The following is a 141,052-nucleotide window of genomic DNA, read 5'->3' on the forward strand; positions in this document are numbered from 1 at the left end:
AACTAACTCTCGCCCATGTCCTCTACCAGCTATTGCTAACCCTACCCTAAAGTTTGGCATTCCCCTCACCCTGAAGCTCACCTCAGTGCTAAACCTCTCTCTAGCTGGACGGTAGGGGTACTGTTGATACAGACTGAATTTATGATGGTATCTAAGGGAACAAATACTTCTCCTCACATTTGAAAAATCTGCCAAAGTGGATCCTAGCAGATCAGAATCCCACACTTGAGGAGTTGCCACAAAGAATTCTCTGCTGCCCACCCCATGACATCTAGCTGGGGCACAGACATGAAGAGCACTGCATCTGGAGAGCAGTGGTGACAAATACCTTAATTGCCTTCAGGACTGAGCATGATAAATTTATGCAGGGATTGGTATGACTAGACTGCCTACAATGGTGTGTAGCCAGCTGATCTGCAACAGGTAGCAGCAAAGATCTCCAGCAGCTGCTGATGGGATAATAGATGGGGAAGGCTCTGAGTTACTACAGAGAATTCTTTCCCAGATGGTTGGCTGCAGGGTCTTGCCCACATGCTCAGGGTCTAACTGATCACCATATTAGGGGTCATGAAGGAATTTTTCCCCAGGTCAGATTGGCAGAGACCCTGGGGTTTGTGTCTTCCTCTGCAGCATGGGGCAGGGGTTACTTGCTGGCTTGAACTAGAGTAAATGGTGGATTCTCTGTAACTTGAATTCTTTAAATCAAGATTTGAGGACTTCAAAGTAACTCAGCCAAGGGTTAGGGCATTATTATGGGAGTGGCTGAGTGAGGTTCTGTGCAGGAGGTCACAATCAATGATCATGATAGTTCCTTCTGGCCTTAAGGTCTATGAGCCGAGTGGAATTCATGCACAGAGAGTGAGGCAGTCTTTGAGATAGCAGGGTCACAGAAAGCCATTTTGAGCTTTCTAGATAATTATCAGCTCTTGGAGCTGCATCTGGAACTAGATGGGAAGCCAGAGGAAAGAGCCCAGGAATTGTGTGCTCATGGCCATCTCACTCATTTTAACCCTACGTGGCCATTTGGCACTAGTTGCAGCTTCTGAGTTTTCTGCCAAGGAAGCTGTAAGCAGAATGAACTGCAATATTTCATCTTGCAGAGAACAAAAGTTACTTAATTTCCTGAAAAATCTGGACCAGTGACCTATGCCAAGTGGTGAGCAGTTGAGTGAGTGCAGCTCAGACTGAGTTTTTATTTCTGTCTGATTTATGGATAAGCTAGCTCAGATCTATGACATTCTCTGTGGCACTGGGGACAATTCTGAAGCAGAAAGGGGAAAAGGGGCCTTCTTTTTTTGTTTGTGTCACTCAGGCTGTCCTGAATGTGTTGGGGAAGGACTGCTTGGCAGCACCCTTTTCGTGATGGTCACCAAGCTGCAGACCCTATGGCCAAGTTTTCACAGGTACCGGGTATGACTCTTTACCCCCATGCCAGTCTTATAGAGGAGAGTGGTCTTGGTGTTTGGTCCTTTCCACAAAGGGTGGGGGTCTCATATCTTAGCCTTTCCAATCTCACTGTGTGCTGAAGACAGTGGAATGGGAGAGAGGTGCCCACCGGCTCCACCAGAAGATTCCTAGGATAAGACATAGCTGGAATCAGAGGTTTGATGAGGGGCATGGTGGCAGCCACAACTAAAGGGAAGGAGGTGGGAAAGGGGACAGCATATTGGGCAGGGGCACATGTGAGGATGGGGACATCAGCCATCCCAGGGAGCTGGGTTGTGTAAGCCTCAGTGGCCAGACCCTGAGCACTCTGGTGAACGGACAGAATAACAGCATCTCCAACCCTCAGGCATGGGGATGGAGGAAGCGGGAGGAAACAGAAAGGGCTGGGAACTTCCTGCTACAACTGCTGGGGGAACGGACTGTCTGTCAGCCTGGGCAGCAGCTCTGATTGGCCGCTTGTTTTCATCAGGCAGGGCAATGGGGAAAGACAATCTATCAGACGGGGGTTCCCTGTAGACCCCTGAGTTGACAGCTCTGAGCTGTGTGGGGCCTGAGGCATGGCATGGTGCTCAGCTCAGAGCTTTGGGGGCCTGCTAGGTAACTTGGGTCCAGGCTCTTGGGCACCTTGAAGATGCAGACCAAGATCTCTGCCCCCCCAGGCCTCCCACAGTCCTTAGACCCTGTGCCCCACCCCCAGACTCCTGCCCCTATACCCAGGCCCCTACCCCCCAGCCCCTATGCTGCGCTGCCTGGGCCTGCCCCCCCCAGCCCTGTGCCCCCTAGCCCCTTGGCTATGCTCTGGCCCTGTGCCCCCATCCCCATGTTCTCCATTCCTGGGCCCGTGGCCCCACCCGTGTGCTGCACTGCCTGGGCTGCGGGCCCAGGGCCGTGCCCTCCATTTCCTAGTCCTTGGGTCGCACCCCCGGACCCCTATCCTGGGCTCCCACATCCCTTAGGCCGCGCCCACGGGCCCCTCATCTCCTAGCCCCTGAGTCGCACCCCCGTCTCAGGTGATTTCTCTCTCTAGGACCCAGTGATGTAGGAGCGGGGTGGAGGTGAGAGTGACACACGTCTCAGCCAATAGGAAAACGTTTCATGTGTTGGGGGCGGAGAGTCAGGTCGAGACGGGCCAATGGTAGCCGGTGCCGCGCCCCACCTCATCGGAGTGGCCTCTCCTGAGGCCGGACGCCGGAGGGAGCGAGCGGCCCGGCCAGGCTCGGCTCGGCCTGGCCTGCGGAGCCGGCAGCGTGACCGCCCGCCAGGTGAGGGGACCCTGGGGCCGAGTAGATCGGAAGGACGGCAGCGGGGTGGGATGGCTCCTGGTGCCTGGAGAGGTGACACAGCTCGGCGGGGAGAGGCGAGGGGCAGCACGGCTCGGGGGGGAGCGGAGTGAGGGCGTCGCGGCTTGGGGGGGGTGAGAGGCGGGGGGGCGTCGCGGCTCGGGGGGGGTGAGAGGCGGGGGCTGTCACGGCTCGGGGGGGGAGCGGAGTGGGGCAGTGGCGGGGGGGGGTTACGGCTCGGGGGGGGAGCGGAGTGGGGCAGTGGCGGGGGGGGTTACGGCTCGGGGGGGAGCGGAGTGGGGCAGTGGCGGGGGGGGTTACGGCTCGGGGGGGGAGCGGAGTGGGGCAGTGGCGGGGGGGGGGTTACGGCTCGGGGGGGGAGCGGAGTGGGGCAGTGGCGGGGGGGGTTACGGCTCGGGGGGGGAGCGGAGTGGGGCAGTGGCCGGGGGGGGTTACGGCTCGGGGGGGGTTACGGCTCGGGGGGGAAGCGGAGTGGGGCAGTGGCGGGGGGGGTTACGGCTCGGGGAGGGAGCGGAGTGGGGCAGTGGCGGGGGGGGTTACGGCTCGGGGAGGGAGCGGAGTGGGGCAGTGGCCGGGGGGGGTTACGTCTCGGGGGGGGGAGCGGAGTGGGGCAGTGGCCGGGGGGGGTTACGGCTCGGGGGGGGAGCGGAGTGGGGCAGTGGCGGGGGGGGTTACGGCTCGGGGGGGGAGCGGAGTGGGGCAGTGGCGGGGGAGGGGTTACGGCTCCGGGGGGCGCGAGCGGAGTGGGGCAGTGGCGGGGGAGGGGTTACGGCTCGGGGGGGAGCGGAGTGGGGCAGTGGCGGGGGGGGGGGTTACGGCTCCGGGGGGCGCGAGCGGAGTGGGGCAGTGGCGGGGGGGGGTTACGGCTCGGGGGGGAGCGGAGTGGGGCAGTGGCGGGGGGGGGGTTACGGCTCCGGGGGGCGCGAGCGGAGTGGGGTTACCGCTCAGGAGTCGGCGGGTCACGGCTGGGATGAGGGGAGCGGTGTCACAGCCAAGTGTACCCAGTTGAGGGCCTGGCTGAGTCTGGGGCTTTTGATTTGGCTCCTTAGACGGAGCAGCCTCGCCCGGAGTGCAGCAGAGCCCAGTCCCCGGAGTCCTTGGCTCAGGGCTTAGAGGCCATTCGTGTGAGGCCTGGAGTTCCCCGTTCCAGCGGAGCAGGCATTTAGCTCCCACCCCCACTGTCTGCTCCCCACCCATTGTGCTCCTTTCCTCAGGTGAAGGGCTCTGCAGGGGCGGAGGTGTGTGCTGCCACTCTCCCTGCTCTCCTTTGGATCCAGCTAGCCTGGCGTGCGGTATCGATAGATGCCTCTGTACTGCCCTGTCTGGCTGTGCAGAAAAGTCCAGAGAGCCCTGTGTGGGATGAAGTGTTTGTTGTCTCTCCTTGTGAGCTGGGGAAGATATTCTTCTCCTCTGTTCATTAGTTTCTGTCTCTGTTGTCTCAGCCACCAAATCCCTGGTTTTTGTTTTACTGTTTTTGTTTACCCCGTTTCTCTGTTTTTCTCTGCTGAAGGGGCTTTGTGCAGATTCTGGATTTGCACTTGTCAGAGTCCATGTGTAACGTAGCTACAAAAATGGCTTTATAATTGTGCTCCATATCTTTAGCTTTCATTTAAAAACAAATTCTCCACCCAAGATGAGTGTGTGAAGTGTTCCCTTCTCTTATCTGGGTTGGGGATGGACCTGAAACCTAATGATGGCAGCTTAAATGTAAACATTGTTAACTGTTTCTCTACCACTTAATGTACTTAGCCAGATTGTCCACTGCAGTGAAAGATATTTGGGTAGGGAAGAGTCCAGTGCAGAAACTGCTTATTTTTGAAATGAGAAACTAGAAGTTCTAACTCCTCAGAGTTACTACCTTCAGACCTTTCTCACAGGAGGCAGGGAATGAAGGGCAGCATCTTCTCCCACATGCTAAAGACATCCCCCAAACATCTTTTACAAAGCAGTTTTTATTGGTAATATCAAAATAATGCTGCAGACTAAAAACTTGATGGTGATGTAAAACAGTAATATAATATATTTTTAAGAACTAGAAGGAGGATGCTATACTATTGTATTTTCATATTGAATTAACTATAAGCCTCAGTTCTACATGTATATGAATCTGCCTCAAAGTGTCCAGGGTGCAACACCAGTGTGCCCTGCAAAGCAGGAGGCCATGTTGCTAAGGTGGTTGGGTGAGAGGCTCCTCTCCTGCAAACTTCAGGAAGTCTGCAGTGGCAGGGGTGCTCTGGTTGGCAGAGAATTAGAAAAGCAGTATAATGAGGGAAGAATGGATAGACCAAAGAAAATCCCACAGTACCACCCCTTATGAGTTCAGTGTGTAAATCTTTGTGACTAAAGTAGCTTTAGCTGTGTGGTGCACACCTGTCTTTATTCCCTGTATGCACCCTGCATTTTTAGCCAGTTGAGGATAGTTGTGATGGGAAGAGAACTTGGGGAGGGTCTTTGCTGCCTGAATCCACATGATTCATGCAATACATAATTTAGGTCTAACATGTTGCATGGAGGTACACGGTCTGAGTCATCTTAGAGGGACCATAATGGACCCACGTTACCAGGAAACCCCCATTCCAGACCTTAAAATGTAAGTAGTGGTCTGCTGTCTAAGGTCCAGAAAGTGGGAGTCAGAAGACCTGGGTTCTAATGCTACCTCTGCAACTGCTTACTTAAAGATCATACATATAGTTAATGTGAGTTCCATGGCTGAAAGAGGGATGAGAGAGAAGGGATGGTTTGATGTTTAGAGGCATGGGACTTGGACTTGGGAGACTTGGGTTCTATTCCTGGCTCTGTCACAAATTTCCTGCATGTCCATGGGCAAGTCACTTAATTAATCTGTGACTCAGTTCCCTGTTTGCAAAATGGGGATAATACATGCCTACCTGGATGTAAGTTCACTAATGTTTGTGTGATGTGTATTTTAGTGATGGGGCAATATAAGTACCTAGACAAAGTGCAAGATATTAAGATTTCTCTACAAAGATATGCTGTGTGCCATGACTTCATGAGGGTGGATATAAAGGCCGAACTCTGGAGCTACAAAGGCTGTCCTCTCCCCGTTAGGCAATGCTGACAATTCCTGTCAGCTGCAGATATCCTGCATAGAATGACTCAAGCTCTGAGAGCTGGTTGTGTGTGGAGGAGCTGGATTTGAGATGGTGGGAAGAATGTTGTGCCTCTAATTGTAAATTGAGCAGCTCCCTTGATCCATGTGCTATTGGAGGGCACTGCTGCATAGCATCCAAGCCCATGGTGATGTCCTTGTCTCTCATCTCTTTAGTGGCCGTGACTGGACTTTTGATGATGCCGTGTTTTTCAACGAGGGTGGAGCAGAAGCTGGACTTCGGTTGGTTGCCCTACGCCCTGTGAAGGAGCAGTCATGTCGGTGATGGTGGTGAGGAAGAAGGCGATGCGGAAATGGGAGAAGCTGCCAGGCAGGAACACCTTCTGTTGCGATGGTCGCATCATGATGGCCCGGCAGAAGGGCATCTTCTACCTGACGCTCTTCTTAATTCTTGGCACCTGTGCCCTCTTCTTTGCTTTTGAGTGAGTTCATAGTGGGCTGAGATCCCTGCTTTTGGAGGAGTTTATGGGGCTGAACTAATTGCCATAACTTGAGGGTGAGGGAAGGAATTTGCCCCCTATCATGGGGGCTTGTGGGTTGGGATTTGGGTAAAGGAAAGAAGGAATTTCCTGCCAGCCTCAGGTCCTTATTAGGGCTAGCTAGTATATTGAGATTTTTGGTGTAGCTCACCAGATTAAAATCCAGTTTTTGCAGGGAACCTGCTGGGTTCTGCTCAATCCTTTCTGAAAGCTAGAAATCTCCTAAGGAGTCTCAATTTGTGATTTTGGACCATTTATTGGAAAGATAGAACCAGTAAGTATGTGAGGTTTTGAGCTCATCAGGGTTGTGTCTTTGGTCGTGCATGACACCGTATTACTGTGGTACTCCTCTTACAATTAGTATAGGCACAAAAGTTTTACTGGTTTACAGTGGTTTAACCAAGAGAAATTTTTAACTTTAATGTGTAGACAGGGCCTTGATTCATTGTCATTGCATTTCTCCCTCCTCTCCCAAGGTGGGAGTGGGCTGGCAGTCCAGTCTGGTGTGAAGAGGGTTGCTGGAGGTGCCACCTCATTGGCCAGTGTGGTGTACTGTGTCACGGTTACTGTGAATGGAGTGAAAGTTAGTTGATCTTATGTGGCCTGCATTGAGGAAGAAGACTTAATGGAAGAGGACTCAGTTTGTGAATGGCTTGTGATTGTCTCAAGATTATTGCAAATCTCTGCTGTCTCTTGAGGGCTCATTTACAGCTGCTTTCTAGGGGACCAGCTCTGCTGAGCCTTGCCTCCTTCAGGGTATTTGTGATGCTGGCAAGTATCTGATTGTCCTGAATGATACTCTGGCTAACGTGATGGGTTTTACAGATGTCTCTGAGCTGATTGGCCAGTGCATGCTTTAGAAAGCAGAGGAAGGGGACCTCTCTTGAGATCATTATCTGCAGACTAAACCAACCTTGCCGCTTCTAAAACCTGCTGTTTGCTGGAGATGATGTACAGTGTTTGTCCAACAAAATTTCCACTCTGGTAACCTAGGCGTTTATGGCTTGCTCATTCATTGGCCTAGACATGTCACCCCAGTTAGGTATCTTTTCTTGACTTCTTCCTCAAAACTTTACCTGAACCTGGTTCGCTCCTCTAGATAACGGATATGGCTGAAACCCCTTCAGTGTTGATGGCCTTTCTGGAACATCCTATAGAGCAGTGGTTCTCAAACTTTTGTACTGATGACCCCTTTCACACAGCAAGCCTCTGAGTGCGACCCCTCCCCTTTATAAATTAAAAACACTTTTACATATATTTAATACCATTATAAATGCTGGAGGCAAAACAGGGGTTGGGATGGAGCCCAACAGTTCACGACCTCCCATATAATAACCTTGCAACCCCCTGAGGGGTCCTGACCCCCAGTTTGAGAACCCTTGCTATAGAGACATTTGCCAGGTCTCATGTGTCTTAGCAGTAGCAGTGAAGGGACTGTCAGGTCATAGACAATCTTGGACCTGTAAAACTAGGGTGACCAGATGTCCCAATTTTTGTAGGGATAGTTCTGATATTAGGGGCTTTGTCTTATATAGGCATCCATTGCCCCCCACTCCATCCCAATTTTTCACACTCGCTATCTAGTCACCCTATATGAAACTGACTTTTCTGCTTCATTGACACTGTCTGTTTCTGTACAATGGGTGTAATGTAAGCATGACACTGGGAATCCGGACTTCTGAGTTCTAATCTTGGCTCTGTCACTGACTCAGGCCATGTCTACATCTAAAATTTTGCAGCGCTGGTTGTTACAGCTGTATTAGTACAGCTGTATAGGGCCAGCGCTGCAGAGTGGCCACACTTACAGCAACCAGCGCTGCAAGTGGTGTTAGATGTGGCCACACTGCAGCGCTGTTGGGCGGCTTCAAGGGAGGTTCGGGGAACGCGAGAGCAAACCGCGGCGAAGCTGGTCTCCTTTCCCGGTTTGCTCTCTCGTTCCCCGAACCCCCGAACAAGCAGGTCTCCTTCCCTGCGGTTTGCTGGGTGGTTCGGGGAACGCGAGAGCAAACCCGGGAAAGGAGACCAGCTTCGCCGCGGTTTGCTCGCGCGTTCCCCGAACCCCGAGCAAGCAGGTCTCCTTCCCTGAGGTTGGCTGGGTGGTTCCGGGAACGCGAGAGCAAACCGGGAAAGGAGACCAGCTTCGCCGCGGTTTGCTCTCGCGTTCCCCGAACCCCGAACAAGCAGGTCTCCTTCCCTGCGGTTTGCAGGGTGGTTCCGGGAAACGCGAGAGTAAACCGCGGCGAAGCTGGTCTCCTTTCCCGGTTTGCTCTCTCGTTCCCCGAACCCCCGAACAAGCAGGTCTCCTTCCCTGCGGTTTGCTGGGTGGTTCGGGGAACGCGAGAGCAAACCCGGGAAAGGAGACCAGCTTCGCCGCGGTTTGCTCTCGCGTTCCCCGAACAAGCAGGTCTCCTTCCCTGCGGTTTGCTGGGTGGTTCCGGGAAACGCGAGAGCAAACCGGGAAAGGAGACCAGCTTCGCCGCGGTTTGCTCTCGCGTTCCCCGAACCCCGAGCAAGCAGGTCTCCTTCCCTGAGGTTTGCTGGGTGGTTCCGGGAACGCGAGAGCAAACCGGGAAAGGAGACCAGCTTCGCCGCGGTTTGCTCTCGCGTTCCCCGAACAAGCAGGTCTCCTTCCCTGTGGTTTGCAGGGTGGTTCCGGGAAACGCGAGAGCAAACCGCGGCGAAGCTGGTCTCCTTTCCCGGTTTGCTCTCGCGTTCCCGGAACCACCCAGCAAACCTCAGGGAAGGAGACCTGCTTGCTCGGGGTTCGGGGAACGCGAGAGCAAACCGGGGAAGGAGACCAGCTTGATTACCAGAGGCTTCCTCAGGTATGCTGGGATACCTGCTTATTCCACGGAGGTCAAGAAAAGCGCTGGTAAGTGTCTATATTTGATTACCAGCGCTGGATCACCAGCGCTGGATCCTCTACACCCGAGACAAAACGGGAGTACGGCCAGCGCTGCAAACAGGGAGTTGCAGCGCTGGTGGTGCCCTGCAGATGTGTACACCTCCTAAGTTGCAGCGCTGTAACTCCCTCACCAGCGCTGCAACTTTCTGATGTAGACAAGCCCTCTGTCTGTGCTCCTAGGCAACGATACTTACCTCTCTTTATTCATTTCCTCCCCTGTAAAATGAGCTAAGACTTCCTGCCTCGCAAGGTGTTTTGAGGATGAATGAATGTGTATAAAGTGCTGCTGTTGTGTAAGTGCTTATTATGATGGATCCCTGCAGAGTCTGGACAGCAGTGGAAGAGCAAGCCATGTTACTCTGCAGGCACTCGCTATTATTGGTGATGGTGTATTGAGGCCTATTGAACCAAGATTGCATTTGACTTTTAAATGTGTAAGATGTGTGATTACCTCCCCTCCACACACTTAGGTGAGCCAGAGGCCTCTGGACGGCTCCCTTCAATCCATTCCTGTCAAGAGAATCCATGAGACACATCTCTCAAGGGCTGTATGCCCTGATTGTGTGTGTGTGTGTGGGGGGGCCTTAGGGCAGTCTAGTAGTGTTACATTTTCCTGTGCTCTGGGGAGATGCTTTGGCATCTTTCTCTTTCTGCAGTAGTTCGGAATTTCTATTTTAATGCCATGTTTTCTGAAGAAAATTCCATCTGTTACAACTGATTGTTTTGAAGAGAGGGGAATTAATGTTATGGACGGAAGTGGCTTTTCTAGTATCTCCTGACCAGACCCACACTGATGAGGGGTGTGTATGTTTTGAATGCGTATTTAATTCAGCCGAAGCATTTGTATGGTCACACCTTAGCTGGGAGGTAAACAAGCCTTTGGAATGCCTGGAATGGAGAAGTGTCAGATGTTTGAGTCAACAGTGCCTTGTGAACTTTGTCCTGTGCTGGGTGGAATCAGAACCCCTCAGCTTGGCTCTGATTAATGCCGCTGACTGGTGGGTTAATGTTTTCAACACTTCCCTCTTTTAGTATCTCCCCCTCCAAAAAAAAAGGGGTTACATCCCAAATGCTGCTGTCTTGCTGTGTCTCTGGTCAAATGACTTGGGGACAGATCACCTCGTTTGCAAGTATTCTTTGCATTCTTCCACTCTGAGGATCCTAGTGTTGTCTCTGGAATGACACAGGAAACTGGCATTTGGGCTACCCAGAGTGTCCTTTTGAAATTGTACTGAAGCAATGTAAGTGTTCAAAGTACTCCTCAGGAGTTGTCATTGCAGACAGCTCGTGAAAATCTCCCTTCACCATATAAGAATAGTGAAAAAAGCAATGTTAGGTTGAAAGAAATAGTTTGAGATCCTGAAAATAGTACTGGAGGCCATCCCTTTGAGTGATATGGCATCGTAATATATTCAGAATTTGGGGTCCGGAGATGGGAATCCTTCTGAACAAAGAGAGCAGTTTAATAAAGAAGAGAGAGAAATAAAAGGGGAAATGAGACATATACAAACGTATGAATAGTATAGAGAAGGTAAATTGTGCACTTGTATTTATCCTTTTTCATAATATAGAAATAAAATGACATCCCATGTAATTGATAGGCAGTAATTTAGAAACTGTTAAGGATTTAGATTTTTACACAATACATTGTTAGCCTGTGGACCTGATTGAGGCCAAGCATTTAGTCAGATTCTTCTATTAATTTTGCTGTCATAGATTGAGAATATTCCCAGTTACAATAGGGAAAATGTATAAGGAATGCAAACTTTCCTGCTTCAGAGGCTGGTCTTGATGACTGTCATGTATTTTTTTTTGTACACGGTAGGCTGCAGGGCTACTACTAGCAGGTCAGACTTCTGTACCAACTATGGACTAGCCACAGAGCTTCCTTCCCAGAGAGAGACACTAAGGTCCTTCAATATTCTGCGAGGTATGGCTGAGGCAAGCTTAATAAGGTGTTACACGCATGGCCACCTTCTGTCTGAACAATATAATGCGTCTTAACATTCCATTACATCTCTCCCTTTAAGTTCTACATTCCTGCCATTTACAAAATTTGCACTATTGCACTATCTTTGAAATTCAGTATGGATCAATCTGTTAAGTGTCTCTGAATTGTACTGGTTTTTTAATTACGTTACCTGAATGCATAACAACTTAGTCATCGGTCTGTCCATTAGTCGCAACAACCGGCAGTGGTAGGTTTCGAGTCCTTGAGACTTCTTGTTCTGTAGAGTTTGCTCTGTTGATTGTTCTTTCTGAGGGACATACTGTAGCTGTTGACAGTTTCTGTTAAACGCTCCATTTTTGGTCTTGGTCTCACATGATCTGGAGTGCTGAATTTTTTTTCTTTACGACCACTGGAGTTGTCCATCTTTTTTTATTGCATGTGTAGGTTCCCTGAAGCTACGTCTGGACGATCTGTTAATAGCCTTTCTCAGAGATGGGATAATGGCTTCCATGGCTCTCTAGTCTGGCATTCCTGTGGTTACACAGGGAGGCCAAATCCTAGGGAAAGACTAGGGCATTGTCTTCGTTAGGGGAAAAAAGGAGTTAAGTAACTCGAAGTAAAATCAAACTATAAACTACCTTATCTTCACTAGGATTTTACCTCATTAATTACCATGTTAGCTAACACAGTTAAGAACTATATGTCTGCTGATAGCCCTCCAGGGATGCAGGCAGGTACCCAGGCGGAAGACCGAGGTCCAGTGCAGTCTGAACTGAAAGACAGCCAAGGTGCAATAACCCTCCAGTAAGGGACTCCAGGCTTACCTAAAGGGCTGTGAGGGGTACAGATAAAGGAGTGAAGTCTTGGATGGAGGTGCCCAAGAAGCTAGTGCAACTTAGGGCCAGACCTCTGTGGGCAGATCAAGATTGGGGGCACCTGGACATCAAAAAGGGGCCACCCCATTGGGAAAAGCCTTACCCACAACTTGGGATATACCTCTTGTCTAGTCCCTGTGGTCTGCTTTGCATGTATGCAACCAGGACAATTACACTGAGATTGCCCCTTATCAACTATAGCTATAGTCAAGTCTGGAGGGCAGAAATCCAGATGCAGAAAAGGGCCCCTGCCAACCTGTTTGAACCAGTATAGATTGATGGGAAGGCAGTCACTGGGCTGGTGGACTTGGGGTAGAGCCAGATCCTAGTGAAGGACCAATTAGTTGGTTTGGCGACATCTTGAAAGAATAGGGTGGCTGACTGGCTGGCTACCTGATGGAACAGCTCACTTTCACAGACAGAAGCATTTTTGGAACCATCAGAACTGGTGGGGATAGCAGAGGAAGGGGACTCTAGTGAAGGGACTTCCAGCCAAATCAGGGAACCTTCAACTCCCCAAGTCTCAGGAGACTAACGTTCTAGCCCAAAACACCGATTTTGTCCAAGAGCAGTGAGCTGATCAGATGCTAAGTTGGGCTGTGATGAATGGAGTGGTGGTAGATCCCCAGTGGCTAAGGCAGTGGCTGTACTTTGAGGTCAGGGATGAATAGCTTTACAGCTTTGAATGAAGTGGGCAGATGGGAGGTAAGGAGTTTGAGATAAGAACTCAAATCCTAGCCTTGGGAGTTAAAGACAGGAAATCTTACAACTTGCCCATTCAATTCCCTTTGCAGGATGCTTGGGAAGGGAAAAAAACATAAGTTGGGTAGTGGCCCACATCTACTGGCCCAGTGTATGCAGAGATGTCTGACTACTGTGCCTCATGCCAATTAGCCATTCTCCCAAAGCACCTAAAGAATTCTTCCAAAGCACCCCTTAGTTGAGGACCCTTTCGAGATAATAGGGATGGACTTCATGGAACCCCTGAAAAAGAATGCTGTGGGGGCATTGGCATATTCTGGTCATCCTCAACTACGTGACCTAGTATCCCAAAGCCACCCTCTTGCACTCTACAAATGCAGCTACCATCGTGGTGGAACTCATAAAGCTCTTTGTCCAGATAGCAATACCATAGGAGATCCTGACCAATCAGGGAACTAACATCATAGAATGTCAGGTTTGGAAGGGACCTCAGGAGGTTATCTAGTCCAACACCTGCTCAAAGCAGGACCAGTCCCCAGACAGATTTTTGCCCCAGATCCCTAATGGCTCCCTCAAGGATTGAGCTAACAACTCTGGATTTAGCAGGCCAATGCTCAAACTACTGAGCTATCCTCCCCCTTTCATATGCTATCTTTCAAGCTCCTATATGGCTGGCTGTCACAGCATATCCTAGATCTGCTTTGCAAAACCTGGGAAGAGCAAGGACCACAGACTACGAACATAGTACAGTATGTTCACCAGCTAGGAGAAATTTAAGACTTTAGGACAGTGGTGCGCAACCTGTGGCCCATGGGCTGCAGCCTGTCAGGGTAATCTGCTGGCGGGCCATGAGCAGACGGTTACTGACTGCAGACGGTTACTGTAAACAGACTGTCTCACGGCCCGCCAGCAGATTACCCTGACGGGTCGCAGGTTGCCCACCACTGTTTTAGGTGCATTCACCAAAGAAAACCTGCTAAATGCCCAGGGGGCTCAAAAAAGCCTACAATTGAGGGGCCTGATTGTGGTGTTCGAACCAAGTTATTGGGTATTATTATTGCTGCCTAGCTCAGAATCCAAATTATTGGCCTATGGCAATGGTCATTTGAGGTGGTGAGACAAGTTGGCCTTGAGGTCCTGCAGCCAAAGAAAAGAAAGGAAAAAACCTACATATATACCACCAGAATCTTTTTAAAAGCCTGGAAAGTCTTCAAGAGGCTTCATAGCCCTTTATCCTTTGGATCCTGAATTAGGACCCCAGGCACCCTTGACCCAAACAACCAACCCTGTACAGATGGGAGAGATGCTTGAACCCAAATAAAAAACTGAGGTACAGCAGCTAGTTGACTCTTCCCCACTGAGTTCTCATCCTTACTAGGACCAGCCAGCTTGGCATACCAACATATCGAGATGGTGCCGTGACAGTGTGCCCAGGGGACTCCTGGGCTCTTCCCTATATAATGTGGGACACAATTGGGATGAACCACAGGCTATGCTTACCCTGGGAAGAGTTGCACAGTGAATGGAGAAGCCCCATTGTGCTTGTGCCAAAGCCAGAAGGCATTTTTGCATTGATTTTTGAAAGATCAGTGCAGTATCAAAATTCAACACACATACAATGCCAAGGATAGATGAGCTGTTGGAAAGTCTGGGCGCTGCCAGATACATAAGTGCCTAAGATTTCACAAAAGGATATTAGTAAATATCCTCGATGCCAGGATCCTGGAGGGGTGTGTGTGAGGGACCTGCTTTTTCCATGCCTTTTGGTTTATATCAGTTAAGAGCCCTGCCCTTTGACCTTTGTGGAGTAGCAGTAACTTTTCAGAGGCCAATGGACCACATTCTACAGCCATATAGGCAATACGTGCTTGGATGATTTTACAGCTGAGATTGGGTTAGCCACATAAAACAGGTCTCAGCAGTCCTTTTGTCCCTCACAGTTGCAGGTCTGATTGCAAACCCAGCACAATGTAATGGCCACATATCTAGGCTATAGTATTGGAGAAGGCCGAGTACAAACACTGGTCAACAAAAGCAGCAAAGAATCCTGTGGCACCTTATAGACTAACAGAGGTTTTGGAGCATGAGCTTTCGCGGGTGAATACCCACTTCCTCAGATGCATGTAATGGAAATATCCAGGGGCAGGTATATATATGTGTGCTAGCAAGCAAGCTAGAGATAACGAGGTCAGTTCAATCAGGGAGGATGAGGCCCTGTTCTAGCAGTTGAGGTGTGAAAACCAAGAGAGGAGAAACTGGTTCTGTAATTGGCAAGCCATTCACAGTCTTTGTTCAATCCTGAGCTGATGGTGTCAAATTTGCAGATGAACTGAAGCTCAGCAGTTTCTCTTTGAAGTCTGGTCCTGAAGTTTTTTTGCTGCAGGATGGCCACCTTAAGGTCTGCTATAGTGTGGCCAGGGAGGTTGAAGTGCTCTCCTACAGGTTTTTGTACATTGCCATTGCCTCCCTGATTGAACTGACCTCGTTATCTCTAGCTTGCTTGCTAGCACACATATATATACCTGCCCCTGGATATTTCCATTACATGCATATGAGGAAGTGGGTATTCACCCACGAAAGCTCATGCTCCAAAACCTCTGTTAGTCTATAAGGTGCCACAGGATTCTTTGCTGCTTTTACAGATCCAGACTAACACGGCTACCCTCTGATACTGGTCAACAAGGTTCAAGCTTTGGCAGCCTGTCCCAGCCCCCTGACAGACAAAAAAGTATGATGCTTCTTGGGACTGGCCTGGTATCATCAGTGTTTGTCACTGTTGTAGCTCCACTCATGCATGTTGTAAAGGTTGGATATTCAAAAAAGGTTCAGTGGTCTGAGGCTTGTGACGAGGTCTTTAAGACACTAAAGGATTATATGGCTCAGAAACCAGTTCTTTATAATCTAGACTTCGCAAAAAGTTTCATACTACAAACACAGGCCTCAGAGATAGAGCGGAGGACAGCTCTTTCTCAAGAGGTTGAGGGAGAACACCCATACTCTACATACGTCGACAGCTGTACCCCAGAGAGAATCTATTCTGTCATTGAGAGAGAGGCCCTGGCAGTGAAATGGGCCATGGACTCCAGGGTATCATCCGCTGGGGACCCTTTTTCTCTCATCATAAACCATTTAGGTATCTGAATAACATGAAAAACACCAATCCAAGGGTAAAGTGCTGGTACCTGTCTCTGCAACCCTATAGCTTCCAAATATTCCATTGGGCTGGTGAGATGAATCAAAATGCTGATTTTTTTTAATTTATTTTTTTTATGTGATTGTGGAGATCCAAACACCAGCTAACAGCACCCTGGCCCTCCTCCTTTTCTCTCCCTCCCTCCCCCACTCCAAAGGTGTGGGGCGAGATGAATAAACTCCACAACAGATAGGAAAGATTTAATAAGGTGCTCTGGAGTGGCCCCACCCCACTGCATCTGCAAGTCATGTCAAGAATGGAGGTGTTCAAGAGTGGGGAAGCTCAACTGAGCAGTGGGCAGCTCTGAGTGTATGCCTAAGCTGTGAGCTAGGGATGTGATTCCTCTGCTTGTGTACATGTACATTAATGCTGCTTGAACTAGCCTGAGTATAAATAGTAGTGTAGCCACCGTAGCACAGGTAGCGGCAGCAAAGGCATGGCTGAGCCGTGCTGAGTACATACTCACCAGTTTCAGGCTGGTTTGTACTCAGCACAGCTGACCTGTGCTTCCAGCTGCCTGTGCTACCATGGCTACACTGCTATTTATACTCGTGCTAGCTCAATGTGTGCTAACATATGCATACACGCCTCATCTTCTAATGTAAATGTAGCCTGAGAGCAGGGCAGAGTGCTGGGCCTCCCTGCTCTCGGGGAGGAGCCTGGTGAAAAACAGAGCCTACCCCTGCCTAAAAGGAGGCCCAAGTCCTCTGAGGTGAAGGGGGCAGTATCATATTCCTCTGCTGCTGACCCTGCGGCCTTTGACCCAGTGTGCACCCCATCCATGTCCCCTCTGAAGGAAGAGAGGCCAGCAGCCCAGCTTGAACTGGCAGCATGTTTTTGTTTGTTTTCCTACTCCTCAGTTGCTTTTCCCCCTATGACTCAAGAGGGGGGAACACCCAGAGGGAAGCGGCTAGAGGACTGAGGCTGCATCCCTTTTAGAGTGCTACTGGGCACCCCCACTCGAGCAACTGTACCACCTCCATCAACACTCCAAGCGAGTGCTGTTGAAAGACCAGAACCCTAACAAGCCTAGTTCATATTGTCACTCACTCTGGGGGGAGGTTGGTAATGTGGGTACTGGTGCATTTCATTACACATGCTCCCTTGTGTTGCTCCGTAGGTGACCTGGCTGAGAGTGTCTCTGGCCATGGCTACACTGGCGCTTTACAGCACTGCAACTTTGGCGCTCAGGGGTGTGAAAAAAACACCCCCCTGAGCGCTGCAGGATACAGCGCTGTAAAGCCTTAGTGTAAACAGTGCCACAGCACTGGGAGCGCGGCTCCCAGCGCTGCAAGCTACACCCGTAGAGGATGTGGAGTACACACAGCGCTGGGAGAGCTCTCCCAGCGCTGGCGCTGCGACCACACGGCAGCGCTTTGAAGTTTCAAGTGTAGCCATAGCCTCTGTCGACTCTGTGTTAAAAGGAAATGCTCAGTGCACTCTTGCTTTCTGATGCTCTGAATCTTGCACTTGCTCTGCCCTGTGTAATTTAGAAGCACTAAATGGGCTGCATGAGAGGATGAGCTTTCCTATTGCTCAGTGTTCTGCTTCAAACCTGAGGGCGGAATGGCCCTGACATTACCAAACACACTCATTCTTCCTGTAACCATCTGACCATACACCCAGAACAGATACACAGGCCTGTCTCCAGTGGGGAGATTTGGTTCAGGCTCAGAGTGCATTTATGGATCATACTTTCAGCTTTGTGGCCCTTCTACTGTGGTTTTGGTTTAATTCTCCATGTGTAGTGCATTATTGCAGGGAGTGGGGAATCTATGGGCTTCCTCCTATGGCCAAAATAATCCCTCTGACTTTCCCTAGTGAAGTAATTAGATTGCATAGCTGAGTGGATAAGGTACATTTCAAAGTGAATTTCATATTCTGCTGAAGCGAGGTCTATATAACTTGTCTCCATTCTCCCCTGCCCCATCAATGAGATATAAATGAAATCATACCAGTATTATAAAGCAACAAACAAAAATCTGGTCTAAAATAAGCTGTTTCTGAATGTAGCTGTCTTTTTGCATGTCACTTCTTCATGTGCCTGAATGCTTTCATTTGGCATTTTTATGTAGGTGGTGTTCTAGAGCCTTTGAAGGGCATGCTTCAAATTCGCTCTGTCCCACATGTCGTAGTTACCTTTTGGCTTCTTCCATCATATCTCCTTTCTGTGGTGGTTTATCTGTCAGTTGTTGCTCTGACTGCATTTCCGCTCAGCACAAGTACCACTTGCAGTGATGCTGCAGCAGCATGGGCTTCATTGTGAGCTGTGCAATCCGGCTTGGGACCCTGGGCTCTTACTTGAGTGGCTAGCCTGTCCTGAAGTCTATGCTGCCACAGCTACAAATCTACCAGTACCCCGAGCTAGACAGACTAAAACTAGTTTAAATATGTATGTCAACTCATGCTGCCAATCACCTTGAATTGCACTCTAGACATACCTATGACTCCTATACTGAAATCATGCAGGGGAATTAGCAATTCTAGAGCTCACACATCAATGAGGGATGAGAACCATGTTCTCAGTAGAAACCTTGATATGAATTTATTAAGCAGAAACCAGCCTATCATCTGTGCAAGCTGTCACTTTTTGGGAATCCAAAATGAGACAGTGGCTTGGCTACATAGAGAAAATGTAAATCCAGCAACTAGCCAGTGAACAAGTGTCCAGCTAGGTGTCCCAGCCGACCAGCTAGGAATCCCTCCAGTGCTTTGCAAGGAACTCTCAGACAGTAGGAAAAGATAGTAGCACACACATACCGAAGGCCTTCTCTGCCTTTATTATTAGGGAAAGCAGTAAACCACTAGATGGCAACAGTGTAGGCTATTTGGAGCTGGTAGCCCTTGTAAAGGCACAGGTCACGCTGGGAGACACATCACCTATTGTCATGGATCAAAAACAATCTAGGAGACGGGAAGTAAAGAGTAGGAATAAATGAACTTTCATCAGGGCAAAAGGTTAGCCGCGGGGCCTCAAGTTTCCATGCTACAGCCAATGTTTAATATATTTACGATCTGGAAAGCATGGGGTGAGCGGTGAGGTAGTAAAATTTGCAAATGACACAAAGTTACTTAGGTTAGTCAAGTCCAGAGAGGACTATGAGGAACTTCAGAGGGACCTAACCAAGGTAGGGGAAAGAGCAACATGACGGCAAGTGAAATTCACCATTGATAACTGCAAAGTAATGCACACGGGAGGGAAGAATGTCTGTTTTATACTTCCATGCGTCACTGTAGTATCTGAGCTCCTTCCATGTAAAATCAGAAGCAACGTCCCTAGAGGACTTCATGGAATCTCTAGCACCAGATCAGTATCTCCAGATCAGTGGCACTGCTATGGGCACCCGCATGGCTCCATAATATGCCAATATCTTTATGGCCGACCTGGAACAACGCTTCCTCAACTCTCGTCCACTCACACCCCTTCTCTATCTACGCTACATTGATGACATCTTCATCATCTGGACCCATGGGAAGGAGACTCTGGAAAAATTCCACCATGATTTCAACAGCTTCCACCCCACCATCAACCTCAGCCTGGATCAATCTACACGGGAGGTCCACTTTCTTGACACCACGGTGCAATTAAGTGATGGTCACATTAACACCACTCTATATCGAAAACCCACCGACCGCTATGCCTACCTTCATGCCTCCAGCTTCCATCCCGGGCACATCACACGATCCATTGTCTACAGCCAAGCACTGAGGTACAACCACATCTGCTCTGAACCCTCAGACAGAGACCAACACCTAGAAAATCTCCACCAAGCATTCTCAAAACTACAATACCCACACGAGGAAATAAGGAAACAGATCAACAGAGCCAGACGTGTACCCAGAAGCCTCCTACTGCAAGACAAACCCAAGAGAGAAACCAACAGGACTCCACTGGCCATCACATACAGCCCCCAGCTAAAACCCCTCCAACGCATCATCAAGGATCTACAACCCATCCTGGACAATGATCCCACACTTTCACAGGCCTTGGGTGGCAGGCCAATCCTTGCCCACAGACAACCTGCCAACCTGAAACATATTCTCACCAGTAACTGCACACCACACCATAATAACTCTAGCTCAGGAACCAATCCACGCAACAAACCTCGATGCCAACTCTGCCCACATATCTACACCAGCGACACCATCACAGGACCTAACCAGATCAGCCACACCATCACTGGTTCATTCACCTGCACATCCACCAATGTAATATACGCCATCATATGCCAGCAATGCCCCTCTGCTACGTACATCGGCCAAACTAGACAGTCTCTACGGAAAAGGATAAATGGACACAAATCAGACATTAGGAATGGCAATATACAAAAACCTGTAGGAGAGCACTTCAACCTCCCTGGCCACACTATAGCAGACCTTAAGGTGGCCATCCTGCAGCAAAAAAACTTCAGGACCAGATTTCAAAGAGAAACTGCTGAGCTTCAGTTCATCTGCAAATTTGACACCATCAGCTCAGGATTGAACAAAGACTGTGAATGGCTTGCCAACTACAGAACCAGTTTCTCCTCTCTTGGTTTTCACACCTCAACTGCTAGAACAGGGCCTCATCCTCCCTGATTGAACTGACCTCGTTATCTCTAGCTTGCTTGCTAGCACACATATATATATACCTGCCCCTGGATATTTCCATTACATGCATCTGAGGAAGTGGGTATTCACCCACGAAAGCTCATGCTCCAAAACGTCTGTTAGTCTATAAGGTGCCACAGGATTCTTTGCTGCTTTTACACAGATATGTTACGTGGCATATGTAGCAAAACCCTATTCCAGTTATATCATACATACATTTATGAGCACCACCCCCATAAAGCCTTATGGGGTACACTGTCACAAAGAGATTGAAAATATTGGGGTTGTTTTCCTTAGAAAGACGATGATTAAGAGGGGTCATGATACAAAACATAAAGTAATGGTCTAGAGCAGCAGTTCTCAACCAATGGGTCGGGTCTCCCAAGGTCGGTGCAGGAATGTTCCAAGGAAGTTATGAGCTGTGTTGTCCCCCTTTTGCGGGGGAGGAGAGAGCTCTGGCTTGGGCTCTCCTTCTCTCTCCTCCCACATCCCTCACAAGGAAACAGCTTGGGCTCAGGCTCTCCTTCCTGCATGCCCCCCTTCCCCCACTAGTCCTTCACCTGGAGCATGCAGCAGGGCTCCACTTGTAGGCCCTGGGTGGTGGGGCTCCAGCTGTCAGCCCTAGGGTGGCAGCAGCAGCACAGACATAAGGGTGGCAACGGGGCTTTTCACATTTAATGTTTAACATTGCCACTCCACCATTATTTCTGCACTGCTGCTGGCACAGCACTGCCTTCACAGCTGGGCACCTAGCTGCTCTCTATTCTGCCCGGGCAGCAGTATGTTTACTTATTTTGGCATGGGAGCATAAACAAATAAGCACACAAAGAATGAGGGCTGGCCTGATCAAATAAATTTGAGAACCACTAGTCTAGAGAAGACATATTGGGAACTTTTGCTTTCCCTGTCTCGTAGCACAAGAACAAAGGGATGTTAAATAACTGAAAGTTGGCAAGCTTAAAACTGATAAAAGGAAAGACTTTGTCCCACGTTGTGTGATTAGACTGAACACTCACTGCTACAGGAGTTCATTGAGGCCAAGAGCTTAGTAAGATTCAGAGAGGGACTGGATGTTTATAGAGAGAGGGTAGATACCATTATTTAAAAAAATGTTTTTATTTAAATCTTATTTTTTAAATTTACATACATTTAAAAAAGGTATATCCTATGTTAAGTCAAACTTACTATAATCTATTAAAATCACTTACATAAAATTTTAATAAATCGAGCAGTACATGTTTACTGCTGAAGTTTTAAAGAAAGTCAAAGCACTGAATTAGTAGAGGTTACTGGCTGAGCACCTGAAAGCTAGGGTTTGCTGAAGTGCTACACCAGGTTTTGACAGGAGTAGTTTCTTCTGCAGGTGCAGAGAATGCTTTCTTCATCTCAGTTTATTCAACTAGTTCAGTTTAGTGACTAGTTATTCAAACTTGAGAAAAGCTTTGTGAAAACGAGGAAATGCAGAGTTAAGGTAAAGGTCCATGCAATCTTAACTCCACCCTCCTGGAATTGGCGATAGCAACTAGCTGCATGAACTCCAGAGGCATTCACGGTGTAGCTGTATTGAATGGTAGAGAAATTAGTTGGAGCAGCTTGGAAGAGCTGTGATTGTGATATGAGGTGATCTGAATGTCTGTAGCCCTATGTCGGTATATTTGAGCCCCTCTCCTTGACCCCCTGTGTGTGTGACAGAAGGAAAGAGGTGCATCTGTACCATGAGAGATCCAGGATGTCTCATATCAGCACTGTGTCAGTAGCAGGGCACGGGCCTTCTTGCCATGGGGGTATCAGCAGTTAGTTGGAACGTGTGGCCTAGGGTTTAATTTATGGTAAGTGAAAGTTCTGTGTGTGATGGTATGTACATAAGGGTAAAGGATTTGAAGGAGTTGTATAATTTAGGCTAATCGACGAAAAGACCCCCGTGTCTACTAAGAGTATGAGTGTAGGGAGCTCCTGTTTAGTACAGGGCAAAGGCAGACTGTGAGTGTGTGTGTTCTGGGTTATTGGGACATTGCTCAAAGATGGTAGAGTTAAAGTTGCATGGGTGTGCACCTTGACTCTGTACTTCCTGATTTTCATAAGTTTGAGTTTTACTGACCTAGACGTTCTGGAAGGGCATAAGCTATCACTGGGCAACTTTCACTCTGCATTAACAAACTCTTTTGTTATTTAATTTCCTAATTTTTTTTAACAAAGAGAAGGGTTGGTAGAAGGTAGTGGTCATGTAGGCAGTTGCAGTTATCATGTAGCAGTGCAGCCCAGATGTTTTTGTGGCCAGGTGATGATAATTCCTAGATCTTACTTAGGGCTAGTAGCCTTAAGGAAGGAAACATCATTATTTTCATTGTAGAAATGCGTGAACTGAGGCACAGAGAGATGAAGTCACTTGGCCAAAGTCATCCAGCAGGCCAGTGTCTGAGACTGGGACATGGGTGGTTATGCCTAGAGGTTGGATCAGGAGTTGGTAGCCAGGAATCGGAGCCCAGGATCACAGCTGGGGTCAGAGATGAAGTTAGAAGTCAGGAATCTGAGCCCAGGGTTAGAGCCGGTAACCTGGAGTGAGGCAAGGCTGGGAGCAGGGCTGTGTTGGGCGCAGGAAGAGGGCTGGAACAAGGTGGGAGCAAGGCTGGGAACAAGCAGGCACAGGAACTGTCACAGCCATGGATGAGTGCTTTGAGCAGCTGCCAAACTGCTTCCAAAGTGGAGAGCTGATTTGCTGACTTCCACCCAGTCAGGCGGTGTAGACAGTCAGGCAGCCTACTACAGGCTAGTTGCACTTATTAGGTTGCCCAAAGACTGGCTCTGCTGCAGGACCTGATTCCTGACAGTACTCCCACCACCGAAGGGCGCCTGCTAGGAGCCTCATGGCCCGGTTTCTTGGGGTACTGCCAGTGGAACTCTCAAATATGTCCAGGGCATGGATATTCTCTCCCAGTTCCCAAGACTGCTTTCCTGGACCATAGTCTCCTCAGTCTACCAGTTACTGGAGGCTTCCCCTAACTTGCCTGAGTCAAGGATTTGGTAGACCAAGTATTCCTGCTGTCTGCAGACCTGTGTGTGGTGAATTGATCAATTTGGGTATAGGATCCTGTTTTACAGCTTTAAAAGGTGAGATATGAAAGATGGGTGGATTTTCAAGTACTCTGGCAGCTATAACCTGAAGGCCTTTGGGTTTACCCATTCTTTAAAATATTAAAGGGCCCAGGTATTGGTAGTCTAGTTTGGCAGATGGGCAGAGAGCCATACCTTGTCCCCTATGGCCAGATTGGGGCCACTCTAACAATTTTGGTCTGCCTGGTGTTTATAGGCTTCATTGGTGTACTGAAAGTATTCCTTGATCTCCTAGTAGAGTCACTTTTTATAGGATGGAGGCTAGTTCACAGCAGCTGAACTGGGGAACTTACCAGTAAGTCTTAATGGAAGTGGGGGTGAAAGCTATAGTTTTCAAAGAATGGGCTATGTTGGACTGAGGTGTGGGTTTCATTAACGTTCAAATTTGGTGTGGTACGGTAGGGGCAACAGTCGTCCTGGTGGTAACTCGGAAAGCAGCAAGGATACTGTGCCAAGATTTGACTCTCTCTGTTTGCCCATGAGTCTGTGGGTGATAGCTGGATGAGGCAAGGGATTCAGTGCCAACAAGTCAGAATGCCACCAGAATCAAGAAATGAACTGTGGTTCCCAGTCCTATACAATATCTGCTAGTAACTTGTGGTTGCAGAAGACATTGTCCAGGGCAAGCCGAGCCATCTCCTATGTGGTAGGAACAGTAATGGTATGGAATGGAGTGTGCCATCTTTGGTAGGAGATGAGTGGCAACCAGATTACTGTGTGTCCCTGAGAGTGTGGCAGTTCTATAGTGAAGTCTGGAAGTCCACTGATATAGTAGACAGGCTATGGAGTCCTTGGCAGAGGCTGGAGGAGACCTATGGGTTTTCAGGGTGCAGTCTTGGTACAGGCACAGAGGTTGCAGGATCTTTTATATAATCCTTGATGTAAGATCATTGGCCTGGCCACTGGAAGCAACTTGAGATCAGATTCCAGGTATAGAATTGGCCAAAATGGCCCACAAGTGGCAAAACATAGCACAGCTTTCCTACCTGAAGCCTTGGTTATCCCTCCAGAACATGAATACAACCTTTGCGACAGAGTTCTGTTGTTGGAACTTGGCATTAGGCCTGGTACCTGCATAATTCAGGATCTGGCAGATCTGGGTTCCGAATGGGTCATCAGGGAATGGAAGGAGGATGGCAGACTGTTGATCATTCCATTGACGAAGTTGGACGCCATGAGCATAGTGGAAGAGAGCTCTTCACTGGGTTTGAGATATTTGTCTTAGCGGGATAGAGCATCTTTCTTCCTGTTTCTTGTCCCTGGGTGAAAGGCTACCTCAAAGTCAAAGCTTGCAAGTCTGATGTTGGTTAAGGTGTTTGTAGTCTGTAGGTATTCAAGGTTCTTGTGAGCTGTCAGGAGTTTGGACTGGGAATTGGGCTCCCTCTAGTAGGTAATTCCACTCCTTGAAAGCCACCTTGATAACCAGTAGCTCCTGGTCCCAAATATCATATTTTTTTTCCTCCTGGGGTTAGCTTCCAAGAATAAAAGGCTCAGGGGTGGAATTGGTTGTGGGGGCCTGCATGATGGATGGAACTGTACCAATAACAAAATTCAAGGCTTCAGTTTCAATCCTAAATGGTTTAATGGGATCTGGGAGAATCAGGATGGATGCTGAGGTGAACATCCTCTTCAGCCAGTCAAAGGCTGACTGAGATACTGTGGACCTGGTGAATTGGTTCCACTTTTGCAGGGGTGTCATTATGGGTGCAACCAGGCTAGAGACTCGCCTGTAGAAACTGGCAAATCTCAGGAATTGCTGCACCCCATGTACATCCTTGGATGAGGCCCAGTCAGATATTGCAGCCGCCTTATGCGGGTCCATGGTGAGTCCCTCAGGCATGATGAGATAGCCCATGAATTCTGCTGTGTCCTTATCAGACTTGTATTTCTTAAGCTTCACATAGGTATGGTTTTGGCAAAGTCTCTCTCAGACTGTGCAAACATGATGATTGTGGAGATTCAGAGAAAATGAGGGTGTCATCCAGTTAAATGACGACAAATTGGTCCAGTATGTCCCAAAAGATGTCATTTAGGAAGTGCTTGAAGGTCGCCAGGGCATTGCACAACCCAAACAGCTTAACTAAATATTCCAGGTGCTCATACCTGGTTCATTCATCATCTTCTCCTTCACCAGGTTATAAGCTCCACAGAGGCAGGGCCGGCTTTAGGCCAATTTGCCCGATTTCCTTGAATTGGGCCCCGTGCCTTAGACACCTGTAAATAATTTTTTGTTACTTACCTGGTGGCAGTCTGGGGCTTCAGTGGCATTTCGGCAGCGGGGGGTCCGCTCCAGGGCTCTTCGGCGGCATTTTGGCGACGGGGGCTCCACTCCGGGGGTCTTTGGTCCCGCAGAAGACCTGGAGCGGACCCCCCCCACCGCCGAAGCCCCGGACTGCCGCCGGTATTCTAATCAGGCCCTGCAGTTAGTAAAGCTGGCCGTGCATGGAGATTCATCTTTGTGAAGAACAGAGTCTTTAGAACAGTTCATTAATAAACAGTCAGGAGTATTGGTTTTGGGATTGTAAACTTATTCAGAGCTCTGTAAACCACACAAAGCTGGAGGGAGGCATCTTCACCACAAAGAAGTTTGAGGCCTCTGCTGGGGTTGTGGAAGGGTAAATGAATCCCTTTTGCAGGTTTTCATGCAGATAGCTCCATGAGTGACAGTAAGGGCTTGTCTACATCACAAAATTGCAGCGCTGGTGAGGGGGTTACAGCGCTGCAACTTAGGAGGTGTACACATCTGCAGGGCATCACCAGCGCTGCAACTCCCTGTTTGCAGCGCTGGCCGTACTCCCGTTTTGTCTCGGGTGTAGAGGATCCAGCGCTGGTGATCCAGCGCTGGTAATCAAGTGTAGACACTTACCAGCGCTTTTCTTGGCCTCCGTGGAATAAGCAGGTATCCCAGCATACCTGAGGAAGCCTCTGGTAATCAAGCAGGTCTCCTTCCCTGGTTTGCTCTCACGTTCCCCGAACCCCCCTGCAAACCGCAGGGAAGGAGACCTGCTTGCTCGGGGTTCGGGGAACGCGAGAGCAAACCGCAGGGAAGGAGACCTGCTTGTTCGGGGAACGCGAGAGCAAACCGGGGAAGGAGACCAGCTTCGCCACGGTTTGCTCTTGCGTTCCCCGAACCACCCTGCAAACCGCAGGGAAGGAGACCTGCTTGCTCGGGGGTTCGGGGAACGCGAGAGCAAACCGGGGAAGGAGACCAGCTTCGCCGCGGTTTGCTCTCGCGTTCCCCGACCCCCCCTGCAAACCGCAGGGAAGGAGACCTGCTTGCTCGGGGTTCGGGGAACGCGAGAGCAAACCGCGGCGAAGCTGGTCTCCTTCCCCGGTTTGCTCTCGCGTTCCCCGAACCCCCCTTGAAGCCGCCCAACAGCGCTGCAGTGTGGCCACATCTAACACCACTTGCAGCGCTGGTTGCTGTAAGTGTGGCCACTCTGCAGCGCTGGCCCTATACAGCTGTACTAATACAGCTGTAACAACCAGCGCTGCAAAATTGTAGATGTAGACATACCCTAAGTTTGAGTTTGGAGAGGGAGTGAATGCGCCCCAGGGAACCTCTGCTCCTGTCTAGAGGTCAATGGGGTAGATGTAGCTGCAATGGGGTGGTAGGGTGTCAGCCTTTTTTTTTTTTTTTTTTTTTTTTTTTTTTGGTCAAACCTGTCAACATAATGCTGATATTTAACAGGGGCACCTGTTATTCTGGGGGCACCTATTTATTTCTGGGGGCACCTTTGGATTGTCTTTTGTGTGTCTGGAGGATTGTGTAAGCTGCAAAGGATTGCTGGTCCCAGCTCGGCCCTTGGCAAACAGAATTGTAAGCAAGACGGGGAGTCAAAGTATGCTGTGCCTGATCACTGGTGGATGCCAGATGTCAGAGCCAGGTTACCTGGAGTGGGGCAGGAACAAGGCTGGAACTAGGCAGGAGCTGGACTGGGAACAAGCTGGCACAGGAGCTTTTGCAGTTGTGGAAGAATGCTTTGAGCACCCGCCAAACTGCTGTTGCTGCTGGGTTTAAGATCTGGTCTGCTGACTCTTTCCACCAATCAGTCAGCCTACTACAGGCCAGTTCTCCTCTTTGTGTTGCCTGGTGACTGGCTCTGCTGCAGGCCCTGCTTCCTGACAGTCACTGTCAAAACTGGGAATAGAGCCCAGGTTTTAGGAGCAGGGGTGGCTCTAGTTTTTGTGCCGCCCCAAGCGCGGCAGGCAGGTTGCCTGTCCTCTGACTGCCCCCAGGACCCCCTGTCCCTTATCCAACTTCCCTGCCTCCTTACCTTGCTGCTCAGAGCAGCAAAAACTTGCGGCCAGTTGGAGCCAGCTACGCCACCCACGCTGTCCAACAGGAGTGGTGGGCCAGAGCACTGGCGGTGCGGCTGGGGAGAGGGGACAGCAGGGGAGGGGCCGGGGGCTAGGCTCCGCGACCGGGAGCTCAGGGGCCTGGCAGGATGGTCCTGCGGGCTGGATGTGGCCCGCGGCCCGTAGTTTGCCCACTTCTGGCATAGATGCAACCTATACTGCTGGAAGGGGTTTTTCCAACAGTGTTGAATTAAGTTATCTAGGTTGATGGAAGCAGCTATGCGGACCTAGCATCTGGCATAGACTTTGTGTGTCACGGCGAGGGGTGTGGTGTGTCTCACCCCTGCACAATATAGCTATCTCAGCCTAGCTTTTAATTGTAGATATCAAGCCCTAGTTGTAGTGGGTTGGGGACAGTGGTCGTGCTTTTGGGGTGTGTAATTGATAACTGAGTCTGTGGGAAATCTCAGGCATGGCATGTGTGTCCCAAGAACTTGACAGTTTCATACTGGTGGTTACAGTAACTTTTAAGCATGTGAAAGAAGACTGTGTGTCTCTTGTCCAGTTCACCCTCTCCTTCCCAGCCCATTAAGCCATTAGCATTTTAGAAGCTAATTGTGCACAAAAAGGTTGGCGGAATCTGTGAACTTCAAGAAAAGCTAGTTTTGGGGGGTGCAGGTTTGGGAGGGGAGGCTGTATCATAGGAACCTCTTGCTCAAATGACCTCCAATTTGGATTACTAAGCCTACCCTGCACCACCGCAAAGCGCAGCAAATTTCAAGACTAGCCAGGTAGGCATGCAGATTTTAGAACACTTAGAAAAATTGTCCTTTAAACAGAAAAATCGCAAAATCTTAACTGAAGCAGAGAGGCTGTTCTGCTATAATATTTATGAAATTTATCAGCAACTGCTTTGCTATAGTCAAAGCCCCAGCCCAGGATAATTCTGAAAGCATGGGAGGCTAACAGGTGTGAAATGGCCCATTCACCTAAACGTGATGGTCTCAGCTGAATGAGAACACTCCCTATAGCCTGAAACAATAGCTCTGAGATGTGTGAACTGCTCCATTCTCAGCTCCTCACCCCAGCAGTGATTCTCAAACTTTTAGGGGTCAGGACCGATTTTTAAATGTTTACGGCTTGGCTTGACTCGGTAAGTAGTCTGGGGGTGAAGGTCCTGGAGTGGTTTCGCTTGGGTCCTGCCGGGCAGTCACCTCACATTGGCAGCTCCTGGCTGGACTTGTCTCTGTGATCCGGGCGTTGCAATCTCCCGGGTTGCTGCATTGCTAGGTTCCTCCCCCTGTCCCCACTAACTGGACCAAATTTCTGAGAGTGAAGTTGTGACCTGGCCCATGGGATTGCAGTTCTACCTGGACTCCTGTCGTCATGGTGGCAGGGCCAAACCTGAATGGTGCTGAGACCCTAGAGGTTGCAGTGTCTGGAACAGGGAGGCAAGCCCAGCCAGCCCCATGGGGAACCCTTTGAAACATTTTGGTGACTTAATTATGTATCCCAGCTCACAGGTTGAGAAACCCTGTGCTTCTGCATGCTCCAGATATGCCTGACCTCAGCTCCCCCACGCAGTAGGGTAAGGCTTTCCCAGATCCCAGCTCACATGGGGGCATGGAGAGAGTTCCAGTCCAGAAAGGCAAGCCCCTCCAGAACCAGCACAAATGAAGGGTGGGCAAGGGAGTGGGTCAGAACCTATAGATGGGCAGGGCCACCCCAGATCCTGGCATATACGTGAAGGCTTAGGACCCCCCAGATTTTGGCATGCACACTGTAGAGAATGTGGGGCTGAGACACACCTTGCCCCTATTCTCCCCCAGTTCCCCTGCCACTCTCTCCTATGTCCCCTTCCCATGTCCCTCCCCAACCCTTTACTTCCCTTACTTACCTGTCCTTATTTATTGCCCTCATTGCTGCCCCATTGCCTCTCACCCCATTCCCTCCCACTCCACTCCCTAAAATGTCACTCCCTTCCCAGCAAGCATTCATGTTTAATTCTTTTCACAAAAACACTTTGGTTAGCAGCCGCAAAAAACAAACACAAACTTTCCCAGAGAGTTTTTAGTAATATGTCCTCGAGCCTTTTGCCCACCCTGGGGCTTGAATTGACACTGGCTGGGTGGGTCAGGTTCGAAGGACTGCTGCTTATCCTTTTGACCCATCTAGTTGGCGTGAAGCTTTCAAGACTGCAAATCCTGATGGCCCCTCTGTTCAGGCATGCTCAGTGTAATCGGTTTGGCGCAAGGACCCAGGTCTCGTGCGGCAGACTGAAGATACTCACTGAGCCACACTGCCTTTTGGACTGAATGTGCCAAAGCTGTGCTTGGGTAGTCTGTCTGTAAGCAGCAGACCACCCTTTCCTTCGAAAGCCAGGTGCAGGGGTCTGAAATCTCAACCTTCCACTGCGGTCTAGCAAATAGTTATGTAATGCACTTGCAAAGTATGTTTAGCCCAGTGGCTCTCAACCTTTTTAAACTGGTGACCCCTTTTACATAGCAAGTCTCTGATTGCGACCCCCCCTTATAAATTATAAACACTTTTTTATATATTAAACACCATTATAAATGTGGGAAGCAAAGCGAGGTTTGAGGTGGAGGTTGACAGCTCCCGACCCCCAGTTTGAGAACCCCCAATTTAGCCCAAGTGGTAAAAGAAGCTGTGGTGTAGATCTGAACGTCCGTGTCAAATCCTGCTGTCAAACCATGTTGGGAACATTGTGGTTCCATATTCCAAATAATTTCCATATTTCCAGTTCAGTTCCAGTAAAGTTGCAGTGAAACTTCTATTTAAAGTCTTCCCCCAAAGTCAGATTAATCTGAACATTGCTAGGTCAGGGGCTTGACACAGGTGCCACAGTATCCCTTCAGGCAGAGCTACAAATAGAGTCCAGGTCCCTCATATCAGAACAAACTATTATCCACTTAGCTTTTGGAGAGGCAGCATTGCTTAGGCCAAATGTGTGTGTTCAGCTAAACTGCTACAAATGGGCTACTCCTGCATCGGCAATAGGTTGACCAAACAGCAAGTGTGAAAAATTGGGACGGTGGTAGGGGGCAGTAGGCTTCTATATAAGAAAAAGCCTTAAATATCGGGATTGTCCCTATAAAATCAGAACATCTGGTCACTCTAGTCATTAAAGCACTCTGAGACACACAGGTGAGACTGCCTAACAAAGAGTTGCATGTGATCACATTTGTGTGTAGGGAAAGAGGGGAACTGCACGAAGAAAAAGAACGGTCAAGACATTGGGCTAGGATTCAGAACTAGGTTCTGTACTGACTTCTGCCACAGGCTTCCTATGCTATGGTGCCAGGTCACTGACACTAGAATACGTGGAGGTGGTGTAAGTTCACTAATGTTTGTGAAGCATTCTGATACTGTGCTGAGGGGGCCCATGTAGGTACCCAGTTAGATCATTGACCCCTTTTGTGGGCCATTAGGGGCCACCCCAACCCTCCAGCCTTGCACTCAGTAGGGCAGGGGTAGGCAACCTATGGCACGCGTGCCAAAGGCGGCATGCAAGCTGATTTTCAGTGGCACTCACACTGCCCGGGTCCTGGCCACCAGTCCAGGGGGCTCTGCATTTTAATTTTAAATGAAGCTTCTTAAACATTTGAAAAACCTTATTTACTTTACATACATACAATAGTTTGTTTATATATTACAGACTTATAGAAAGAGACCTTCTAAAAATGTTAAAATGTATTACTGGCACGTGAAACCTTAAATTAGAGTGAATAAATGAAGACTCGGCACACCACTTCTGAAAGGTTGAAGACCCCTGCATTAGGGGCTCACCAGCCTTTCTGAGCCTTAGGAGCAGTGGTGCAAGTAGAAATCCCAAAAGCGTTATGCCCTGGTGACTGGGATGAAACATGGACACCGGGCAGTCTCTCCAGACGTGATCCTCACAGTGATCCATTGGAGAACTCCTGCATGGCTGTTTCTGGGCTCTGATTCCTTCCCGGGCTTTGAAGAGAGTTTTGCCCAGGCCATTGTTTGGTTTGATTCAGCACCTCCTTACTTCTCTCCCTCTGTAGGTGTCGCTACCTGGCAGTTCAGCTGTCTCCAGCCATCCCTGTCTTTGCAGTAGTTCTTTTCCTATTTGCGATGGCCATGCTCCTGCGGACAAGTTTCAGTGATCCTGGTGTGATCCCCAGAGCCCTGCCTGATGAGGCAGCCTTCATTGAAATGGAGATTGGTGAGTGTCAACAGAATCTATGCCAGAGTACCTTCTCTGAGGTCTTTGTGAAGGAGTATGAGTGTGCGCTAGAGCCTGGGTTGGTGTGGGGAGTTTGCTGGGGGGTGGCATATCTTCCCTACTGACTCTATGAGAGGAGTGAGTGTGCCTGGAGAGTGGCTGTGGTGCCCTACGATCCTCTGTCCGTTCACGTATCCGAGCGGAGTTCCTCTGGGCGGTGTCCACTGGCTCCCTTGATGCCTTGGAGGAGCAGTGGGCGCTGTCCGGGGTTCTCTGCTCGGTGTCCCCGTCAGGCTCCCTTCTTATGACCTTCTAACTGCACTCCTGTCCCTGTTCTTTTATTAGTTGTCCCCCAGAATCAGTTGGATTTTTGAGATCCTGTAGATCCTCCCCTTAGGTTGGGAGGGGGATCTGTTAGCAGTGAGTGGGCTTCCGCCCACTCAGTTCTCAGAAACCCAAAAAGCACATGTCTCTCAGCCCTGCAAGCGCGCCCCCCCCCCCACTCCCCCAAGTACCTATCCATCTGTTCATATGCGTGTTCTCTCCTCCTGCTGGGCTGGTTTGCACAGGGAATTCCTCTCTCCCTCCCCAACATCCCACTCCCATGATTGGGAATGGGAGCAGGGAGATGAAATCTAGGTCATTCTCTCTCTCTTTCTGGAGGGTGATGTCTGGCGCAGGTACATCCTAGCAATGGTTTGCCACTGTTCCTTCACTCAGCAGAGTCCTTGGCATCTCTTCACCAGGCCCCAAGTGCTTAGAGCTGTGAACAGAGCTGCTGCCGATGGCTCTGGACATTGCAGGCTCTCCTGGTCTTGGTGTTAATGAGATGGAACAAGCAGTTATTGCTGAAGTGCAGTGGACTTGGATTAACAATTCTGGTGTCTGACTGTCTTTTACTTTCAGAGGCCACCAATGGAACTGTGCCTCAGGGCCAGCGCCCGCCCCCGCGTATCAAAAACTTCCAGATCAACAACCAGATAGTGAAGCTGAAGTACTGTTATACGTGCAAGATCTTCCGACCCCCCCGTGCCTCGCACTGCAGCATCTGCGACAATTGTGTGGGTGAGTTAAGAGAGCACAGTGCCCTTGCAATGGGGCAGACCTGAATCCAGCACTCATGCCTCTCATGGTAGCATCTGGGACATAGGAACTGCCAGATGGGATCAGATCGAGGGTATATTTAGCCCTGTAAATCCTGTCTCCACTAGTGGCCAATCCAGCGGCCAATCCCAGCTGCTTTGAAGGAAAACCACACAGTAGCAGATGGGGGATAATCTGCCTGCTATGAAGGCCTCATTCTAATTCCAGATAGTCAGAGATTGGTTTAAAATCAGAAGCTGGAGGCTTTATCTCCCTTCAAATACATTTTTTTTTTTTTTAGCATTAACTATTCTAACTCTGGATATTCTTGTTATCTGTGTAATTGCTCAGTCCCTCTTTGAGTCTTGCTAAATTCTTGGCCAACAACTTTTTGTGGCAATGAGTTCCACAGTTTGCGTTGCATAAAGTATTTTCTTCTATCAGTTTTGAATTTGAGATTGAATGTGGAGCCCAGTGATGGAGGCTAGGACTGGAAGCTATTTTGTATGTGTATGTCGGGGGGGAACAGATCAGATGAGGAGCAGGAAAGGGAAATGGGACTGGTGGCTGGGCAAGGAGACTGGGACTCGGCTGAGAAGCCTGAGGAGTGGAGAATGGGACTGAAACAAGGTGCCAGGGATGGGAAAGAGACAGGACTGTGACAGAGACAGGTTGCGGGGGACAGGGCAGAAGGTGGCAAGAGTGGGCAGAAGATTCCGTGCCCACTAGAGTGTGCTCTCCTCCTGCATCTTGAGTAGAACCCAACATTCCTGAGTCTCCCCATTCTGCTGCTGTCAGAAAATATCTGTGAAACTCAGTGGCAAAGTGCTTATTTATTTCCTTTCCCGTCTAGTGGTGGGCCAAATACAGGATAACAACCTACTGTTGCTATCAGTTACTCAACTAGCTCAAGCAGCAGAGGTCTGGGGGGTGGAACTAAAGGTTCCAACCCTGCTGAAAACCCATGTAGGTATCAAGATGATGGAACTTATTTTCAGATTGCTTTTTTAAAAACCTAGGAAATTATACACACAACTTCTGTTAAAAGAACATTAAGGTTGCAAATTCAAACAGTTGAAAGATAGGAAATGCCACAATTAAGGTCAGCTGTGTATGCACGTTATGGTAGTTTTTAATACTGTTTTGGGTGCAGGATCTCTGCCTCATTCAGTGCACAGGATGGATGGTGCTATTCAGTAGTTTTTCTCTTTGCTCAGGGAATGTCCCTTGTCTTTTTTACTGCATGCTATTCAAACTCTGCTTTGGAGACAGAATTACTAATTTTTGTGGGGGATTTTCTGTAGCACTCATCACTACAATATCGGAGTGTTTCACAACCACTGATATGACTTCCCCACACCCCATGAGGTGAAGGGGTGGGATTATCCTCATATTACAGATAGGGCTGAGGCACAGAAAGATTAAGGTCAAAGATGTCCACTAATTTTGGGTACCCAATTTTGAGACCTCCAGGGCCTGATTTTTTCCAAGTATTTAGCACTACACTTTGTATTGTTATCCCCTTTTGACCAGAGTGGCTAGTCAAACTTTGGGGCCCTGTGGGTGTTTTCCACTAGGAGGGAAAATCTTGTTTATTTACAAAGGTTATGCATAAAGTCTTATAGATCGATGGACTTGAAGGCTGAAAGGGACCATCATGTTCATCTAGTCTGACCTTGTGCACATCTCAGGCCACAGAACCTCACCCACCCACTCCTGTAATAGACCCAGAACCTCTGGCTGATTTACTGAAGTCCTCAAACCTTTATTTAATGACTTCAAGTTACAGAGAATCCACCATTTACACTAGTTTAAAGCTGCAAGTGACCCCTGAGTCATGCTGCGAAGGAAGATGAAAAGCTCCCAGGGTCTCTGCCAATCTGATCCAGGGGGAATTCCCTCCCAGCCTCAAATGTGGAAATCAGTTAGACCCTGAGCATGTGGGCAAGACTCACCAGCCAGACACCTGGGAAAGAATTCTCTGCAGTAACTCAGCCCACCTCATCTAGTGTCCATCACCAGCCGTTGGAGATATTTGCTACTGGCAGTCTCAGATGGGCTACATGCCATTGTAAGTAGTTAGTCCTACCATCCCCTCCATAAACTTATCATGCTCAGTCCTGAAGCCAGTTAGTTGTTTTGGTTTTTTTTGCTTCCCCTTGGAAAGCTGTTGCAGAACTTCACTCCTCTGATGGTTAGAAACCTTCATCTAATTTCAAGCCTAAACTTGTTGTTCGCCAGTTTATATCCATTTGTTCTTGTGTCCACATTGGCACTTAACGCCTCTCCCTCCATGGTATATATTCCTCTGATGTATTTGTAGAGAGCAATCGTATCTCCCCTCAGCCTTCTTTTGGTTAGGCTAAACAAGCCAAGCTCTTTGAGTCTCCTCTCATAAGGTAGGTTCTCCATTCCTCGGATCATCTTGGTAGCCCTTTTCTGAACTTGTTCCAGTTTGAATTCATCTTAATCATGGGAGACCAGAATTGCAAACAGCATTCCAGATGGGGTCTCACCAGTGCCTTGTATAACGGTACTAACACATCCCTGTCCTCTAATGGAAGTACCTCACCTGATGCATCCTATGACTGCATTAGCCTTTTTAATGGCTACATCGCACTGGCAACTCATAGTTATTCTGTGATCAACCAATATACCATGTCTTTTTTCTCCTCCTCTGTTACTTCCAACTGATAAGTCCCCAGTTTGTAACACAAATTCTTGTTCTTAATCCCTAAGTGCATGACCTTTTACTATTAAATTCCATCTCATTTCTATTACTCCAGTTTTCAAGGTCGTCCAAATCTTCTTGTGTGATAGTCTGGTCCTCCTCTCTGTTAGCAACACCTCCCAACTTTGTGTCATCTGCAAATTTTATTAGTACACTCCCACTTTTTGTGTGAAGGCCATTAATAAAAATGTTAAATACCATCGGTCTGAAGACCAGTCCCTGAGGAACTCCAGTAGTAACCTCCCTCTGCCCTGACAGTTCACTTTTCAGTATAACCTGTTGCATTCTCCCCACTAACCAATTCCTTGTCCATGTTTCAGTTCTCATATTAATCCCCATTTTCTCCAGTTTAACTAATTATTTCCCATGTGGAACTGTATCAAATGCCTCACTGAAATCCAGGTAGATTCAATCTGCCTCAGATCTTACCCCATTTACACTGATGTTCACTGTGTTAGTCATCAGTCACTGCTAAATTTTTTGGTGAAAATTGAAACAAAAAAGGCATTTAATGCTTAAACCATTATTGTCTTTCTTTCCTCATTGAGTAATGGGCCTACCTTGTCTTCGGTCTCCCTCTTGCTTCTCACATATTTGTAAAATGTTTTTTTATCTTTTGTGTCCCTACCTGGTTTTATCTTGGCCTTTCTAATTTTGCCCCAACATGCTTTTTTTTTTTTTTTTTTTTTTTTTTTAATAAAGCTACAAAGGCTCCTGTGGCACCTTATAGACTAACAGAAGTATTCGAGTATAAGCTTTCATGGGTGAATACCCACTTCGTCAGACACTGCTTATGCTTCAATACTTCTGTTAGTCTGGATCTGTAAAAAGCAACCAACATGTCTACCCCTCTGATACTTTTATTTATATTCATCCTTAATCATTTGACGTAGTTTCCACTTCTCGTATCCCTCTTTATTGGGTTTCAGGTTGTTGAAGATCTCCTGGTTAAGCCAAGGTCATCCCCACATACTTCCCATCTTTCCTATGCATTGAGATGGTTTGCTCTTGTGCCCTTAGTAATGACTCTTTAAAATGAAGCAGCTGTTCTCTTGGGGAAAAAATAGTATGATCATGGAATTAAATACTGTCATAATACATAGGCATGCAGGAGGCAAATTAAGGTTGCACGGACAAGCTTAATTCTGGCATTTCCTAACTTGTGAGTGTTTGACTTTGCAATCTTAATAATGTTCTTTTAAAGTTAAGAGCGAGTGTGTGTGTGTATGATTTAATAAATATATCCTCCACCTTTTATCTGCAACAGCTGTGATCTGCACACTGTGGGAAGCTAAGAGGATGAAGGGGAGCAGTTGCTGATTTTTGTAACTGAAATAGACACTAGGTTAATGGGGCTCCGTGTGTTATATCTAATACTGGAAACAAACAGCAGTGCACTCTGGGAGCAGGAACAGCAGTGCTCAATAGACTTCCCATAGAGTTGAATACCCAACTAGAAGTGACCTCTCTGCTTCAGGAGCACTTTGCTCAGTGAAGGAGCTTTACTAGCTCATTTGCCTGGTTTCGTTGGAGGATGGGGTCTCTACCTTGGGCCACGCTCAGGCCCGTGTATCGACCATGCTCTCTGTCTTTGTGGTAGATAGAGGGGGTCCTGAAACTCTTCAGTTGTGGCATGGGGGGTTGGTCTGGAAAAAGCCAGGTATCCCCACACTAGAGGCCGTCCTCTTCCAGGGTTGCAGTACGGGGGAGTGTTTTCTGCGCAGAGGAGCGGGTGAGGAAGTGTTCTTCCCTCTGGATCCTTCCCCCTGGAGACTTAGCTTGGTACAACCTGAGAGCGCCTTCTGCTGATGGAGGCACAGGAAATGAAAGCCCCTTGCCTTGGGCTTGGGCTTGGGCTATGGCTTCCCCAGCTGTGCAGGTGGGATGTGTCGGCAGGGCTTGGGTGCCCCTGCCTCGCCCCACACTGCAGGTACACTGACATTCTTTTCTTGCTCCCCCAGAGCGCTTTGACCATCACTGCCCCTGGGTTGGGAACTGCGTGGGGAAGAGGAACTACCGCTACTTCTACCTCTTCATCCTCTCGCTCTCGCTCCTCACCATCTACATCTTCACCTTCAACATCGTCTATGTGGCGCTCAGTGAGTCCTGCCAGCGGGGGGATCAGAGTGGGGAGCTGTGTTGTTAGGGTGGGGAGTTGGGTCAAGATCAGCACAGAAATCAATAGATTGGAGGAGGCATGAGGCCTGTCTTTCTGGGCAGTACCGTACATTAACTTCTCTCATTTGTGTTGTCCAGAATCCATGAAGATTGGCTTCCTGAATACGTTGAAAGAGACCCCTGGAACATATCTTTCCCCACCGCGTGGAGCGTACCTGCCTCTCCCACCCCTCTGCCCTGGTGAGGGAGGGAGGTGTGTGTCTGAAAAGCAGCCACAGCCCTTGTGTGCAGCATCTTCCGAGGGGCTTTCTGGAGGCTTCCTTTTTAATTGGGGGTGGGGGTGGCTATAGGCCATGGGGCGATGGGAGAGGAGCAGGTCTATGTGTTTAGAGGGAGCAGAGGGGAGCGACACAGAGTGTCATGGAGCAGGGTCAGTGGAAGATAGATGCTGTGCCGTGGGGTTGTGAATCCTTAACCAGCTGCTCACCGTACTGGAGGTGCTTATCTGTTTCTTCACACTCTGGTCAGTGGTGGGGTTAACCGGATTCCACACCTTCCTGGTGGCTCTGAACCAGACAACCAACGAAGACGTGAGTGATGTTCCCCACGCTCTCCTGTCTGTCTGCTTGCCTCTCCCCAGCTTCTCTTCAGAGCCATCTCCCCCACCCCCCTAAATCAGTTCATCACTGGGTGAATTTCTCTCGCAAGCAGCAAGGCCAAACCCCAGGCACAGGCTGGGGATGGAGGGAGGGCATACATCCAGGGCAGCACACGGGTTCACTGCTGCCACAGGCCCCAGAAATGCAGTTTAGGTCAACTCAAGCTTATTCTGAGGCCTCCTTGGGCCTGCTGGTCATGAATGGGGAGGACCCAAATCCCCTCTCTTCAGCCCCTGCCCGGCCACTAGACTCACGAGGAATCTGGGCCCCCACTCTTCAGTCCCCAGGGGCGTAGGTTTGTGCTCATGCTGAGGGTCTCCATGTGTCAGCAGTGGAAATAACAGGGTCCAAACCCTGCTCTGAGAGGCAGCCAGAGCCCAGGTGGCATGTAACCGTGACGAACAAGGGGCACCTGTGCAATGCCCCAGTGCATCAGTCAGTGAAGCTGAATGCTCGAGAGCCCTGGTCTGGCAGGGAACTCACACCCCGTCCCTTTGGGATGTTCTCTGCTTGCAGATTAAGGGAGCGTGGACTGGGAAGAACCGGGTGCAGAATCCCTATAGCCATGGGAACATTGTGAAGAACTGCTGTGAAGTGCTGTGTGGGCCCCTGCCCCCCAGGTAAGAGCTGCGGAGCAATCGCAGGCCTGCATGGCATGTGGGGCTAGGAGGCACTGGGTCATGGATGCGGGTGTCTGTGGCATAAGCCCTTGCCTTGCCAGCCCATTACACAGTGGCAGTTGTTCTGCCAAGCATGGCTTTCTTTAGGAGACGGGGGTGGTGTCTGTACCCAAAACCTGAGGGGGAGGGGGCCTTCTGTATGTGCCTGTAGTGAGGCAAGTTTGTGCTGCACTTCATCCTTCCTCAGCCAAGGGGCAGCTCCTCTCCGGTGCTGCCTCAGGTGAGGCAGGGCTGTGCCCTCAGCCCACCCCCTCCCCCATCCTGCCTTGGGCAAGGCAGGACTGTGCCCTCAGCCTCCCCCACTCTGTTTCTTGCAGTGTGCTGGACAGACGGGGCATCTTGCAGCAAGAGGAGAGCAGCGCGCAGGGGGAGAGCAGCACTCGGGGGTCCAGCACTCAGGAGCCCAGCGCGCCGGAGAAGAGCAGCACTCAGGAGCCCAGTGCTGCTCAGGTGCTTGGTGCGCAGGTAGTGGGCAGCGTTCGGGAAGACAGCAACAGCCCCACGCGTCAAAGTGCAGTAAGTGACCCTCTTCCTCCATGTGGCCAGATGCCCTGCACTCCTCTCCTGCTGATGATGGTAGCCCTAAGCTCCAGCTCTAGCCAGGAGGACAGAAAGGGGCTGAGAACAACCTTCAATAGGGGGAGTGAGCCAACTGTTCTTAGAGTAAAGCTAGGTCCTGAGCTGAGGGACCTCCGGGAAGGAGTCTTTCTGCAGAGATGATGCTGGCAGCAGGGGTGTCTGTGATAGGGGGAAAGCAGGGTGGCTAAAAAGAAGCTTCCAAGCAGCTGGGCTCCTTGTGGCACCTTGAAGGCAGGTGTGATCAGCTGGGGAACCACTGGGAATCACACCCTGCCAGTGTTGGCACTGGGCACTCACTGCAGTAGGAGGAAGCCATGGTGTAGTGAGCAGGGGGCCCAGAAACCTGGGCATGGCTTGATTTATCACTCGCTCTGCAGCCTTTTTTCCTCCCCACGTTTCCATCTCTGGGTGAGGGTGTTATGGCAGCACCTGCTTCTGCAGGGCAGCTGTATCTGTTGGAAGCCTGAGTAGTCCACGCACTCCTGGTTCCCTAGGCCCCTTTCCTCCTCTCTAACCCGGCTCCTCCACTTGCCCTGCAGCAACACTCGGTGGTGCCAAACCATAACTGGGAGTGTAACCTCACGAGAGAGAACAGTGGCCAAGGGGGCTGCTGGGCTTGTTGGAAGGAGGAGGTAGGCAGGGGCAATTAGAGAGTTAGTTCCCTTTTTCACGCTTTACCTGGCCCTTCTAACCTTGGCCTGCAGGTGAAGAAAAGCAAGCAGGAGCCTGAAGCCATTGCTGACCATGGGGGAAGCAGCAGGGAGAGAGAAAGGGTGTTGAAGCTACAGGACAATGTTGGGGCAGGAACAAGTAGGGACAAACTGTCCGTGGACAAACTGAGTTTAATGAGCAGAGGAAGGTGGCTCTGGAACAGCCTATTAGTCAGAGCAGTGGGGAGAACAGCCCAGCTAGTTTTACGACAGAGCTTGATCAGTCAAACAGGATTACATGACAGTATGGCCTGCAAGAGCTGGGTCTGAACAGGAGGGCCCTTCCTGTCCTTTGCTCCCATCCCTGCTTGACCTCAGTGGGCGGGGCTGTCACCTGCGGGTTTGGAGGGAAAAACACACTGTGGGTTTGGGAGTGTCTGCTCCATCCCATTACTCTCTCTCTTCTTCCCAGGTCCCCATGCTGCCGCTGAGCCCCACTGGGATGCCAGAGGAGGCTCAGCCTTCTGCTGTGGAACTCCCAGCACAGCCCCGGGACGATGGGCCAACTGAGCACTAACCTCTGCTCAAAAGGAGAACGTTGTTTGTTCTGTCCAATCAATGCCAGAAGTGATTACCAGGCGGAGAAGGCTGGCCGGCGAGCAGACCACCCCTCACTGAGGGGAGCAGATGGGCTGGCTGGCAGGTGATTCTTCATGGCCATTTTGCTTTAGTCTTTATTCACTTCGATTGTGGACAGGAGTGCGCCTGGCCCAGGTCATTGCCAATGGCTTCTAAGAGCGAGCAGAGCGTGTCAGTCATTGGTGGAGACCTTTACCCTTGCAGCTGGTCTCGGAATAGGCTGAGGTAGGACTTCTCGCTCTGCAGTTGGTCCTTAGTGCTAAATGCTAGCCTGGCCGTGGCCCTCTCTTTCTGCTCCAGCAGTCGTGTCTGACATCTGCAGCTGCCCTGCAGTGGAGTGGCAGGATTGAGGAATCATGATGGGAAGGTGACTGTGACCATGGCAGTGTTTGTCTCTCTCCCTCCCCCTTCTCCCTCCATCTGTGGCATTATTTTATTATTTAAGGTGGTGGGGTGGCCAGGAAATACTGTCTTGGGTGCCAGGAGGGCCAGAAACACGTGGGCAGGCATTCCACCTGGGGATAGTTTTCTGTAGCTTCCTTCCCAAACTTCCCTATTAGTGACTAGCATGCATTAGAGGTCCTTGAACAGTCATGGAGTGGGCAGCCTCCTGTGCCCTTTGGGGAGTGCACCTTTCACTACAGGAGTGTAGGGGGAGAGCAATGCCAGGTGCAGAGCTCGCTACTCTCTTGACCCTGCATCAACTGCAGAGCAGTTGCACCAGGGAATCATGAGGGAAGAGCCCTCTTGGGTCATGCAGTCTGTTCCTGGGGCCAGGGCAGGATTTGTTCCCTAGTGCCTTGTCGACTCCTGTGTTTGCTGCCCCAAGCAATGGGGCTTCCACCCCTTCCCTGGGGAGGCTGTGCCCCCATTGAAGTAAATGATAAAAAGCTCTTTCCCTCTCTCTGCCCCGGTTGGCTCTGAACTCCCTTTGTCAGGGGTGCCTAGGCCTTGCTGCAGTATTCCAGGGCCCCCATGTGCTTTTCCACCTGGAGCAGCTCTGGCTGCGAGGGGTTCCGCTAGCTGGGGCAAGGGATGGGTGGCCCGTTCACAGGGGCTGTTGCCTTGGGAGAAGGAGCTCTTTGGAGCCTGACTCCTTGCTTCTCCTGTCTGCATGAGCCAGGCTTCTGGGGGCTCCCAGTCTTAACTCAAGGGCTGCTTTGAGGCAGCTCAGCCATCTCCTTTGTGCCATCTTCCCTCCCTGTCTCCCGCCAAGAGATGTTGAGTGGGGCTAAAAGAAGGAGGCCTTCTGTGGCAACCCCTTGCACTCCCTGGGGAGGGGTGTCCCCTGCCTGCCTGTCTGTTGGAATTCCCAGTCTCTACCTAGGGGGAATGCCTGATTCTGTTCAAGAGGGCACTCTTATTCTCCTCCACGTGTGGTATGTCCTAGTGTGAGACCCTGGTATGGAGGGAGGGAGGAATTGGGGTTACTGAGGTGTCTGACCTGCTTCCCCTCCACAAGCTTGAGGCAGGAGGCCCCCCCCATCTTGTCCCACATTTACTGGCCTGTTAGTAACTAGTTCTCAGAACTGTCTGTCTCATCTGGCACTGGAGGTGATCCTAGCATGTGAGACCTGCACTATGCCCTGTGTCCCAGCACTCCCTTTATAGCAGATGTGTGCTGAGAGTCCTGAAGGGCAGTGCTCTGCAGAGTAGCGGGGGAGGTTGGAGTTGACCTACCTCTGTGGCTCGAGGGCAGCACTGTTGAGATCTGGAGGCAGGGTCCTTCCTGTTACTCCCTTGGCTGTGTGGCCCAGCCTCTTGACCCATTCAGCCTTAAAGCTCCTGCTCTATGCTGGCTTGATGCAAGTGGGATGGCCAGCGTAGAAGGCGCAAAGGCATTCCCACTCTTCCCCCCCATCTCTACAAGTGAGCACAGTTCAAAATTGCTGCCTCCTTTAGCTCCAGCTGGACTGTGTTGTCCCCTGGAGCACTGTTCCCTCTTCCCCTGCTGGGAGAGCACGGAGGAGGAGCCTTGAGTCTGGCTGGCCCCTCTGAGATCACCAACCCTGTGCCAGGTTCTGGGCTCTCCACACCCCTCCCCCTGAAAGACTTAGTCCTGTGGATGGGACTTGTCCCCGCTGCATAGGCTCAGCTCTCTGCCACTCCAGTGGTGGTCCACTCCCTGCCCATGCTAGTGCCCCCTGCCTGCTGGGGACTGTGTTGGAGGCTACAACCAAACTCTTCCACCCGCCCCCAACATGCTACCGACCAAATCTCAAAGTTGTTGCAAAAAATGTATTTTTGTTTTTACTAATCTATTTTCTAATGTACTGTGTCAAACTCTGCCCACTGTGGGGGGCCCCTCTGGTGCCTCTTGCACCGTGGCTCCTTTTCGGATCCGTTAAGTTTCTCAATGAAGGAAGTGTTTTTGTGTTTTGGATTTTTTAAACAAATGAAGGAATCCTAATCAGTTTGAAAGCCTCTGAGATGTAGTCTCTTCCTGTGTATGTCTGTCTGTCAACTCTCTTTCCTGAGGCATCCCTTACTCCGGAAAACCAGAGGGGCTGGGCCCTGTTTGTAAAGAACCATATTTTCAGATTTTATTCAGTGTGTTTTAATGTCAGTGGGGCAGCTCAGGACCCTTGTGGGGAGCCCTTGGCAATATCTGGCTGAAGGGAAAGTCAGCTGTTGGGCTGAACTTGTGGGGTGGGGTTGAGAATGATCTTGTGCTAGCTGCACCTGTGGGATTGTGGAGGAGAAAATGGAGCAGATTTAAAAAAAAACCATTCTGAAGAGAGGAAGAACAAAGGCTCCTGTACTTGCTGTAGAAGTGCGGAGCCCTTTTGCCAAGAAAAACTTGCATGTTGGAGGGTGGGAGGAAGGCAGCATCCTCTCCACCTGGGTCTGTCATCCAACTGGCTGAAGCCCAAGTTAAAATGGCCTTGTACTAACCTCCCCCTGAGAGGGGGAAGATCCCCAGGTTCCCGAGCCCGTTTGCTAAGCTTGTGGTGCAGGCAGGAGGCCGACACACAGAGTTACAGGTTAGATCACATTTTATTGGGGTCAAGCACAAAGGAGTGAATTCAACACCGAAACCTACATTACTGCAACAGAAAGGCAGAGATTTCGCAGGCACAGGAGTCCTGGAATTCAGGGCTAAGCTTGCCACAGACACGGGGCCAAAGACATCTGCTTACAGGAGTCACATCTCCCATCAGCATTAGTGGGTGTTGTAGCCCTTTACTCCAGGACTGGAATTGGCCCATTACCCAGTCACTCCACATATTCTGTGGGTAACAGCATATGGGTGCAGCTCCAGTGCAAGACCATTTCCCGCCCTTTTAACATAAGCTAACCGAAGAACTCTTGGTGCAGTGCCATTGTGCCAAAGCTGGCCCAGCCCTTTTGCCCTGGGACAAGCCCTAACTAGAACCCATCCTGCTAGTTTTTTTTAAGCCAGGTGGACTCTTGCTGCTCTTAACGCAGCACCCTCTTGCCTCTGTCAGCTACTTCCGTCATCTATGTGCCCCAATGCTGCAGTGTTAGTCTGTCAGGGACAGCCCTGAGCAGGGGTGTGAGCTCTGTAGGGAACACATGAATTCTTGTTGGGGACGTCCCTGTTCTCTGCTGCACAGAGGGGCTCTTGAGCAGTTGTGGGATTGGGAACTGAGCAGCAAGGATCATTTCAAACAAAACAACTCAGTATCGACTTCCTCTGGGCACACCTTCTGACGCACAGCACCTGCTGCAAGGCGAGGACTCTGCCCTCACGAAGGCAGAATGGACTGACACTGGGGAACGCTGTGAGCACAATGCATGGTCTTTCCGGCACAGGGTGTTTCCTTTCCTTCCACCTTCCCAAACAAGTCGCAGCTGACCTGAGCCAGGTTGGCCCCAGTGGGCGTGTGGCAGGCTGGAGCGATGGCCTGGTCGGTTGCTGCAGTGAGCTGGCCCAGGCCTTTGGCAGGGGGGAGCTGCTGCAGCGTGGCCTTATTTCTAATAACTCAATGCTCTGTGACAAGGAGCAGCAAAGCCCCTGGAACCAAACCCTATGCTTTCTGGCCAAGCTGGTCCCCACATGGCTAGGTTCTGCCCTGAAAGAGACTCGCCCCATGCTGAGAAATGCCAGCTTGGGAGGCTACAGACTCCTGCTCTCAGCGCTTGCTGAGTCTTGAGTGGCGAGGATCCTGTGTGGCACCCGTTGCCCTGCTCTGCTGCCTGTTCCCTCTCCCCCCGCCCCCCGACTTGCGTTAGAAACACACAAGTCTCAGTTCTTGTTCGGTGCCTGGCTCCCTTGACCTGTTAGCACCAGCTCCTAGGTTACCTGTAGCCTCCTTCGCAAAGAGCCTTTGATGTTGGGGAGCTTCAGCTGCTAGTGGGCATCTCCCATTGCACAGCCCCAGACACCCTCTTGGCTAAACTGCTTGTCTTTGCATTGCCCAGGAGCTTCCTGGATGCATCCCATTCAAAGGGTGTCCTGCTGACTAAGGCCTCAGCCATTTGGTAAGGCCAGGCAGAGGGTGTGGGCAGACGACAGTGGGTGCCAGGCAGAGGGGCAGAGAAACACCCATTCATGGCTAATGCACAGGCTCTGAGACTGGAGTTTCTAATGGAGAGGCTGGAGAATGAAGACTGAGCTATTTGCGGAAGCAAGTCCTTTGTCTTTGACAGGAACGCAGAGATGGGTCCTGTGCAGTTCCCAAAAGGGAGATGTATCCTGGGGTGGGGACCTCGGCAGCTGCCCCGTAGAACCATAAAACAGCGCCAGTGTCTTCCCCTGCAGGGCTCACATGACTGTCCCCAGCAGAGGAGTGGTCACCTGTGGTCCAGGCATCTCCCCAGATGTTGGTCAGGGGGTAGAGAGTGCCCTTGGGGTGTCCTGTCCTCCCTGCTCTGCAGGTTAAGTCCCTGATGTGGGGTAGTGCTGGGAGGGTTGGGGCAAGGAGGGGGCAAGCTCAGGAGGACTCTTCTAGAGAGAAGGCCTGAAGTTGCTCCTTTGTGCTGTTCAGCTCCGCCTCATCCCGGCCACTCTCCAGTGTCTCAGATCCTTCGAAGCAGCCCGAGTCACGGGGAATGTCCCCTTTGGGGTCCGAGGGGGAAGGGTGTGGCTCCAAGCTCTCTCCTTCCTCAGCCTCACTGGCTGCTGCGGGGGGGGGAGGGGAGAAGCCAAAGCATTAGAGGCTGTAGGGCATGGGCTGCTTCCCAGGGAACTCTGAGCAGGGCCCAGCCTGCCCTTGGCTGGGCTAAGCTGGGGGTGGGAGGGTGAGGTTGTTCCCTGCATGCTCAGGGGCTGTGCAGAGGCATTCTGGGTAATGAAATGTGACTTGCTCTAAGTCTAGCCAGCTGCACTGAGTGAGGCCCCTTTGCTTATTCTGTCGCCTGTGCTGCTTCTCCCCCAGGTGCACAGAGCAGCTTGCAGCTGGGATGTCTCCTGGTGGCTCACCCTTGCTTGGCACTGGGGTGGCTCCTTGGCGGAGCAGTTGCCATGTGGGATGTAATTTGAATACTGGCTGTGGTAAAGTACAGGGCATTCCTGGCTCTGGCTGCCAGCTGGGGCCCTGTAGGGGAAGTCTGTCCTAATGGCTAAGAGTCAGTGGATATAGCCCACCTGCAGGCTCCTCTGCTTCCCACACCCTTGAATGGTGGATGTCTGCCCAAAGCAGCAGGTGGATTCCAGGGAAGGGCCAGACTTAACTTGGAGCTTACAGGCTGTTTTAGAGCAATTGCCTGCAGGGGAGGGGGTCTCTGGGTGCAGGAAGGTAGCAGAGCGGGTGTCTGCCTCTTACTGTCATAGTCCAGCAGCAGGTCAGCAGCTGTGAGCAACTTGGCGCGATGCTGGGGGTCCATGATGTTTAGCTCATTCAGGTGGGTCTCCCGCAGCTCCTTGAAGTCCTCCAGGGTCTGGTAGCCATTCAGTAGCAAGGTGGAGATGTGCTCCTGGGGACAGACACAATCAAACTCACACAACAGCTACGCCTGTAGAACGTGTATCCCTGGGGACACTCATCTAGTCTTTGTATGCCTCAGCTGAGAGCTTCACCCTGGGCAGGCTTGGGCTCCAGGATCTCAGCTTTCATTTAAAAACCCTGTTCCTAGCACATGAGGTTGCAGAAATCCCCATGGAAAGAGGCACAGTGTGACCACTGCAATGAGTGGGTACGGAATGGCCCTCTTACTCCAAGGGCTGACGCTGGTTTTATCATGGCCTTTCACACTTGTCAGTATTGAGTTGCGTAACACTGGCAGCAGTGAGGTATGCTAGAGAAAGCTCCTTCACACAGCATATTGTCACTATAGCTCTAGGAAACATTTATTGCCAATTTGATTAACAGGAACATTTGTAGGTTCCAAGGTCAGAGGGGCCACTGTGATCATCTAGTCTGCCTTCCTGTACAGCACAGGCTGGAGAATTGCCCCAGGATAATTCCTAGGGCAGATCTTTTAGAAAAACATCCAGTCTTAATTTAAAAATGCTCAGTGATGGAGAATCCACCAGGACCATTGTAAACTGTTCCAATGGTTAATTACTCTCACTTAAAATTTACAACTTATTTCTAGCGTGAATTCATTTAGCTTCAACCTCCAGCCATTGGATTGTGTCTCTGCAAGACTGAAGAGTCCATTATTAAAGATTTGTTCCCCATGTAGATACTCAGACTGGGATCAAGTCACCCCTTAACCTTCTCTTTGTTAAGCTAAACAGATTGAGCTCTCTGAGTCTGTGATTCTAAGGCACGTTTTCTAAGCTTTTAGGGTATGTCTACACTGCAATAAAATATCCCATGGCACTGAATCCCAGAGCCTGGCTCAGTTGACTCAGACATATGGCTAAAAATAGCAGAGTAGACTTTGGGAGGGAGGCATCTACATTGCTCTTTTTAGCCCCACAGCTACTTGGCCAGGCTCTGAGACATGGTGCCATGGGTCTTTTAGTGCAGTGTAGCTATATCCTTAGTCATTCTCGTGGCTCTTCTCTAAACCTTCTCTAGTTTTCCAACATCGTTCCTGAACTGTGGACGCTAAAACTGGAGACAAGATTCTAGCAGCGGTCACACTAGTGCCAAATACAGAGGAAAAATCACCTTTCTGCTCCTACTTGAGATTCTCTGTTCATACCTCCCAGGTTCACATTAGCTCCTTTGGCCACAGCATCGTCATGGGAGCTTGTGTTTAGCTGATTAGCTGCCACAGCCCCAAATCTTCAGAGTCCCTGCTTCCCAGGCCAGAGTCCCCCATCCTATAAGTATGGCTGATACTCTCTGTTCCCAGATGAATACAACAATTATTGTTTGCTTGTGCCCAGTTTACCAAGCAATCCAGGTCACTCTGAATCAGTGACCTGTCCTCTTCATTATTTACTACTACCCCTATTTTTGTGTCATCTGAAATTTTTTCAGTGATTTTTATACTTTTTTCCATGTCATTGATAAAAGGGTCAGATAGAAAAAACACCTGTTTACAGTTACATTTTGAGGCCTATCAGTTAGCCAGTTTTTAATCCATTTAATGTGTGCCATGTTAATTTGATACCATTCTAGGTGTTTTTTAAATCAAAATGTGTGGTACCAAGTCAAATCCCGTACAGAAGTCTATTACACCAACACTATTATCTTGATCAACAAACTTGTAATCTCATCAAAAAAAGATATCAGGTTAGTTTGACAGGATCTGTTTTCCATAAAGCCTTGTTGATTTGTATTTATTATATTACCCTACTTTAAATTTATATTATTCAAGTTCTGTATCAGCCACTCCATTATCTGGGTGAGATCAATGTCAGGCTGAGAGGTCTATAATTACTCTTGGCACATTTGCTTTCTTCCGGTCTTCTAGAACTTCCCCAGTGCTCTAAGACTTTTACAATCAACATTAACACCCAGCTAGCTCCTCAGCCAGTTCTTTTAAAACTCTTGGATGCAAGTTATCTGTACATGCTCATTTAAAAATGTCTGACTTTAATAGTTTCTGTTTAACATCCTCTCAAAATACTAGTGGAATGGAAAGAGTGCTACTGTTACCATATGATGAGACTATAATTTTTTATCCTCAGATACTGAAACCTTCTGCCTTTTACACATTATTATTGATAATTCTACCATTTCCATCTAGTATGGACCAATACTACTATCAGGATTCTTTTTGTTCCAAATATATTTGAAAAACTCCTTATTGTCCTTAATTCTGAAGGCAATTTATTTCTCCTTGTGTCCCTTTGCTTCCCTTATCAGTTTCTACAATTCCTAACTTATTATTTAAATTCATTTCTATCAGCTTCCCCTTTCTTCCATTAGTTGTATATTATAGATCAAGCTGTTGTGTTTATTCCACAATCCCAAGGGTCACCCATTTTTTTCTCAGGTGCCAGAATTTCCAGCTGTCCCTGCCTGGCTGCCAAAACCTCCAGCTACCTCCTAGCAGTTTCTGCTGCATTGTTACTCACTATCAGTCTAATCTCTGATGGCACCTTGAGCTGAAAATGTGAGGGCAAGTGAAAACTGAATTTAATCTAAATACTAAATTAACTACCTAATCAATTAATGCAGAGGTGAGGCTGCTTAGTGCCCCCCACAGTATACCAAGAATGGTTAAACTGAAACCTCTATAAGCCAGCAAATGAAGAGTTAAGGTAATACAAACCTCTGAAAATCAGGAAATACAAAGTTAAAGGTGTGCCCCCCACAGGCCACCTTAACTCTGCCCCCTGGAGCTGGCAATAGCCACTTGGAAGGGTTCAGTAAGGAGTCTGTGTGGTAATGAGGAATGAATGATTAAGTGGACATGCCATAGTTTGTGTTGTGGTCTGTAGATGAGAATTGCAGCATTTTGATGCCATGCACTGCAGCCGCATTCCCTGTGTTTGGTGTGGCTGCACTGAATGGTGCAGGGATCAGATGGAGCAGGTTGGCAGAACTGTCACTGATATGAGAGATGAGTGAGGCTGAGGCTGGTGTCGGCATCGCTGCTCCCTCAAGCCCTGCCTTCCTCGCTGGGCGGGGCTGGCATCCTCACTCACCCCCCACGTTCCTGCGCACCTCGCTTTTGTGAAAAAAGTCAGGATGGCTGGGACAGTGCTTAAGAAAGGGACTGTCCCGGCCAGAACAGGACGTATGGTCACCCTACTGCTGGTGCCTGTGTGTAGGTCACCTGTCCTCCCCTTCCCCAGAGCCCGCAGCCAGGCTCTCACCTCCAGGTTTATGCGCTCCAGCAGCTCGTGTAAGGTCTTGGGCTTGGGCCGCTTGCTCTTGCTCTGCATTCGGTTCTTGCGGGCTGGCACCGGCTCCTCAGGGATGATGTCCACATAGATGAACTTGAAGGAGCCCACTCTGTTGTTTAGCACCCCTGTCCAGGTGCCCACGGGGGGCTTCTCTATGATCCCGATGATGTCCCCTTTCTGGGCCAAACATGAAGAGGAATCCCTTTGAGAATCTCTACCCACTGGGCAGGTGGGACGGGGCTGGGCTTGTCCCACCTGCTCTGTGGTTGCTGGCTCTGTGCCCATGGGCTCCCGTAGCAGCGGCACAGGTAGGAGCTGGGTGGAGGCCTGGCCCCCCACAGTACCGCTGACATGCTGTGGGGGACAGCCAGGCAAAGGTGTTGGCATTTGTTCCCTGGAGCCCGCCTCTGGCCGCGAGCCACAGGGAGGGTTCCCACAGTTGCGGGCAGGTGTCATCCTCTCTCCTACCCTTGCAGTGAGGAAGGCGAGAGTCGGGGCTGCCTCTGCCAGGCTTTTTTGCCCCACATTTTCCCTACTGGCATCATTGGTCAGCTCCTCTGGTGCCAGATGGGGCTCAGCCAGGTGCTGGTGTTTTAGTACATTGCCAGCCAGCTGCTCAGGGGTGGGAGCACCAGGGGAGACCTGAGGAGCTAAACCAGTGGGAGCATGCAGCAGAGGTTGGGACAGAAGAGCTGGGCCGAGGCCAGGTATCTGCAGGTGGAAGGTGGCTTTAAGCTTCTTCTCTGTCACTGGGAGTGAGAGCCTGGTTTGGGGCTGCTTGCCCTGATGCCAAGGCTGCAGTGTTCCCAAGAGCCCAGTGTAGCACCCTGGCCTTGCCTGGGGAAGGCTGGTCCAGTGGTTAGAGCAGTAGCCTAGGAACTGGGAGCCCCTGGTTCAATTCCCTGCTCTGCCACAGAGGCCCTGTGGGACCTTGGACAGGCCCATTAGCCTCTCTGGGCCTTGAATCCCGAATGTACACTGGGACTACGGCCCTGCTGCCCGGCAGGTGGGAGGAGAAACCCATGCAGTCCAGTTGCACGATGCTCAGGTGCTGTGAGGGGGGGGGCAGAGTAGGGTGCAACCCTGCCCCTGCCCCCTTTTCCTGGGCAGACGGGGAAGAGGCTAGGGTCATTTCAGCAGCTCTGTGCTGCTCTGGGACTGTGTGCCTGGGGAGCCAGCTGTTCTCCGATGCGGTTGTGCTGCAGGATTGACTGCAGGGCACTGGACTGGCTGCCGCCCCCAGCCTCGCTGGGCTACAAGGCTGAGCTTTCTATGGCCTGTTAGCCAATGGTGGTGGCTGGTGGGGGCAGCAGAGCCAGCACCAGAGCTAGCCTACCAGCAGCGGAGCTCTGTGCTGCCCAGCGAGTTGCCAGGAGGGGCCTGCCATGGGGGACAGCCTGGGCTTGTGCCTTTGTGATGGTTACAGGGGTGAACTGTGCTGCAATGCAGGCCCTGGCGAGGCTGGAGAAGGCTCTCCTAGCAGCTGGGCCTCTCCAGCCCCTCAGCTGCAGGGTGTCTATGAGCAGCTGAGCTGGGAAGGGGGTGTTAGTCCCAGTTCACGCGGCATGGGAGTCGCATGGAGGTCGTGACTTGTGGGAATGACACATGAAGCATTGTCAAAGAAGAGCGAGGCCCTTCCTGTTCTGTTTCCGTTTGCACTTGGAGAAAGGACAGCTATGATAAAGGCCAAGGCCCAGCCCCACCCCCAGCCCCAGAAGCTTCTCCAGTTGAACCAGGGAGAGCCAGCTCCATGACTTGAGCCTGCTGAGGCCAAGCGCACAGGGACCGGTGGTGATGTGTGTTCAATAACAGCTCTTTCTCTCTGCACCCATGTTCCTCCTGCACCAGCCGGCCAGGCCTTACTCACCCGCAGCTTCAATGAGTCCTTGTCGTAGGGGCTGGGCGTGAAGTCTGTATGGACTCGGGCTCTCCCGCAGAAAGGGCCACTGTAGGGCAGGCTGGGCTCCTCCAGCCTCAGACTGTTGCGATTGCTGCCTGTAGTGCAGGGACTGGTGCAGCCAAGTTCACTCCCTGCAGCGGGGGCAAGATGTCAGCCTCTCCTGCTGAGCCAGCCTGGCCAGGAGTTTTGCTTCCCTTCCCTGGGAGCTGGCCCCGCCCAAGGGCAGCCTCTGACTAGGGTAAGTGACTGTGCTGCTGTCATTTGCACTGGGCTTAGGAGTTTTTTTCCACTGCGCCCGCCACAACCCTCCAGCTGCCAATGAGCAAGAGCCCCAGTGCCACGTGTGAGACCTACACGTAACACAGGGGTGCCCCTTGCCCATGGTGGGCAGAGCTGGTTCCTCATGCTCCGCAAGGGACCGTCACGCTGATGCTGCCTGTTCTCTGCACAGTGAAGGAAAGCGTAGCTGCCTCTTGCGGCACGGGGTAAGGAGGCAGGACAAGCCTGCTGAGGGCCTGACGTGAAGTTCTGCTGCCTGACATCACCCCCACAACTCCATGAGCAGTGTGTAAGGCACGTGGGTTAGCCAACTTTCTAATCACAAAACCGAACACCCTGCCCCTTCTCTTGAGACCCTGCTTCTCACTAGCTCCATCCCCCTCCTGTCGCTTGCTGTTCCCCACCCTCACTTTCAGCAGGCTGGGGTAGGGGGTTGGGGTTCAGGAAGGGGCTATGGGCTTTGGGCTGGCAGGGGTGGGCTCGGGGGGGGGCTTGGGATGAGGGGTTTGGGGTGTGGGAGGGTGGTCCAGGCTGGGGCAGGGAGTTGGGGTTTGGAGGAGAGTGAGGGCTTTGCCTCGGGGTGGGGCCAGGGATGAGGGGTTTGAAACAGTCACTAGGTCCCTGCAGTCTCTGGGCACATGGGTGGCCAGGGAGCTCTGTGGGGTGCATGCTGCCTTTGCTCCCGCAGGCGCCATCCCCCCCAGCTCCAACTGGAGCTGCCAGAGTCCCTTTTCGACTGGGTGTTCTGGTTGAAACCAGACACCTGGCAACCCAAAGAGCACATATACACGCACTGCAATTACAAACCCTCGCCAGTGAGTCTGAGTCTAGCTCTGCGCACAGCTCTAAGGCCACCTGTGTTCATGGTTGGGTGCTGCCTACAGCAAGCGCTCTGCAGTCTGAGGGTGGGGGAGCCACAAGGTCTACCCATGAGCCCAAGTGCTTGGCTCTGAGCCTGGTTATGCAGTTTAAAGGCAGGGGACATGCACTCTAGGTGAACTGAGCTGGCCCCGAGCCCCTGCATTCATGGTAATGTGAGTGTCCCAGCCATCTCTGGCTGCACTAGATGGGTGGGGCCTCTCCCATCTTTGCCTGGGGCAGTTCCCCTGCCAGGGCTCTGCCCCAAGTAAGCTGAAGCCCAAGAGTGGCGGAGGTGTTGGCAATCACTGAAGCCCTGTTGGCCCTCATGCCACACTGTCCCTGGGGCAGGCAGCAGGGGATAGCAGGTGACGGGGTGCTATTTCCATGTGGGCTAGGCTGAGACTGCGCTGGCCTCTGCCCTTCCTGCTGGGGGTGGGCCCTCTTCTGCCTCCATAGGTGCCTGGGGAGAGCTGGCCATGGGAGGGGAGCTGGGAGCATAGTGGCATGTGAAAATGCCCCCTCCCACTGAGCCCCGGGGAGCAGCATGGCCCCTGCGCTCACCACTGGATGTCTGGCGGCTGAGCGGTGTGTGCACGTCCTCTTGCAGCTCCACATATGACAAGGGCATCTTCTCAAGGCTTGGCTCCTCCAGGCTGCCGTCCAGCGACATGGAGCCCTCTTCCCCCACTTCTCCCTGCAGGTAGAGGCCAAGGCAATTAGTGCAGGCTGTGCCAGAGAGGCTGCAAGGCTGCAGCACGGCTGTGTCAGAGTGGCTCTTACTCAGTCACAAAAGCAATGTAACAAGGGCCATGGCTTGACTTTCTGCATCCAGCCGCCTTGAGCACACGGGCTAGCTGCTACAGAAAGGAGCAATGGGAGAGCTCCGAGTGCGATCACCATCTGGAATCCCCAGACCTGGGCCTCCTGGGGCTTGAAAACTGGGTCCAGGTATTTCAGAGGGGGGGTTTCCTGGCAGCAAGTGATGCTGAGATGTGGAGGAGTAAAGAGGGGCCAGGGGTGTAAACTGTTCACTTTCCTGTTCCACTTGCTTGGTGGGGTGGGGGAGTCTAGGTTAGTGGATGGGAAGTGTCCATCTAGAGCTGTCAGGCCCCCCCCCCCTCCAAAATCTAGTCATTCAATTTCCTCTGCCTTTGTTCGGATTGCTGTGGCCCGACAGCTTCACGCTGTCCACCCAGCCTTCAGCAGACATGGGCCAGTCACGGGGCGATGAAGAGTGCTGGAGTAAGTTTAAAATCACTGCTACAGAAGTTTAAGATGACCCTTCTTGCTTACAGAAAGGGACAGTGCAGGGCTCAGAAAAGGCCTGATAAGAACTAGTCTAAAGTTGCAATGTGCTGGGCGAGTATATCAGGGAGGGGATGGCTGGTAGGGGGAGTGCACAGTCCAGAATGTAAACACTGCTCTCAGAGTTCGAAGAATGGCTTAGCAAGCAGAAACCCAACCCAATCCAAAGCTGGGCACAGAGCTGTGGGAAGCCAGCCTGGGGCAGAGGACAAAGGTGAAAAGGGGCTGGCACAAAACAAGCTCTGGAAGTGGGGGCAAAGGTGCCCAGTCCATGGGGAACCTTGGGCCAGTCAGGCGAGCCTGAGGAGGGGAGGGGACAAGCCAGCTCATGTGACGGGTGCTTATCCAGTGAAGGGTGGAAAGCACAGAGCCTGAGTGATCAAATAAACCGTGTTGCACTCTCTGGATGAGGGGAGTCAGACCCCAGGCACAACTACCCTGGTCGCCATGCAGCCACCAGCCTGTACCCTGTCTTGGGAGCTGGTGAGACGAATGGGACAGTGGTTCAGGAATAGTGAGATACAGGCTGGCTGGAGCACCCTCTGCCCCAACTACAAGATAATTATGTAGCCTGAGCCAGCTGGGGAGTCCCCCACCCACCACCACCTGCATGTTGGTGCTATCTGTTCTTATGCACTGGGGCAGGGCAGGCGTTGTTTCCACATGCCTGCACTGGAGGCATAACTAAGAAACGACCTCCCTCCCTCACAGGGATTTAGAGGTCAGATAGGCAAGAATGTTCGTACTCGAGTCTTGCTCAGGATCCCACAATTCCTAAAAGGAACAGCAGTGAAAGAGTTGCCATCACATTGTCATCAGTAGGCTCCAGAGTTAACTACCCTTGGGGACGGAGTTGCTGGGCGGGCTGCCCTCTGCAGGCTCAGGCAGGCCCTAATGCACCAGGTCATGTTCACAAGGTTTTCTTTGCAATCAGAAGGGCTGGGAACTTTGCTTTGGGAAATGAAAACCTTGATTGTACAGGAGCCACCAGAGACAAGCTGGGCTGGCAGCCAAGCTGGCACCAGCTCTGTTTCAGCTCACCCAGTGTCCCACTCTGGGCCCTGGTCCTTTCTGTTCTGTGGGTTCTCTGAGTTCCAGGTCTTTGTCCTGTGCTGACACCCTGGGATCTGAGCACAGAGACCTGGCACCCTGCTCCTTACCTTCCCCTCAGCCAGTGCCTTCACCACCACCTTGCCCATCTTCCTGTTCATGGTGCGGGAAATGACAGCTCTCCACTTCCTGCCCAGCTTCATGCCACTGCTCTTCCCAGTGTCATCAGGAGGTGCGTTGGCCAGGTCATCCTCAGGAATCTGCAGGGACAGTCACAGCTGGCAGTGAGGGATGGGGGACAGAGCCAGAGAAGCGAGTGCCCTGCTCTTCTCTGTGCCCTCTGCTCCTCAAACTAAGGGAGGATGAGCCAGCTGGGCGGCCACCTGAGTGTTGGGAGGATGCCCTGGGTAGAATCGTTCACAGGGAAACCCCAGTGCCCTACACAGCTGAGCCCAGGCACTTGACTGTGGGGAAGAGGCACGTCTTCGGTGAGCACCGGGAGTCCACCTTTGCCACACGCTGTCCCTGTGTTGAGAAATGATGGGGGTGCGCCCAGCAGGTGAGTGCCAGCTTGGGGAGCAGTGCCACACAGAGAGCAGTCAGTGTCGTGGGCACCTCCGACTTCTGAGAAGCTGTCTACCTGGGACGGGTGCAGTGTATGTACCATTTGTGTCTGCGCATGGAGTGATGGGTGGAGTTGGGGCTGTAGGAGCCCAAGGGGCGAGTGGGTTGTGGGTGGGGTGAGGCCAGGCTGGGGCTTTATGGGCCCGAGGTTGGAGCAGGCAGTGAGTGGGGCAGGGCTGGACTGGAGCTATATGAGCACAAGAGGGCAGTGGGTGGCGCAGGGCTGGGGTTATATGGGCCTGGGGCAAGCAGGGACTGGGCAGGAGCCAGTCCCCCTGTGTGAATGGGGCTGGAGGGGTTTTCCTGAGGGCAGGGAGTGGGCTAGGGTGTGATGCCCATGGGGCCAGGCAGCCCGTGAGTGCAGTCAGTTTCTCCCTGCTGCACAGATACTCACGTTCTCCTCCAGGTTAAACTCCTTCTCGCTCACCACGGGGGAGCTGGGCTTGGCCTTTCCAAAATCCTTGAAACTGCTAGAGCGCTGCAGGGAGAGCTGTGAGGGAGCAGGGGACAGCATGAGCCAGCAAGCCCCCTCCCGCTGAGAGCCCCCTCCGCCCCGGGCCTGCCCCCTCCCACTGAGAGCCAGCTGCTGCCCCACCCTGACATGACACTCAGCAGGGGCCTCCCCATTCTGCGGCATTACACTCTGCCCTTTCCCTGGAGCCTGGCCCCCAGTGCAGGCCGGGAACAGACCAGGGCTCAGCAGATCTGTCCCAATCACGCAAAGCCCTTTCCCACCTCCCGCTTGTCACCCCGCCCCTCCCTGGCCCCACCCTGGCTGGAGGGCTCTCCCATCCTGCAGGAACTGCTCAGACATGGGGGTAGCAGGGCCATGATTGGCAGGTCAGACTGGTACTAAATATAGGCTGCCCTCAGCGCTCCCTTTATTGAAGGGCAGAGGCACTGTCTTCCAGGATAGCCCACAAGGCTCGGCCAGGTGCAGCGGTGGTGTGCTCAGATACAGCATGCACCATAGTGCCACCTCGCAGCTGCGCTGTACAATACAGTTAATGTCCATTCTGCTGTCCCTCCTGCCTCATCCGCTCTCCTCTGCCCTTGATCGCTGTTTCCCTTGGACCAATGCCCATCGACTGCCATGCTGGGGTGGGAGAGGATGTGCCCCAGGCCCTGCTCCGTTTAGCTAGCTAAACACACAGCCGCAGACCCTCTGCCCTTTGCTTGGAGACACACCAAGTGCTTTTTAACGAGCCTCAACCCATGCTCAATGGCTGCACTTTAGACAGAGAAAACATGCGGCCCAATCCCAGGGTCACGCTCCGAGGCTGGAACAGGCTGCAACAGGCTGCAGCTTGCTGGGCTCTGACCCTTAGCCAGCCCCTTCCTCACCACCCGCTGCTGCCATGAAGTGGCTGCTGAGCCTGCACAACCCACACTGCTCCAGGGGGTTTGTAATCTAAACCCAGGAACTGGGCCCCCTCTCACGCCTGGGTACGTTTGTAGTCAGTGGTGTAAAACCAGAGGATTTGAGGGGAGCATCAGGCCCAAAGAGGAGGAGCTATCGGGATCTGTCCCTCCAGCAGACCCATCCACTGCTGGCTCCAGGGTAGCTGCAGCATCTGTGGCCTGGCACTGTGTGGGCAGGGTGTGCTCCCTCTCCAGGCCAATCATCCTGTGTGGGGAGGGGTAGAGTCCCATACACAGGTCTCTCCCAGCCTGTAGAACCACCCTGCCACCCAGTGCAGGGTAATCATCTGGTAGGATGGTGCCCAGAAAGCTTCTCTGGCAGCAGGCCTAAAGCCCAATGGCAGCGCTGCCCAACTCCCACAATGCTCTAGCAAGGGTTGCAGTCAGTGGGGTTTTCCTGACACCCCAGCACTGGGCCACAGACGACTCTGGGCAACTCTTTGCTCGCCTTGACACAAAATATGTGTCCAGATGTTCGGGCTTTTCCTCTTCACACGGCAATAATAATACGAAGGGAACACATGGGTGTGGAGGGGTGCAAATATCATCATCAAACATGCCTAATCTGTTGCTCCCTGCTAGAGTGACCTCCGATTCCAGCCAGACTTTGACACCGATTCTTGCCTTTCGATTCTAATCTGGTACCACCTCTGATCTCTGGTCTCCAACACCGGCCTGACTATCCCTGACTCTTCTTGGACCTGGCCTTGTGATTCCTCCAGCTCCTGCCCGGTGACTCCCATCCCTGATGAGTAGATCACAGCCCAGCTGTGGCCACTAGGCAAGACTGCCTACACCTGGTCCCTTACACACTGGGGCAGTCACAAGTTACTGAGGCTTTGTTGTAGCTCTGTGTTTTCAACAGGCATCACTGGTGTAGTAGGTCCTGCAGAATGTGTGCTCAAGAACTGGTTTACAAGTCAACTCCAGGGCATGCTCAGAGTCACATTTACCAGACAAGGCAGAGGACGCTTCAGGTCTCCATCAATTATTATAGGTGTTTCTTTACGGAGATTTTTTTCTCCCATGTGAAAACTGAGCAGTAGGGTGTGACTACATGTGCCCATTTGATCACCCTATTCCTTAGGAACATCTGTCTGTAGGAAACAGGGTATTAAATGAGAAGTGGAGGTGAGAGAAGGGTTGAAAGACTCAAGACTAGATGGATGAACATTCTACAAAATTATTTGATTAACGGAGGAATTTCCGAGGAACTGCTTCAAGGCAGGCTGGAATAGAGAAGAAAGATCGAAGAGCTGACCTGATATAGAAAGAACTAAGGTTAGATGATGAAGTGATTTACTGCAATCACAAATGTATGCCCTATAAGTGATCCAGGATAGTCAACATGGAGTCACTGCCATGGCATAGCTGATGACTTCCAAGGATGCCGCGGAGCATGTTTAGACATCTCACCATTTTGCCATTTCCTCTTTCTGTGCATCAATCTCCAGTCACCACACACTCCTGGCCAAGACTCTCTTTTACAGTCCCAAATGGCCTCGTGTAATTCTTGGAATACACAGGCCCTGGGCTTTGTAGAAATAACACTCTGGTGCCACACATTAGGCAACCTTGAGATATGCTTAACTGTTCCCTGTGAGCAAAGAAAGCGGGACACAGCTGTTTTTGTGCATGAGTCCATCTACCCCTTGTAATGTCAGACACTTTCCTGCTGTACCCTGGCATTTGTGGCAGGCAAGGTTTCACTTTGTGCTACATAGAACATATTAACTGTCTGGTTCAGTTCAGTATCCCTACCTGCAGCTTCCAATGGCCAGTGTGAACCATAGGTGCTGACTTTTTTTTCACTAGGGGCTGCTGCACCCCCTCTTCAACTTGAGGCCCCGCTCCACCCCCTCCACTGAGCCCTGCCCTCGCTCTGCCTCTTCCCACCCCTGGTCTGTCCCCTCTGATCTTCTCTCACATGAGAAATCACTTCTTCTGTTTCACATAGGGAAATGTCACCAGTTGATTTTACAGGCAAAGATGCACCACAGTATAGAAGGGCCCCTTTGGATATCAAAAGCTTTATAGCCTCATCCTAAGCCGTGGGTTAGTCTGGAGATCAGCACCCTCTCTGTCCATTGTGTCAGAGTGCACTTAGGGGCTGTCCGCTGTCAGGCATACAATGCGGGACCTCCTCTCTTTACAAAGCAGTTTAGCAGATGCTGTTTGCAGTTAGCTGTTACCTTCACTTTAATAACGCCCAGGAAATGATTTTCCCCTGTGTGTTTTTAGTAGCACTGAGATTTTCTACAACTTCACCACTTTAAATTGTCTCTAATAACACTGCTCTACAGCCAAAATGCTTCTGAAATAAATGTAGTCCAGCTTTACTAATTCTGGGTCACTGAGAACGAAAATGATGCTTAAAATTGTTGATTGGCTCTAGTTTTCAAGATATGCTATTGGGTCAGTATATACGACCCTTGACTTGGGAATGGCGGAGGATAAGTGAGTTATAAAGGGAAGGGATCTCAATTTAAACCAGAAATGACTAAAATACATCTTTGACTGGATCTATGAATAAATCTATGACTGGGTTTGGATAGTACTTGCTTTTTAGGCAAAACAATGAATGATGCAATCTGAAGCTAGTTTTGCGTCATACATGATATGAATTGCATCATGTTATTCCTAGAAGTCATGGATGATGCAATCATAACGAAGCTTACATCACTCTGCTGAACAAATTGCCCTATATCAGCTCTAGAAATCATACAGTGTTGTGCTCTCTTATTGGTCAGTGTTTGATTTTGCAAAGGGACACATTTCTGTTTAGCCAAAGTGAGCAGAGATGCATCGTACTTGTGTGAACAGTGCAGATAACTTCTGCTATGTTTGTGGTGAAGTGACTTTTGCATCACAAAAGCGCAGTATAACCACTATGGTTAAGAAAGCCTATCACCTTTATTTTGGCTGCAAATTGGAGATAAGGACAAGAGGTGGGCCCCACACATATGCTGCAACACTTGTGCAACAAATCTTCGCCAGTGGTTGAACAGGAAAAGAAAATCTATGCCTTTTGCAGTGCCAATGATTTGGAGAGAGCCAACAGATCGTACCAGCAATTGTTACTTCTGCATGGTGCCTCCAGTTGGGAAAGGTGTGTCAAAGAAGAAAAAGTGGACTGTGCATTATCCAAACATTCCATCAGCTATACGCCCAGTACCCCACGGAGAAGGACTGCTGGTTCCTGATGCACCAGAATCCTTCTCACTTGAGTCAGACGAGGAAGAGGAAGAGGATGAAACTTCTGGTCCTGAACCATCAATGTCACAGGACCCACGTTTTCTCCCATCCGCCTCCTCTAAACCACACCTCATAACACAAGGTGAACTGAATGACCTTGTCAGGAATTTGGAACTACCCAAGAGTAAGGCAGAGCTGTTGGGCTCCAGACTACAGCAGTGGAATCTCCTGGCAGGCTATCAGGGCAAATGGAGCCCATCAATGCTTGCAGACTATTGCTGGACAGTGACAAGAGATGCTCCATTTAATGAATACAAGAGACAAGCCAAGAAGCGCCGAGTAGACACTGAATAGGACTAAACTATGTACATAATAGTTTTTTGCCTTTTGTTTCATAATAAATTTTATTTATATAACCCTTTTGCTGATTTTTAAAGTGTTACATAAACAGGACAGGTGAAATATTATCATGTAAAGCAACCATAAACACATGAAAAGACCTAGGTTTACAATTTATGATTAAAACTCTACTATCTACACAATATACATAGACATAAAATGTAAAAACTTAAATATCTTAGAAACAGCAGCCAATCAGTTGTTTTAATTGTCATATTTGAATTCAGCACATCAAAATACATAATAAATATCACATTTTATCTCTGAAGCAGACGACTTCTCAAAAATTGTAGACCAGTGTAATCCTACTCTAAAATTAGACACCATGGACCCCTGTACCAAGATCCATTTCCTACTCCTTCCACTTGTAAAGAAATCCATCCGTTATGGTTTTCCACATTTAACAGTTGTAGTGGTGCTGTAACATCTTCACTGGACTCCAGGCTGTCATTTGCAAACTGATGAATGTTCAAATCTCTGGCATTGCCCTCAGGAGGGGGCTGTTGTGTTGACCTGCACATTTTCTCTGCAGAGCCCAATTTGTTGCAGTTTTTGTTCTTGACCCAACAGTCACTGAAAGACTCTTTCACACAAAGAAATAATAGGATCTCGGTGCTCTTCAGGTTGTACTTCCTCCTTGTCCCCACTTTAGTTGCTGCATAGATGATATGAGGCCAGGGCCGGTGCAACCATTTAGGCGACCTAGGTGGTCGCCTAGGGCACTAGGATTTGGGAGGCGCCATTTTCTTTGGCAGCGACCGCAGTGGCTGGATCTTCGGCCTCCCTGGTCGCCGCCGGCATTAGGTGGAGGGAACTGGGGCAAGGGAGCGCGGGGAGGGCCACCTGCAGCAAGTAAGGGGGGGGCAGCATGCAGGGGAACTCCCCACTCCAGCTCACCCTTGCCCCATCTCCTCCCTGAGCACGTCATGGCTGCTTCACTTCTCCCGCCTTCCAGGCTTCCGGTGCTAATCAGCCACAAGGGGGGCGCCTCAAGGTGGAGGGGGGGGAGCTGCTGTACGGGGGGGAGCGCCTCAGGGCGGGGGGGGCGCAAGGTGGAAGTTTCGCCTAGGGCGCGAAACATCCTTGCACCGGTCCTGTATGAGGCTGTCGCAGCTCCTTGGCATCCTTGTAGCTGTGCCCATTGATACAGTAACTTCTACTGCAGGTTTTAGGGTCAACTCGGTCTCAGTCAATAGCTGTTCTCAGATGGCTTCATTGTGCATCCCACACACTAGCCAGCCACTTAATGCATCACTGAAACTTGCTCCAAAGCAACAATGTTGTTAATGGCCTTAATTCAGCCACAGAATCTGGAATCATTTCCTTCCCCTTTTGATTCTGTTAATAAAAGCAGTATCAGAGGGGTAGCCGTGTTAGTCTGGATCTGTAAAAGCAGCAAAGAGTCCTGTGGCACCTTATAGACTAACAGACGTTTAGGAGCATGAGCTTTCGTGGGTGAATACCCACTTCGTCAGATTCATGTAGTGGAAATTTCCAGGGGCAGGTATATATATATATATATATATATATATATTAATAAAAGCAGAGGCTCTGCAATGCCCAGTGGCTTTGGGGAACAGGGAATCTTGTAGAATCTCAACCACTGCTTTGGCTGCAGGCTTAAGCGGAGCTGTTAGGCTATGCAGCATGCGATATGTTTTGGCCGCATTGCGCTCAGTAAAACCCCCACCTGGTTTCATCAGTTATCCCATTAGCTATGCTAGGCTGTTCCAGTCTCTCATTATAGGTGGGCCAGGCCTTTGCGGAGCTCCCAAACAAGTCAAATTTCTCCAGACAGCCTTCAACTGCTACATGAGCCTGTCACTCACAGTCACAGTAGCTGCAATTTCACTGTCACTCAGCCCCTAGTGCCCTGTGTTCCTGGATCAGGGTCCCATCCTCACCACCAGTCATTGTGGGTTGTGCTCTTTATACAACATTGGTCATATGAACGAGCCAACTGGGCATGGTGGGCTCCAAATGGCCACACCATGCCAGGCTTCCTTACACATACCCTGCTGCTCTGGCTGGTGGCTGGCAGTTTCAAGAACACAGACGGCACCAGTAGAGAGCAAAAACTATTTAAAGGGATATGACCCTATTCCCATATGCTCCATTAGTCTTCTTGGTTAAAGAGAAAAGCTTGAGAACATGTTTCCCAAAGGCCCAAAAACCGGAAGGGAAAAACACAGACACACGTTATTATGTTTTAAAAGTCTCCGGATTTTTAAGCCTATCTGAGGATTTGGGGGTCTTACCCCCTGATTTGGAATGCGTAGGGTTGGCAGCACTGCAACGGCTATACCTGCAAAGTGACACTGGATTGTCAAGGGAGTTTTTGTTCTCTAGTGCACTGCACGTGTGCCCCATGCTGTACTGAACCCACTTGGCAGAACAGGCTGTGGGAATAGTAGGGGAAGGCGCATCCCTGGGCATAAAGGGAGGGTTGGGCTGACTTAGGTGTCAGGCCATGTCTCTGCACAACCACACAGTATGGAAGGCTGTCCGCAGGGGAACACAGTGATTTTGCTCAGAATCAGTGCAGGGAAAGGGCTGGTCACAAACGCAAGCACTTCCAAAGAGGCTGGCGCAACAGCTGCTGCCTTAGGCCCCTCCCACGTGCTGTCACTTCTGCAGGCATTGATGGGACCCCATGGAAATCCTGGCCGCAGAGTGGTTTACTTCACAAAGCACAAGTTCGCGTGGTGCCAGTGCAGTCAGTCAGTTGCTGTAAGCCCGCACCTGCTGGTCTCACCCCTTGGATAGTCTCTGCACTGGTGATCTAACAACACCCAAAACTACCTGATCTGTCCTGCTGTTTCAAGATCCTGCCTGCTTGGGAGCACCTGGGAAAGTCACACCGCCGGGCTGTCCTCTGCAATGGCTGGCTGCTGTAATCAAAAAGCCCCACAATCCTGGCAGCTGGCAATAAAGGTCTTAGGTCCCTGGCAGGTGTGAGCAAAGGTCCTTGTTCCCTTCTGTAATGTGTATGTACCAGAAAATAAGACTTTGCCAGCTTGTATGAGGGGCTGGAGGTGAGCCTGGAGTGATGATCCTGGCTGTATAGTGAGCCTCCTGGCTGACAGCTGTGCTGTAATCCCTGGGTTTGCTCAGCCCACTCAGCATATCCAGGAGTTCTCTCTGTACTTTGCTCCTCCAGGGAGGTAGTGAAGACAGCCTGGAGGCTGTGGGTTTCAGACCTCTCACCACTACAGTGCCTCCTCGTGACAGGGCGTTGTGTAGCAGCTCTCTCCCTGCCTAATGCCCCCCTGCCGAGATCCGCCCTGGTCCTCTGGTAATCTGCCTCTTCCTGCCACTCAACTCTCTGGCCAGGTCACAATTCAGTCCTCTCCTTCTAGGGTAACAGAAAGTCCAACAGTCTAATGTCCTCACCGAAGGGTCTTGGGCCCTGCTCTGGGTTCTGTGGTGCTCACAACCTTCACCATGGTTTATCCCTCCTCAGGACTCCCAAGGCTCCCCTCTGGGTCCCCTAATGAAAATCCCAAACTAAGCATACAGACACAAACCAATTTCAGCCCTCCTCAGCCTGGGCCTTGTCTCCCTCTTTGCTGTACTGTTCCTTCACTGGGCACCTCCCAGGCTCTCTCCCTGGTTGTCCAAATCCTGCTACTGGGGCTGCTCTACTCTCAGGGGCTGCTTTCTCTCTCCTGGCCTCCTGCCAGGATCGCCCGCTCAGGGGAGGAACCCAAGGTCACCATGGAGTGACTGCAGAGTTCCTCGCTCTCTACTGCCACAGCCCCTTTCCACTGTCACCTTCCTGCCTGTGTGAGCCTGGGCCACCTTCAGGTGCAGCCAGATAAGTGACTTCTCATGCCTTCATTAACCCTTTCAGGGAGAGTGTGGGGTACATGCCCCATCAGTGCAACCATAAAGTCTAGGGACTTGCTTTTAACACCCACCCAAAAAAACACTCCAGCTGGGTCCAAAGCCCAGTGACATGATATTTCCAGTTGTGTGAAAATATCCCTGGCTCACACATAGCATTGTCAAGCATCTGGTGTATTGCTATAAATAACACAGTAAGCTGGGCTGCATGGAGCTGTGCAGTACCTGGTTCAGGAACAGTGTCTGGGGTGCATTGGGAGAGGAAGGGGAGTGAGCTGTCAGCCCAGGGCAAGCTGCAGGCACAAGGGCAAACAAAACATTACCATTGGGGGAGAAGCAGATGGGCAGGGGACAGCAGTGGTTCATGGCGGTCGGGCCACCCTGCAACCTAGGAGCAAGCCCATCATTTCTGTAGAATTTAAACATTTAATGGGAGGGAGGAACCAGCAAATAGCTTTTCCAGTTTATCTGCTTGCTACAGAAATAGGGTGGAGAGATAGCTCAGTGGTTTGAACATTGGCCTGCTAAACCCTGGGTTGTGAGGTCAGTCCTTGACAGGGCCACTTTGGGATCTGGGGCACAATCAGTACTTGGGCCTACTAGTGAAGGCAGGGGACTAGACTCAATGATCTTTCAGGGTCCCTTCCGGCTCTATGAGATAGGTATATCTCATATATTGACAAAACCATCCATGTGTTACACTGACACACAGCTATCTCCTGGAGTTTGTGGATAGCCTTAAAAGAGAGCTCTGAGAGGTGGGAATAGCCCCATTCATTTCTATGGGGTTTTAACACTGAAGCTAGAAGTTGACTCTTTCAATCACATTGGCTATTTTCAGTCTCTTTTTAGCAAAAGTATCAAGCTAATGTGCCTCTCCATCATTGCTGGAAGGAGTCTGTGTGTGCCACTTGAGGGGATTTTACACACTAGACTAAACAACCTGAGCCTTAGAAAGTGACCACTAGATGGTTGAGCTCAGGATCCTGACAAAAGGAAGAAAGGAGAGTAGCAAAATGTGGACCCTAGACTTCAGAAAAGCAGACTTAGACTCCCTCAGGGAACTGATGGGCAGAATCCCCTGGGAAGCTAATATTGAGTGGGCAAGGAGTCCAGGAGAGCTGGCTGAATTTTAAAGAAACCTTATTGAGGGCACAGGAACAAACCATCCTTATGTGCAGAAAGAATCGCAAATATGGCAGGCGACCAGCTTGGCTTAGCAGTGAAATCTTCGGTGAGCTTAAACTCAAAATGGAAGCTTACAAGAAGTGGGAATTTGGACAGCTGATAGGAAGGAGTATAAAATTATTGCTAGAGCATGCAGGGGTGTAATCAGGAAAGCCAAGGCACTATTGGAGTTGCAGCTAGCAAGGCATGCGTAGGGTAACAAGAAGGGTTTTGACAGGTATGTTAGCAACAAGAAGGCGGCCAGGGAAAGTGTGGGACCCTTACTGACCTGGTGACAGATGATGTGGAAAAAGCTGAAGTACTCAATGCTTTTTTTGCCTCGGCCTTCAAAGACAAGATCAGCTCCCAGAATGCTGCACTGGGCAGCACAGTATGGGAGGAGGTGAGCAGCCCTCAGTGGTGAAAAAACAGGTTAAGGACTATTTGGAAAAGCTGGACATGTACAAGTCCATGGGTCCAGATCTAATGCATCCAAGGGTGCTGAGGGAGTTGGTTGATGTGATTGCAGAGCCATTCGCCATTATCTTTGAAAATTCATGGCACTCGGGGGAGGTCCCAGATGACTGGAAAAAGGCAAATACTATTTAAAAAAGGGAAGAAAGAGAACCCGGGGAACTACAGTCTCACTTCAGTCCCCAGCAAAATCATGGAGCAGGTCCTCAAGGAATCCATTTTGAAGCACTTGGAGGGGAGGAAGGTTATCAGGAACAGTCAACATGGATTCACCAAGGGCAAGTTATGCCTGACAAACCTGATTCACTTCTATGATGAGATAACTGGCTCTCTAGATATGGGGAAAGTGGTGGATGTGATATATCTTGACTTTAGCAAAGCTTTTGATACAGTTTCCCACAGTATTCTTGCCAGCAAGTTAAAGAAGTATGGATTGGATGAATGGACTATAAGGTGGACAGAAAGCTGGCTAGATTGTTGGGCTCCACAGGTAGTCATCAACGGCTTGATGTCTAGTCGGCAGCAGGTATCAAGTGGAGTGCCCCAGAGGTCAGTCCTGGGGCCAGTTTTGTTCAACATCTTCATTAATGATCTGGATGATGGGATGAATTGCACCCTCAGCAAGTTCACAGATGACACGAAGCTGGGAGGAGTGGTAGATACACTGTAGGGTGGGGATAGGGTCCAGAGTGACTTAGACAAATTGGAGGATTGGGCCAAAAGAAATCTGATGAGGTTCAACAAGGACAAATTCAGAGTCCTGCACTGAGGAAGGAAGAATCCCATGCACTGCTACAGTTTGGGGATTGACTGGCTAAAGAGCAGTTCTGCAGAGAAGGACCTGGGGATTATAGGAGAAGCTGGATATGAGTTAGCAGTGTGCCCTTGTTGCCAAGAAGGCCAACAGCACATTGGGCTTTATTAATGGGAGCATTACCAGCAGATTGAGGGAGGTGATTATTCCCTTCTATTCGGCACTGGTAAGGCCACACCTGGAGTATTGCATCCAGTTTTGGTCCCCCCACTACAGAAAGGATGTGGACAAATTGGAGAGAGTCCAGCGGAGGGCAATGAAAATGATTAGGGGGCTGGGGCACACGGGGAGAGGCTGAGGGAATTGGTCTTGTTTAGTCTGCAGAAGAGAAGAATGAGGGGGGGATTTGATAGCAGCCTTCAACAATCAGAGAGGTGGGGTCCAAAGTGGATGGAGCTAGGTTGTTCTCAGTGGTGGCAGATGACAGAAGAAGAAGCAATGGTCTCAGGTTGCAGTGAGGGAGATCTAGGTTGGATATTAGGAAACACTATTTCACTAGGAGGGTGGTGAAGCACTGGAATGGGTTACCTAGGGAGGTGGTAGAATCTCCATCCTTAGAGGTTTTTAAGGCCCATCTTGACAAATCCCTGGCTAGGATGATTTAGTTGGTGTTGGTCCTGCTTTGAGCAGGGGATTAGACTAGATGACCTCCTGAGGTACCTTCCAACCCTAACATTCTATGAAAACCAGTGCAGTGAGTAGCTGTATTTTCCTTTGAGTGCACTTCCTCCAGCACCTGGCACTTCCTGGGAACTCATGGCCCTGCAGCCTCATCTGGCTTTGTTTGTGGGATGTGGTGAGTGAGTAGGTCTGGGTCAGGCTACAATTTGATTATAGTGACAAAAGTTTAAGTTCTAGCCTCTTAGGCTGAGCAGCTCCGCTGTATAAGTCGGGCACTATGCGGGGCCAGCAACAGGTGACACATCTATCAGCAAGTCAAAGGGAACACACACGGGGTCGGTGCTAGGGGTCAGCATCTGTCAGGGAGTCAGATGGGATATGCATGGGGCTGGCATTACAGATCAGCATCTGTCAGCAAGTCAGATGGGATGTGCATGGGGCTGGCACTAGGGAACAGTGTCCATTGTTGAATTGGAGGGGATGTGTGCAGGGCTGGCACTACAGCGTGGTGTCTGTCAATGAGTTGGAGGGGACACATAGGAGGACAGAGCTAGGAGATGGTGTCTGTCAGAGAGGCAGAGCAGACACATATAGAGTTAGGCAGCCCATCTGTTGGTGAGTCAGAGAGCACATGCACAGGGCCAGTGGTAGGCGACCCATCTATCGCTGAGTCAGAGGGGACACTTGAGGGGCTGGCAGTAGATGACCTGTCAGTCAATGAGTCTAAAGTGAGTCGGAGGGGACATGCGGGGCTGGCGCTAGGCGACCCATCTATCAGTGAGGCAGTGGGGACACATAGGGCTGGTGCTAGGGGACACGCAGGGCTGGCACTAGGCCACCCATCAGGGAGAGAGGCAGAGGGGGCGGGTGCTGGAATTGTCAAGTGCCTGGAAGAGCAGCTGGAGAAAGTCTTGGCAGAGGCTGGCTCTCACTGGAAGTAAAGGGGGATCAGGCAGGAGTTTCAATGCCAGTAGCAATGGGAAAATGGAAGTGACTGACTAGCATCAGTGAGAGGCTCGGCGGAGGTGGTGGAATGCAGGGTGCCAAGAGCTAGAGAAGGAAAGTAGGGCCGGAGGACTAAGAGCCCAGGCCCCTGAGAGGAGCGGAAGTGAGAGTGGAGGGTGGGGCAGTGAGACGGGAGGGGATGCCCAGGGAGGCCTGCTGCTATGATGCTGCCTCAGCCTGCCCTGCCTCCCCAGAGAGGGCCTGTTTCCATGGTGAGAGGAGGAAGGATGTGGTACTTCCCAATGTCTCATTCACTCTGTGCAGGGCTGTTGCAAGGGCCTACTGTGTCAGACTGGAGGGACAGACTCTCTGCAGAGCGCCCCAGAGGTAGCAGGGGAGTCTAGCACATGCAGGGTTCGGTTGTCGTTCCTGGGCCAGGACAGCAGTGATGGGATAGATATTTCCAAGGGCTGCTGGTTGCATGAGGCTTGTAACCTCCTATATCATGTGGAAACCAAATCCTCATTGAGTCCTCCACAGACACTCCTGAGCCCACTCCTTGGCCTCAATATATCACTTCCAAAGTGGGGCAATGCCCACATTCAGCTGGCTGAGGTCAACATAAATAGAGGCTTCCTCTTCCTCATCCTCTCCCTTGCAGAGCTGTCCACTCTCACAGTGTTGGGGGAGGACAGATTTGGGTTCTCATTAGCTCCTGCTTTGTTGTCTTCAAACTTGTGAAATGTTGCCCTTATCCAAAATGACCATCTTCCTATTCCTTTCAATGGGACTGAAGCCAAAGCTCCCCTCAGCCAAGATAGCTGCTGTTTTCCTACTGTCTTTGCAGATAACAGAGAGGCTCCGACAGGGGTTACGGGGACGAGGGAGATGTAGTGGGGACTCGTCCAAGTTCTGCCCCTACAATAAGCCCCACCACTCACGATGCCAGAATGAGGCACTGCTCTCAATAGCTATCGAAAGTTGATCATGTGAGCTCTTTGTACTCCATGGGACCTTGGGCTGGGCTCCCTTGTGGCAGGAGGAAACACAGAAGTGGTGGTATCTCCCAACCCAGCCTGCTCCTACCTCCAAAATGAACCATCACTCAGTGCAGGCTGCACAGGTCTCCATACTAGACTGGCTGCTCTCCTTGCATGGGCACTGAAATAGTTCAGTGTTAACAATGACAACATCAGTACTGACTTAGCACCCACTGAAATAACTGGTGCTGATCATATCTCAAAGCTATTGTTTGAGGCTCTCCACAGATGTGGCTGCATCAATCATAGAATCATAAACTATCAGGGCTGGAAGGGACTTCAGGAGCTCCCACCCCCTGTTCAAAGTACAACCAAATCCCCAGATTTTTTGCCCCAGAGCCCTAAATGGCCCCCTCAAGGATTGAGCTCAGCAACCCTAGGCTTGGCAAGCCAATACTCAAACCACTAAGCTATCCCTCCCCCTTTTGGGTATGTTCAGATCAAGTTTTATGTCACAGCCGTAACTGCTAGAGAGCCACTATTGTTTAAATTGAAAGCTGAGGCTCTGAAGAACAAGAGGGCAGCCTGGGGAAGACAGATACACTGCAGTACCATGTACCAGCCTAATGCTAGCCCTGGACTTCTAGTAAAGATGGGCACTATCCCCCATTGTTTCCAATGGAGCTGAAGCCAGGCTGCCCTCAGAGAAGGTGGTAGACCCTCAAGGAGGCCCAGGCAGGAGACATAAAAATATGGAGGTGCCAGGAATGAGCCAGGAATGGGGAGTGTGTTAAGAAATTGGAATCTGAGGCTTGGGGAGTAGGAGGGAGATTACACCTTGGCAGAGGCAGGGTTCCTGGGGAGGTTGGTTGGGGTTTGGGGTTCCTGGGAACCATAGTTGGGGGCAGGGTTCCCAGGGAGATTAGATACAGGTGAGGTTCCTGGGGAGGTGAGGTTCCTGGGGAGGTTACTTAGGGGGTGAGTTCCTGGGGTGAAGTTAATTGGGGGTGGATTCCTGGAGAAGTTTATCGGGGCAAGGTTCCTGCGAAGGTTAGATAGAGGACAGGTTCCTGGGGAAGTTAATTGGGGGCAGGTTTCTGGGGAGGTTAGTCAGGGTTTGGGTTTTCTGGGAAGTGCAGTCGGGGGCAGTGTGTCTGGGGAGATTAGATAGGGGACAGGTTCCTGGGGAAGTTAATCGGGGGCAGGTTCCTGGGGAGGTTAATCCTGGAGTTGGCTGTGGTGTATTGAGGACTTTGTTGGAATTGCAAGCTATCACTTTAAGATTGGAGGTTTTCTTGGTCTTGCTTGCAGTCTAATGGGCTCTGTAGGAAAGTGTGTGATCAGAATCACTCTGGAAAAAGCCAGATTAGAACCAGGTAGGGTAAGTAGTGCCTCCTGCCTTAGGGAGCAGCCCAGTTTCTTTCTCTCTGGTTTTGATTACCATGTGTGATCTGTCTGGTGTCTAAGAGTAAAAGTAGTGCTATGCTGCACCCTTCCAGCGGGAGTATTTGATGTCTTTATCTAACTTTTTTGTGTGTAGGTCATGAACAACACTGGGGAGGCGCATCCTGGGGAAAATCCTTTGTATCACTTTAATAGCTTGTGGCGATGCTTGTCGCCACCCCTTATGGAGATGGGTTTGGTGCTGTGTGTGTGCTCTAGGCAGGCCCTGGAGCCAATATGACAGGCCTGTGCTGGCTGCACACCAGGCTCCCTGGCCTGTCCTCATGACCAGGCTAGCACAGCTACTGCACCCCATGGGACTCTGCTGGATCAGGAAGAGCTAGGCTGCTTGACCCTGAAGTGTTGGGGAATGGGTCCAGGTGCCTACCAATGGCCAGAGCGAGGAGCCGTGTCTCCTTCAGCCTCCTCTTGCCTAAGGTTGCTCAGTGCTAGCTGGTGTTGAGCACTAACTGGAGCCAGTCCTTGCAGGCTGCCAGAGGAAGTGGTTAGCAGCACGTGATCAGCTCAGCCTAGAATTGCCTGCACCACAAACACCTTGAAGGGCTTTGATCCATGAGCTAAAACCCTGGTGATGTTTCTGCAAAAGTTTCTCACCAGCCTGAGAGCGGAGCAGCTACTTCTCTCTGCAGACGCAGCCCAGCCCTTCAACATCCTCACAGGAAGGAAATGACAAGTGCCATCCCCCCCCACCCACAAATGCACAAGCAGGGGTTTTCACACCCCTGCACTCCGCGCTGGGTAGGAGCCACATTCCAGTACACTAGTGCCAGGATCATTCCAGAACTGGACTCTGCTCTCACTCACATCAGTGCAAACCAAGGGGATCTCCATGGACTTCATTAGGCAGCTGAAGTTGGCCCCCCAGCCTTGAAATGTGGCAGTGCCTACAAGGCAATGCACTAGTGCTGGGATCTGCTAACTCCCAGCTCCAACTCGTATGAGTCACCCTCCTAGCTCATCTGGTGCCGGTGGCCACCTCCGACCAGCAAGCGAAGGCAAACTCCACAACCCAGGGCCCCAGCAGCTGGATTCATCCCCCTACCTCACTGTCACCGTGGGATCCCAATGCCAGGTCACTGGCCCATGGAGCAAGAAGCCAAGCGTTGGATTTTCACCCAGCACTTTTGTCAGTTCTGAGCTCATCAGCCCCATGCAGGTCTTGGCAAATGAGAGTGAGCTTAGAGAAGAGCAACCCCAGTGATCAGGTGGGGTTGGGAAACCAGGAGCTGTGGCCAAGGAGACTCGCAGTGCAGCCGAGTGCTACCTGACGGGGAAGGGAAGGGAGATATGTGGAGAGCAGCTAAGTAGACACAATGGGGAGACACGAGCAGAGGAAATGTAGGCTGAATATCAGGAACGTTTTGCTGGCACTGGAATAGTGTCGTTCCCCCAGAGAGATGATGGGGGCCATGGCTTACCACTAAGCAGTCTAGCCTGGACCAAACCCTGGAGACATTCCTGCAGCACCCAGGGAGTGGAATGAGTGGCACCAAGGGCCGAGAGGACTTTGCCATTTCTAATTCCTGTAGCTCCACAATTCACTCCCAGCCCTGGACATGGCACAGGGTCTTTGTCCAGACTAGTCACCCTCCCACCCACCATCACAGGGGGTCTGCCCTCAGCATAGTCCTTCTGTGGGGCGCAAGCTGGCACCGTCCACCCCAGCAGGGTCTGATGGGAGACCATCCCTCTGTGGAACTGGCTGGATCGGTCAGCTCTGCCAGCGTCTAGTGTCAGGGCCATGAACCCACAGGCAGCATGGAGCTGCTCAGAGCTGGGACCTGGGGGAGGGGAGAGACTGAGAGAGCTTGCAGCTGGTGGGCTGGTCACAGCTGGGCTGTGGGCCGCCCTTTGCTGGAGCAGGCAGAGGCTCTTCTCACACTCACCTTCTTCTTCTGCGCCTGCTCCTTGTCGCTGGCGTTGGATGGCTTGCGGCGCAGCATGGCGCTCTCTCCAGAAAGGCTGGAAGAGGACAAGCAAGGGGAAGTCTGAGCCGTGGAGCACAGCACCCAGCGTGTCACTTACTGCACCCGTAGCTGAAGCAGACACTGGGAAATGCACAGGAAGCTGCGGCGTCACATGAGTTGCACTTACGGCAATTGCTGCTCCAGGGCAGCTGGTGCTGGGGGAGGAAGAAGGAAGTAGTTTGAGAACGGTCTCCCTGCCATGGAACCTGGTGTCCTGTATGCCAGGGAGGGCACTGCCCACGTCCCCGGACACAGCCAGAGGATTCTTTCCGTGCCCTCTCAGCAGACACTGCTACAGATGTTCATGACCAGCGCATTCCCCCCAAATTGCTGCACAGATCCCTCTGGGGGGACCCTCCCCTGAACCAACTCCAGACTGGTTTATACATTTCTCCAGAGGGGCTGGAGGTAGCCTTCATACAGTGGATTCCTGGTATTGTCCACGTGAGCACGGGGCAGTTGAATTCTGTCCACAACCATTTCTTGGGGTTTTGCAGGGTTTAACCTTAGTCACCTTTCAGCCAGTGAAACAATAATCACCTGCCTCACAACTATAGAAGATTCATAGATATGATTGCAGATAATCCCCCACCACATTCTGCACAGCGCTATTTTGGCCATCCCCAGTGTTTCTTGCACAGTTGGAGTGCCTTCTGCACCCACTCCTGTAGGCCACTGTGCACAGAAGGGGCAGTGATTCAGAGCACGTGTCCTGCCTTGCAGTCATCCTACCCTCAGGGCTCCTGCACTATAGTGGTCTCATCCATGCCAAGAGTAGGGCAGCTGGTTAAGGTCTAGCAACCAGACCTGCAGAGCTGCCCGGCAGCAGACACTCAGCAGTAGCTGTAACCAATTTGCGCTCCACTGCTGTGGACACAGACATGGGAAATCCTGCCTCAAGGGGTCTGACAGGCAGCAGCCTCATGGGTCTTGACTGGCTCCCTGCCCTATATAAATCCCAGGGACAATCCAGAAAGTGTCCCAGGAAACTGTATGGCTTATAGCTCCCCACTCCATAGATGCTCAGCACCCACCAACCACCCACCAATCAGCTGTTCGGAGGGCCTTGCCAATCAGTTGTTTGGCGGTGGGCGGAACGTGCGGGGGAGAAGGGGTGGAGTAGGGGTGGGAAGAGGCAGAGCAAGAGTGGGGCCTGGGGAGAAGGGGCAAAGTGGAGGCAGGGCCTCAGGGTGGAGCAGAGGTGGAGCACCCACCTGGAAAAATGAAAGTTGGTATCTCAGGTGTGGATCTCCTCTTATGCTGCCTACTTTTAGTGACTAGTCTCCAACACAATGCAATGAAGCAGCCCAGCTCTACCAGTTCCAGTGGGGACTACACAAGGAGACTAAGCTCGTGTGGCGGCCCTGACCAACATAAATGCCTTTGTCTACCTTGTCATATGCATTTGACAACAGGCTCAGTGAACAATGTGAGGAAAGTAAGGGGTCTGTGTTACCACCTGGCTGGTGCCCCTCAATACTTGTCTTCAACCCAGACCCCAAACCCATGTAGCTGGATAGAGCCCGCCGCCATGTGACCCCAAGGAAAAAGTGCTGCCACTGCCATGGACTGTGTTTCTACTGTGGAGGGTCCGGCCATACTCTTGCCAACAGCTATCCTGAACTCTAGCACAGGAAATCACCATGCCCAGGCCCGGTACAGGAGGTTGGCCTGGGTGAGCCCCAAGATAATGCTCCCCTACTCCTCACCAATGCATGCCAGGTATGGTGAGCAGTTCCTGCACCTTCAAGTCCAGGTCTGACTCCGTGTTCTGGGGAGCCTTGCTGAATTGCCCCAGAGTGGGCACTGGTGGGTTCTGGGGCAGCGGACAACTTCATAGATGCTGATATGGCCTCTATGAAGATTGTCCCCAATCTAATGGAGACTATAAATAGCTCTCTCCTGTCATCAGTGTCAGTGACACAGTAGACGGTGCCTCTGGGTGTTGCTGTTCAGGACCATCAGGAGGTCCTTCAGTTTGGAATGATCTGCTCACCACACTTCCCCAAAATTGCTGGCATTTCATGGCTGGCAACTCATGATCCACACATCCTTTGGCATGAGCACAAGGTTAGCTTCTGCTCCAAGTTCTGCCAGCAAGTCTGCCTTCCTGCACTGTCTGATGAACCCAAGAACCAAGACATGCCCCCGTGGTCCTTGCCATGGGTCAGGTGGGACAGTCACTAGACTTGACTCCAGCACTTCTCTCTCCAGTACAGTGAGTACAGTGATATCTTCAAAAGGAAGAATGCTGACACCCTATCACTACACCGTGATGATGTCTGCCCAATTGAGCTGCAACGAGGGGCCAGGGTATCGTTTGGCCATATCTGTTGTTTGGCCATATTTGGCAAAGTTAGAACCAGAGCTGGCAACATTCCAGCACTTTGTGAATGAGGTCTTCCATGACATCCTATACCATAAAGTCCACCTGTAATATCCTCATCTTTTCTGAGGATCCCAAACAACATACCCAGCATGTCCGGTTGGTCTTGGAATGGCTCTGTCAACATGCCCTGTATGCAAAGCTGGAAAAGTACAGCTTTGACCAGTGTCCATGGTGTTCCTGGGCTATATCCTGTCCCCTGATGGCCTCTGAATGGATCCCAAGAAGGTGGAAACGATACTGACCTCGGTGTCCCCCCAAAACATCAAGGCGCTGCAGTGCTTCCTGGGGTTTGCTAATCTTTATAGGCAGTTCATCTCAGGGTTGTCAGGCCAAATCACCCGATTTACAGAGCTTCTCTGCAAAAACACCACCTTCATCTGGTCTCTGGAGGCCTAATAAACATTCAACCAGCTCAAGATGACCTTTACCAGTGCCTAAATCCTGGTCCATCTTGACCCAGCATGACTTTTCATTGTCGAGACCAATGCCTCCAATGTGGCAATTGGGGCCATACTCTCTCAACGGCATGGTTCTCAACAGCACCTCCACCTTTGTGCCTACTATTCACAGATGTTCACTCCAGCTGAAGAGAATTATGAAATTCTAAATAAGGAGCTTCTAGACATGAAAGTGGCCTTTAAAGAGTGATGCCTCTATCTGGAGGTCCAGGATGGGTTGCTCTATGTCAAAGGCCCCTTATATGTTCTGCCAGGACCCTCCAGTTAGAGATACTACCCTTCTGTCATGACTCACCATTATAAGGCCATCTGGGCACCTCAAGACCTTCTGTTTGGCCATCTGCACCTTCTGGTGGCCCCGAATACTCATGACCATGCACTCGTATGCAGATTCCTGTAAGACATGCACCTACACCAATAGACTGCGCTCGAAAACCTTGAGCATCCTAGTGCTTTCCAAAACCCCATCTAGACCCTGAATGGCCATTACCCTAGACTCCATACCTAAGGTTCCCATCTCTAATGGGCACATTCTAGTCCTCACTGTGGTTGACCAGTTGACAAAAATGGTCCAATTCGTCCCCATTGCACACCTGCCCTGTGCGGAAGAAACGGCCCAGCTCCTGGTGACTCATGTCACCCATCTCCATGGACTCCCACAGCAAGTCACAACTGATTGGAGTCCGCAGTTTGTGTTGCAGTTTTGGCATGAACCCCTACGATTGTTTGGGGTCTGCACTTAGACATCCATCGCACATCACCCACAAATTGACGGTCGGTCAGAACGAGCAAATCAAGCGTTACAACAACACTTGGGCTGCTTCAAGAATTTCCACCAAGACAAGTGGCCGAGCCTCCTACCCCAAGCAGAGTTTGCTTACAACACCAACCACATCGTCACTGGGCAGAATCTGTTCTATGCAACCTGTGGCTTCCACCTAGGCATACCTGTCATCTCCACCAATCCCATAGCTGCTAATTGGGTACAGCAGATCCATGAAGTCCAAGAAGAACTCAAGCCCCATTTGGACAAAGACAAGGAGGACTACACACAGTGTGCCCACTGCTGGTGCCAGGATGGCCTGGCATTCACTATCTGGCAAAAAGTGTGGCTTTCAGCCCAAAACCTTTACGCCAACTGGCTGCGTTGTAAACTGGACTATTGCTACCTTGGCTGTATTCCATCAGCCAGATAATCAACCCAGTGACCAGAAAGCTTCAGTTAACCAGATCCCTCAAAATATACCCAGTGTTTCACGTACCCTTGCTAAAAGCCTACATCAATGGATCCTTCGCTCACTTGGCTCAACCACTGCCTCTTCTGGTGTGGAGTCAAGGATGAGTATGAGGTCCATGAGATACTGGACTCAAAAATCAGATGCGGCTCCCTCTTGTACTTTGTTGACTGGGAGGGCTATGGTCCAGAAGAATAATCATGGAAGCCTGTGTCCCAAGTCTATGTACCTGATCTCATAGCAGCCCATCCAAACAAACATAGGCTAGCAGGGGGGCACCTCCTGGGGAATGGTGTAATATAAGTTCCTGCAGGTCTAGAACCCAGGTCAGAAGAACTGCTAGGCAGCTAGTATCACCAGGCTGCTATTACTAGCTTGTGCTCCACTGTTTATGATCTGCTGTGGACACTAACCAGGGGCAGTCCCACTTCAAGGGATCTGACAGGTAGCAGCCTCCTGGCTGGCTCCCCTCCCTATATAAACTCCAAGAGTATTCCAGGGAGTGTCTGGGCAACTGTGTGGTTATCCTGTAGCAGCCATGACTATGCCTGCTCTTGAACTCCTGGCTTTGACCTTGGCTTGATTAGTACTTTGCCTCCTGACCCCAGACCCTGAAACCTGATTTGGACCTTGGTGTCGACCCTGATTATGAACTCCTCTGCTACTCCCAGAATCAGGTTTGCCCCAGGTCTGACCTTTGGCCCCAACTGCCCTTGTTGGGCTCCTGACACCTGGGGTGAACAATCACAAAGCAAGGCAGGCATGTCACATCACTGTCCTTTTGTGTTGCATGGTTAGTGATGGCTGGGCTCAAGGGGTAAGAAACCACTGGGCCAAAGACTGCATGGGCTTGTGAGTGGCTCAGGAGAGCACCATGTACAGTTCCTTGTGCCCACCTGTGAACACTTGGGAAATCTGCTTGGACAATCCATGAAACTTGGATGAGACTATGAATTCTCTGTATGTATCTTTACTACACTGCAACCTCCATTTCAAATGTGCAGCCCCTTTGCCTTCTGCATTGTTTGTGTGCCTTTCTGTTGGACTGGAATCCAGAGGTGGGTGGCAAAGGGTTAGTGGTGGAAGGATGTTAGCTTAAGTGTCTGACCACTGGAAGGTAATCACTCCAGACAAAAGGTCCCTTCTGGTCCCTTCCCAGAGGACCTTGCTTAGCAGAGGTGAGGTTGCCTAGCAATGGAGTCACTTGGGATGACTCCAGTCATGTGTTGAGACTCCCAGGGACTCACCTGATTGAGGGATTGGATGGCCATTGTAGCATCCGCTATCCACTGAATTATCTCCTTTAGTGCCAGTCTCCTTACGGGTTCTTCTGGATCCTGCCTCCCTCTCCGCAAAGGGTAATTTCCTTATTTTCTTCCCATATGGATTTATGTGGCAGTACCTCCACCCCACTTGCTACTTCCTGGCAGCAACATCAGGGCAGCTGGGGAAGAAAATTCTGACTGCAGGATAACCCCCATTTAACATGCTGGTTAGTTGGAGACTCCCAAGAAATAACCAACACACACAATATATTCAACACAGTCATTATATTAAACAGGAGAAAAATATAACCGGGTAAAACACTACTCTCAGGAGCCCACACCGATAATACTTGTGAAGTTCCCCAGTCACATGACCTGATATAGCAAATGTACCATTAGAGTCCCGCTGGTACATTCACTTTGTAGGGGCCCTTTGTGGCCTGTAGCCATGAATCTTCTCTGTGTAAGCGGGGGAATGGTCGCACTGTTTGGGGGAACTCTTCTGGCTTATACATTACCCTGGTGAAATGGGTTAGTGAAAGAATCTGAGTCCTTGCTCCCACTTCCTTTACCCAGAGGCCTGCCTGACCTTGGGGGCTCCTCTTCCACTCTCCTGTGTGGCAGAGTCCTCGTAACCCCAACAAGCCTGAGCTAGGGTGTCCTCACTCTGGGGTGCTCTCTCCGCACTGGACACTTCCCTGACCATTAACTGTATCATTACATACAGTTAAAAGCAAATACAATTTATTAAACAGCAATCAATTAAAAAAATAAGGAAGAAATAGGAAAGGTTAAAGGAAAACACATCACCCCACTTTGCAGCATGGGAACATCGCAACCAGCATCTTTGGAATGTAAGGGAAGTTCAGTCTGTTCCTCACACATTCCAGGCCCCTTCTCAGGCCCTGGCTGTGCTGCAGGGATGCTGAAGGTTGGGCACTAGCTCTGGTGGTGGCCACAAGGCTTCAGGCTCCAGGTGGCAGGACCCTTCTTCCCAGCATCAGCCTCCCCTCTTGGGGTTACGATCCCCCTCCAAGTCTGGTCTGCCAGGCATCTTGGCTGGGGCATCTCCCTGCGCTGGGCCTGTGCCACTCTGCCCCAGCTCCAGCTCCACTCTGCCTCAGCATGGCTGCTGTTCTGCCCCCAGCTCCCTGGGCTGTTTCTCTGGCCCCTCTGGCTCTGGTTGCTACAGGACAGGTCTGCTCTGTGGGCTGCTTCTGTGACTCTGCTCCCAGCACTGATCTGTTCCCTGGGCTGCTTCTCTGACTCTCTGTGGCTGGCACAGCTCTGCTCCCCAGCTCAGCTTGGAGGCCCTGCCCTCTCCTTAGCTCGGCCCCACTCTATCTGACCCAGGCAATTCCAGTTCCCACAGAGGATGGGACTCCCCCACCCCAACCTCCTGACTCCCTCATTGGCCTGCCTGCCCTGTCAATCAGGCTGACCCGGAGCACTGGCCTCTCCCCATTGTTCTTGGGGACTGTCAGTCTCAGGGTCCTGATTTCCCATCAACCCTGCCCCTTCCTTTTGGTACTGGCAGCTAGCCAACCAAAACACCCCCACTGAGTTTTAGTAAGGGGCCAACAGTCCCCTTACATGTACAGCAGTTAGCGACATGGCTGACTGGGTTCAGTACAGCACAATAGACTCACGTGGGATAAGATGGTCAGTCCCTCCACAGGTTTAATAGGCAGCAGGTAACAAAATCCCCAAACCCTCACCCCTGGCTTGAGGACAAAGTTTGAGGTGCGGGGGTCTCCCAAACAGTCTATCTAACTGAAGGATGGTGACTCACAACTCAGCGAATGATTCTCAGGTTCAGAGATGGCTTTGGGCTCCTCAGTCACTGCAGAAGGGCTGATCTCTGTTGGCAGGAGTCAGGCTCCTTTTGGTGTCAGGATTTACCCACACCACAAAGCGGTGCAGGGCTCAGGGTGCAGGTTACAAAACTCTACTAAAATCTTAGTGTTAGTCTCCCACCCCAGCGCTCAGACACACTCACAGCCAGAGCGGAGCTCGCCATGTGGTGACTGATCTCACCTAGGGAGCTGCAGGGCTAACCCAGCAGGGCTGGGCAAGGGAAGTTTTCCCAACAAAGCTCTACAAACTGTGAGTTGCCTTGAAGAGGGAGAGGCCCAAGCTGAGGGATGTTGTTGCCGGGCCCTACAGGCCAGTTCTCAGGGGGACCCTGGAAACAAGCCTGAGCCTCACCAGCCAGGGCTGGCCCACAGCATTTTGGCACCTGAGACGGGGAGCTCAAATGACACTCTCATGTCCCCTCATTTAGGCCAAAACTTTGAAAGGTCTCAATTCTGCCTTCTTCCTATTCTACTCCTCTCATGGTACTGCCCTGCTACTTACCCCAGTAAAGGAGAACTAACAACTTTAAATGCCTTGTTCAAAAATTTTAAGTAACGCTTAAATTTCAAACGCCTGAACAGCAAATGTAACTTTTCTTGTCTGCATAGTAAACACTGGCATTTTTATCTGTTTGACTAATCAAAGAGGTGCTTTCCGTGGGTTCTTAGTTGCAAAGATTTGAACTGCTTCCTGAGGGTCCACAGTCTGGGCCAGCTTATGCTCTATTGAGATGGTTGCAAGGGCGACCAGCGTCTCCTGTGTCATTGTGGAGCGTAGATGTGGTTTTATTAACTTCAGCTTGGAGAAGCAGGGTTCTCCACTGGCAACTGTTACCGGAAGTGTTAGAAGTATGTGCAGAGCAACAAACACATTTGGAAAGAGGGTGGTCATCTTATTTGTGCACATATATTCCAGAACAGCCTTTGGAGATGATCCTGCTGAAATGTATCTTGAAAGGGCTTTCAGTTCATCACCTAAATCACTTGCATCAATATCGCACATGTCATCATGTATCAACACTGTCTCTAGTGCCCTGCATTGCTGGTGTAGGTCTTCTTCAGGTATAGTGAGGAGTTTTGGAATATCATACAACATCCCAAATATACTGCTGTGTTCCTTGAGCTGCATGAAATGTTCTTCAACTGACTGTATTGCACAATCTAGCACCTGGTTAAAGAATTCAACCTTGAATTGTTGTTTGGGGTCTCTTATAGGATTATCCCGTGCCTCATAATCAAAATGTCTTCTTCTTCAGTGACTCTTGTATTCTTGAATGGGTGGGACAATAGCTTCAGTGTGAAGTTCCTCTGCCAACTTCTGTGCACTGTTCAGAATGTTTTGAAATCCCTCATCAGACTGGTAAGACTGTAGGAATGACTTTGCTTTGTCCAGTTGTTCCATTGCTCCAGATATATCAAGGTCAACACCTTGGAGTCTCTTGCTTATAACATTTGTTTCAAACAGTGTGTCGTGCCACAACACCAAGCCACACAGAAATTTGAAGTTATGTATGTTTCTGGTGATTCCATTTCCCTCTGCCACTGTTCTTCCACAAATGTCATAGCATTATCCTCCATAATGGCAACTATGGCATCATCTATCTTCCCAATCTGGTGTTTGATAGGCTTTATCACCTCCACTCAACTTTCCCATCGTGTGGCACTCAGTGGTTTCAGTGTCAGAGAGGATGTTCCCAGATGTTGCTTCAAAATTTGCCATTCATGACTTGATGCAGAGAAAAATACATGGATGTTTTGAATTACATTAAAAAAATCAGCAGCCTCACTAGACCACCAAGTTAAATGAATGAGAACTACATGGGACAAAAAAAGCTAGAAGGTTTAACTCTCGGATCCTGTAGCAGGGTGGACCCCTGCTCCTGCCCAGAAGGGGTTAAAACCAGCCCTGAAGGGGGAAAGTAGCTGGGGAAAGCAGCCTTTAGGCTACTTTGATTGGGGAAGTGACTGCAGCTGGGGCTACGTCCCAAACGGAGCAACAGGGCCTTATAGGAGGGCCAGGGAAGCCAGAAGAAAACAGCCTCTCTCTGACTGGAGAGGGAGACAGGCCTGGCCGCTTGGGAACTCACCCAGGGGACCTAGAGGAAGGCAGGGCTGGGGAAAGCCCTTAGGAGCAGGGAAGCCCTAGGCCAGCAACTCCTCAGGCTGTAGGGCCTAGTTCTAGGCCTCCTAGGTACTGGGCTTGCAGAGGGGCAGCCGGAGGGTGGGTAAAGGCAGCCAGTCCAAACCCCATTGCCTATGATGAGTGGCTGATACTGCAGTCTGACCCAGTGAACGGGGGCTAGATGGAGACTGGGCAGTAGCCATCTACTGAGGCAAAGTGGGAATAGAGGGTGGGGGTTCCCCGGGAAGGGGAAACCCTCAGAGAAAGGGGGGACTGATTGGGGGCAGCACTCCATGTAAAAGGGCACCGGGTCCGGGGAGCGATACGGGGCCAGACGACAGGTGGATCACCGGCCTGCAGAGGGCACTCCGGGCTGGAAATCAAGCTAATTCCCCAAAGACACCAGCAGCGGGCATCGCGGGGGTGAGTCCGCTCGATTACATGTGGTGGAGAATGCGGGCATAGCGGTCCGTCCCTGATACAGGGTACTAGGGCAAGGACTAAGGACTACTGCCTGGACTGAAGGGATCCAGAGGATGATAGATCCAGGGTACACGGGGGTCGTCTACCAGAGGCCCCCGAGATAGTCCCTGGTTGTGCCCCGGTGTCAGGGCCCCAGAGAACGGGGGCTGATCACCTGCAGGGGGTCTGGGAGGCCCAACAGGACATGTGGGAGGTGCAGGAAGCCCTCCGGGAACAAGTGGGCCAGCTGGTACAGGAACAGCGGGCCCTGGGCAACATCCTCAGGACGGAGTTCCGGAGGCGTGGTGGAGACTGATGGGAGAGGCGGAGAGCCAGGACCAGGAGGCCTGCGGCTGAGCACCGGACATGCTCTACCTGTTTAAGACAGGGACATATAAAGAGGGACTGTCCCTACTGGGTTGGGAGCAGGCTACCTCACCCAGAGAAGGGGCAGTGGCAGGTCCCTCGGGCAGTCTGACGGGTGCGGGAACCCAGGCACCTGCCAGTGTGTTGGACGTGTAGGCAGACGGGCCACTTCTAGAGGGACTGTCCAGGCCCAGGGAACATGGTGTAGGGCAACCCAGGGAGGGCTAGGCCCACAAAAAGTCAGAGAAGGCCTAAGGCCGCGAGGAGGCAGGGAGCCTGCTGGGGCTGCCAGAAGCCGGGCCACATTAAGAGACACTGCCCCCTCAGGAGAGGGGAAGGTTGGCCGAGGGAGGTGCCAGGAGGCCCAGAAGGGGCTATGCTGGATCTAGAGAGGGTGACACAGGCTGAGGTGGAGATCGCGGGGATCCCACAGGAGGCTGGGACCCAGACCATCACCCCGCCTGTCATGGAGAGAGAGACCCAGATGGAGTGGGCCCAGCAAGAGACTGAAGCCCAGGCGAGACATGTCCAGGGAACAAAATGGACCCAGGTGGTTGTGGGACAGACCACCAAGGGGACCCAGACCCTGAAGGAAGAGGGCCTGGGGGACTCAAATCTACGGGCACGGCTTGAGGCAGCAGAGCAGGCCCTCCGTGAGTCTGAAGCGAGAGCGGTGGACCTCGCTAAGGAGTATGTGGCCGTCGTAGATGAGGAGGTCCGCTTGCGGAAACGATTGGAGGAATCAGAAAGGAAGCGAGTGGCACTGGAGGCACATGGGTGACTGGTCCAGGAGAAGAAGCCCCCCTATCCCCAGGGGTGGGGGTTTTGAGGTGGGAGGTGTGTAGCAGGGTGGACCCCTGCTCCTGCCCAGAAGGGGTTAAAAACAGCCCTGAAAGGGGGAAGTAGCTGGGGAAAGCAGCCTTTAGGCTACTTTGATTGGGGAAGTGGCTGCAGCTGAGGCCACACCCCAAACGGAGCAACAGGGCCTTATAGGAGGGCCAGGGAAGCCAGAAGAAAACAGCCTCTCTCTGACTGGAGAGAGAGACAGGCCTGGCTGCTTGGGAACTCACCCAGGGGACCTAGAGGAAGGCAGGGCTGGGGAAAGCCCTTAGGAACAGGGAAGCCCTAGGCCAGCAACTCCTCAGGCTGTAGGGCCTAGTTCTAGGCCTCCTAGGTACTGGGCTTGCAGAGGGGCAGCCGGAGGGTGGGTAAAGGCAGCCAGTCCAAACCCCGTTGCCTATGATGAGTGGCTGATACTGCAGTCTGACCCAGTGAACGGGGGCTAGATGGAGACTGGGCAGTAGCCATCTACTGAGGCAAAGTGGGGATAGAGGGCGGGGGTTCCCCGGGAAGGGGAATCCCTCGGAGAAAGGGGTGACTGCTTGGGGTCAGCACTCCATGTAAAAGGGCACCGGGTCCGGGGAGGGACACGAGGCCAGACGACAGGTGGATCACCGGCCTGCAGAGGGCACTCCGGGCTGGAAACCAAGCTAATTCCCCGAAGACACCAGCAGGGGGAGTCGCGGGGGTGAGTCCGCTCGATTACAGATCCGTGTCTGCACTCCTCTGTTCTTTCCTCTCATGTTGGCACCATTATCGTAGCCCTGACCTCTCGTCAGCTATCGCAATTCCCATATCTTCCAGCTTTTTAAGAAGCACATTTGTCATACCAGCTCCTGTAGTATCATCAATGTCAATAAATTCTAGAAAATGCTCTCTGACAGCCACCATTGCTTGGACATTTTCACTGGGTTCTGTTGTTGTTACAAAATGCACCATTAAAGTCATTTGTTCAGTATGGCTGATGTCAGGTGTGCAGTTCAGAATAACAGAGTAATATTTTGCTGACTTCAGATCTGCCACAATCTTGTGTTTGACTTTTGTTGCCAGTAACTGTATGATCTCATTTTGAATTGTTTTTCCAAGGTAGTGGTGTGTGTACATTTCTTGGGTGGTGACTCTTCTTAGATGCTCCTGGAGTATAGCATCAAACTCAACCATCAGCTCCACAATTTTAAGGAAGTTTCCATTGTTTGGTACACACAGCTGATCTGAAGTGCCACGCAGTGCTAGGTTTTGAGTAGTAAGCATTCTCACAGTGCCAATGAGCCTTTTCAGAACATTTTGCCAGTAAAGAGAATCTGATGCAATCTTCTCTTGATGCTGATCATCTATGGTGGCCTTTAATCTTAGTCTCATCTCAGGCTCTTTCCACCTATGGAATGCTCTCTGGTGATTTGCTGCCTTCTCAAGGCATGTCAGATTTCTAGCCAGATTTTTCCAGTTCTTTGTTCCTGTAGAACCCAATGTGGCTGGAACATTAGACTGGAAGAGTTTGCCACAAAAACAGTATGCAGCATTCTGGGGTTTTGAGTACATAAGCCATGGCCTCTCCACTTTGTCACCATTGGGGATTTCACACCAGTAATGTGTTGGATGAAAACTTCTATTTTCATTGTCTTTGGGGAACATGAAGTTTTTCACTTGCTGTGGCCCATGCAGTACAAGGAAGTCCCTCAGGCTACTGCTCAAGTGGGTCCACAGTCCTGGATCATCTAGACTTAAGGAACTAACCTCAGCAGCAGCTGTTTCTTGCACTTCCACCACACTCTTCTCTGATCTACACTATTCTTCAGGAATGTGCATGGTTACATCCATTTGAGATGGAGATATGGATACTGCAGTAGCTGCCAGGTCATCTGTACTCTGACTAACTGGAAGATCAGGCATCTCCTCACCACTCACATCCTCACTAGGGACAGAAGGTTCACCGTGAGCATTTGTGTCTATGTATCTCGGGAGAGCTCCTATTTGCTTAGATAGAAAAGCTTCCTTTGCTTTCTTTCTTTTTGTGAATGCTGCCCGAGAGGGGCATTTTCTTCTTTCACTCATGACTGCTGTTCTGTGCCAGCTATAGTGGCTCTCAACACTCAGTTGAAGGGGACAAATAAGCAGGCTGGTAGCAGGGCCTGTGTGAGGGAAGATATCAGCGTCTTAAGGGCCTAACTGGCTCCTACTACTTCAGTTGACTGCCTGTTCTCCTCAGGTGGGTTCAGGGAAGCAGCAGAAATCAGGAAGCTCCCTGAGAAGTTGGTGTTAATCAGTCCAGGCTCCTGGGGGTGCTAGAGAGGTACATAAGAGGCTCCTCCTCCTCTCTCTCCTTGCAGCTCCTGCTGCTTTCTGTTATTCTCTCTCACCTTTTCTCCTGCGTGCCTGCAGGGCCGGTGCAACCATTTAGGCGAACAAGGTGGTTGCCTAGGTCGCCGAGATTTGGGGGCGCCAAAAAGGCCCCCCCAATTTTTTTTTAAATGGTTGACCGGCAGCTGCTGCTGGGACGAAGAGGGAGTATGAGCTGCCGGCAGCAGCCGGCAGCACAGGGTGTCCCCCGGGTCAGGACGCCGCCGCCGCTGCAGCCCGCAGCCCAGGGAAACCCCGGGCTGCCAGCTGCCGCGGAGGCGCACTGACCCTGGGTCAGCGTGCACCGCCGCGGCAGCCGGCAGCCCAGGGGGTCCCCTGGGTCAGGGTGCCGCCGAGGCAGCCAGCAGCCCAGGGGGTCCCCCCAGTCAGGGCGCCATTGCCGGCAGCCCAGGGCTTCCTCTGGGTCAGCGCGCCAGCAGGGCCGCCCAGAGAGGAGGGCAAGGGGTGCAATTTGCCCCAGGCCCCGCAGGGGCCCCCACGAGAGTTTTTCGAGGCCCCTGGAGTGGGGTCCTTCACTCGCTCCAGGAGCCCCGGAAAACTCTCGCGGGGCCCGGCCCCTGGAGCTTCTTCTGCTCCAGGTCCTCGCTGATGGGGGGGTCCTTCTGCTCCAGGGCAGAAGGACCCCCCACTGGTGAATTACCGCCAAAGCGGGACCCGCTGCCGACATGCAGCCCGGTCTTTGGCGGTAATTCGGTGGTGGAGGGCCCTTCCACTCTGGGACCAGTAGCTGAAGTGCTCCAGAGACCCATGGTGGGGGCCCTCCGCCACAGAATTACCGCTGAAGACCCGGCTGCACTTCGGCAGCTGGTCCCTCTTCGGTGGCAATTTGGGGGTGGGGGGGCCCCGCGGTGGGTATCTGGGGTACTTCGGCGGCAGGTCCCGGAGCGGAAGGGCCCCCCCGCCGCCGAATTACCGCCAAAGCAGGGGCCTCCCGCCGCTGAAGACCCCAGGCCCCCGGAATCCTCTGGGCTGCCCTGGCGCGCCACTGGCAACCCAGGGAGGTCCCCTGGGTCAGCACGCTGCTGCCGGCAGCCGCCAGCCCAGGGGTTCCACTGCACAGTCCTGCTTGGAGAGGATGCGGAGCAGAGGGGAGCTGGGGTGAGGAGTGTCATGGAGTGTGGGGGAGTCCGGCCCTGCACCCCTCTTCCTGGGACCCACAGTGACTCTTAGCCAGCCAGTAAAACAGAAGGTTTATTGGACAACAGGAACACAGGTTACAGCAGAGCTTGCAGGCACAGTCAGGACCCCTCCACCGAGTCCTTCTGGGCTTTCAGGGTGCTTGGATCCTAGCTAGGATACCCTGAATTCCGCCCACACAGCCCCAAGCCCAAACTCAAACTGCTTCCCTCCTGCCACTCCCTTCTTTTGTTCCCCTTCCCGGGCAAAGGTGTTGACCTTTCCCCTCCCTTACCTAGCTCAGGTTACAGGCCCTGGCATCGTCCATCCCCTAAAGTCCTCCCCTGCTCTCCCACTCCCCACACAGACAGTCCCTACTGCATCACAAGGAGGTACCGCAGGGCTCCTCAGGCCATGGGGTGAGGAGCTGCCACGGGGACGGGCGGCACACTTCAGGATGGGGGGGGGGGGCAAGGTGGAAGATTCGCCTAGGGCTCGAAACTTCCTTGCACCGGCCCTGCCTGCCTGTTATGTCTCTTGTGCCCTTCTTCCTCCAGCACAGCACTCCACCATCTCTGTGCATCTAGAGCAGAAAGAATACCCCTGCTTCCCCCTCCCCTAGTCTGGCTCCTGAGGCTGCCGCCTCAGTTCGCCTCATGGTAAGGCCAGCCCTGTCACCAGCCTCCCTAGCCAGCCCTGCCCTTTCCCTGGCTGGCTCCAGCTCCTCTAGACTGACTTCTCTCCTCTCCAGAGCAGGCATCTCACTCCCTATTGGTCAGGCTAGCTCTTCTTCTCAGGCTTTCCCTTGTCAGTCATTAGACCTGGTCAGTCATTAGACCCTCCTTTCTCTCAGGCACTGCCCCTCCCTGAAACGGGCGCCCTACAATCCTCCCCATGCCAAGGGGACCCGGTCACTCTGAACAGAGTCTGTCCTAGAATCATAGAAGATTAGGGTTGGAAGAGACCACAGGCCCTTAAAAACCTCTAAGGATGGAGATTCCATCACCTCCCTAGGTAACCCATTCCAGTGCTTCACCACCCTTCTAGTGAAATAATGTTTCCTAATATCCAACCTAGACCTCCCCCACTGCAACTTGAGACCATTACTCCTTGTTCTGTCATCTGCCACCATTGAGAACAGCCTAGATCCATCCTCTTTGGAACCCCTCTTAGGTAGTTGAAGGATGCTATCAAATCCCCCCTCACTCTTCTCTTCTGCAGACTAAATAAGCCCAGTTCCCTCCATCTCTCCTCATAAGTCATGTGCTCCAGCCCCCTAATAATTTTCATTGCCCTTCTCTGGACTCTCTCCAATTTGTCTACATCCCTTCTGTAGTGTGGGGCTCAAAACTGGATGCAATACTCCAGATGTGGCCTCACCAGTGCCAAATAGAGGGGAATAATCACTTCCCTCAATCTGCAGGCAGTGCTCCTACTAATGCAGTCCAATATGCCATTAGCCTTCTTGTCAACAAGGGCACACTGCTGACTCATATCCAGGTTCTCATCCACTGTAATTCTGTAATTCCCCAGGTCCTTTTCTGCAGAACTGCCACTTAGCGAGTTGGCCCCCAGTCTGTAGCAGCGCGTGGGATTCTTCCTTCCTAAGTGCAGGACTCTGCACTTGTTCTTGTTGAGCCTCATCAGATTTCTTTTGGCCCAATCTTCTAATTTGTTTTGGTCACTCTGGACCATACCCCTACCCTGCAGTGTATCTACCTCTTCCTCCCCATCCCCCCCGGGCTGCCAAGAAGACTTTGAGTCTGCCCTTGTCCCCTTCATCCCCGGGACAGCGCCCCTCCCTGAGTTACACCCACACAAAGCCCCAGGGACTAGGTGGGTTCTTGGGAGTTACACTAGGAAGGGCAGAACCTGATCTCTTTGCTCTGTTTGACCGTTTCCCCCAGTTTAAGATGTGACACTCCTGCAGGAGCCAAATGAGGTAGGCTAACTCTTGGACCACTGACCACAACCAGGTGCTGATCAGTATGTGGCTGGGGTAAACTGTTCTCCAGGACTTTGCCTGGGGTCACAGGACCATTCGCGTCTACTGGGAAATGTCATGGAAGCTGGAGGAGGCAAGCTTGGAGTAGACTCCAGCCCAATGCTGGAAATGCATCAAACACTTGCGGTCCTGCAGAGGAAAGCCAAAGACTCAAACAGTTGCTCCAGGAGGGCTCTTTGTACATGCTCATTCTGTGATGAGCTGGACTGGGTGCTGCCAAGTGCTCCCAGCACAGAGCCTGGAGTGGCTCATGTCCCCCTCCTCAACCCGACTGGCCTGATTGTCCAGTGGGGGGCTGATGAAGACCAAGGTGAGGAGGCAGCAGGGACCATGGAGGATGCCCCAGAAGACTCCAAGAATGAGAAGCATGGAATTCTGCACCTCTGCTTAAAGTAGTGGTTGCAGAAGCCTCCTTGGTAAAGCCGAGGACATTGAGCCGCAGCAGGAACTGGAACTCCAGGCTGGTAAATTACAATGAACCCCCACCCTACCTGTCAATCTCACTCCTCCAGTGCTAACATCCTTGGTTTTCAGCCCAGCCCCTACTCCACTTCAGCCCTTAAATGGCTCATGAGCAAGGCATGGCTATAAATGAATGATTTTTATTAATTTCTGATGAGCCACTATTATGCATCTGGCAGAGGCTCTAAAACAGATCACCATGCAACCTCCGTGCCTCTGTCTGCATTTATTGTCTGACTGGCAGTGATGGTCCCATGGCCACACAGACTGGAGGAAGGGAGGGGACGGGTTTGGAAAGGCATCAGCTGAGGACGGCACAGTTGAAAAAAAGTTTTTTTTATAGTTTTGTCTGAAGTTAGTAACAGCTGTCTCTTGCCTGTTGGAAGATTATACAATTCAGTGATTCTTTCTCCCTCCACCCCAGCAATCTTACCAAGAGGAGAGGAGAGATGGCGGGGGAAGAGGAATCTAGGTCCAGGAGAGGGAAAGGGGAACGGAAAGGGAGAATACTTCCGTTGTCTGAGGAAAAGTTAGTCACACCTGTCCTTTTTCCCTTGGAAGATTACAAAATTGTTACCGTCCCTGTCCCTGCTGTCCGGCCTCTCCCCCACATTGAACCATGTTGCACAAGCTGGGGCAAGTGGGAGTTGGAAAAGGATCTGGTCTAGCAGTTGGATAAACACAGTGTAATGTTATGACATTGTTTTGGGGGTTACCTGAGGTGTGTCTGGGATGAATTAGTACCAGCTTTTTACAGCAAGAGAGACCTGCTATTCCCCCACAGGGGAAACTCTCCCCTGCCACCAGCTGCTGGTCATAGAGGCACTCAGTTCCAAGCCCCAATGGTTTTCCTTTGCAGGCTAGCAATGTACACACCACACTTGGTTACACTCCAAGTGCCCAGTCCTCTGTCTTCTGGACACCTGCAGTGTCCACTGAGCTGCTGCGTCAATTCACTGGCTTTCCCTCAGTCCAGCTCTCTCCATAGCATGCCACTTAGGCCCTGTCTACACTGGCAAGTTTCTGCGCAGTAAAGCAGCTTTCCACGCTGTAACTCCCGAGGTGTACACACTGCCAAACCACTTAGTGCACAGAAACTACACAGTTGCAGCGCTGTAAAAAACCACCCAAACAAAAGGCATACAGCTTTCTGCACCGGGGCTACAGCACTGCAGTGCCAGCGTAGGCACCGTGGTCGATTACAGTGCTGCGATTGGCCTCTGGGAGGTGCCCCACAATGCCTGTTCTTGCCTCTCTGGTCATCAATTTGAACTCTACTGCCCTTTCCTCAAGTGACCAACCATCATCCCCACCCCATAAATTCCTTTAGAATTTTGAAAGTCCCCTTCCTGTTTGCTCGGTGATGCGTGCAGTGGTCTTGGTGCATCTTTCCAGGTGGCCATGCCTGCTCCATGAACCAGGCGATCCCCTGCTTGGAGCAATGAGGAGCTGCTGAACCTCATCAGCATTTGGGGAGAGGAGGCTGTCCAGTCCCAGTTGCGCTCCAGCTGTAAGAATTATGATACCTGTGGACAGATTTCACGATGCATGACAGAAAGGGTCCATGACTGAGACACACTGCAGTGCAGGGTCAAAGTGAAGGAGCTGCGGAATGCCTACCACAAGGCGTGGGAGGCAAACTGCTGCTCTAGTGCTGTGCCCACGAGCTGATGGTTCTACAACGAGATGGACGTGATACTCAGTGGCGACCCCACCTCCACTGCAAAGACCGCTGTGGATACTTTGGTGGCTCACGTGCCAGTTGAGAGTGGACTGAGCCAGGAGGAAGAAATCTTGGGCGAGGATGTGGAGGGGGACCCAGGGGCAGAGGATGACTCAGAGGTCAGAGATGCACGCAGCCAGGAGCTCTTTTCTACCGTAGAGGAGGCTAGCCAGTCACAGCCGTCAGATGTTGGTGAAACACAAACAGGAAAGGAGGCTCCTGGTAAATGGATTTGATTGTGAGAATTGCTGAAGCAAGTTGTTGCGGGCAGGAGGGTTGCAGGAAGCAGGCTTGTCTCCCACCGCATGCCTACTCTGAGTGGTGGAACAGACTGTTGATTGACTCCCTCACTTCACAGGAATCTGCCTCAGATCCACAGGTTCTTTGGCAGAGCTGCTTTGTTTCTTGTCCCATTAACAGTAACTTTCCCATGCCACTGTACCATAATGGAAGTGAGCAGGAAGGGGGGAACCATTGCTGCACACAAGCAAGCCTCATAGGGGCCAGGGCGGAAGCCACAGTCTTGGAGAAGACCCTCCCTTGATTCGCTGCTCACCCTCAGCAGTGAGATATCTTCCATAATGATCACATCCTGTGGAAAGTATGGGGACAGGAATGGTTATCAGTCTGGCTCTCCCCAAGATCCACATACCCAGTGTACAGCAGCATCCAGGAAGAGTGATTTACCCTGCCCCTGTGGCTACTCACCATTCTGGGGGTCTTGTGGCTCATGTGGGGTCAGTCAGTTAGTGACAGGTGTGTGAGTACTGGCTGTGTTTTAAATCACTGAATCAGTTTTCTCTGTGTTGCAAACAATACTGCTTCTGTAAAGTGCTACATTTAAACTTCACAGAGATGACCCTGGGAGCCCAGCCTCCCTCTTTGTTATCGGCAGGACAGCGAGAAGAAGGACCGAAAGGAGAATGCAGCATGCCAGAATGAAGCCACAGAGTGGCTCTTAAATGTTATGGAGTGCCAAGCAGACTTTCTCCTCCGGTTGTTGTTTTTTAATAAAAGAATTGTGTTGGTTTGAATGCAATCTTTAGTCTATTAACTGAAAGCAAACAGATCCCTGAAAAGCAACAGACAACTGTTAATCCTTCATATTGCACTGTCTGCACCAATCACCTCCTAGCATTACAAGAACTGCACTCCTGAGCACAGCAACAAATATTAGTGGGTTTCAGCTTCAAATTGCTGCCTCAAGGCATCCCTGATCCTTATGGCCCCGCACTGCACCCCTCAAATAGCCGTGGTCTCTGGCTGTTCAAACTCAGCCTCTAGGGACTGAGCCTCTGCGGTCCAGCCCTGAGTGAAGCTTTCACCCTTCCCTTCACAAATATTATGGAGTGTATAGCACACGGCTATAAGCATAGGAATATTGTCATTGGCCAGGTCCAGCTTCCCACTGAGGCAGCGCCAGCAGGCCTTTAAATGGCCAAAAGCACACTCGAGTCATTCTGCACTTGTTTCAGCCTGTTGTTGAACTGCTCCTTGCTGCTGTCAAGTTGCCCCATGTACGGCTTCATAAGTCATGGCATTAAGGTGTAGGCAAGATCTCCCAGGATCACAATGGGCATTTCGACTTCTCCTATGGTTATCTTCTGTTTCATGGAAAAAGTCCCTGCTTGCAGCTTCCTTAACAGGACAGTGTTCTGAAAGATGCGTGCATCATGCACCTTTCCAGACTAGCCTGTGTTAATGTCTGTGAAACACCCACAGTGATCCACAAGCACTGGGGAACCATTGAGAAATACCCCTTGCAATGAATGTATTTCATGCCTAGGTGGTCTAGTGCCAGAATTGGAATATGCATGCCATATATTGCCCCTCTGCAGTTAGGGAAGCACATTGCCCAGAGTCACGGTCTTTCAGAGCAGGATGAGATTAATGGCCCTGCAGATTTCCGTCAACACAAGTCCAACGGTCAACATTCCCACTCCGAACTGGTTAGTGACCGATTGGTAGCAGTCTGGAGTAAACAGCTTCCAGAGTGCAATTGCCACGTGCTTCTCCAACAGCAGGGCAGCTCTCATTCTCGTGTCCTTGCACCACAGGGCTGGGGTGAGCTCATCACACAGTCCCATGAATGTGTCTTTCCTCATCCGAAAGTTCTGCAGCCACTGCTCGTCATCCCAGATGTGCATCACGATGTGATCCCACCACAAAGTGCTTGTTTCCTGAGCCCAAAAACAGCGCTCCACTGTGGTCAGCACCTCTGTGAATGCCACAAGCAATCTCATGTCGTAGCTAGTACGAGTGGCAAGATCAATGTTGCACTCCTCTTATCTTTGTAGTTTAAGAAATAACTCCACTGCCACTTGTGATGTCTTAGGTCAGAGCGAGCAGCGTACTGGTCAACAGTTTGGGATCCATTCCTGCAGCCCAAAGAGACAGGGCGTGCAGTACACAAACCGTTGAAAGATGGCACCAAATGTGGACAGAAGCACAGGGATTTCTGGGATGCGAAACAATGGATCAAGGGGCATTGGGACAGGACCCAGGATGCCCCACGACTCCCTCTATTTTCCCACAACTCTTAGTGACAGAAGAGGAAGAAATGCTCTGTGGGATAGCTCCCCAGAGTGCAACACTCCAAATACTGCTGCAAGTGCCACAAGTGTGAACACGCCATTACACAGGCAGCTGACAGCGTGAACACATAACAGCGGTTTTCCTTCTGTGCTCTCTAAGTGTATGTCTACACTACGAAATTACTCCGATTTTACAGAAGTTGATTTTGGGGAACAGATTGCATAAAGTCGAGTGCATACATCCACACTAAGCACGTTAATTCGGCAGTGTGTGTCCGTAGTGCCATGGCAAGTGTCGACATTCCAAGTGGTGCACTGTGATAGCTATCCCACAGTTCCCACAGTCCCCGCTGTTACTCGAAATTGGGCCAGCTAGTAAGCTTAGAGAGGACTAATGACCCACCAGAGCTTGGCAGAAAGCAGAATGTTTATTATACGGATAGCTAAGGTCAAAAGAAGAGGGCGGGGGAAGTCACATTCACACTCACATACTCACGCTCCCAGGACAGGCACGGCACTGGAGATGTCAGGATCCTTTAAGTTAAGTGTCCCACAGCACAGCAATGGATGGTGTGATGAAGGTATGTCTTTCCAAGGCATGATGAAATGCAACGCAGTGAACCACAGGCCAGGCAGTCCAGGCAAAGGGCCTTGACGGGAGGTACAAGCTTGTGAGTGCACTGCTGAGCACATGGCCCCTTCCCCTTTTAAGGACCTGCTCCTCATGGCCTGTGACTAGAGATGACTTGGCTGCATCTAGTTGGTCACACTCCACCTCATGCAGTGTCCGTGCATTGGGTGTGTGAACGCTGCCTAATTAGAGTATGTCTACATCTACAATTTTGCAGCGCTGGTTGTTACAGCTGTATTAGTACAGCTGTATAGGGCCAGCGCTGCAGAGTGGCCACACTTACAGCAACCAGCGCTGCAAGTGGTGTTAGATGTGGCCACACTGCAGCGCTGTTGGGCGGCTTCAAGGGGGGTTCGGGGAACGCGAGAGCAAACCGGGGAAGGAGACCAGCTTGCTCGGGGGTTCGGGGAACGCGAGAGCAAACCGCAGGGAAGGAGACCTGCTTGCACGGGGGGTTCGGGGAACGCGAGACCAAACCAGGGAAGGAGACCAGCTTCCTCGCGGTTTGCTCTCGCGTTCCCCGGACCCCCCTGCAAACCGCAGGGAAAGAGACCTGCTTGAAGGAGAGGCTTCCTCAGGTATGCTGGGATACCTGCTTATTCCACGGAGGTCAAGAAAAGCACTGGTAAGTGTCTACACTTGATTACCAGCGCTGGATCACCAGCGCTGGATCCTCTACACCCGAGACTAAACGGGAGTACGGCCAGCGCTGCAAACAGGGAGTTGCAGCGCTGGTGATGCCCTGCAGATGTGTACACCTCCTAAGTTGCAGCGCTGTAACCCCCTCACCAGCGCTGCAACTTTGTGATGTAGACAAGCCCCCAGACACCTTGTCTACCTGGGAGCTCTTCTGATCTTCCAGCTGTTCAACCAGCCCATTCATCCCACAAGCATTCCAGGAGGGAGGGGTGAGGAAAAGCCACTTCACAGATATTCAAAGAGGGAGGTGGGGGGAGTGTAACAGACCTTTTGAGCATACAGGTTATACGTACCGTACAGACCACTGCTGCTCTTACAACACCTGCTGCCCACTGGAACTCTGGGTTGAGCTTCCAATGCCTGATGGGGTCATGAAAGCAACGGCAGACCATCATTTTTGAGCACTTTTCCCTGGATTGCCCATAGCATGGCAGGCATGGAGCCTGTTCAGCTCACCGCAGCAGTTATGAGCATTGTAAACACCTCGCGCATTATTGTGCAGTTTATGCAGAACCAGAAGCTGAAAAACCCAGCAAGGAGGTGATGGCAGCGTGGTGACGAGAATGATGAGGACATGGACACAGACTTCTCTCAAAGGACGGGCCCTGTCAATGTGGACATCATGGTATTGATGGGTCAGGTTCGTGCTGTGGAATGCCTATTCTGGGCCTGGGAAGCAAGCACAGACTGGTGGGACTGCATAGTGTTGCAGGTCTGGGATGATTCCCAGTGGCTGTGAAACTTTTGCATGTGTAAGGGCACTTTCATGGAATTTTGTGACTTGCTTTCCCTGAAGCGCCAGAATGCCAGCATGAGAGCAGCCCTCACAGTGGAGAAGCGAGTGGCAACAGCCCTCTGGAAGCTTGCAACGCCAGACAGCTACCTGTCAGTCAAGAATCAATTTGGAGTGGTCAAATCTACTGTGGGGGCTGCTGTGATTTCTGGGAAATGTGCAGGTCAGAGTCGCTGGCTTTGCTGCAATGGGATTCCCTAACTGTGGTGGGGTGATAGACGGAACCCATATCCCTATCTTAGGACCGGAGCACCAAGGCAGCCAGTACATAAACAACAAGGGGTACTTTTCAATGCTGCTGCAAATACTGATGAATCACAAGGGATATTTCACCAATATCAATGTGGGATGGGTGGGAAAGGTTTATGACGCTCGCGTCTTCAGGAACTCTGGTCTGTTTAAACTGCTGCAGGAAGGGATTTACTTCCTAGACCAGAAAATAACTGTTGGGGATGTTGAAATGCCTATAGTTATCCTTGGGGACCTAGCCTACCCCTTAATGCCCTGGCTCATGAAGCCATACACAGGCACCCTGGACAGTAGTAAGGACTGTTCAGAAGCACAGAATGGTAGTAAAGTGTGCATTTGGATGTTTGAAGGGTCACTGGCGCAGTTTACTAACTCATTCAGACCTCAGTGAAATCAATATCCCCATTGTTATTGCCTCTTGCTGTGCACTCCACAATATCTGTGAGAGTAAGGGGGAGACATTTATGGCGGGGTGGGAGCTTGAGGCAAATCGCCTAGCCGCTGATTACACGCAGCCAGGCATGAGGGCGATTAGAAGAGCACATCAGGCAGCGCTGCACATCAGAGAAGCTTTGAAAACCAGTTTCATGACTGGCCAGGCTACAGAGTGACGGTTCTATTTGTTTCTCCTTGATGAAAACCCACCCCCTTGGTTGAGACTAATTCCCTGTAAGCCAATCGCCCTCCCCCTTTCGATCACAGCTTGGAAATAAAGTCACTATCATTTAAAAACCATGTATTCTTTATTAATTATTGTAAAAATAGGGAGATAACTCACAACATAGCCCAGGTGGAGTGGAGGAGGAAAAGACCACTTCAATACTTGTTGAATGACAGCCTTCTGTCCACTGGGTTGGAGTGGTTGAGTGCCTGGAGCCTTCCCCTGCCCCCACCTCGCATTCTTGGGCATCTGGGTGAGGAGGTGGCTATAGAACATGGGGAGGAGAGAAGGTGGTTAAACAGGGGCTGCAGCAGCAGTCTCTCCAGCTGACATTTCGGAACCTCCACCAAATGCCAGATCATGTTCATTTGTTCCCGCACTAGCCCCAGCATTGCATCCTGCCTCCTCTGATCTTCCTGCCACCACCTCTCCTCACGTTCACTGGCCGCTTTCCTGTCCTGTGCTATTGTGTCCCTCCACGCTTTCTGCCGAGCTCTTTCAGTGTGGGACGCCTGCATGAGCTCAGAGAACATTTCATCGCAGGTGCATTTTTTTTCGCTGCCTTATCTGAGATAGCCTTTGGGACGGAGGAGGGAGGCTTGAAACATTTGCAGCAGTGGGAGGAAAAAAAGGGAGAGAAGTATTTAAAAAGATAGATTTTACAGAACAATGAGTATACTCTTTCACAGTGAACAACACTATTCACATTACATAGCACATGTGATTTCGGTACAAGATCATTTTTTGCATCTTCTATTGAGTGCCTGCAGCTTTGGTGTTAGAGATCAAACACCCCGGGCAACAGAATTCGGCTTTCAGACTGCCATGGTAAGCCATAATCTTTCGGCTTCTGCATCCTTCATAACAGCAGTGCCCTCCTTTCCCATACCAAGAAAAGCCCGTTGAGTTGTCCATTTAGGGCTGTGGTTTTCGTGCAGCAGCAGAATGTTAACATGCAGCAGCAGAAACCAAATTAACTGCCCCCTCCCATCCTTTTCTCTGGGATGACCACTTTAACCCTCACCCCCACCACACTGTGTGGCTGGTATCAGGGAAGCTCCCTGCTAGCTAAACACGAACAGCTCAGTGTGAAAACCCCCCCACCACCCTTTTCTCTGTGATGATCGCTTTAGCCCTTTCCCAACTGCGTGACTGGTATAAGGGAAGATTCCTGCTAGCCAAACACAATCAGCTCAGCACCAATGCCCCCCCACCCCCCCGCCGCCACCCACCGCTTGGCTAACTGTGGGGAGGATTTCTTTTCAGCCACAGGCAAACAGCCCAATAGGAATGGCCACTTATGAATGTCTCCTTAATTAAATTCCCGTATTTCAACGAGGTTACTATGAACAATATCACTCTCCTGAGGATAACACAGAGAGATAAAAAATGGATGTTGCTCGAATGCCAGCAAACACCGGGACCATACGCTGCCAGGCTTTGTCATGCAATGATACCAGATTACTTGCAACTAGTATGGTGTGGTAAAGTGCCCTACCATGGTGGACGGAACAAGGCTGCCTTGCCCAGAAACCTTCTGCAAAGGCTTTTGGAGTACCTCCAGGAGCTCTTCATGGAGCTATCCCTGGAGGATTTCCACTCCATCCCCAGACATGTTGTAATAACCTTAGTCCCAGATTTGGACCTTAGCGTCCAAAATATGGGGGTTAGCATGAAAACCTCCAAGCTTAGTTACCAGCTTGGACCTGGTACCTGCTGCCACCACCCAAAAAATTAGAGTGTTTTGGGGCACTCTGGTCCCTCTGAAAAACCTTCCCTGGGGACCCCAAGACCCAAATCCCTTGAGTCTCACAACCAAGGGAAATAATCCTTTTTCCCTTCCCCCCTCCAGATGCTCCTGGAGAGATACACAGACATAAGCTCTGTGAAACTACACAGAGTGACTCCCCCTCTCTGTTTCCAGTCCTGGAAGCAAAAAGTACTTTCCTATTCCCCCAGAGGGAATGCAAAGTCAGGCTAGCAATCCAACACACAGATCTCCCCTTGATTTCTTCCTCCCACCAATTCCCTGGTGAGTACAGACTCAATTTCCCTGAAGTAAAGAAAAACTCCAACAGGTCTTAAAAGAAAGCTTTATATAAAAAAGAAAGAAAAATACATACAAATGTTCTCTCTGTATTAAGATGATACAACACAGGGTCAATTGCTTAAAAGAATATTGAATAAACAGCCTTATTCAAAAAGAATACAAATCAAAGCACTCCAGCACTTATATTCATGCAAATACCAAAGAAAAGAAACCATATAACTTACTATCTGATCTCTTTGTCCTTACACTTGGAAACAGAAGACTAGAAAATAGAAACTACTTCTCCAAAGCTCAGAGAAAGCAGGCAGGCAGACAAAAGACTCCGACACACAATTCCCTCCACCCAAAGTTGAAAAAATCCGGTTTCCTGATTGGTCCTCTGGTCAGGTGCTTCAGGTGAAAGAGACATTAACCCTTAGCTATCTGTTTATGACACATGTGAACAGACTTTTCCAGTAGCTGTACTAGCCACGAATGCATCCCAAGTCCTCAGGGCAAATTAATCATTAAAAAGCGCTTGCTTTTAAACCATGTTTTATATTTACAAAGGTACACTCACCAGAGGTCCCTTCCATGGCTTCATGGTCCGGGATACCGGGTTGGAAGTGTATTTCAGTCAAGATGAGAAAAAGATCCTGGCTGTCAGGGACAACGGTATGCTGTGTGCTCTCCTCAACCTTCTCCTCCTCTTCATCTTCCCTATCCGCAGTCATGGCCTTGGAGATATTTTCAAATGTTTTGGCATTCCATCTTTTGGAACAGAGTTCTGATAGCACTAATTCATCTCCCCATACAGCGATCAGATCCAGTACCTCCTCTGTGGTCCATTCTGGGGCTCTTTTTCAATTCTGGGACTGCATGGTCACCTGTGCTGATGAGCTCTGCATGGTCACCTGTGCTGATCAGCTCTCCATGCTAAGCAAACAGGAAATGAAATTCAAAAGTTCTCGGGACTTTTCCTATCTACCTGGCCAGTGCATCCGAGTTCAGATTGCTGTCCAGAGCGGTCACAATGGTGCACTGTGGGATAGCTTCCGGAGGCCAATACCATCAAATTGCGTCCACACTAACCCTAATTTGAACCAGCAATGTCGATTTCAGAGCTACTCCCCTCGTCAGGGAGGAGAACAAAAATTGATTTTAAGAGCCCTTTATGTCGATAAAAATGGCTTTGTTGTGTGGACGGGTGCACGGTTAATTCAATTTAATGCTGCTAAATTCGACTTAAACTCATAGTGTAGATCAGGCTTAAGCGGCGCTGTAGCTCCCAGCGCCGTAACTCTGCCAATGTAGACATGCCCTTAGGCAAGTTTATAGTAAAACTGAATTGCCCACGTTATAGTGCAGCAGCAGCTGTGCTGCGACATGGGCAGTGTAGTCATGCTTTATCATGGGGGAGAGCTCTCCCAGTGATAAAAAATAACTACCCTGAACGAGCGGTGGTGGCTTTATCACTGGGAGTGCGGCTGGCAGTCACTCCTCTGCAATGGATAACCATTTGGGCTATTTCTTCTCCTCTTATGCAGTCACGAGCGACTGTCTCTTAGCCCAGGCGGCCCACTCTTCTGAGAACTCTGCTGGGGTTTGTTTTTCCTTGTAAATCTCCAGCCTGCATCTAGTCCAAACAGTAAACTTAGGGTGCCTCTGAGGATGTTAATTGTTCTTATGTTGATTGGTCAACTCTTTCTCCTCAGGTTTCCCTCCCAGTAGATGAGGAACGTAATATCCTACATATTACATGTTTCACATACAAACATCTCACAATAGTCATGACAATCAGCTACTTCATAGCTTTTGGCAGAAATCTCACACGGCCCCTGTGGTAAGATACTGTGCAGATGGTCAGACACAAGGCTCATATACCTGCCTGCCTGTGTTATAGGTGTCACGGACACCTATGCAGTGGACGAGGGAGGGGCTTGTGGGACTGAATGAAATAAAGCTGTAATGTGTCTCTTCCTTTCCCTGTACGTGTCACCCTTGTTAGTCAGGCACAGGGGCAGGGTTTTCTGGTGGGGGGAGTGGGGCTGTTTTTTGTTTTGCACCTCTCTTTGCCTAGGAACTTCTGCTAGCTGACAATATTATCAGTCCAGTCGAATTACTTTCTGGTCCTGTGAACAAATTTCCCAGATTTAAGGTCAGAAGGGACCATAACGATTATCTTGGGCACATCTCAGGCCAGAGAATCTCACCCAAACCCACCCACTCCTAATAGCGCCTAATCTCTGGCTGAGCACCTGTACTCCTCAAACCGTAAAGTTACAGAGAATCCACCATTTATATTAGTTCAAACCTGCAAGTGACCTGTGCCACATGCCGCTAGGATGACAAGGCAGCAAATGTGAAAAATCAGGACAGGGGGTGGGGGGGTTATAGGAGCCTCTATAAGAAAAAGACCCAAAAATCTGGACTGTCCCTATAAAATTGGGACGTATGGTCACCCCCCCACCCCCGTCCCGATTTTTGACATTTTCTGTCTGGTCACGTGCATGGCTACAAGGGGTAAACGTCCTGCAAAATAAATAACCCTCAAAAGACATGTGGGGAGCTAATGTTTGTGGTTTTGTGTATTTACATATGTATGAGTAGAGTGGACAATGTAGTCAACAGTCTCTGTCTTTGCTGTATTCTTATAATTCAGAGGTCAGAAGAACATCCTGCCATGTAAATGAATTGTAAACACGGGATTTCTCAATATTCATCGCATAGACTCATAGACTTTAAGGTCAGACGGAACCATTATGATCATCTAGTCTGACCTCCTGTACAACGCAGGCCACAGAATCTCACCCACCCACTCCTGTAACAAACCCCTAACCTGTGTCTGAGTTATTGAAGTCCTCAAATTGTGGTTTAAAGACCTCAAGATGCAGAAAATCCTCGAGCAAGTGACCCGTGCCCCATGCTGCAGAGGAAGGTGAAAAGCCTCCAGGGCCTCTACCAATCTGCCCTGGAGGAAAATTCCTTCCCGACCCCAAATATGGCGATCAGTTAAACCCTGAGCATGTGGGCAAGACTCACCAGCCAGCACCCAGGAAAGAATTCTCTGTAGTAACTCAGATCCCACCCCATCTAACATCCCATCACAGACCACTGGGCATATTTACCTGCTAATAATGACAGATGAATTAATTGCCAAAATTAGGCTTTTCCATCATACCATCCCCCCCATAAATTTATCAAGCTTAGTCTTGAAGCCAGATATGACTTTTGCCCCCACTACTCCCCTTGGAAGGCTGTTCCAGAACGTCACTCCTCTAATGGTTAGAAACCTTAGTCTAATTTCAAGTCTAAACTTCCTAGTGTCCAGTATATATCCATTTGTTCTTGTGTCCACATTGGTACTAAGCTTAAATAATTCCTCTCCCTCCCTGATATTTATCCCTCTGATATATTTATGAAGATCAGTCATATCTCCCCTCAGCCTTCTTTTGGTTAGGCTAAACAAGCCAAGCTCTTTCAGTCTCCTTTCATAAGACAGGTTTTCCATTCCTCGAATCATCCTAGTAGCCCTTCTCTGTACCTGTTCCAGCTTAAATTCATCCTTCTTAAACATGGGAGACCAGAACTGCACACAATATTCCAGATGAGGTCTCACCAATGCCTTGTATAATGGTACTAACACCTCCTTACCTTTACTGGAAATACCTTGCCTGATGCATCCCAAGACCGCATTAAGTTTTTTAACGGCCATATCACATTGGTGGCTCATAGGCCTGGTCTACACTACATTTTTAGGTCGAATTTAGCAGTGTTACCTCAATTTAAGCCTGGACTCGTCCATATGGCGAAGACCTTTTTTTCGACTTAAAGGACTCTTTAAATTGATTTCTTTACTCCACCTCCAACAAGAGAATTAGCGCTGAAATCGGCCTTGCCGGGTCGAATTTGGGGTAGTGTGGACGCAATTCAATGGTATTGGCCTCTGGGAGCTATCCCAGAGTGCTCCATTGTGACCGTTCTGGACAGCGCTCTCAACTCAGATGCATTGGCCAGGCAGACAGGAAAAGGCTCGCGAACTTTTGAATCTCATTTCCTGTTTGGCCAGTGTGGCAAGGTGCAGGTGAGTGCAGATCTCATCAGCACAGGTAACCATGATGGATCCCAGGATTGCAAAAGAGCTCCAGCATGGACCGAACGGGAGGTACGGGACCTGCTCACCATATGGGGAGATGAACCCATGCTAGCTGAACTCTGTTGCAGTAAACGAAATGCCAAAACATTACTAAAAGTCTCAAAGGGCATGAAGGATAAAGGCCATAACAGGGGCGCACAGCAGTGCCGCGTGAAAATTAAGGAACTAAGGCAAGCCTACCACAAAACCAGAGAGGCAAGCAGAAGGTTGGGGGCAGAGCCGCAGACATGCCGCTTCTATGCTGAGCTGCATGCCATGCTAGGAGGTGCAGCCACCACTACCCCAACCCTGTGCTTTGACTCCGTCAATGGAAAATCATGCAACAAGGAAATGGGTTTTGGGGATGAGGAAGATGATGATGAAGAGATTGAAGATATCACAGCAAGAGAGCAGAGAAACTGGTTTCCCCAACAGCCAAGATATGTTTCTCACCCTGGACCTGGAGCCAGTACCCCCCGAACCAACCCAAGGCATGCTCACAGACCCTGTAGGTGGAGAAGGGACCTCTGGTGAGTGTACCTTTGTAAATATTACATATGGTTTAAAAGTAAGTGTGTTTAATGATTAATCTGCCCCAGCTACTGCAAAAGTCTGTTAATGTGTATGGGGATGGAGTGCAAATCCCAGTGTTTGCTGGCATTCAGACATCTGTTCCTTATCTCTCTCTAGTGTTATCCTCAGGAGAGTGATATCATTCATGGTCACCTGGTTGAAATAGGGTGCTTTTATTAAGGGGACATTCAAAGGTGCCCGTTCCTGCTCTGCTGTTTGGCTGTGACTGAACAGAAATGTTCCCCAATGTTAGCCATGCGGTGGGGAAGAGGAGGGTGAAGTGATCATCCCAGAGAATAGCATGGCGGGGGGTAGTATTTGGGTTTGTGCTGCATGCTAACCCGCAAACCACTCTTTTAAATTGCAAACCCATTTTAAATGGCCAATCCAACGGCCACTTGGTATGGGAAATGAGGGCACTGCTGTTTGAAACCATTCCCACATGTTATGAAGGTTAAAGAAGCCAAAAGACTGTGGCTTACCATGGCTGCCTGCAAGCCAAATTCTGTTGCCTGGCACTACGTAAGTGATCTCTCACACCACACCGGCAGGCCCTCAATATAAGAGGCAAAATGCTACCTTGTAACAAAAGCACATGTGCTGTGTAATATGAACAGCAAGGTTCAACGGGAAAGCGTGATCCTATTGTTCTCTAAAATGTGTCTTTTTCACCACCGGTCTCCCTTTCCCCGCAGCAGCTGCAAATAGTTTCTCCTTCGCAGAGGCTAGAGAATATTAGAAGGTGAAAAAAACGCACTTGGGATGAGAAGTTCTCAGAGCTACTGCTGTCCTCCCAGACTGACAGAACACACCAGAATGCGTGGAGGCAGACGATGTCACAGTGCAGGAAAGTACAACAGGAACTCGAGGAGAGGTGGAGGGCTGAAGAGAATAGGTGGCATCGGCTTGCTGACAGAAGGCAAGAATCGGTGCGCCAACTTACGGAGCATCAAACTGATATGCTCCAGCGTATGGTTGAGCTGCAGAAAAGGCAGCGGGAGCACAGACCGCCGCTACAGCCCTTGTGTAACCAACCGCCCTCCTCCCCAAGTTGCATAGCCTCCTCACTCTGACACCCAAGAACACGGTGGGGGGGCCTCCGGGCACCCAACCACTCTGCCCCAGAGGATTGCCCAAGCAACAGAAGGCTGGCCTTCAATAAGTTTTAAAGTTTTTAAGTTTAAGTTTTAATGTGCGGTGTGGCCTTGTCCTTCCCTCCTCCCCCACCCCATCCTGGGCTTCCCTCCCCCCACCCACCTGTCCCAGGCTACCTTGGCAGTTAGCTCCCCATTTGTGTGATGAATTAATAAAGAATGCATGAATGTGAAGCAACAATGACTTTATTGCCTCTGCAAGTGGTGATCGAAGGGGGCAGGGTAGGGTGTTTAGCTTACAGGGAAGTAGAGATAACCAAAGTGGGGTGGTGGGTGTTCATCAAGGAGAAACAAACAGAACGTTCACACCATAGCCTGGCCAGTCATGAAACTGGTTTTCAAAGCTTCTCTGATGCACCGTGCGTCCTGCTCTTCTGTCCACCCTTGTGTCTGGTTGCGTGTAATCAGCGGTCAGGCGATTTGCCTCAACCTCCCACCCCACCATAAACGCCTCCCCTTTACTCTCACAGATATTGTTGAGCGCACAGTAAGCAGTAATAACAATGGGAATATTGGTTTCACTGAGGTCTATCTGAGTCAGTAAACTGAACCAAGGCGCTTTTAAACGTCCAAATGCCCATTCTATCACCATTCTGCACTTGCTCAGCCTATAGTTGAACAGCTCCTGACTACTGTTCAGACGGCCTGTGTATGGCTTCATGAGCCAGGGCATTAAGGGGTAGGCTGGGTCTCCAAGGATAACTATGGGCATTTGAACATCCACAACAGTTATTTTCTGATCTGGGAAGAAAGTCCCTTCCTACAGCTTTTGAAAAGACCAGAGTTCCTGAAGACGCTAGCATCATGTACCTTTCCCGGCCATCCCACACTGATGCTGGTGAAACGTCCCTTGTGATCCACCAGTGCTTGCAGCAGCGTTGAAAAGTTCCCCTTGTGGTTTATGTACTGGCTGCCTTGGTGCTCCGATGTCAAGATAGGGATATAGATTCCATCTATCGCCCCACCACAGTTAGGGAATCCCATTGCATCAAAGCCATCGACTCTGACCTGCACATTTCCCAGAGTCACTATCCTTGATATCAGCAGATCTTTTATTGCGTGGGCTACTTGGATCACAGCAGCCCCCACAGTAGATTTGCCCACTCCAAATTGATTCCCGACTGACCGGTAGCTGTCTGGCGTTGCAAGCTTCCAGAGGGCTATCGCTGCTCGCTTCTCAACTGTGAGGGCTGCTCTCATCTTGGTAGTCCGGTGCTTCAGGGCAGGGGAAAGCAAGTCACAAAGTTCCATGAAAGTGCCCTTACGCATGTGAAAGTTTCACAGCCACTGGGAATCATCCCAGACCTGCAATGCTATGCAGTCCCACCAGTCTGTGCTTGTTTCCCGGGCCCAGAATCGGTGTTCCACAGCATGAACCTACCCCATTAACACCATGATGTGCACATTGGCGGGGCCTGTACTTTGCGGGAAGTCTATGTCCATGTCTATGTCCTCATCAGTCTCGTCAGCATGCTGCTGTCGCCTCCTCACCTGGTTTTGCTTTGGCAGGTTCTGGTTCTGCATATGCTCCAGGATATTGTGTGTGGTGTTTACAGCGCTCATAATTGCCGTGGTGATCTCAGTGGGCTCCATGATCCCAGTGCTATGGCGTCTGGTCTGAAAAAAGACGTGAAGCAATTGTCTGCTCTGACAGAGGGAGGGTTGACTGATGACATGGCTTACAGGGAATTACAGTCCACAAAGGGGGTGGCTTTACATCAAGGAGAAACACAAACAACTGTCACATACAGAATGGCCCTCTCAAGGATTGAACTCAAAACCCTGGGTTTAGCAGGCTGTTGATTTCATTGAGAGTAGGAGGAAGCAAATGAATACAAAACAAATCAGGTTTATTTCTTGTTTTGATCGACTCCATCTATCCTTTACATCTTTAGGGTAGCAGCAGACGATGCAGTTTGACTGCTAGCCATTGTCATCTCCTAGCTGCTCAGCAGAAGGAGTTTGCCCAAGGGCCTGTGACTGACCTCACCAAGGTTGGTTAAAAGAGCACCCAGGAATACAACAACAATGGTTACCAGTCATAAAACACCGTGTGCTGCCAAAAGGCAAGAAGCTTCTACTGTGTAGCAGTGCAGTCCCACATCTGCCATTTGCCCAAGCACCTCTTACCGAGGTCAGTTAAAAGAGCACCCAGGAATATGACAACACTGGCTACTAATCATAAGGCACTGTCTGCTGCCAAAAGGCAATGAGCTGCTGCTGTGTAGCAATGCAGTCCCACGTCTGCCAACACCCAGGAGACTTATGGTGACGGTCAGCTGTGCGGGTTCCATGCTTGCTGTGGTATGGCGTCTGCACAGGTAACCCAGGAAAAAAGGTGCAAAATGATTGTCTGCCATTGCTTTCATGGAGGGAGGGAGAGGGGAGCCTGACAACATTTACCCAGAACCACCCGCAACACTGTTTTTGCCCCATCAGGCATTGGGATCTGAACCCAGAATCCCAATGAGCAGCAGAAACTGCGGGAACTGTGGGATAGCTACTCACAGCTACCCACAGTGCAACGCTCTGGAAGTCGACGCTAGCCTCGGTACTGTGGACGCAGTCTGCCGACTCAATGCACTTGGAGCGTTTTTGGTGGGGACACACACAACTGACTGTATAAAAATGATATCTGAAAAACCGACTTCTATAAATTCGACCTAATTTTGTAGTGTAGACATACCTATAGTCATTCTGTGATCAACCAATACTCTAAGGTCCTTCTCCTCCTCTGTTACTTCCAACTTATGTGTCCCCAATTTATAACCAAAATTCTTGTTATTAATCCCTAAATGCATGACCTTGTACTTTTCACTATTAAATTTCATCTCTTTTTGAAATGTACCATGAATGGTGGAGGAACAAGCAAATGGCCTTATGTTAATTCATATAGCTAAGTACTGGTGATAGACCTCCTTCAAAGTCATCCTAATTACCTTTTATTCTCTGAGGAATTCCAACTTGTCAAAAGACCTGAAATTGTATAAAAGATGCTTGGGTCCTGATTCTGTCATCTCAGATCTGCTTTGACTTCATCAGGGGATGTTTGAGTCTCAAGACTGAGGTCCAAGTTATACTGGTATGCCCTGAATATGAGATTTGGACATTGGACTATAACCTATGAACTGAATTCTAAAGGAACTCTTTGCAACTCATCATCTCTGCTATGAATCTGCACCTCAATGAATTGAACCCGTCTGTATGTATATTGATATTTTAACCATACTCTCTTGTAGGGATATTAAAAAAGATACTAACAGTGATTCCCCCAAGTGACAGTGACCCCCCAGTTTCACCAAGTACAAAAATCTTTTAGTTCTTCTGTTAAAACTTGTAAGCTAATGTCTGCAGAAACCATTGATTGTATCTGTCCTGTGAAAGATATTCTATTACTATGTAAAACTTACAAACAAGTTAATTGACTTTACTCTTGAAGTAAACGCTATGCTAGCCTTAAGCTGTAATTGATACAATGTAAACAAATAGATCCCCACTCTCTGTAATTATAGGGCCGGGAGTCTCATAGGAATTAACACACATTCCGAAAGTGGTGGAGACAGTAAATTAAAATATGGTTAGGATATGGAATATATGTTGATGAATGCTTGATATACATGAATGGTTAGGGAGGTGCCAGCCTAGAAAGGGAGTATCCATCGGCCGAAGAATGTGTCAAGTGGACCACCAGACAACCCCCGGAGGGTAAACTGGGATCCACCCCAACACCTGGAAGGATGAGAAATACAAACTTTGGACAGTGTGAAGCCACCAGGAATGTGCCACTTTAAACAATGTGGAGCCACCAGGAATGTGCCATCTGCTGATTGAGTCAGCAACAGCATGATGAAACAGTCCCCATAGACTAACATAGGAATTAATTCCTATGAAAATAGACTCTAAAGACTGAGGACTTTGAGTCTCTGGTTCTGCTGCCAACCTCCAGGAGCATTAGGTGCATCTGACACAGACTCGACTCCATCCTCATTACCAAGATACCTGGCCAGTAACTTGGCATGAGCAACTTCTAGGCTGGTAACTATAACACCTATACAGAACTTGAATGAATGATTGTGTGAATGAATATATATATATATGTGTGTGTGTATGTGTGTGCATGTGTATAAGGAATAAGTAGTAATAGGAATAAGTAGTCAAACAGCGTTGTTTACTTTTGGCTTTTGCTTTATTATTATATTTACAATAAATGTGGCATCTTTGCCTTATCCCTCTTAATAAGATCCTGCTGGTTTTTATTATATTGGTATAACACTCTCTCTTTAGTTTTTTAATACAATTTAGTTTTGTTAATAAGAATTGGCTGCAGTGTGTATTTGGGTAAGATCTGAAACATTCATTAACCTGGGAGGTACTGTGTCCAATCCTTTGGAATTGGTAGAACCTTTTCTCTTATATGATGAAATAAGATTTACAGAAATTTTCATCATATTTGACGTGGGTATCTGGATGGAGGCCTCAGGCTGGATCACTTTAAGGGAACTGTGTTGTTTGATCTTCTGAGTAACCAGTACGGTAATAAAGAAGCTGTTTTATGCTGGCTTGGTAAATCTGGGTACTGGAATATTCACCAGCTTTTGGGGGTTTGTCTTTCCCATTCTTTGCAGTTCACTCTAATTGAGTGACCACAACTGACTCCCCACTAGGACCTCAGTCTCAGTAGCATAGTTGTGCTTGGATACACATTACCACAGGTTAATTATGTTTTTGTATCAGAACCACATGCCTGTCAAAATTTAATTTTGATATTGGAGAGTTTAAGGGTTAAAAATCAGTTACAGTGAGTGACCCACAATCAAGATCCTGGCAGAAAAAGCCTGGAAGAATTGAGCTCACAGAAGAGGTTGTCTTTTAAGAAAAAGGCCCCAGAGTAGGAACTGAAAAATCTGTTAATTGACAGTGATAAGGAAGCAGACCCAGCGAAAATGCTTGCAGTGAGAAGTCAGCAGCTAGAACTTGAACAACAGCAAAAAATAGCTGATATGGAAGGAGAAGGTGCTGAAGAGAATGCCTGTGTTTTGAACATGAACAAAAAATGGCATCTATTCAATTGCAGGAACTAGAAGCTAAGGCAAAAGTGGACAGACAAGCTCCAACTCAAGAGAATAAAGGAACAATAGGAACTGTATCATCCTGAAAAACTAGCTCCTCTCAATAGCAAAGATGGGGATCAAACCTGTCCAGTTTGTAACAATGTTAGTATGTCGTTTGACTCTAAGCAGTGTCCGTGTGTAACCAAATTTACCCCAGCACTGCCACCTGTTATGTGAATGCTTTTACTGTGAGCTCAGGTGAAGGTAACCCCATAACTCAGGGGTAGGCAACCTATGACAAGTGTGCCAAAGGCAGCACACAAGCTGATTTTCAGTGGCACTCACACTGCCCGGGTCCTGTCCACCAATCTAGGGGGCTCTGCATTTTCATTTAATTTTAAATGAAGCTTCTTAAACATTTTAAAAACCTTATTTACTTTACATACAACAATACTTTAGTTATATCTTATAGACTTAGAGAAAGAGCCCTTCTAAAAATGTTAAAATGTATTACTGGCACATGAACCCTTAAATCAGAGTGAATAACTGAAGACTCGGCACACCACTTCTGAAAGGTTGCTGACCTGTCATAACTTGTGCAGAGAATATAAAAGTCAATGGTAAAAGCTGTTTAGGGCAAATTACAGCTTCTAATATCCCTCTTGTTAAAGAAGATTTTGTCAAAGAGGCAGATTACTTACTAAATCAGAGTGTGAATATTTTAATCCTTGTGACGCTCTGTACCCCGTGGGAACATCCAGCACCCCCATGTTCATCATTGTAAAATGATTGTGTGGTATCCAATGCAAAGTTTGTCATGTTGGGTGTCTGCAGAAGGCTTGTGAGCATTGTTGTTATAGTAATTGTTGTTACGGTAATGTTATAGAATGTTATAGGTTATAATTTCATGTATATAGTTATGAGGCTGAAAATGTGTCTTCACGGCTTAAAATAAACCCAGGCAAAAACTCTTCAAGAGCAGAGAGGCAGTTCACAGCTCAACAGGGCATGCATGGGACCAACCCAGCCCAGCCTCACAGGAACAAAGGACCCTGGGATAGGCAGCAACAAAAGGATCTGTTGGACTCTTGAGTGAGTCACCCCATTTCCTTTAAAAGCAACAAAGAATCCTGTGGCACCTTATAGACTAACAGACGTTTTGGAGCATTAGCTTTCGTGGGTGAATACCCACTTCGTCAGATGCATGTAGTGGAAATTTCCAGGGGCAGGTATATATATGCAAGCAAGCTAGAGATAACGAGGTTAGTTCAATCAGGGAGGGTGAGGCCTGTTCTAGCAGTTGAGTTGTGAAAACCACGGGAAGAGAAACTGGTTTTGTAGTTGGCAAGCCATTCACAGTCTTTGTTTAATCCTGAGCTGATGGTGTCAAATTTGCAGATGAACAGAAGCTCAGCAGTTTCTCTTTGAAGTCTGGTCCTGAAGTTTTTTTGCTGCAGGATGGCCACCTTAAGATCTGCTATAGTGTGGCCAGGGAGGTTGAAGTGTTCTCCTACAGGTTTTTGTGTATTGCCATTCCTAATATCTGATTTGTGTCCATTTATCCTTTTCCGTAGAGACTGTCCAGTTTGGCCGATGTACATAGCAGAGGGGCATTGCTGGCATATGATGGCGTATATTACATTGGTGGACGTGCAGGTGAATGAACCGGTGATGGTGTGGCTGATCTGGTTAGGTCCTGTGATGGATCAGCGACACCATCAGTCAAGTTGATGACATAAACCAGTCACAGGAAAGAAATAATCCTGAACCTATGTCTACTAGGGGCAAGGATTTGCCTATGGAGGGTTTCTCCAAATGTTTGTATGAGGAAGATAGCTGTTTATCTGTGCAAAGAAGCAGTGTGTATGTGGAAGAAATTTCTGAGTGTCTGTCTGGTATCTCAGAAGTGAATCTGGCATTAGATAGGGCTCAGCGAAATGTTTCTCTAAAGCAGATTAAAGTTGGTGATCAGGTTAAAGCCCTAACAGATTTGCCTGTGAAGAGAGCTACCCTAATCTGCAAGCAGTTGTCTGTGAATAGGCATGTGTGCTGGGACAAGGAAAGGCTATCCCAAGCTGTGTGTCTGTTAAAGGGGACTATTTCTCCACTTCTTTTCTGTTTGTAGAGCCTATGATGGTTGAAAATTTATCAGTTGACCCAGAGTTGATTCTGAATACAACTGAAGCCCAGGAAATAAGTGGTTCTAAATTTGTGTCTGCTAAGGATGATGACATTGTAACTAGGTTGCATCCAGTTAATGTCATAAATAGCTCCCAGAGACCAAGCTATTCTGGTGCTTCTATTTTGCCTGTTGCTAGTATGTTGCTGGGTAAAGATATGACAACCTTATCTGATCAGGGTGATATCATAGCCAGGGCACAAGGAAAGCATGAAGGTGATTTGATTGTGTTACCCACTCACAGTGTGGAAACTTGTAACAAGAAAGAGAATACTTCTAATCTTGTGACTAAGAAGTCTAGCAGTTTACCTGAAAGGGGGTTTTGTGAAAATCCTCCTGATGGGACAGAGGTGATTCTGGATTTAAGTGAAACCCAGAAAGAGTCTGTTGTTACTCAGGAAAATGTTCCTTTAGAGCAAGCTCTAGGTGAAAAGGGTAAGGGAAGACTTTATGTGAAAAATGATTTGTTGCTTAGAAAGATTCCTGAAGAGAAAAATCTTCAGGATAGTTTTTCCAAGCAGTTTGCTGCAACTGATGGGCGTGGAAGTGATTTGATAACTCAGGGTGAATCACAGTGTAGAGAAAGCAAGAGTTTGTTTGGAAGACTTCTTCAAGGTCCTAACTACCAGAGTCTTTCTGAGGCTTTCTGAGATCCACTGACTTTGCTTTAGAAAGACCCAGTGTGGATAGCTTTGATAAGGTTTCAAATGAAATAAAAATTGTTAGGGAATTTAAACAGCCCTATAAGCTTAACCAGCTTGTTGGGGAGACAATTTTGTTGGAAAATGAATGTCTCCATGTTGATTCTTTAAGTAAGCAGCCTGTGACTCAAGTAATGAGGAAAGATCAGGTTACTGGTTACTGGGTTACAAGGATGCAGGGGAGTGCAGGCAAACTTTCATCTCTAGATATTTTGGATATGACTTCTAGTCGCTTAGTGGACTTGACATCTGATTCCATGTGGAAGCAGAGGTTGGTAATGGAAGGGTAAAAGAACCTTGAGTCTAACATGGTAGTGAAAATGGATGGTATTCCTTTACTACAGAGTCCAGCCTTGGAATTGGTAAAGCTTGAGGATCTGAAAACTAGGAAACAAGCTAGTGTTTGTGTTAATGCAAAATTACCTGACTGACTGGGAGGGAGAAAGACTTGCCTATAGCTGTCAGCAAAAACCAAACGCCCAGCCAGCCAATGAATTCTGTTACACAACAGAGTTCAGGTTTTGACCCTACTGGACAAGGAGGAAGGGAAGGATTAAATTTTGCAAAGAAAAGCCACAGATTAACCCTAAAATACCAAAACACCAAGGAAGAGATTAAACTGAAAGCCTATGTTAAAGAAGATCCTGAGGTCAAGAAAAAGCAACAAAGATTCAAAAGGGATATTGAACAACCTGATCTAAAGAATGATTTGTCTAAACCAAAGACTTGGCATGACAAAAATAATTTTAAATGTACACATGTGATAGGACTGACAATGTTATTGCTAATTATTGTAACTAACTTGTTGCTGATACCAAGTTCTGTTAAAATGTACAATGTGAATGGTCTTTTGGAAAAGTCCTTGAACAAGTTAAGAGTGGTACATAATAGAAACCCTTATAATTTTGCTGTTTGGTTTAACAAGAACACACTTTGTGTTAAAAAGCCTAATGATGTTGAGGTTTCACAGCTAATGCATAGACATATTTCTAAAACTTTCCACAGCAGAAAAGCCACTACAAGCTTGAACTGCTGTGCACAAAGGGAAACTCAGGTACAATATCTCAGGGCCTTTATGGCTGAATGCCAGAGTAAGTGCTCTCTGAAGAATGTTAATGGCTATGTTAACACATAGACCAAACCCTGGAATCACTTAAGTGTTTCACAAAGTATGGACTAAGTTTTTGGCAGGGGCAAAAGCATGCAACAATAATTTGGCCTTACAAAGAATTCAGTATAAATACAGCTCATTATCTGTGTTGGAAGGTACTTAATGTGTATCCAGAAGCTCTAATTTCACCCTTCCACACCAGTTTCACGTTGGAGGTGTGACCATTGGTGGCAGGTTGGTAGAAATTTTGGTGGTGCCCAGAACCCACCCTGCTCAAACTCTGCCCCCCACCTGCCCAAGGCTCTGGGAGTTGGGGTGGGGGAGGAGGTCTGGGGTGCAGGAGGGGTGCAGGGTGCAGGCACTGGGAGGGAGTTGGGGATGGGAGGGGGTGTGGGGGGAAGGTTGCAGGGGTGGGGCTGGGTTTGGGGTGGGGCTGGGGATGAGAGGTTTGGGGTGTGGGAGGGGCTCAAGGTGAGGGTAGGGGTGTAGGGGGTGAGGGCTGTGGGGTGTGGCTGGGGATGAAAGGGCTATGGTAGAGAGTTGGGGTGTGGGGTGTGGGAAGGGGCTCAGGGCTATGGTAGAGGGTTGGTGTCATAAACAGATAACTAAGGGTTAATGTCTCTTTCACCTGAAGCACCTGACCAGAGGACCAATCAGGAAACCGGATTTTTTCAACTCTGGGTGGAGGGAAGTTTGTGTCTGAGTCTTTGTTTTCTGTCTGCCTGCTTTCTCTGAGCTTTGGAGAAGTAGTTTCTGTTTTCTAGTCTTCTGTTTCTAAGTGTATGGACAAAGAGATCAGATAGTAAGTTATATGGTTTCTTTTCTTTGGTATTTGCATGAATATAAGTGCTGGAGTGCTTTGATTTGTATTCCTTTTGAATAAGGCTGTTTATTCAATACTCTTTTAAGCAATTGACCCTGTATTTTATCACCTTAATACAGAGAGACCATTTGTATGTATTTTTCTTTCTTTTTTATATAAAGCTTTCTTTTAAGACCTGTTGGAGTTTTTCTTTACTGGGAAATTTCAGGGAAATTGAGTCTGTACTCACCAGGGAATTGGTGGGAGGAAGAAATCAGGGGGGAGATCTGTGTGTTGGATTTGCTAGCCTGATTTTGCATTCCCTCTAGGTGAATAGGAAAGTGCTTTTGTTTCCAGGACTGGGAACGGAGAGGGGGAGTCACTCTGTTTGGATTCACAGAGCTTGTGTCTGTGTATCTCTCCAGGAGCACCTGGAGGGGGGAAGGGAAAAAGGATTATTTCCCTTTGTTGTGAGACTCAAGGGATTTGGGTCTTGGGGTCCCCAGGGAAGGTTTTTCAGGGGGACCAGAGTGCCCCAAAACACTCTAATTTTTTGGGTGGTGGCAGCAAGTACCAGGTCCAAGCTGGTAGCTAAGCTTGGAGGTTTTCATGCTAACCCCCATATTTTGGACGCTAAGGTCCAAATCTGGGACTAAGGTTATGATAGTTGGGGTGTGGGGTGAGGGCTCTGGGGTGGGGCTGGGGATGAGGGGTTCATAATGCAGGAGGGGGCTCAGGGTTGGGGCAGATGGTTAGTGTGCAGGGGGATGAGGGCTCTGGCTGGGGCTTGGGATGAGGGGTTTTTTGGTGTGGGAGGGGCTCAGGGCGAGGGCATGGGTGTGGGGGCATGGAGGGTGAGGGCTCTGTCTGGGAGGTACTGTGTCTAATCCTTTGGGATTGGTAGAACCTTTTCTTTTATATGATGAAATAAGACATTTTCATCATATTTGATGGAGGCCTGTATGGAGGCCTCAGGCTGGATCATTTTAAGGGAACTGGGTTGTTTTGACTTCTGAGTAACCAATAAGGTAATAAAGAAGCTGTTTTATGCTGGCTTGGTAAATCTAGTTACTGGAATATCCACCAGGTTTTGGGGGATTGTCTGCCCAATTCTTTGCAGTTAACCCTAATTGAGAGACTACAGCTGGCCCCCAATGGGACCCCAGTCACAGAGGTGCTGGAAAGGGGAGGAGCTGATTGGTGGAGCCCGCTGAACCGCTGATCGGTGGTTGGCTGCTGGTGGGTGCTGAGCACCCACTAATTTTTTTCTGTGGGTGTTCCAGCCCCAGAGCACCCACGGAGTTGGCGCCTATGCCCCTGCTGCTCCCCTTGGAAGGCTGTTGCAGAACTTCACTCCTCTGAAGGTTACAACCTTCCCTCTAATTTCAAGCCTAAACTTGTTGATGGCCAGTTTATATCCAGCACTGGCCCTTAACTTAAATACCCTCTCTCCCTAGTGTTTGTTCTCTATAAATATATCAGAGGGATTATCATGCCATTTTGTAAGGCTAAACATGTCAAGTTCTTTGAGTATCCTCTCATAAGGTAGGTTTTTCATTCCTCGGATCATTCTAGGAGCCCTTCTCTGCATGTTCCAGTTTGAATTCAACTTCTTTCAACATGAGATCAGAACTGCACACACTATTCCAGATGAGGGCTTACCTGTGCCTTGTATAATGGTACTAACATTTCCCTGTCTCTACTGGAAATACCTCGCCTGATGCATCCTAGAGTTGCATTAGCCTTTTTTATGGCCACATCACATTGAAGTGAAACTAGATATTCCAGTGTGACAGAATACTCCTTTATTCACACCCTATGCACTATTGTAATCTTTGTACAAGGTATGCCTTGTAAGGGATCATTTGAAAACTCATAATTTGCTGGTCAGTATTGTCCTGATAAAATGGGTGGCAACACTGTATGTAAGGTTATAAGATTCCCCTGTATGGTGTTAACATATGTTCCAAACCCCACAACCCTGCCCAAGCAGAAGAGGTTTGTTTCTTTGAACAAAGGAGTGCGTTTGCATGGAAGCCGTAAACAGAGTCAGGAAGCAGGAAGGGAAAACAAAGGCAGCTCAGACAGGTGAAGAAGAAACAGCAGGGAACATCCTTCTACACAGACTTTGTCTCCTAGTGCCCAGATGGAAATGGTTTTCAAGAGGGGGGACTGAAACTATAAAAAGAAGGAGCAAACAGCCCAAGGCAACCTCCACCACCCCGTGTGTGTCCCTGTCTCTCTGGCATCATACCTAGGAAAACAGCAGTTGGACTCTGATTGGCGGAGGTGGGCTCCTGACCTGAAGAGTTTGGTCAGTAACCGTGCTGGAAACATGTGGTGAGAAATTCTGCTTGACTCTAATATAGCTTAATTTAGGCCCCAGTAAGCAATTTATCTTTATTTTTCTTGTAACCATTTCTAACTTTTATGCCTCATTGCTTGTACTCATTCAAAGTCTAGCTCTTGGTAGTTGATAAACCTGTTTTTATTGCTTTATCTAATCCAATGTGCTCAAGATGAAGTGTCTGGGTAACTCTATTTAAGATAATAAACTGGCATATCATTCCTTTTAAAGGAATAATGGATTTAGTATATTTTGCACCCTCGAGCTAAGGGCTGGGCAATACAAGACATACATCTCTGGGGGGAGATGCAGGGCTGGGGGTGTGCAGGGTTCACCCTGCAGCATAAGCAAGGGTGGTGAGAGCCAGACTGTAGCTGGCTGGAGCAGTCCTGGTGGGAGCTACTTCAGCAAGGCATTGGAAGGCTCCCACAGTTGCAGGGCAGTGGGGACACAGCCCCTGCTCCCCAGCCTGGATTGTGCCCTGGTATGTCATATAGCGGGATAACGGAAACATGGTGGACTTGTAGTGATGACTGGAGCACATGTATTGAAGGGTGTGTGTTCTTTGGTAAAGACAGCCATAAAGGTGGTGTGGCACTGTATGTTAACAATGAGGTAGACTGTAAAGGGACTAGAAGAGAAGGAATGGATAAATACAGGAAAACACACCTTGCCATGAGGCCTTGCAAGGGGCATTCAGATTGCACTCTCTCACATGGCTCCCTGCACTCTCAGGTTTCTTTATACTGCAAGTTTTGCAAGGGGGAGGGATAACTCAGTGGTTTGAGCATTGGCCTGCGAAACCTAGGGTTGTGAGTTCAGCCCTTGAGGGGGCCACTTAGGGATTTGGGGCAAAATCAGTACTTGGTCCTGCTAGTGAAGGCAGGGGGCTGAACTCAATGATGTTGCAAGGTCCCTTCAAGTTCTAGGAGAGAGGTACATCTCCAGTTATTATAAGGGGAAACCAAGGAGGAGAAGTGACTTGTCCAAGGCTCAGCAGCAGAGCTAGGAAGAAACCCAGGTCTCCTGACTCCCAGTCCAGTGTCCTATACATGTGACCCTGCCACCTGCTTCTCTGGGGCTGATTTGACCTATGCCAGCCCCTCAAGCAGCATGGCATCTGAGAGGCACAAGAATGGCTTAGAGCCATCCCTGCCTGGCTCTGAGAGGGGTAACATAGAAACTGGCCCAACATGTTCAGGGGGGTAACTTCCTCCTTGCTCTATTAGCCCCCTTCTTCCCATCTCTGCTGTCCTTCCCTCTCTGCTGGCATCCGCAAGCCCTCCCCCTCACACGTGCCATGCTCTCCCCTGCCCCTCCCACTGCAGCCCTTCAGCTTTGCCACTCAAGAGATCAAAAATCATGAGATTGGCTCTCCAAATCATGAGTTTTTAAGAAAAGATTACAGGGGGGAAGGGTTGCTCCATCTTTTCATGAACTGCCCCTGCCCATCTCTAGTGTGTGTGAAATAATTAGTGGGGAGTCAAGGAAACAGCCACCTAGGCAGGAGGCCCATTTGGTCAGGGCAGCAAGCTGTCGGGCAGGTGGGTCTCCCTGCTTCCTCGTGCACCTTTAGGCTCCCAGCACTATTTACAGGGAGCTGGGATCTCTGGCCTGCTTTAAATGGGCTACAACATTGCTATAGCCAAAGTCCATGTCAGGGGCCTGGTTTTCAGGGGCACTCTGCCCCTCCATCCCCAGCTGCCACTTTAGCAACATAAGGGACATTAAACTGGGTGGAAACAGAAAGAGGCTTGTGGTATTACCCATGCACTGGGGAGTGCCCACTGACATGGCACTGGCCTATGGGATCTCTGCGACCTTGATCCCAGGCCTGTTTCAGAGGGTAGATCGGGGCATGGCCAGGGAAAATTGTGTGTGAGAGCAGCCCTGAGGCTTCTCTAATTTACATCACAGCCAGGAGGGACCCTGCACTTCCCCAGAATACGTGGGACCTGATTTTCCATTACCCTGGTAATTTGCAGTAGTGCAAAGTGGGTGTCAATCACTATCGTCAGGATAGGAGCATTCACGCCCAATGTGCACAAGATGTGAGGCCCTGGAGTATGAGGCCCTGAAGTGCAAAGCTGGCTTAAAGCTTGTGACAAAGTGGGACTGTTCTTAATGTTTCCTCTGAATACTGTGTGTGTGCCTCAGTTTCCCCTATGCATTAAAAGTCTCCAGTGTGGCTGACAATCAGTCTCCTAGCAACAAATGGCAAGGGCCCTTCCCCCCTGGCAAGGGGACAGCTAAAGGTGAACAAAGAGATCAGGTGACGTGCTGGCCTGGGAAAGAGACAAAGGCCAGAAAGGAGGGGTTGGAGGGGGTTTCAGTTTGGAGCTGGCTGTGGATGGGAAGTGAGGGTTGTCTGGCTCACTGGGCCCCAGCACGGACCTGGCTGAGGGGTCCCGTTCTCTGTACCTACAAGCTCTGTTTTAGACCGTGTTCCTGTCATCTAATAAACCTCTGTTTTACTGGCTGGCTGAGAGTCATGTCTGACTGCGAAGTTGGGGGTGCGTGCAGGACCCTCTGGCTTCTCCAGGACCCCACCTGGGCAGACTCGCTGTGGGAAGCGCACAGAGGGGCAGAGGATGCTGAATGCTCCAAGACAGACCCAGGAGGTGAAGCTGTGTGAGCTTCTTGCCCTGAAGACAGTCTGCTCCAAGGGAAAGGAGGCTCCCCAAAGTCCTGACTGGCTTTGTGGGGAGCAGTTCCAGAGCATCACCTGGGGACTCTGTGACAAAGCTACCATAACACCCTATGTCAAATACAGGGACAAAGTGATGGAGAATCAGGCCCCAGGTCTCTACGTCGCCTGAGGGGTTCAAATCTGGGCCTGTACCAGAGACTGGGCTACCCCAACCGTGGCAGGCATGGGAGAAGGCTAGGGAAGGGATGAACCTTGGGGAATTAGCAGGGAGACGGGAGAGGACAGGCCGTGCCTGGAAGAGTGGGAACTGAGGTGAGGCTGGCAGTCCAGCAGGGGGACACTAGTGGGCCCTAAACTAAAGGCAGGCCTAGGAAGCGATGACACAATGCTGCTATGTAGGGTGAATTTGGAGTCAGTCCTGTCAGCCAGCCTGGGTTCCACGTGCATCCGGGACGGCACACCAGCTTCCCCCTCCACAGAATTCAGTGCTTCATTGACACTTGCCCTTGGGCATGCTGTTGTGCCCCAGGCCTGGACGTGGATGCAGCAGTCCTGCACAAATGCTCCCCTCGAGCCCCGCACACACCAGCACTACACATATACACGCGCCCACCAGTGCCACAAGCGTTTGCATGCAGAAGCCCTGCACGGGTACCTCAGCGCAGTCCACACACACCAGCGCCCCACCCTGCATGCATCAGACCCACTAACGCAACCACTGGCTTGACACACACACACCAACCCTGCTCATTTGTGCATGCCACAGCCACGCACACGCACCCCCCTCCTGTGCACAAGCCCCCACACCCCAAAGGCGCAGCAGCCACTGCACAAGGGGAAGCTCTCAACTCCCTGCCCGGAGATTACTTGTTTTTAATCGCAAGTTAAAAAGGAAGTGAGGTAACAAGGCTGAGAGTGAGAAAAACATACAAACCACAGTCTGCCTAGTAGAGGGGCTGGGAGACTGGCTTATGGCTGGGTGACTGGGGGCCCAGTATCCCTCAGGCCTGTCTGTCAGGCAGGAATGTAGACACCAGAGAGGTGATTGCCAAGGTGCCCAGGGAGGTGGCCACCAGCGTGCCCCGTGAGAAGGGCTGTGTGTTCCTCCTCAGCCACTCGTACTCCTCCTCCAGCTGGCGTCTCTGCAGCTCTGGCCCCACACGCTGGCGGATGGTCTCATAGTACGTGTTGAGATACTGGATCTGCAACCAGACAGGAGAAGGCCATGAGCGGTAGGTGTGATGGGCAGCCCCAGCCTGCCCCGAGAGCCCCCACTCACCTGGTCCTCAGACAGGAAGCTGATGTCAATGAGGTTCCGGTCATAGGGCACCAGAGACACCACCTCGAAGGTCAGGTAGGCCTTCTCCCCTGCCCCATGCTGCAGCAGGAGAGACAGTGAGGGTACTGAGCGCACCACCCCGGCTAGGCTGCTGTTTACACCCTGCCAGCCCTCCTGAGCTCTGACCTCCTCCTCCTCATGGCATGTCATGGCCCCAGAGCCACAGCCTTCCCTATCTGCCACCACATCCCTCACTTGCTGCCACGTGTCATGCAGTGCCTACCTCTGTGCCACATGGTCAGTACACTGGCATGAGAGACACTTCCACCTTCCTTGTAATCTCTGGCCAAGGTAAAGGTGCAGGAAGCTAAAAACCTACATGTGGGGTTTTCTAATCGCAGCACCTCCTCCACTGACTGGTCTCCAGGCCCTTCACTACCTGCATCCTCCTCTCTCCCCCCATCAAAGCATCTCCCCATTTTGCAGATGGGACAAGGTAACTGTAGTTCCCCAGTCCCAGCCCCTGGGCCAGCTGCCTTGTAAATGGGCTGAGCCGGAGCAGCTCCCTGTGTGACATGTTGTCCCACACGTGACTAGAGCTCACTGAGGTTTGTGATGCTGCTGGTGGGCCTTGTGGTGTCACTCAGGCACTAGAGGCACAGGTTTACAGCTGCCCTGAAGAGGGTGCACTTGGCTTTGCTGTCTCTGGTCACTGGAGAGGAAGGCTGGCCCAAGGGTTTGGCATTAGCCAACATGGGAGACCTTGGGGTCAATTCCCTGCTTTGCCACAGACTCCCCATGTGACCTTGGCCATGTCCCTTAGCTGCCACTGTTACAGGTTCTGTTTTGGATGGGTCACAGCCTCTCCTCCTGCAACTAGCACCCAGGCATCTCCCACATCTGAGCCAGTGTGAACTTCCCTCCCTTCCCTCTAGCAGTGGCAAGAAGACAGAGCATTTCCCTACTGTTGGTAACCACGTCCCCCCACACACACACGCAGCCCAATCAGGACGAATGGGGCATGGCTTAGTGCAGAGGCCAGTGCCTAATGGGGATGCTCAGGGCTTGGCTACACTGGAGAGTTGCAGCGCTGGTGGTGGGTTTACAGCGCTGCAACTTACTCACCGTCCACACTTGCAAGGCACATACAGCGCTGCATCTCCCTGGCTGCAGTGCTGGCTGTACTCCTGCTCTGCCTGGGTTATAACGCTTGCAGCGCTAGTGATGCAGCGCTGCTCCACCAGTGTGGCCACCAAAAGCGCTGTAATTGGCCTCCAGAGGTATTCGGAGGTATCCCAGAATGCCTGTTCAGCCACTCCCAACAGCACTGCAAATGCTGCAAACGTGGCCACATTGCAGCGCTGGTAGCTGTCAGTGTGGCCACACTGCAGCGCTTTCCCTACACAACTGTACGAAGACAGCTGTAACTCCCAGCACTGTACAGCTGCAAGTGTAGCCATACCCTCAGTGTTGCTTATCTGGGGCCAGCAGGCAGCATGGCTGGACGCAGGGCATGCACGGCCCAGCAGGACAGCCCTTTCCTGCAGGCAATGTAGGGGAAACTGCTCCTTCCCCTCCTCCAGCCTGGCCTCAGGGAAGGGGCCAAATGGCCAAGCCTTGCTGACCACTCACGGACGGCCAGACTCCCTGGAGCACATGCAGTTCTGCTCCAAGAAACTCTGTACTGGAGTTGCTCAGCACTCAGGGACTCCAGAGCAAATGGGCTCAGGAGACAAGGAAAAGGGGGTTTCCCTGGTAGCTGGTTCTGTAGACTCCCTGGGACTCACGAGTCCTGCTGGGCTCTCTCCAGCCCATGCATCATCATCTGTATCTGACCCAGCAGGGGCATCCCCCTACATACAGCTCCAGGGAACCATCATACAACTGGACTCTGCTATCAGAGCTGCATGAACGGGACTAGATTTCAGCTCCCTCTCTGCAGCCTGTGAGTCAGTGCAATGACAGCTGGGAGCAGCTCTGGGGTGCTGTGGCTATTTTGTCAGTCATGACTTTTGGCCCTTGCCTGAGCTATGGTCCCCTTCCCTTCCCAGGGTGTGCTTGTGAAAGGAGCTGTCACACCTTTCCCACTGCAGGCTCCTTTGCTGATCCCAGTCTGGGCTCTGCTGCGACCTGGCCTGGAAACAGCTCTGCTCCCTGGCCTCTTCCTTTCCTAGCTCTGACTCCTTCCAGTGCCTCGCTCCCCTTGGCCCCAGCCAAGCCCCCAGCCCAGTGAGCTGCGCTGAGGAACTGCCTTCCCAGCAGTGCAGCATCACTGCCATGGTTCCAATCCCACCTACATGGTGGGTCCCTTTTAGGATCCCACCATGTTCCTTTCTCCAGCTCCTGCTCCTTGCTCCCTAGTGTTTCCCCTCTGCTCACTCCCAAGCCAACTCATCCTTGCCTTTCTACACCTCGCTGCCTGTCTGGGTCAAGCTTATGTGGCTGTTTCTCCACTTCCTGTGGTTGAATGGCACAGACGTGTTTGCACTGAGCAAGAGGTGCCTGCCGTGTCACAGCTCACTGCCTCTCCCTTCCGATGTGGTTCCATTTGCCACACTCCCTACAGCCCTGTGTGGCCTGTCCTGCTCTCACACCTGGGGCTGCCAAGCCTCCATAACACCATCCAGGGGTGAGGGCTACTCCTCTTGGCTCCTGCTCTGCATACAACGTACTCTGAGCTGGGATTGGCTCCACCCCAGCCCATGCCGCACCCTCCACATCCATGCTGCAGCCTCTCCCGGGGATGCTGCCAAAGTGGCACAGAGTTCACTGATACTGGTGCGGCCCCATGTGTGGATCCCTTGTGGGGCTCACAAGACCCATGCTGACTCAGTGGCATTGGTTTAACACATGGCCTTAAAATCACCCGGTTGGCTAGCACTAGCAAATCCAGCTGGACACCTATCTGGTCTCTCTGGTGCCCTGCCTAGTGCCCCCTCCTCCCCCCCCCAGCTGGTGGGTGCAGCAGGGCACAAGAGCTTCCATCTTGCACACATGCCATGGGGCCCCATCCCTCCTCACAGACCCCAGCACGCACAGCTGGGCCCCTCTGCCCCACACAGACCCCGGCACACACAACCATGCCATGCTGATCCTGCAGCCAGCAAGCTGAGCTCTTTGATGATTTGCCCAAGAACATGAATAAGTACACACTCAGTCTCCTGTGTGTTCAGAGATTCACAGACTCCAAGGCCAGAAGGGACCATTGTGACTATCCAGTCTGATCCCCTGTATAGCACAGGCCAGAGAACTGCCCCAGAATAATTCCTAGAGCAGATCTCTTAAACATCCCTGGCCTCACACCCTTCTCCAAGTCATTGTTAAGCAGCTGGTAGGGAACCGTCATCAGCTGTCTCCTAGCTAAGCCCTCAAATCCCTTTGTCCTCACCCGGATTCCAGGTCTGGTCCAGCCCTCTAGAACTGAGAGAGAAAGTGGGGGGAAGAAGGGGAAGGGAAGGTGGCTGCCGACCAGTGATGTGTCAGCAAGGCCTGTCCCATCAGGGGCAAGGAAGATGAGTCACCTTGGTCTGAGCTTCCACCACCAGTGCCACGTCTTCAATGCGGATTCCAAACTCACCATCCTGGTAATAACCGGGCTCTGGGGAGCAGACACAGGGAGGCCAGTGAATCCAGAGTCCTGACAACCTTGTCATGCTGTAACTGGGGTCTCCCACACACCCTTGGGATCACAGAGAACCAGCTGCATGATCCCCACTTTACCAAATACCTCCTGGCCACAAGCTAGACACCAGGGCCCTGTCCCACAGCACTACCCCCCACCCCCTAGCCCTGGCAAGAGCCTAGGACTGCCATGGGAATGCATGGGGTCTGGGAGATTTCATGAAGGGCGATTCTGCCTTAGAGTAGAAGGCACAAGAGCCCACGTCTCGGGGCACAGTGGTATTGGAAGTGCCTGGGGCGTGGAGGGGCGGGGGTTGTGAGGGACACGCGTACCTATGGATGTGAACATCCCTTTGACCAAGGGCACATTTTTGGCCTGGAATCCCACTGGCCCTGCAGGGAGAAGATTCCAAGTTTATTTCTCCTTCTGGATGCTGGAGCAGGATGAGCCCTGAGAATGGAGACATCCACTCCCTCCTCCACAAGCAGGATCTATTGGAGAGGTAGCTGCACCTTCCACATGCATAGGGCCTTGGACCTGTGCTTATCGTGCATATACCCAGAGCCCAGCATGCTTAGCAACCCTCACTCCCTGGGATCCACAGACGATTCCCTCCACTGGGCCTCTCAAGCCAGTCAGGCATCCAGCAGACTGACCTGCCACACTGCCCAGCCATCGGTATCCTCCAGGCCCTGTGATGACAGGTGCTGTGCTCCCTAGGGCCATGACAAAGTCACTGGGCAGGTGTGGGGCATCCAGTTGCCAGAAGGGGATTGAGAATTATTTGTGGGCAGCCACCACTGATGTAGGGCATCTGTATCCCAGACACTGGCTGAGCAATGGCTGCACGGAGAGGCAGAGCTGTTGGCGCAGCTCCCCTGTGCCTGTCCAGTTCAAACACTCAGGGGTGGAGGTGAGAGCCAAGGGGGCACAGGCCCTTGTGCTGTTTCCCTTGGGGACAGGCAACCAGCAGAGCACCTACACTCATGGACAGACAGAAAATTGCCGATGCCATGGCCAGTCCCATGGCCATAGTTGAGTCCAACCTTCCACAAGGCTTGGCGTGCGAAAGCCTCAACCACTCTCCCTGAAACACAAAAAGCCAAGAAGTTCTGAGAGGAGAAGCCATGCCCATCCCCAGCGTGCCTGCCTGCATAGCAGAAAGCTAAACTGTATTATACTATTCAGCCACTGGGTGTCACTGTGTGTGTACTACCTTGATTGAGCTAACCTTAGCCATACCTGGCAGAGCATTAAAGGATCTTACAGTGACCAGGGCTGGTGTTTCTCTCTCTGGGAAGGAAGCTCTGTGGCCAGCCAATAGCTGGTACAGAAGCCTGACCTGCTAGTAGCAGCCCTGCTGCTCTGTACAGGAAGTACATGACATGATGTCAGAAGTAAACTAATGCCAGAGGAGAACAAACAGAAGGAACAAAGCAGCAAAGATTGCAAACAGAGGGGGAAACGGAGGAAAGGTTGCAGGATCTCATCCACGTGCCACTCTTCAATGCCCCCGAGAACTTCAGCTTCGACAAATGGACAGACTGGAAGCAGTATTTTGGAAGATTTCCAATTGCTACACATTTATTTATTAATTAATCTTTAATTTACACTGTGAGGAAGCAGGCAGAGCATATCTTTAAATCCTTTAACTTTACTGAAGCCAGTCACAAAGATGACGAGGAAAGGCCTCTGGCTATATTTGATGTATACTTTATACCTCAGCAAAATGTGGCTCATGAAAAAGCACATTTTCACCAGAGAATTCAAGGACTGGGGAAAATGGTGGATGTTTTATAAGAGCTCTGCCTGCATAGGCTGAAAACTGTGATTCTGGAACTGCAAAACTTGAAAATATCAGAGAAAAGCGGGGGTAACAGATAAAAATCTTTCATAGCAGCTACAAGTGAAGACGACTAGCTGTAGCTACGGATAACAAAGCACTCTGGACTAGTCAAACAGCAGAACAAAAGGCCGGAGCATCTTCAGAAACCTGAAACTGGTTTAAACACTGTAAACAGACACCTGAGAGCACTAAAAGCCATTACCATAAAACCCCTGAGGCAAGAAGAGAGAACTCCAGAGGGATAAATTCCAGTTTGTATGCATGAGGTGTGGAAAAAGTCCTATCCCAAGAGATGATGCATGTTCAGCCAGAGGCAAAAGAGTCAATACACGCACAAAATAGGGACAGCACCAAAGCAGTGAAATTGAATATTCATGGCAAGACTATTGACTTTAAAATTGACTCAGGAGCTGAAGTCAGTCATCTCAGAAGGGTCTTACAAAACCTGACTAGCCCTGGAGGGATTCGGAACTGCATGGGCCAGTCCCCCACAGAAACAACTTTCAAAGACAAAAGCTTTGCATTCAGAGTGCACATATGAGCAAAGGATCACAGACCAGCAGCCTTCTCAGCCGCAGCATGGCTGTCAGGATGGGCCTAGAGAGGAAACTGAAAGAACTCGATGGACTATTGGGTGATATTGGACTTATGAAACCTTAAGAGACCATGCTGAACTATACAGTGTACATATGGATTGCAGGATTCTCATCCTGTTACTTCATAGAGTGGAAATCGAGTTAAAGAGAATAGAGTGGATTGGCATAAGCAAGAAAATCTCTGAACCAACAGCATGGTGTGCTGCAGTGGTGCTAGATACAAAGAAAAATTAAAAACAAAGAAACAAACAAAAACGGTGTGAATCTTAAGAGACTCAATGAAGCAGTTAGTTGTAAGAGAAACATACATCCTCCCAACTAGGGTTACCATATTTCAGGTTTCCAAAAAGAGGACACTGCCAGAGGGGAGGTTTTGGAGGGGAAGGGGGAGCTGGAGGTGGGGTACAGTTGCGGGTGCTGAAGGAGGTACCTGTGGCGAGGGTACTCACTGGAGGTGAGGGGCAGTGTTACTCCCTGTCACAGTGGCAGGGCAGCTGGCACAAGCCCAGGACGCAGCAATGGACATCAGTCAGCACCTTCCTGCGGGACCCCCTCCCCAGGGCTAGGAGCCCACCTGTGTGGGCAGGATCCAGCAGCTGTGGCTTGCAGGGGAATGGACCAATCAACTGCAGATGCATAGGAAGGACCAATCGCAAAGCAGACCAATCAAGGCTCTTTCTGAGCTGCGGCTTGTCTGCTCTGCAAACCCCTCAGACATTGCCTGTTATTTTTAAATTCCCCCAAGGACAGAGAAAGGAGAATCAAAAAAGAGGCTGTATCCAGGGAAACCTTGATGTCTGGTAACCCAACTTCTAGCACTGGGTAACTTCGCCCTCAGAGTGAAAGGAGCTACAGTATTATTCCAAGCTGAATGCCTCGAGCAGATTCTGGCCAGTTCCTTTAGCCAAAGAAAGTGCTAAACTCACTCCATTGATCACATCCTTTGGGGGACTTTGCTTTTGAATGTTACCTTGTGGGATTCCCAGTGCACCTGAAAGTTTCTGAAGAAAGATGGCAGAATTGCTAACAAACACAAATGGAGTTGAAGGTTTCATGGATGACATTATGGGTCTTTGATAGGAGAACACAACAAATCCCACAACCAAGGTCTAAGCCTAATCAGTCAGTCTGGACTGAAGCTAGACAAGGAAAAGTGCATTTTCACCTACCCCAAATCAAGATTTTGGGACAGACAATAAACAAAGATGGAATCAGTCCTAGTCCTCAGAAAGTAGAACCAATTTGAGAATAGAATGCACCAACAAATGTACCAGCACTGAGACGAGTACTGGGGATGGTACATTGCCCTGGTCAATACCTACAAGACCCTTCTGCAGAAACAAAACCCCCGATTGAACTGTTAAAGTCCAACATATCTTGGCTGTGGGGCCAAACCAAGAAATTGCCTTTAAAAAGGTAAAAGAAATGATCTCAACAGCTCCAGTTCTACGATGTCAACAAGCCCACAATGGTTGGTGCGAATGCAAACAAGCTACAGCTTAGGTGGTGTACTATTGCCACAACATGGCTCTGAGCGGAAGCCAGTTGCATTTTGCTCTCTCACACTCACATAGGGTGACCAGACAGCAAGTGTGAAAAATCAAGACGGGGCTGGGGGGTAATAGGAGCCTATGTAGGAAAAAGACCCAAAAATCGGGATTGTCCCTATAGAATCAGGACATCTGGTCACCCTACACTCACAGAAGCAAAAAAATGGCAGGCACAGATTGAACAGGAGGGCCTGGCAAGAACATGGGCATGTGAGAACTTTCTCCGATCTCTGTGTGAACTGGATTCATTTACACAGGTAACAGACCAAAACCCCCTGGGAACCCTCATCCATGGAAAAGACCTGGATCAAGTACCACGGAGATGCCAGGGCTCTTGGGTAGGTTGAGCCACCTGAAAAGCCAACTCTGCCCCAAAGCATTGAATCTCAGGTTCTTCCCGGCCTTGTTCTCAGCATGGGGCGCAGCCAGCCATCCCAGGGCAGGGCTGTGCCCAGCTTGGCACCTACCTGATGTTTCGGAGGGGAAGACAAGCCTGGCCAGGTCGATGTTTCCCATCAGCACTCGCGTGTACGCTTCCTGCATGGGACAGAACGAGTCAGGGGCCACCTGCAGCACTTGTGGCTGCGGTGATGGCAGTGCAGGGAGGCAGGGTGTCCATGAAGACCCACAACCTCGCTTCTGCACGGCATCAGAATTGCTCTATTGGGGGACCTGGGTCCTATGACTGCTAGCAGCTAATGGAGACTCTCCTCAAGCTAGGTGGTGGGGCCTGTGTTTCTGCAGCAGGGGAAAGTGGGCATGTCCCAGCTGGTGCCATGAAGTCTCAAGGCCCATGGAGTGTGGTGTTACTGTGGCTGTGACGCTCAAGCTGGCTGTGGATTTGAACAGAGTGCTGTCCTGTCCAGCTGCCTCTGGGCCTTCCAGGGGCTGGTGTCTGGGAGCCAAGAGATGGAAAGAGGAGAGGGCCCTCATTACTGACACGGGCAGGGAGTGGGGAGCCCTTGCCATCTCCCCCACTACAGATGCTCATCAGTCCAGGACTGTGGCACACAGTGCCTGGGATCCAGCCACAGGCCAAGGGCAAGGGGTCCACATATGGGCATGCTCAGTACCTTCTGGAAAGGGGTGGGCTCTCCCCAGTGGACAGTCCGGGTTATGTCCGTGGTTCCGTCCCTGCAACAGAAGGAAAAGTCAGCAGCATCCCCAGAAGCTGGGCCCTGACCTTGTGAGCCTGGGACTCCCTGCCTGCAGAGTGCTGAGCTGGTCCCTCTGCCAGAGTGCAGAGCAGCTCCTGCCCTTCCTCCTGCCCGCTGTGGGACCAGAGGGGTACAGGGCTGGGCAAGCCCTGGGGGAAGGCAGCTCAGTGTAACCACCATGGTTTGCCTGTTTCTGGACATGGTTAGTGCTGTTCTTGTTGGGACAGAACTGGGGCAGCAAGAATATGAGACCAGGCCATACGCACAGATATTGCCCTCCGGAGTCCAACAGGTACATTTCATCCACAGACAACTTCCGGCTGCTGACGTTGGATGGACTGAAAGGGAAAACCCCCACAGTAACCAAGAGATTCCGCTAACAACCCCAGGAGACACCCCGACAGCTGCCTCGTGTGCATGCTCATGTACACTCACATATGTGCTCACACGCTAGAGTGGGCCAGTCCAAGGGCCTGGAGAGACAGATAGAAATGGGAAAGCTCTGCAGGCTGCAGGTCCCCTTCCCCTAAAAATGCCCATCTGTCCAGATGTACACCCAGCCCTCCTCACCACAGCATTGGAGCACCCCACCATGTGGCAGCAGGGCCCCCACATGCCATGTGTGCAGTGGGGAGCTGAGGGGAGCATGGCATTCAGCTCTGAGAGGGCTGCAGCTGGCTTCCCTCTCTAGGGCAGGAAGCCCCACTACCTGGGCCCAGCTCCTGGGGCAGTTCTGTCTCCTGCCCTGCTGGCTGAAAGATTCCTGGTCCCGTGGGCAGTGAGTGGGAGGGAGGTCCCGGTTGTGGAGGGCGCTAGGGCCCATCCCAGTGGCACTGATCCCGTCCATGGAGAGGCTGCTCCGTTGGTACCTGTAGTGGGCCAGCGCTGCGTTGAGCCCGCTGGCAGAGATGGTCTCGAAGCTGGCACCCCTGCAGTGCTCCTTCTCTCTGGAAAAGAGAAAGGAGCCCAGGAATGCGGGAGGGATGAAACTGTGCAGCCAGGCCTCTGGGGGAGAGGAGGGGGCAGTGTGGCTCCATCCAGGGACTGGGAGGGCAGGGGGCATGGCTGGGCCCTACAGACCCGGGGTGGGGAGCAGAGCAAGCCCTGGGGAGGGTGCAGCTGGAGTGTGAGGAAGGGTAATCTAGCTGGGCCCTGGCACTTGGTTCTCTGGGCTCCCCCTCCCACCCCAGCCATGCATTGCTTCTTCCTCTTGGTTTCTGGCCTGGGGGTGGTCTGGGGAAGGGAGGGCACGGCAGGCTAGGGCTCACCCTGGCCATATCCCCCCAACACATCTCTCCTGGGACCTGCTCTCCCCTCAGGTGGTGTGCAGCTGCCAGGGAATGGAAGGGTGATCAGCTTATTTCTTCCAGCGCTTTAATTCAACATCCCCTCACCACGAAGGGGCGCTGTTGGCCTATATAAACCTGGCCTGTGGAATGCCAGCCATGGGCACCCTAATGCCTGCCCTGCCTGCCCTCCATGCAGCGTTGCCCCAACAGGGCACAGGGGTTTGCAGGAGTCCCTGTGTGGCTGTGGCCATGCCCTGCTCACCGTGGGGAGCACCAACACAGAGCAACTCACTCTCTGGTCACTAAGGGCTCGTGCGGCGCATGGACCCCAGAGCCAGATCCTGCCCCATGGGCCCATCTCCCACAAGGTCTGTGGCCCAGTCAATGTCCCATAGGGAAGGGAGTGGGACTTGCCAGGCTGGAGCCCGGACAATGGTCACGCTCATACTGACCTTCGTAGCTTGTCCACATAGCGAGCGCCGGAGAATTCATCCACCGACCCCTTGGGAACGTTCTTCTCCAGCCAGAGCAGGTACTGGATCATGGCCACAGCATCCCGCACCTGGGGGCGACCCACCAGAAGCTTAATTCTCCCAGGTGAGAGAAGCACCAGGCCCTTCCCCATGCCAGCCAATCCCCACCCCTGGGCCAGTCCCTCTGCAGAGGGAGAGCCAGCTCCTGCCAGCACTTACGTGGGCCGCTTTCAGCAGCGCCTGCTCCTTGGTGTTCTTCACTGCCTTGGTCGTCATCACGGGGGAGTAGCTGCTTTCCACCAGCTTGTCCTGCAACGGGCAAGATGGGCCAGGTGTCAGCTGGCCAGAGGAGCGAGGTTTGCCAGCCACGCTGTCCCTGAGTTCCCTGTGCATGCAGGGAGCAGGGGGACGGCTATTCCCCTGAGCTGCTGGCACACAGCAGCCCAGCTGGGGCCCGTGGCGGCTCCAGGCCCTGCACGTACCACCTGGCAGAAGAACTGGCTGGTTTCTGGGGGGGCAGTGGGTGGCAAGTCACACATCGGGGTCCTCTCAACCCCTCCCCTTACACACCTGGGGTCTCTCAAGCCCCCTTCCCTTGCACACCTGGGGCCAAGTCTCAACCACCTCCCCACACACACCTAGGGCATCTCAACCCCCCTTCCCTCACACACATGGGGCCTCTCACCCCCTCCCCTCACACACCCAAGGCCTCTGACCCACACACACACACACACACACACACACCCCCAGGGTCTCTCAACCCCCTTCCCCTTACTTACCCACGGCTTCTCAACCCCCTCCCCTCACACACCCAGGGCCTCTCACCTCCACACACACACACAGGACCTCTCACACTCCCTCCCCTTGCACACATGGGGCCTCTCATCCCCTTCCCTTTGCACGCCTGGGGCCTCTTACCCTCTCAACCCCCTCCCCTCACACACAAGGCCTCTCACCCACACTTCCTTCGCATACCCGGGGCCTAACCTCCCTCCCCTTGCACACGCAGGCACATCACTGCTGTCCCCTCCTTGCATGCCAGCTTCTTACATGGGTAATGATACCCTTGGTGCCTCTTACACAGGCAGATTAGTCAAAGCCACTCCCAGCTCTGGGCTGGCTCGGCCTGTTCTGCAGACGCAGAAGAGAGGAGGTGGCAAAGGTCTAGCCCCTTGATACCGGGAGAGCTGGGGCCAGCGCTCACCTGGGGGATCACTCCGTAGAGCCCATAAGTCGTGTATTCCGTCCCGATCCAGACCCGGACATCTCCCTGGGCATAGGCCTGCACGCTGGCTCGCACCTGGTCATACTCCTCCACCTGCACGCACAGGGGCCCCGGGCACAGTGCACTCAGGGACTGCAGTGCCTCCGCGCTCAGGCGGTTCCTGTCCACAAACAGACTGGAAGGAAGGAGCACCGGGCTGGGCTCAGCTGTGGCCCCCACCACTGTCCAGCAGAAGTAGGGCCAGCACCCTAGCCCAGGGCTGGGATGGGAGTGGGACAGGAGCCTGAATGCTGGAAAGAGAGCCCAAAGGGGATTGGATAGCTGGCCCAGTCCCCAGGAGATGCACTGGGGCTCAGAGGGGGTGGGGAGCCGGTCCTTTGGGGACATGAGGGAGCTCAGAGGATGTGCGGGAGCTGGTGCCCAGGAGACATGCTTGGGATCAAAGGGGGTGGGGAACTGATCTGGTCCCCAGGAATGTACTGGGGCTCAGAGAAATTGGGGATGTGGGGCCAGTCCTTGGAGGATTCACAGGCTCAGAGGGGATGGGCCAGCTGGTACAGTCCCTGTGGGACGTGCTGGGGCTCAGAGGATCTGGGGGGCCAGTCTGATCCCTAGGGGAACTCTGGGTCTCAGAGGAGCTGAGGGAGCCGGAGGCCAGTAACTAGGGATGTGCTTGGGTTCAGAGCGGATGGGGGAGCCAGCCCAGACCCCAGGGGATGTGCTGGGGCTCAGAAGGGATGGGGGAGCCGAGGGCCAGTGCTCAGGGATGTGCTGGGGCTCAGAGAGGATAGGGGGGCCAGGGACCAGACCCCAGGGGATGTGCTGGGGCTCAGAGGGGCTGGGGGAGCCAGCCTGGGCCCCAGGGGATGTGCTGGGGCTTAGAAGGGATGGAGGAGCCGAGGGTAAGTGCCCAGAGATGTGCTGGGGCTCAGAGAGGATGGGGGAGCTGGGGCCAGTCTCCAGGGGCATGCTGGAGCTCAGAGGGGCTGGGGGAGCCAGCCCAGGCCCCAGGGGATGTGCTGGGGATGGGGAGCTGCTCTGTACCTGATGTCTGATGTGGTCAGCAATGCGTAGGAGTAGAAGACAGGGTTGTACGAGATGTCATCTCCTCGGAGATTGAAGAGCCCTGTAGGAACAAAGGTGTTATAGACCCTCCTTTGCACACCAGGTTGCCTGCTCTGGCCTGCCCTGCCCTGGCCTAGCGTCGCTCCCCGCTGGGTTCCTGGGGCCGTGCTGGCAGAGGGTATGGGCATGAAGTGACACTAGAGTGGTGCCATCCATCAGAATGTGTGAACAGTGACCAGCACAAGGGGACCGGATCTCACCCCGTAACAGTGAACAGCCAGCCCGGGCAGGTAGTGTTGGATTGCTGTGGGATGCCCAGCAGGAAAGCTGCTCTCAGTGGTGCTGAGGGCATTGGAGCAGTGTTGGGTGGGTCTGAGGGGTGTTGAGGGCACTGGGAGGCTGTTGGGGGTCTGGGAGGGTCTGAGGGATGTTGAGGGCACTGTAGGGCTGGGAGGGTCTGAGGGGTGATGAGGGCCCTGGGGGGCTGTTCAAGTACTAGGAGGATCTGAAGGGTGCTGAGGGCACTGAGGGGCTGTTCTGGTGCTGGGAGGGTCTGAGGGGTGATGAGGGCTCTGGGGGTGGGTGGGTTGGGGGACTGGGAGGGTCTGAGGGTTGTTGAGGGCACTGGGAGACTGTTGGGGGTCTGGGAGGGTCTGAGAGGTGATGAGGGCACACGGGGGCTGTTGGGGGTCTGGGAGGGTCTGAGGGGTGTTGAGGGCACTGAGGGGCTGTTGGGTGCTAAGAGGGTCTGAGGGGTGCTGAGGGCACTGGGGGGCTATTGGGGGCTGGGAGGGTTTGAGGGGTGCTCAGGGTAGTGGGGGGCTGTTAGGGTGCTGAGCGAGTCTGAGTGGTGCTGAGGGCACTAGGGGGCCTGTTGGGGGACTGGGAGGGTCTGAGAGGCGCTGAGGGCAGTGTGTGCTGTTGGGGGGCTGGGAGGGTATGGGGGTGCTGAGGGCACTGGGGGGCTGTTCGGGGGCTGGGATGTTCTGAGGGGTGCTGAGAGCACTGGGGGGCCGTTTGGGGGTTGGGAGAGTCTGAGTGGTGCTAAGGGTTCTGGGGGGACTGTTAGGGGGCTGGGAGGGTCTGAGGGGTACTGAGGGCACGGGGGGGCTGGGAGGGTCTGAGTGGTACTGAGGGCAGTGGGGGGCTCTTGGGGGGCTGGGAGGGTCTGGGGGTGCTCAGGGCAGTGGGGGCTGTTGCGGGGCTGGGAGGGTCTGAGTGGTGCTGAGTGCAGTGGGGGTCTTTTGGGTGCTGGGATGGGCTGAGAGGTGCTGAGGGCACTGGGGGTCTGTTGGGGGGCTGGGAGGGTATGAGGGGCACTGAGGGCATGGGGGGCTGCTGGGGGGCTAGGAGGGTCTGAGGGGCACTGAGGACACTAGGGAGGCTGCTGCGGGGCTGGGAGGGTCTGAGGGGCACTGAGGATACTGGGGAGCTGCTGGGGGCCTGGGATTCCGGGGCTGCCAGCAAGAAGCCAGGGGTGTTGGCTGAGGCCATGGTGGAGGGAGGTGCAGTGGCAGGATGGTCCTGGGCCACAACACTTACAGGCCGTCTCCTCCAGAGCTGACAGAAGCACGGCCGTGGGGCTCTTAGAGTGCTGCTCCATCTGGCTCCGGATCCCGGACACTTTCTCCTGCCAGGTGCTGCCTGAAGGACAGTGGGGGTCGGGCATGAGAGTCAGGTACACGCAAAGCCCCATGCAAGCCCCTGGCCCACCCCTGCCTGGCAGAGGGATCAGGGCTGGCCAGGACTCCCTCTGTAGTCTCCCATAAATGCTGTGCCCTCGGCAAACAAGCCAAGGACCTCCCAGCCTGACCCAGCCCAGCCAGACTCCTCCAGGGGAGCCCAAAACATCTGGAGAGCTCCGGGGAGCAAAGGCACCACCCTGGGGTCAGCTGTGTATGTGGCACTCAGACATCTACTCTCCATCAGCACAAACGGGTACACCCTGCCAACATCTCGGCATGCCCAGCGGCACACAGGTGATTGCTCTCCAGTGTCACTAGCAGGGGGCACCAGGGAATGGGCTCACATGCCGCACCCACCCACAGGGAGCAAGTACCAACCTGTGAAGGTCTCTGGCAGGAGGTAGATCTCGCTGGTGGGCAAAGGAGGCCGCTGCGAGCCCCACACCAGGTCCACAAGGTTGTCCTCGATGGGAACCAGGGTCCTGCTGGAACCCTGCAGAACGTGGGCATAACTGTTCCAGAGATCTGAGAAGGGATGCAGCTGTTGGTTAGGCTCAGAGGTATGGTCAGTCTGCTGCGCCCTCCCCAGGCATTGCTCCAGCCAAGGCTTCAGGGGTGAGAGCCAGGGCAATGGGAGCTGGGCTGCAGTGTCAGGCCCTCCACCCCGTGTCCTAGGCCTTAGGTGGCAGGTACTGTGGAGTGGAATGGGGGCATGGAGGCTTGGCTCCTCAGGGAAGGTAGGAGATGCAAGGAGCAGGGGCGATACCAATGGAGAAGAGGAAGGGATCCAGTCCAATGTTCTCGCCAGCGGGAATCTCCTGGAGCAGCCACTCGCCAATGGAATCAGTCCAGACTGCAAGACAGGGCACAGCATAGTGGCACGTGGGTTCTGGGGGCAGGGGGAGACGGGCAGGCAGGGAAGGGAGAGCAGGGCTCGGCGTGGAGAGCTCAGGTGGCTCATGTGTGGCACACCTGGAGAAAGGCTGCTGGGCTGCCAACCTGGCTCTGCCTGGAGCCCATGACTCTGAGTCACTGCCAGACTGGCTGCCTCATGGTACCAGAGGCTGCTGTGTGCCAGGCCGGGTTTGCCCACAGCTCTGGAGACCAGGGCTCCCCAGTGAGAGGCTGGGACTCCCCAGCGCTAGGCACTCATGGCAGCAGCTAGGCACAGAAAGGCTGCTGAGGTCCTGAGATTGAGGGCGACTCTGGGACTGGAGTGAGCAGCAGAGGTCGGGCTTGGCACAATCTCCCTGCCCATCATAGCTACTGACCTATCTTCTGTAGCTCCCAGTTGCAGTCCATCTGGCGCTCAGCCTGGATCCAGTACCGACTGTCTGTCCACAGAGCCGCCTTCTTTGTCGTCACCACCCCTGTCCCTGAGACGGGAGAGGAGAAGGCTCATTAGCCAGGTGTTCAGGCCTTTGCAGACACCAGTGGTGCCAGGCAGGGATGCTATGGGGAGGGAATGTCCCTCCCAAAGGGGTTGAGGGAGGACTCAGAACGGGCCCCTTTGTGGGGGTGGGGCCCGGAATTTGCTCCCCCAAGGAGTCTGTGAATTGGTGCCGCTGGCAGGCATGTCTCACTGCCCCTTCCCTCCCAGAGGGGCTCTTGTCAGGACAGTTGCTGGGGGTGGGCGACTCAGTCAGGGACCTATTAACCCCGGTGCCTAGTGCAGCACTTGCCCTCTTGCTAATGCAGGGAGGGGCTTGTGTGGCACTGCATGCTGGCCTGTTCTGCGGCTTCGCACAGAACAAATGACCCATCTTCCCAGCCTGCCTCTGTGACGATGGCAGTGGACAGCAGGATGGTGCCATATGCCAAAAGCTAGCGGGCGCAGATTGCAGACCCATAGCAGTGGAAGGGACCTCAAGGGTCATCTACCCCCTCCCACCTGCCTCCAGGGCAACAGGGACATGAGAAGCACCCATGTGCTCACCGCCTCCCCCACCCCCGTGCCAGTGCATGCCCCCCTCACAGTGAGTGATGCTGTAACCTCAGTGCAGTGAGCCTGGCAGGGGAGCCTGTTCCCGTGGTTCTGCCCACTGCCTATCAGTGCCCGTCCTCAGCCCCCTTCCTCCTCCAGATATTGCCTAGCCAGGTGGCAGCAAGAGAGCTGGTTCCAGGAGGCCCCCATAGCCTCAGCAGCACATAGACTCATAGACTCACAGACTCATAGGTCAGAAGGGACCAATATGATCATCTAGTCTGACCTCCTGCACAAGGCAGGCCACAGAACCCCACCCATCCACTTTTATAACAACCCCTAACCCAGGACTGAGTTATTGAAATCCTCAAAATTGGTTTGCTTCCCCTCGGCAGCTCAGAGCCCCTCTCTGGCTAACAAGGAGTGCAAGGGCTGTCCGACCCAGGGTCTGTGTGCTACGAAGGGGGCAGGTCTGTCCAGGGCTAGGTCTCACCCATCCCCACCCTGGCTGGGACACAATCAGCTGGAGAGCTTATGGCCTGGTTACTTTGTGTCCCGGGCATGGAAATGGCTCTCCTGTGGGTCAGGGAAAGAGCACACAGGGAGAGCACCTTGTTCGGAGGGGGTGCTGTGAGGGGATGTGCCCACTAGGGGCATAATGAGGGTGCAGCCTGGCCAGAGGGCCATTGGGGTAGGGGGATCCAGGAGTGGGGGGCGGGGAAGGTGAATGGGAAATCAGACAGGCTGCGGGGACGCATTCACCTGCAGATCCTGTGAAGCCGCTAATCCATGCCAGCCGTGCATCCCGCTCAGCAATGTACTCACTCTGGGACACAGAGAGACATGCCATTACAGCGCACGCCTGCCCCCCGCATGCAGAGACACGCTATCCCAGTGCATGCCGCCCCTCCATGCAGACATGCCATCACAGTGCACGTATACCCCCCAACACAGACACGCCATCACAGTGCATGGCACCCCCCACGCAGAGACATGCCATCACAGCGCACGCCTAACCTCCCACGCAGAGACACGCCATCACAGCACAGGCCTGGCCCCCCACATAGAGACACGCCATCACAGTGCACGCCTACCCCCTGTCACGGAGTGTGTGTGTGTGGGGGTCTGGTCCTGCACCCCTCTTCCTGGGACCCACAGTGACTCTCAGCCAGCCAGTAAAACAGAAGGTTTATTGGACAACAGGAATGCAGGTTACAGCAGAGCTTGCAGGCACAGTCAGGACCCCTCATTCGAGTCCTTCTGGAGTTTCAGGGTGCCTGGGTACAGCATAGGATCCCCTGAATTCCCCTCATCCAGCCCAAAACCAAAACTGAACTGCCCCTCCTCCAGCCGGCCGATTCCTTTGTCCAGCTTCCCAGGCCAAGGTGCTAACCCGCTCCCCCCTACCTGGCTCAGGTTACAGGCTTAAAGATCCTGTCCCTCACCTAAAGACATCCCCGGCTCTCCCATCCCCCATGCAGACAGCGCCTACTCCATCACACCCCCCATGCAGAAACACGCCATCACAGCGTCCACCCGCTCCCCCCACGCAGAGACACACTATCACAGCACACGCCTGCCCCCTCATGCAGACACACGCCATCACAGCGCATGTCTTTCCCGCCCCCCAAGACATGCCATCCCAGTGCACACCTGCCCCCCATGCAGAGACATGCCATCAGGGCGCATGCCTGCCCCCCCCCCATTACGCAGTGGGGATTTTTCCTTGTTAATGTTGTATGTGAACCTAAGTGAGTCTTACTGCTTTGCATGAATGCTGTGTGTGCCTCAGTTTCCCTGTGTATTGCACCAATGTCTAGTCAGAGGTGGGCAAAGTATGGCCTGCGGGCCACATCCAGCCCACAGAACCATCCTGCCCAGCCCCTGTTCCACCTCCCCTGCAGCCTCAGCTCACTGCGCCACTGGGCAGGTCAGCACCAGCGCACACCCCTCCCCCCCGTGGGGGTGGGAGCAGGGGAGAGCAGGGAGGGAGGCTCACCCACAGCCTCAGGGGAGCAGGCGGGAGATGCGGGCGGCAGGAGCACGGCGAACACAGGTGGAGGACTCAAGAGGAGCACTGGGCGGCCGCGCAGCCGGCCGGAGAGAAGCGGTGCTTTGAAGGGAAAACCGTCGCTTCTCTCTGATTGTGCAGCTGCCTCTGCCCCTACTGAGTCCTCTGCCCATGCTTGCAGAGCCACATTCTGAAAGGGGCTGGAGGGGGTTGGATATGGGATGGGGTCCCAGGGGGGAGGTTAGGGACAGGGGGTCCCAGGAGGGGGTGGTTAGGTGACAGGGAGGGGAGGTTGAATAGGAAGTGGGGTCCCGGGGGCGGTTAGGGGTGGGGAGTCCCAGGAGCTGGCAGTCAGGGGACAGGGAGGGGGGTTAAATAGGGGGTGGGAGTCCCAGGGGGCCTGTCGGAGGCAGAGTTGTGGATAGGGGTCAGGGAGGCAGTCAGGGAACTGGGAACAGGGGGTTGGATGGGGGGGCGATCCCAGGGGGGGCGGTCAGGGGACAAGGATCGGGGGGGTTGAATGGGTTGGGAGTTCTGAGGGGGGCAGTCAGGGGGTGGAAAGTGGGAGGGGGT

The 141,052-nt window shown here is 51.3% G+C and overlaps 3 protein-coding genes across 7 annotated transcripts; 1 reads left to right on the forward strand and 2 right to left on the reverse strand.

The window, feature by feature from the left end:
- The first annotated feature begins 2,621 nt into the window (after nt 1–2,621).
- On the forward strand, nt 2,622–43,760 carry ZDHHC9 (zinc finger DHHC-type palmitoyltransferase 9). Of its 2 annotated transcripts, none has more exons than XM_050964216.1 (10): nt 2,622–2,708; nt 6,034–6,299; nt 32,032–32,192; nt 33,099–33,257; nt 37,968–38,105; nt 38,263–38,364; nt 38,653–38,714; nt 39,300–39,403; nt 39,781–39,979; nt 41,165–43,760. In XM_050964216.1, the coding sequence occupies exons 2-10, from the start codon at nt 6,133–6,135 to the stop codon at nt 41,267–41,269; spliced, it is 1,197 nt and encodes a 398-aa protein (XP_050820173.1). In that variant the 5' UTR covers nt 2,622–2,708; nt 6,034–6,132; the 3' UTR covers nt 41,270–43,760. The 2 variants fall into 2 exon arrangements, with proteins under 2 accessions (XP_050820173.1, XP_050820174.1); XM_050964217.1 differs by having other exon boundaries at nt 38,263–38,309; nt 38,610–38,714.
- A 549-nt stretch (nt 43,761–44,309) lies between these two features.
- SASH3 (SAM and SH3 domain containing 3) lies at nt 44,310–74,025 on the reverse strand. Of its 4 annotated transcripts, none has more exons than XM_050964226.1 (8): nt 73,721–73,979; nt 56,902–56,997; nt 55,994–56,143; nt 54,090–54,222; nt 52,356–52,519; nt 50,459–50,665; nt 47,061–47,211; nt 44,310–46,414 (listed from the first exon to the last, which is right to left on the reverse strand). In XM_050964226.1, exons 1-8 carry the CDS (start codon nt 73,775–73,777, stop codon nt 46,230–46,232), a joined length of 1,143 nt encoding a protein of 380 aa, XP_050820183.1. In that variant the 5' UTR covers nt 73,778–73,979; the 3' UTR covers nt 44,310–46,229. The 4 variants fall into 4 exon arrangements, with proteins under 4 accessions (XP_050820183.1, XP_050820182.1, XP_050820181.1 ...); XM_050964225.1 differs by having other exon boundaries at nt 44,310–46,417; nt 73,721–73,974; XM_050964224.1 differs by lacking the exon at nt 44,310–46,414 and having other exon boundaries at nt 46,441–47,211; nt 73,721–73,985.
- Nucleotides 74,026–121,679: 47,654 nt separating this feature from the next.
- Nucleotides 121,680–139,318, reverse strand: XPNPEP2 (X-prolyl aminopeptidase 2). The gene is made up of 18 exons (XM_050964209.1): nt 139,231–139,318; nt 137,816–137,920; nt 137,311–137,397; nt 136,923–137,069; nt 136,402–136,503; nt 134,839–134,920; nt 133,774–133,969; nt 132,789–132,878; nt 132,549–132,658; nt 131,677–131,754; nt 131,074–131,145; nt 130,724–130,784; nt 130,118–130,187; nt 126,641–126,745; nt 125,991–126,050; nt 125,558–125,634; nt 122,037–122,135; nt 121,680–121,959 (listed from the first exon to the last, which is right to left on the reverse strand). The coding sequence occupies exons 1-18, from the start codon at nt 139,316–139,318 to the stop codon at nt 121,759–121,761; spliced, it is 1,830 nt and encodes a 609-aa protein (XP_050820166.1). The 3' UTR covers nt 121,680–121,758.
- Between the last annotated feature and the right edge of the window lie 1,734 nt (nt 139,319–141,052).

The sequence above is a fragment of the Gopherus flavomarginatus genome, chromosome 8 (genome assembly GCF_025201925.1).
Source record: "Gopherus flavomarginatus isolate rGopFla2 chromosome 8, rGopFla2.mat.asm, whole genome shotgun sequence".
Classification (NCBI taxonomy): domain Eukaryota; kingdom Metazoa; phylum Chordata; order Testudines; family Testudinidae; genus Gopherus; species Gopherus flavomarginatus.

What these genes read in the sequence shown, in the direction of transcription:
- ZDHHC9 (XM_050964216.1), top strand. Translation starts at nt 6,133, where the DNA reads ATGTCGGTGATGGTGGTGAGGAAGAAGGCGATGCGGAAATGGGAGAAG. An exon ending in CTTCATTGAAATGGAGATTG is followed by an intron (nt 32,193 to 33,098) that starts GTGAGTGTCAAC and finishes TTTTACTTTCAG; the next exon opens with AGGCCACCAATGGAACTGTG. An exon ending in CATCTGCGACAATTGTGTGG is followed by an intron (nt 33,258 to 37,967) that starts GTGAGTTAAGAG and finishes TTGCTCCCCCAG; the next exon opens with AGCGCTTTGACCATCACTGC.
- SASH3 (XM_050964224.1), bottom strand. Translation starts at nt 73,777, where the DNA reads ATGCTGCGCCGCAAGCCATCCAACGCCAGCGACAAGGAGCAGGCGCAG. An exon ending in AGGCACTGGCTGAGGGGAAG is followed by an intron (nt 54,223 to 55,993) that starts GTAAGGAGCAGG and finishes CTCTACCTGCAG; the next exon opens with GGAGAAGTGGGGGAAGAGGG. An exon ending in AGGACTCATTGAAGCTGCGG is followed by an intron (nt 50,666 to 52,355) that starts GTGAGTAAGGCC and finishes TGTTTGGCCCAG; the next exon opens with AAAGGGGACATCATCGGGAT.
- XPNPEP2 (XM_050964209.1), bottom strand. Translation starts at nt 139,318, where the DNA reads ATGGCATGTCTCTCTGTGTCCCAGAGTGAGTACATTGCTGAGCGGGAT. An exon ending in TATGTGGACAAGCTACGAAG is followed by an intron (nt 131,755 to 132,548) that starts GTCAGTATGAGC and finishes TCTCTTTTCCAG; the next exon opens with AGAGAAGGAGCACTGCAGGG. An exon ending in GCTTCCTGTCTGAGGACCAG is followed by an intron (nt 121,960 to 122,036) that starts GTGAGTGGGGGC and finishes GTCTGGTTGCAG; the next exon opens with ATCCAGTATCTCAACACGTA.